General features: G+C 37.3%; 2 protein-coding genes across 6 annotated transcripts; both read right to left on the bottom strand.

Annotated features, from left to right (window-relative positions):
• Positions 1–41302: 41302 nt before the first annotated feature.
• mfn2 (mitofusin 2) lies at positions 41303–92737 on the bottom strand. Of its 4 annotated transcripts, none has more exons than XM_005172483.6 (18): positions 91324–92737; positions 79321–79499; positions 75974–76109; positions 73041–73203; positions 63838–63962; positions 63390–63498; positions 62312–62419; positions 62013–62166; positions 60243–60310; positions 60040–60161; positions 57990–58116; positions 57747–57851; positions 55512–55614; positions 52857–53077; positions 49990–50145; positions 47053–47249; positions 45375–45509; positions 41303–44426 (listed from the first exon to the last, which is right to left on the bottom strand). In XM_005172483.6, exons 2-18 carry the CDS (start codon positions 79493–79495, stop codon positions 44357–44359), a joined length of 2274 nt encoding a protein of 757 aa, XP_005172540.1. In that variant the 5' UTR covers positions 79496–79499; positions 91324–92737; the 3' UTR covers positions 41303–44356. The 4 variants fall into 4 exon arrangements, with proteins under 4 accessions (XP_005172540.1, XP_005172541.1, NP_001121726.1 ...); XM_005172484.6 differs by having other exon boundaries at positions 92323–92737; NM_001128254.2 differs by having other exon boundaries at positions 92612–92649.
• A 1404-nt stretch (positions 92738–94141) lies between these two features.
• plod1a (procollagen-lysine, 2-oxoglutarate 5-dioxygenase 1a) lies at positions 94142–140195 on the bottom strand. 2 transcript variants are annotated; one of them, XR_012383842.1, is made up of 20 exons: positions 139992–140195; positions 139194–139285; positions 136609–136742; positions 135098–135261; positions 125422–125534; positions 125149–125212; positions 117442–117539; positions 114920–115021; positions 112830–112961; positions 112285–112406; positions 111828–111932; positions 110573–110698; positions 107981–108122; positions 106393–106506; positions 106231–106296; positions 104076–104180; positions 102663–103552; positions 101295–101525; positions 99840–100720; positions 94142–95177 (listed from the first exon to the last, which is right to left on the bottom strand). XR_012383842.1 is itself a non-coding variant. In NM_001077742.2 (19 exons), the coding sequence occupies exons 1-19, from the start codon at positions 140074–140076 to the stop codon at positions 95022–95024; spliced, it is 2193 nt and encodes a 730-aa protein (NP_001071210.2). In that variant the 5' UTR covers positions 140077–140192; the 3' UTR covers positions 94566–95021. The 2 variants fall into 2 exon arrangements, 1 of the variants encoding a protein (NP_001071210.2); NM_001077742.2 differs by lacking the exon at positions 101295–101525 and having other exon boundaries at positions 94566–95177; positions 99840–99965; positions 103406–103552; positions 139992–140192.
• Positions 140196–144179: the final 3984 nt, after the last annotated feature.

Genomic DNA, 144179 nt, shown 5'->3' with positions numbered 1-144179 from the left:
TTGGCTGAGACTTGGCCCACATATGGTCCATGTTTGCCGCTTCTATGGAAGCCAGAATTGGTCCAGTCATGTACCGTAATTCACTGCGGCATGTGGGCCAAGCAAATGCTAATGGTGTGGGCCAGATCTGGGCCAGAGAAATTTTGCTATGGGGGATAACAGTGTATTTTCAGAGTTTGCGTTCCTCCTGACCCTGGAAGTGGACCAAGTAGACTCCCAGCAGCTTCAGCAGCTCTTTAAGGCTCAGAGCTATAACACACATTGGCTTTTTCATCGTCTGTCAAAGACTCATAATCCGCCTGCTCTGCATCGCTGATCGCTCACTGTGAGGAAGGAAACAGCTCTATTAGACGTGGGTGGTGACGAGAACAGAAACGGCGGTACAGTAAGACAGTGGGATTATGAGAGAGGTCAGAAGAGAATATTCATGTACAGAGAAGGAACATCAATTGGAGAATAAAAGCAGAGGTGTAGATAATGTTGGACGTACAGTCCGACGGACGGATGGATGAATGGAATGATAGACTGATGGATTGATGCATGAATGGATACCCAGATAGATTGATAGATGGATGGATGACATGGATGGACAGACAGCCGCATACCCAGATGGATGGATGGATGGATGGATGGATGGATGGATGGATGGATGGATGGATGGATGGATGGATGGACGAATACCTGGACGGATGGAAGGATGGATGGACGGACACAAGGACAGACTGGCGGATGGGTGGAATCATACCCAGATGAACAGACAGATGAATACACAGATAGATGGATGGATTGATGTATAGATGGATACACTGATAAAAGGATAGATAGAAGGATAGACAAATGGTCAGACAGAGGAATACTAAGATAGATAGATGGATGGACAGACGGACAGACGAATACAATGACGGATGGATGGATGGATAGACGGACGGACGGATGGATGGATGCATGGAATGATACCCAGATAGATGGATTGATGTATGGATGGATACCCAGATGGATGGATGTATGGATGGATACTGAGATAGATGGATAGATTGATGTATGGATGGATGGATAGACAGTCGGACTGACGAATACCCAGATAGATGGATAGATGGATGGATGGATGGATAGACGGACAGACAGACAAAGAGATAGATACCGAAATAGCTAGATGGATGGATGGATGGATGAATGGATAGATACCCAGATACCTAAATGGATGGATGGATGGATGGTAAGAAACAGACAGACAGACAGACAGACAGACAGACGGACGGACGGACGGACGGACGGAAGCATATCCAGATGGATGGATAGATGGATCCCCAGAGATGGATGGACACCTATATATATAGACAGACAGACAGTCAGACAGACAGACAGACAGACAGCAGTAAATATAATATGGTTGTTCTCCAGTCGACTGTTAATGGTTTAATATTATGTCTGTTTTTTAACACTGGTAGTTAGACTGGATCACATTTCTCACTTCATCAGTTAGGGAGGTAAAAAAAGACATATACTCATTTCTGCAATGTAAAGCGACACTACATCAAATCAAGCATTTCCATATGTTGGTTGTAGCCACAGTAATCTTCTGTGTGTGTGTGTGTGTGTGTGTGTGTGTGTGTGTGTGTGTGTGTGTGTGTATGTGTGTGTGGCTCAGGGAGGTGATATCATGGGTTATGGAGCCACCTGCTGTGAGCAGAGAAGAGAAACCCTTGCACACCAGAGAGATTTGCTGAAACACACTCATCTACCCGCACTTTATATTCAATATAAAAGCATTTATATATTCATGTGATTTATGTTCTAATTATAATATTGGTATGTTATATATTATATTATATTGTATTAAATTATATTATAATATTTTATAATACTGAATAACACTATTAATATTTGTAATATAATTAGATGTGTTTAACCTCATTGTAGATTTAGCTTTTTTTATTAAATACAATTTCATTATCGTTTTAATTAACAATTATTTTTTTATGTTAAATGTGAAAGGGATGGTTCACCCAATACTCTTCCTCTTGTGGTTTCTTGAACACAAAAGAAGATATTTTGAAGAATGCTGGTTGATTGACCTCCATTGAGTGAAATAAAATCTCTTTGGGAGTACATTAACCATTCATTCATTTTCCTTCTGCCTAATCCCTTATTTATAAGGGGTCACCACAGTGAAATGAACCGTTCCAGCATATGTTTTATACAGCGAATGGCCTTCCGAATGCAACCCAGGACTGAGAAACACCCATACAGTCACACATTTACACACTCATACACTTTGGTCAATTTAGTTTGTCCAATTCACCGATAGCGCATGCCTTTCGACTGTGTACCCAGAGAAAACCTACGCAGACACGGGGAGAACATGCAAACTCCACACAAAGCCTACACTGGTCCAGCCGAGACTTGAACCAGCAACCTGCTTGCCGTGAGGCGCCAGTGCTAACCACTTAGCCACCATGCTGTATGATTTACTTCCATAGTAGGAAATAAAAACACTGGAGGTCAATGGGTACCATCATGGGTCGCCACAGCAGGATGAACCGTCAATTATTCAAGCATATGTTTCACAAAGAGGATGCCCTTTCAGCTGCAACCCAGTACTGGAAAAAACACCAATGCACTCTCACATTCACACACACACAGACACACACACACACACACACTTATATACACTACTATAATCAATTTAGTTAGTCCAATTCACCTATAGCACATGTCTTTGGACTGTGGGGGAAACCAGAGCACCCGGAAAAAACCCACATGAGCACGTGGAGAACATGCAAACTCCACACAAAAACGCCAACTGCCCCAACCGGGACTCAAACCAGCAACCTTCTTACTTTGAGGCAACAGTCCTAACCACTTAGCTGTTTGATTGACTTCCATAGTAGGAAATGAAGGCGAAGCAGTGGCGCAGTAGGTACTGCTGTTGCCTCACAGCAAGAACGTCGCTGGGTTGCTGGTTCGAGCCTCGGCTCAATTGGCGTTTCTGTGTGTAGTTTGCATGTTCTCCCTGCTTTCGCGTGGGTTTCCTCCGGGTGCTTCGGTTTCCCCCACAGTCCAAAGACATGCGGTACAGGTGAATTGGGTAGGCTAAATTGTCCGTAGTGTATGAGTGTGTATGAATGAGTGTGTGGATAATTCCCAGAGATGGGTTGCAGCTGGAAGGGCATCCGCTGCTTAAAAACTTGCTGTAAAAGTTGGCGGTTCATTCCGCTGTGGCGACCCCAGATTAATAAAGGGACTAAGCCGACAAGAAAATGAGTGAGATGAGTAGGAAATAAAAACACTACGGGAGTCAATGGGTACCATCAACCAGTATTCTTCAAACTATCTTCTTTTGTGTTTAATGGAAGAAAGAAACTCGGATAGGTTTTGCTCAAATGAAGAGGGAATAAGTAATGACAGATCAAATTTTTGGGTGAACTATCCCTTTAAAGAATCATGTAGGTATTTAAAGCTTTCAAGGGAAAAACAATGATGCGTTTATGAAATTAAAGTCACGACTTTAGAAATAGTGTATAAATTTGTACAGTAAACTGTCTAGCAATAAAGCCAGTGCTTCCTCTCTAGAAACGAAATGAACCACTCCAGCAGGGCACAAGGCAGGGTCTTTTCTTAAAGACTTCTGTTGCCAAAAGCTCTCTGCAAACATAAATTAACCTGAGTGTGCTTACCTAAAACGTCAAGGTTAAACGAAGATTGAGCAATGAGGGCAGATTTCAGGAGTATGGGGACCATGAACCATCTCGCCACTCCGGATGCCTCCAAAACCCCCAAGTTTAAGAGGGAGGGGGTCCCAAAAAAAAGCTCCAGTACATTAACTGGCACAAGCAGCAAGAAGTCAGGAAGTATAGGAGACGCCTCCTGCCCGTCCTGAGAGCGTAACCCAAAACCAGTGACACAGCCAATACATGTCACTTTCCCTCAGTGTACATGAAGAGTTTATTTTTCGACCTAAAACCTGTCCCTCATAATTACTTTGATTTGTTTAAAACCCGAGCGAGCAGAATCACCAACAAGAGATCGCTGTTTTCGCTGGGAGGGAACAGATACATCCTAAAAGTTTTGCTTAATTGGTAAAACAATGACTATAGTTTCTGACGCCGCTAATATGTCAAGTGCTGCCAATGCAATCAAGTGTTAGGTACAAAAACGTTCAAGATGGTGGATGAAGAATTCCCGTAAAGCAGTTTGCCTTATAATCCCGACCACAGCGAGAGTGAGATTCCTTCTTGGAGCCGGAGGGCGTTTGGAGCTCCTCCAGACGTGGTTCCTGGCCTAAAAAACCCCAGTCAGTGGATGAGCGCCGTTAAATCCCAAATGCTGCCAGCATTGGGTAAATATCTGAGCAGTTCAGCGGAGGAACCGCAAATATTACTTCCATTCTAAAATGGGTAATATCCCAGCGCTGTGGTGAACCGTATTGTAGGAAACATTTTCAAACTGGTAGAGCTGAAAGGTTTAAATTGGCTATAAAATCTCTGGAACCAAGCAAAATTGTTATCTGTTAAAGTGTAATCTAGACAAACTGGGGTGTGTTTCCCAAACTCGCGACTGAACAACCATAGAACAATGCATCGTTTGGGAAAAAAGATGTAGTTTATTTATTATTATTAATTCATTATTATTATTAAGTATGATGTTGTTTATTTATTTATTTATTGGAAAAATAAACCTATTTTTTTTTTTTATTTTTTTTTTACACCTTTGACACATTCAAGCCACTGCAGAAATGTTCTAACTCTATAGGCCTATGTCAGTAGGCTACATTTCTTTATAAATAACCTACTTCAAACTAAAACGTGTGCTATATATTTAGTTTTCACAAGCTTTAGGGATGCAACGTAAACTCGCTTGTAAATAATAGGTCACCTATAGCTTTCGTCATGAGGCACGGCTGTGTTCAAAATGGCATAAATGTTTTCAAAGTGCACAACAAAGGGAGCGCAAATGTCAATTGCTAAAAGATGAAGATCGCTAAAAACTAAACTGAAAATACTTTGAAAGCAAAAAAAAAAACACCTAAGAGAGATGACATAAATGCTTTTTTAAAAATCATTCCAAGTTTAACTCGTTTGAAATGGGGAAATATTTGGGCATAGGGGGAAAACTGGGAATAGAACACAACCAGGTACTATGCTTCTAACTACAGCTCTAAAAGTGTAAGTGCAAGCGTACAAGTTTGCGATGCAGATTGTGAATTAGACCACACAGGCTTATCCTGAAAACATAGTCCCGAGGACGTTTCTGGAGACTGTGAATTATGTATCCGGAGATACTACGGGGCGGTATGATGCTGTTCCTTTTCGCGCTTATTGGCTGACCACTTAGCTCCATGTGGAAGGCTTCGCGTACCATGTCATCGCATACGTTAGCGGACTTCAGACGCAGAGAGGAGTTGACCACGATGACGACGACTGGGTTTGAGTCCGGGGAAGAGCGGTTCCAGAAATCAGGTAAGACAAAAACAATCCAAAAAAATAAAGTAAACAAGTTCATAACAGGGTGAGAATGCGGTAAAATCTGAAAGCGAGGTAAAAATTAGATGAGGGCTTTTCTTTTTCTGGACGGCTTTTGTAAATTTTCGGTTGGGTTTAAGGAAGTAAGTGGGTGGGCAGGGAAATCTATAAAAATGGTTGGGTTACGCCCTATTCACATGGGGCTTCAGCGTCAACGCTTGACAGAGGGCGTGTCTGAAGTTGGAGCTAAAACGATCGTCATAGAAGCGTCAGCCAATGAAATTCAGTCAGCAATAGGCCACTGTCTGAGCTGGTGTATTTGCATACAGCGATCTGATTGGCTGACGCTTCCGTCGGCGCTTGAAAAGTTGAGCTGGTCCCAACTTCTGCAGCGAGGAACGCTTCTGAAGCGGCGCCGACGGATCCACAATGCAGTTCGGCAACGCCTGACGTCACCTATTCAAAGTGAATGGGAAGCGTTGACGCTGACGCCCCGTGTGAATAGGGCGTTACAGAAAGGAGGAGAGTGGGGTAGCCGATTGGCCGGTCGCACAGTCAATTATTCAGTCAGTCAGACAGATGGTCAGTTGAGAGCGGCCTCTGGTGGGTTTACGAGAGAAGAGTGCGGGTGCAAGTGGCAATCGCGAGAGACATTTGAGATGCAAAAAAGCGCACACATTGGTCTCTCGTGCATTCGCGAAAACAAAAATGCGTACTGGGTTGGAAATAGGGCTGCAACTAACGATTATTTTAATAATCGATTAATCTGTCGATTATTTTTTTTCAATGAATCGGAAATAAAAAAAAAAATAAGAATAGCATTCATTTCCAATCCTTTATTTAAAAAAAGCTAAGCCCTGAGCTGTTATAATAATAATAATAAAATAAAAAAATAACTAAGAGGTTTTGTCCTATTTTCAATCAAAGTATCTACAAAAATCTTAAATCAAGATACCTACTAGACACATATAATAGCTAAAGAAATTGTCTTGTTCTCTAAAAAGAAAAAACACCTAAAAATTAAGTGATTGTTTGCTTAAAACAAGCTAAATTATTAACCAATGGGGTAAGAAAAATAATCCTAATGAGATGTAATCTCAAACAGAAGTTAAGCATTACTTAATTTTCTGATGCCATTTCTCTTGTCTAGTCTTGATTTAAGATTTTTTAGATATTTGGACTGAAAACAATTTTTTTTTACAAAGTTTAAATTACTAAGAAGGAAAAACTTTTTGCAGTGACAAAAGATTGAAAAATGAATGATCCAAAAAAGTCGAGTGAATAAAAATGTGTCTTTAGTCTTGCAATGCAAAGTAACTGTACCACCGCTGCTCTACTAATGTTATCAACCCTTTCAGTGGTGAGTTTAAAAGATTCTATCTGGAAGCAGGAGTCTAGATAGAGTTTAGCTGGTCATCTCCCAGCCTGACCAGCTAAGACCAGGCTGGGAATGGTTGGAAACCAGCCTGGAAATGGCCAAAACCCCTCTAAAGCCAGGCTGGTCAACCAGGTAAAACCAGCCAACCATCCTAGGCTGGTTAAAGCTGAATTTTTCAGCAGGGAATTTAATCGTTTTTACAAATTTCAGTGGATTTAACATAAAACATTTAAGTTGTCCCATATCATTATAAATAATCAGTTTGAACAAGCAGCAAAAGTATTTTTGGAGTGATAAATAGTGAGTCGATTTTCATGTCTGGGTGAACTATCCCTTTAATAGAACGAACAGGTAATTTCCAGCTGCTCAGAGTCAGTTTTCACAGAACTCCGCAAAGATTCATTTGAGAAATCACTTGCTGTATATATAAACATATCAAAATCTCTACATTAAAACCCATCGCTTCGCGCCGCTCAAGCCAGCAATAGCAGCGGCTGCAAATGAGTGACTGAATTACAATTCATTAGCCAGTAAACCGTGTCAGAGAGTCCTACATTAAACATTGTTACAATAACAATAACACACATGCGTGTGTACTGTAGTAGACCTCTTCGCGCTCAACCACAGGATGAAAATATGACGTCTGTACCTTTAAAGTTTTTTTTTTTTCTAAAAGCACCACTAAAGCCAACTTGGTGAGGGTGGGGGGTGGGGGGGGACCCAACCAAAACATTTTTCAGTGTTTGTTCTGTGTAAAAACCCTGCGGTATTAGGGTGCACTAATCTTTAAAAGGTTAATTTATTCATAGAGATTTTGACAGAGATGTATGGGCCAGCCAACATCTCAGGCACTTCTTCCCACAGGGAGACGTCTAACATGAGGGCTGGGGGAGGGAGAGAAAGAGAGGGAGAATAAGGGAGGCAAAGAGAAAGTGGGCAGTCAACATGCTCTAAACACACAGACATAATTACCTCATCGTCGAAGGCAGTGACTTTCAACCTCACAAACGTCAAGCTTCCATTTCATCATAAATAAAAAAATTACAGTGCGCATTTACAGTGAGTTAAATCTGAGCATATTTATCCCGAGCAAAAAGCTGTTTCCTGACAAATTTATCTTAAATAAATCTCCGCGGTATTTAGATTTCATCCAAGTGCATGCGTTGATTTAAGACTCATGAAAAAAAACGCTCCATGTCACGTCTGCGCTCAAATTTCAGTGTATGCTAAACACACCGAGCGGGTTATGGCTTGCATATCTCCATATAAAGCACTCAGTTTAAACTAAATGATGCAGAAAGGATGGAGGATTTTTTTTTATTATTGATTTTCTGAAATGATTTTCTAAAAATAAACAAAGCCGTGCGTTGCCGGTCCATGTAAAAGAAGAAAAGAAAACTCTTGTATGAGTGTGCATAAAACTTGAGAGATGATGGAGGTTGCGTGAAGTAAACTTTTGTGGCATTTTGTATACAACTGTCACAAGAAGGTTCCGCATAAATAAATCGCAGCCGTCAGCCGTTTTGCCGTGAAGCGTACTTTTTTGTCATATACAGACTCATGAAATGTGTATCTCAAGTTAACATACTTGCGCTTTTCCAATTTTGTGCTGGTAGCTTGCTGTAAACATGATCTCCACATACTTTAATGCCAGACTCTTACTGCTTCCCTACTATGGACCCTTTTCACAAGTCTGTTATGACGTGTTTACAGTCATCATGATCTTAAATCCTTAAAAATTTAGATTTTTTACAAAGGCAACACGGTAGCTGAGTGGTTAACACTGTCGCCTCATAGCAAGAAGGTTGCTGGTTCGAGTCCTAGTCTGAAACCATGGAGTTTGCATGTTGTCCCCATGTTGACGTGGGTTTCCTTCGGTTTTCGCCACAGTCCAAAAATATAGGTAAATTGAATAAACTAAATTGGTTTTGAAGAGTTCAGACTTAGCTGATGACTGGTAATAAAGCTTGTTTGGTGTGCTGTCCCGGGAGAGAGCCCTGAGCTTATAAGATCCTCGAGCTCTGGGCTCCCTCCCGTTGCAAGGCGAGAGGGGAGTTTGAGCTCAGGTAGATCTCGATGACTCTCCCTCCTGCTTATTGTAGCTAAGTGTCAGATATGGCTACTGAGAAGGTGTACTCAGAGCTTGGCTAAAATATTTTGGATTAATTGTTTAGGGTGCTTGTTTTAAAACTGTCGGAGGAAACCGGAGGACCCAAGGAAAACCCACACGATCTCAGGGAGAACGAGCAAAACTCCTACAGAAATGTCACCTGGTTTGGAAGGGAATTAAACCAGGGGCATTCTTGCTGTTAGGCAACAGCGCTAATCACTGGCCACCGTGTCGCCCGTTTGAAAGGAGGGAAAGTAGGGTTGGGTGGGTGGGGGGGGGGGGGGGTTCTTCGAGAAGAAGATATTGAGATGAGAAAAGTCTGGTTATTTATAGTGAGATAAGGATCGTCTGATTGGATAATTAGTACTGAGCTAAAGTTGGAACAGCTGTGAACAGTCATAAGCACGTGATCCTCTCGAAATTTGTTTATAAATAAACTTCACAGTGTATGAGTTTGCTTGTGTGAATGAATAAGTGTATGGGTGTTTCCCAGTACTGGGCATCTGCCGCGTAAAACATATGCTGGGACCGTTGGCGGTTCATTCCACTGCAGACCCCTGATGAATAAGGGACTAAGCTGAAGGAAAATGAAACAATGATTGAATGTAACTTTAAGGAGCATATGTGGCCCACCCCAGTGACAGACGTTGTACCTTTAATTCTGAGAGTATTAATAAAGTTTATTGCTAAATGTACTGTCATTTTGCAATTGCGCAATATTTATGAAGCATCCTGTAGGCGGGCGAGCGCAAAAACTTATTTGAAAATACTGTGGTAAATTGAATTTCCATATTTTAAAGATATGCATGGAACACTGGAATTTGATACAATGCTTCTAGTATGGTGTGGGAGATCATTTATATTAGATCTCAGTCAGGCAGTGGAGATCTAAATTGATTCTAGGGTTGCAATGGGAGACACAATGCACTCAAATGGAGCGAGTGATGTCACTGTGATGGGTAGGGTTAAGGGTGGGGATCATTAAAAAGCATTGAATGCAGCTCAGTTTACACAGCACCAGGTTTGCATCCAGACCCCCCTATGGGAGCTTTCCCATACAGGTACTGACCTGGCTCAACCCTGCGTAATTCTGAAGTCAACCGATCTTTTGGTTCTGGTTGATCCTGCTCTGGCTAAAGAAAACTGTAGATGAAGACTTTCTATGCTAGTTCCTTATGTGACTGTGAATGTAAAAACGCAGAGTTTTCTATATTCTTGTGTGGCTCCAAGGTGTCCTTAAAAAAGTAAGTCTATAAGGGTGGTGTTCTCATACTGTGAAGCTCTTTAATGTGCCCCCTAACTTTTTAATTACTAATGAAACATCATAATGGGTTCTTAGTTTTTTCCATTTGCAGAAGTCATAACTGGCTCGCCAATGGGAACTTGCTAAGCCCACCTGTTGGGCCAGCGCCAGACTGTGTATATAATGATTGAGCCATTAGCAAAGCACAGCTACTTTTAGCCATCTGTGCCCAAGTGGAACCAGATATAAGAAGAAATCGCAGCTGCGTCCGAAAGCTTAGGCAGCTGACTTGTTAGCTCACTGCCCTATCAGACGATGACTCTGGGGGCAGCGTTTGTGCAAAAAAGGCACCTCGTAAAATGGATTTCAGAGACTTCTGAGGTAGCATAATGGTTTAATCATGTACAAAAATAGGCTTTGTTGAAAACCAAGGGGACACTTGCTTACTACAAAAAAACTTGTGGCTAGAAATGACATCAAAAGTAGACAACGTTTCTCGAAAATGTACATTTACACACAGGGTCTAAAATTAACACTCTTCAAGTGCCAAATATGAGGTAAAATTAGCTTTGGTGAGTATGTTATCGTATGTTCACACTGAAAGCGGCGAGAGCGTCAAAGTAGCTGACAGTTATTCATTTTCAATGAGAGCTGGCGGCGATAAGCGACGAGAAGCAGCGCGGCGCGTCTTCGCAGGTGTGGGCATCGAGGAGAGTTGAAATCAAATCAACTTTATGGTAATGAGCTATGACGCGGTTCGGCGGCAACCAACCAGAATGAAGAAGTCGACCACTTACGAGGAGTTCAGAGAACACAGACCTGTAAACTTTGGTTCTGACAACAGTTGTTTCCAAGGGTTTGATTAATGCGATCACCGGATTTTCCATTATTTACAATGTTTTCTTAAAGGGATATACATTAAATAAGTTACTGGCGAGTTACTGATGTGCATTAATGTTTTATATATGTATGAATATATGATGTTTTAAATACACACAGTGACTGTGAGCTGATGAAGGCCAGCTCAGCTTACAGGTGTAGAGTCTGCTGTGTGTGTGTGTGTGTGTGTGTGTGTGTGTGTGTGATCAGCAGCAGCGCCCCTCCCCCATCCCCCGGCAGAGCAGTGGGGGAGGGGTGGCGCCTGCTCTCCAACACTTGTTAACTCGTTAACTCTTATAGCAGTCAATGTAGTCAAACTTAAACACCTGTTGAAGACATCTGCCTTGAAATAAAATCAAGGGCTGTGTGAAAAAGCACAAAGTATGATGCAGCTCAGTACTGTGCAGATTTAAAGTTTACAGTTTTACTCTGCTGTTTAATCTAGCTTACTCTTGAAAGCTATGAGAACAAATATGTAGTTAAAGGTATGAAGTATTATAATGTATTGTAATTTATGTTATAATTATTATATACAACATTATTATTATACAACAAAATAAAGTGAGGACCTCAATTTTGTGTGTGTGTGTGTGTATATATATATATATATATATATATATATATATATATATATATATATATATATATATATATATATATGTGTGTGTGTGTGTGTGTGTGTGTGTGTGTGTGTGTGTGTGTGTGTATATATATATATATATATATATATATATATATATATATATATATATATATATATATATGTATATGTATGTATGTATTTGAATGCACAGTTATGGTGAAACACCAACAATCCAATGACCTACACCCTTTCAAAAGCAGACGAGAAAAGAAAAGCACATTGAGGCAGGATACTTTTACCACAATTTTGCAAACCTTTTTTTGCTTTTACCTGAATTCTTGAACTTTCCTCTACCAGACTCAAACCCAGTTCGCTTCATGTCCCAAATACAACACTATACAAGGCAAGCTACCGAGCAAACTGACCACTGATGTATATGACACATCAGTAATCTCCATTTGGTGGGTAAAGACAAATAAATGATAAAATGTAAAATATTATTACAAAACAATGTAGTAACATCTTTCTGGAAGACAAGATCATTGTTGTTGGCTGTTCTGTGATCAATGAGTGAATCAGAGAGCTGGATAAATCTGAGCAGATAAGTTCTGAGCAGTGATTGGCTATCTTTGTGGTTCAAAGAACTTTTACATGCGATATACCTGCTGCTATCTTTCAGATGATGATCTTTAGTTTTTTCTTTTAATTATTTATTCATTTATTTGTCGTGACCTGAGAATGACAGGCTGAGGAAGGCACGCAACAGCCGACTGAAGGAAAGCTTCTTCCCATCAATCAGGCTGATGAACACTTAACACACCTCACACAAACTCTTCCATACGCCTCACTGCGTCCCATCAAGATGTAGCATGCACTGCACTTTAACCAATCCTTACTTAAAACAATATTTTCCAACAAAAATTTCCCACCAACAGTCAAACTACGTGTACACCTATTTATTGTCTTCTATGTATTACTGTCAACATTGCTAATTGTATACTGTTTTGTTTTTTGGGGAGTATGTTGTTGTATTTTGCACTGTCTGGAGTCAGCACCTAAGCTTTTCACTCATCATAGCACACGCACTGCTGATGAAATGACAATAAAAGTGATTTGATTTGATTTGAATCACCTGGCACATACTGTACTTATGCCAGGGGGTAACTCTGAACACTGTAGCCTGTTCTGTTTTCCAAAATGATTTGACAGCATGTAGCACCATTCAATACAGTTTTACTGAAAGCTTGTGTACTGAATGCATTGCTCCAGTGATGTTTGCATTTGTTGACAAATCTACCAGAGGCCGCTGTGTACATTTTTGAGAATCTCAAATACGTTACTTTACAACATTCACTCATATGTCCCATATACACGTCCTTCATGTGATCATCCGGGGCTTGTAGTGCATAACATATCACTTTTCAAACAGACTCAAACATGTGTCCCAAATACAACGCTATACAAGGCAAGCTACCAAGCAAGCTGACCACTTCAGGAAAAAAAGCCAGATCTTATGAGGAAACGTTACTATTTTACGTTTTGTCAGTTTAGTTGCTAATTGAGTTCAGTCATACAAAAAATGTACGATTTTTAAAAGAATGCATGAGACCAAACCTCATCTCTAAACCCAACCGCCATTGGGGTATAAGCAAATTGTTTTATTAATATCATGTCCCTTTAAATGGAATAAAGAAATGAACAAAAGTTGGTAGTGTCATGCCACCCCATGCGCTCCTTTTACCCTGTAAATGCAGTCAAAGTATCCTCAGGCACTGAATGGCTTGCTGTATTTATCAGTAATGCTACATAAATGCTAACGCTAAACTGCTAAAGCAATAATAATAGCGTGTAGTTTCTGACAAGGGCCTTTATTCAGCATGTGTGTGACTAAATGCCTAAAGTACAAACAACTCGTAAATGTTACGTAAGCATGTAGGCCACCTTGCTTTTCAATGGGCTTCATGTCAGGACTCGAGGCTTCTTGGCAAGAGTTTTAAGACAGACATTGGATGATTGGTTCTGAAAGTCCAACACATGTTGAATCTATTTGAGTTTCTCAAAGACTGCTTTGACTGATAAGATTGGGGTGGAAACCCTGAAATTATACTAGAGCCATCTTTTATTCAAGCTGAAGCATGCTTATAACGACACAAATTTTTATTTTTTTTTCAATTAATTGCTGACTAACATAAACAGTTAAAATAGTCAGATTATTAAAGTTATCATGTTATATTAGTAATCCAATCTGGTTCATTTTCACTTGTAAGTCGACTTTGGATTAACAGCGTCTGCTAAAACTCTATTTCATAAAATGATTAAAAATCATTGCATTATTATTAGGCATTAACATTATTAAATTAGCTCAGATGAATAAGAGCTTTTGTGGTTTTCATCGTGAGTTTAGTTACATTAGCTATTGATAACACTGCACAGTGGTAATATACACTTACTGGCCACTTTATTAGGTACACCTGTCCAACTGCTCGTTAACGCAAATTTCTAATCAACCAATCACATGGGAGCAACTCAATCCATTTAGGTATGTAGACATGGTCAGGACGATCTGCTGCAGTGCAAACCGAGCATCAGAATGGTGAAGAAAAGTGATTTAAGTGACTTTGAACGTGGCATGGTTATTAGTGCCAGACGGGCATGTCTAAGTATTTCAGAAACTGCTGATCTACTGGGATTTTCACACACAACCATCTCTAGGGTTTACAGAGATTGATCCGAGATGACAAAATATCCAGTGAGCGGCAGTTCTGTGGACGCAAATGCCTTGTTGATGCAAGAGGATTACAACCGAGGTCTGCAGAAGAGCATCTCTGAAAGCACAACATATCTTACCTTGAGACGGATGGGCTACAGCAGCAGAAGATCACAACAGGTGCCACTTCTGTCAGGTAAGAACAGGAAACTAAGGCAACAACTCGCACAGGCTCACCAACATTGGACTGAAGATTATTGGAAAAACGTTGCCTGGTCTGATGAGTCTCGATTTCTGCAAAGACATTCAGATGGTCGGGTCAGAATTTGGCATCAACAACATGAAAGCATGGATCCATCCTGCCTTGTATCAACGGCTCAGGCTGGTGGTGGTGGTGTAATGGTGTGGGGGATGTTTCCTTGGCACACTTTGAATCCATTAGTTCCAATTAAGCGTCTTGTCAACACCACAGCCTACCTGAGTATTGTTGCTGACCATGTCCATCCCTTTATGACCACAGTGTGGTCATCTTCTGATGACTTCCAGCAGGATAACGTGCCATAAAGCGCAAATCATCTCTGATGGGTTACTTAAACATGACAATGAAATCACTGTACTCAAATGGCCTCCACAGTCAGCAGATCTCAATCCAATATGGATGTGGTGGAACGGGAGATTCGCATCAAGGATGTGCAGCTGACAGATCTCTAAGGAATATTTCCAGGACCTTGTTGAATCTATGCCACGAAGGATTAAGTCAGTTCTGAAGGCAAAAGGGAGTCCAACCCGGTACTAGTAAGGTGTACCTAATAAAGTGGCCAATAAGTGTACAATAGCAAAATATAAATAGTCACAAATCATTTTAATTAATACTTGAACATGTATTAGGCCAAATTAAGATGTGGAAATGTTCATGTTTGAAATATTTAGTGAATTAACCAGTCTTTTAAAGCAAGTTATGAACCACTTCAAATATAATTAACTTATATAATATAATTAAATAATTATTCACTGTATTTTAAGGTGTCTACAATATCCATATTGCGCATGTTCACTATCACAATATATAAAATAATTGAATATCGGCATATGACAATGTTAAGTTAGCTACACACTGTAAAAAAAATGCTGGGTTCCACACTATCGAATTGTGTTGGGACAACATGAAGGAATTAAATTAACATTTGTTTTAACAAATTTAAGTTGATTAAACATAAAACAATTAAGTTGTACCCCCCAAAAAACTGAAGAATTGTGTTGTTTCAGCTCATATTAAGTAAGTAGTTTGCACAAACAGCAAGCATAAGGGCCTACTCACACTATGCCATCCGTACCGTGCCCTGGCCCGTTTCCCGGATCGTTTGAGAAGTGTGAGTGCGCTTAATCAGGCTCAAGCACGGTTCACTTGGCCGGCCCTGGCCCGGTTGGAAGAGGTGTGCCTGAGCGCGGTTCACTTGGGCTTTGGTACGCTTGTGTGTGAGTGCAAAACGCGCCAAAGCCCAAAACTGAAAGCGAGACGTGACTTCATATGGATTTATTAATAATTCTTACTGTTCAGTGAATACAAACTGCCGTAGTTTATTAAAGACGCAAACCCCTCACTGCACGACAGCTGCGCGCCTTCAGCAGACCTCCTCATTCCTGCAGCACGAGAGCTTTATGATTGTTTATGAGCGCCAAAAGTGGCAGATCTGTTCGGCGAAATATCTGACTGCGTGTCACCGCATCTCTAAGGACTGTTTGGCAAAATATTTGACGGCATATTTAACGACTGAAATGATATAACTAGAGAAATCTCCACTGTGCTGCTGAGTGACAGCGCTTCTCACAGAACAGCGCAGCAGCGATGACGAAAGCGTGCCGAGGCCCGTTTGTGGTGAGAGCGCAGGCCGTTGGGGGAGACAGGAGGGGGGACAAGCGTGCTTTGGCCCGGTTCGAGGCAAATGTACCTAGTGTGAGTACGGCCTAAGTGTACACTTTCAGGCCCCGTTTGTTTTTGTTTTAAAACGCATAAGTTTTGCTACGGTTACGCCATCCGTCCACACAACGCCGGAGTTCTCGAGCCCCGAAAACGGAGCGTTTTGAAAACGCTGGAGAGGCCGTTTTCATTCTAAAACACTGCTGCTCCGTCTCAGTGTGGATGAGGGAAAACGGAGACATCTAAAAAAAGGAGGCGGGCCTGCTGAGATTCGCTACCTGATTGGGGCTTTTGTGTCATTGCGTATCCTTCCCTTATTCGTCAAGCCCCTATCACATGACTATAACACATGGCTTTACGCTACCCGAAAACAGTACTGTAAACAACAACATGGGCACAGAAATGGGAGCGTTGTTTGCACTATTGTCTGTTTTAGGTGCCGTTGTGCAGTTATTCATTTGTTACGTTTAGTAACAACTCGACCTCGTCGTCTGTCCACAAAAATACTCTCTTGCTTTCTTTTCCATCGCGTTTAATGTTCAACCGGCGTTTGTTGACTAACAATAACCAAATGCCGAGCGAGACGAATGCTTTCTATTTATATAAGAACGCGCATACCCAGAGTGCGCGAATGGTCACTTGATATACGTTTTTGGTGGCGTAGTGTGGACAGAGATATGTTCAAACACGCTAGGTGAAACGCTAGTGTGGACGCGGATTGTGGACGCACTAGTGTAAACGGGGCCTCAGAAACAAAGGTACATGAGCTGTCACTTAAAAGGTACATATTGGTACCTCAAAACTATATAATAGTACTTACAAATTTTAAGAGAAACACTATTGCACTTTTTAGGTATCCTTGAGGTATTAATATGGACCTTGTAGGTACAAATTTGTAGCTTTTTAGGTATCCTTGAGGTATTAATATGGACCTTGTAGGTACAAATTTGTAGCTTTTGAAAAGGTACCACCCCAGTGACAGCTTGTGTACCTTTATTTCTGAGGCTTATTACAGCAACAATCAACTCTAAGATATTTATATTGCATACACATACATGGACAGTCCAATCACCACAAAATACACCCACACAAGCCTGGTGAACAAATAGTAGGTTATCTTCTATTAGCAACACTTGGACGTGACCCCATGCTCACCCCAGCCAGGGTTCGTCCACCGAGACGCTCCATGCTCTCCTCATGCTGAATCTTTCAGCAAGTACCTCTCTCTCACTTGCCCTGGGCGCATCTAATTGAAAGCGATCTCGAGGCCTAGCAGAGTTCCGTTTCTTTGCTAATCCTCCGCTGGGGGAAGCTCACATGGTCCCAATTACATCCTATACTGGTTTCTCCGACTGCCTCTCTCTTTCTCCTCACTAGCCTTCTATCTCAGACTGGCCTGTGCGGGAGTTTATGTTATTAACTACGCACTGCACAGTTCCTGCTTGTCACGGGGGCCTGGAGATGTTATCGCCGACGCTCGGCGTATACGGTTACCTCCAAAATATTCCATAAATTAGATTGGGGATTGGCAATTTTCTGAATATGGAAGAGGAGACAAGGCGATGGGGAAGGGGTAGAGCTTCAGTGTAAAGAATTGGACAATAGGATCGACTTGTGTTTGTTTTGGATCGTAGAGGTATGTCACTGGCGAGCTGAAAGGTAATCCTTAAAAAAAAACGAAGCTGGGAAGTGCTTAAGGGACTCTTGGAGTTTCAGTCAAGACGAGACAAACTGTTCTTATTTTTACAGAGATTCCAGTGGTCCACTCCTGGATGAGAAACAGCAGCTTTTTTGTGTGTTTTTCGCTAAACTTCTGGTCAATGATAGAAGTTCATTCCCCATAATCAAATGAGTCTGTGAAGGGACCTTTTATCTTAAAGTTAAAAGGGCAAGAAAATAAAAGCTATATGAACTCTTCCCAAATGAATAGCATCCTAATGGAAGCTCGTACGTGACTGATTAGGAATGCTCTAGATAGGCTAGTACTCGCACTCCTTACATGAAACACATGGGAGACTGATGGACTCCTAATTGATTCCAATAGAGTTAAACCCAGTGGGCCTGAAGTTGCCTAGTAATGTCTTTGTGAAAATGTCTTTTTGAGATACATTACTAAGCTACACATACGCCTCATGCTCGCGCTGCGTCAAAACCTTCTACTCTAATCAGGGGTGCTTCTCCCAAAACCATCATTTGCCAACTTAGGTCGCAAGTTCCGTTGTTACAAGCATAGTATGTTGATTTGCCATGTCCCAAATCCGTCGCTCCAACAAACATTCGCAAACTGCGTCGCAAACTTGAGCATTCGCGACTACAGCTCTGGAGCTGTCGTTAAAAACCTGGCTGTGCTCTATTCCAAGTTATCCCCTCTATTTCCTATTCATTTAGAACATTCTAACATTCAAAGTTGAAATTATTAACAATAAAAAACCATTAAGGTCATCTCTCTTAGGTGTAGTTTGCTTTCAAACTATTTTTACAGTTCAGTTTTAGCAATTTACAAATTTAACAAATTTACAATTGTGCTCCCTTCACAGTGCACTTTGAAAACATCGATGTCATTTTGAGCACAGCCTCAAGCAAAAGCTATAGGTGACCTATTATTTAAAAGCGGAATTTATGTTACGTCTCCAAAGCTTGTGAAAACAAAAAGCATACATAAATAATTTTAAATTAAAGTAGGTCATTTATTAAGTATCTGTACTGTATATGAAATGGGCCAGCTGGTCAGAACTTTCTGCTGTGGTTAACAAGTGTCAAATTGTAAAAGTAGACTTTTCTAAAAAATAAAGTAACAATACCCTATTTAATAGTAATAATAATAATAATAATAATAATAATAATAATAATAATAATAGTAATAATAATAATAATAATAATAATATGAATCATCATAATTATCATCATTATTAATATTATTATTATTATTATTATTGGCGAGGCAGTGGCGCAGTAGGTAGTGCTGTCGCTTCACAGCAAGAAGGTCGCTAGGTCGCTGGTTCGAACCCTGGCTCAGTTGGCGTTTGTTTGTGGAGTTTGCATGTTCTCCCTGCCTTCGCGTGGGTTTCCTCCGGGTGCTCCGGTTTCCCCCACAGTCCAAAGACATGCAGTACAGGTGAATTGGGTAGGCTAAATTGTCCGTAGTGTATGAGTGTGTGTGTGGATGTTTCCCAGAGATGGGTTGCGGCTGGAAGGCCATCCGCTGCGTAAAAAAACTTGCTGGATAAGTTGGCGGTTCATTCTGCTGTGGCGACCCCGGACTAATAAAGGGACTAAGCCGACAAGAAAATGAATGAATGAATATTATAGAAGACGAAGAAGAAATAAATAAAGAATAAACCGTGACTATAACTCCATCTTCACGGTCAACACCGTTCTGCATCTCAAATCCACCGATGTACGCAACGAACCACTGGACAAACTGGAACACTGTGGAAAAGTCGTCCATGTGGAGGCAAACTGTTAGCTGGTAAGTCCGAAAAGGAACGGCGTCATATCGCCCCCTTTAGTTGGTTTTAAAGATGTAATGCCATATATTCCTCTGGCTACATAATTCTCAATCTCCAGAAATGTATATAGGGCTACGTTTTCAGAATGAGAATGTTGGTCAAAATAAAACATATTCAAAATGTAAGCAGAAAAAGGTCTTTTTTTAATGGCATGCTAAGATTATCAGTCCCACTTTATAATAAGTAGCCTTTACTACTACATATGTACTTAAAAATAAGTGTAATATACTTATTGTGTTCCTATTGCTATATATTAATTCATTGGTTCATTTTTCTTTGGCTTAGTCCCTTTATTCATCAGGGGTTGCCACAGCTTAATGAACCGCCAACTTATCCAGCATTTGTTTTACACAGCGGATGCCCTTCCAGCTGCAACCCATTACAGGGAAACACCCATATACTCTTACATATACACACACACACACACACACACTAATTTAGTTTATTTAACCAATAGTGCATGTCTTTGATCTGTGGGGTAAACCAGAGTACCTGGAGAAAACCCACACCAACGTTGAGAACATGCAAATTCCACACAGAAACACCAACTGACCCAGCTGGGACTCGAACCAGCAATCTTCATGCTGTGCTAACCACTGAGCACTTAATTGAAGATGTAATCATTTCAAAAATAGAAATGCAGTGTAAAAACGTATGTACACAATAAGTGCATTGTACCAAATGATCAATTTAATTCTAAGCTGTAATTAGGGCCACTTGATATAAAGTGAGACCAGATTATTTAATGGTTAACAGTTTGCAGAATTTCAGCAAAACTCGAAGACTTCAAAAAGGTAAAGAAAGACTCTGTGTCACATTTGATTCATAATTGCAATGTCAAAGGTCATCTCAGGTGGCTTTTTAATGTAACAGAGATTTCCTGAGGAAAAAAAAACGACTTTTCCTGAAAGGTCACATTTTTCCACCTCCAGCAGTGTTAACAATTGTAATTATACTAAATTATCACACTGGAGAGGGGCGAATGAAAAGAGCCTAATTTTCTGACCTGGAAGTGCATTATTACTGAAAACCAGCAGCATTATGCACATGGCTTAAAAGAGGAAACACATATTGAGTTTGTATATTATGAAATAGGATTAAGAGTTTTGACTACAGAACGATTAAGTGACAAATATCTGCAAAATATTATGATTACAATGAATTTGTGCAGAACTATAATGTTTTATAGTTAGATGTTCAACATTTCATCTGTGGAGTTTCTTTGGCAAATGGATGAAGCAAGTTCAAGCTACAGAATTTTGTTGTGATATTTAAAATATACAATTTTTGTACCCTTACCTTGTTCCACTCATAGGCTTTTCTGTGTGCTGTATTTTACCAGCGTTGAACGTTGTGTTTAATGGATAAAAAACACACATTCTGAGCCATCACATGGCAGAACAGCAGTACACAACAGAATACAAACCCTTGAGGTTTGGGCACTTTTTGTGAAACATGAAAACAAAATAGTTAAAGCTTTCCTTCATTAGAAAAGTTCTACTAAGTTTCACTGTTGTTATTAGATGGTAAACAAACTATGAACAACTGATCTGTAGAATATTGACCTTATTCTAAAATGCGGAAGTGCGTCTGTTTTCGTGATTGTTTAGAACATCCGATTCAGTCGCCTATGGGAGAAATGACTAGAAATAATAAACGGCAGAAAACTGTTTGCAACAGTCAAACTGAGCAACAATCAAACTATTTGCTCCACAAACAAATGTTTGCATGACTATACAGACCAAGTAGAATAATACAATAAGAAAATATCAGTTTGCAACATCAAACAGCGAAACAAGCAGTTTTTAATGTCTAAAAATGAATGGAAGTGAATGAGACCGGAAGTCTCCAGCCAAAAAAATTCAAATGGCTGCGCACGCTCGTCGTCAAAGAATAAGGTGAATGGGATAGGATAGGATAAACTCTATTTGTCCACGAGAGGAAATTTGTCTTGGGCAAAAAAGGTGCTACAACATTGCTGAAAGTGTGAGTATTGGTTTATATATATATATATATATATATATATATATATATATATATATATATATATATATATATATATATATATATATATTAGTTTAGTGTTAGTTATTAGCTTATGTATGTTATTGGCACATTATTCTAAAGTTGCAACTATTCCTCATTTTGAGTTGAGTTGAGCTTGTAAGTTATCTATACGGAAATAAATAATTAAATAAATAATTAACAAACTATTAACTTTTATTTAACAAGTTATTTATAACTCATTAACTAACAGTTTATTAATGAACTATTAACTAGTTATAATGGATAGTTATTCTAAAGTGTTACCGTTTTCGAAATAAAAGTAATGAATAAAAATAATACTAATAATAATAATTCCTTACATTTATATAGCGCTTTTCTAGGCACTCAAAGCGCTTTACACAATTTGGGGGGGGGGGGGGTTCTCCTCATCCACCACCAGTGTGCAGCTTCCACCTGGATGACGCGATGGCAGCCATTTTGCACCAGACCACACACCAGCTGATTAGTGGAGAGGAGACAGAGAGATGATATGCCAATCATGATATGGGGAGGGTTAGGAGGCCATGATGGACAGAGGCCAGTGGGCAGATTTGGCCAGGATGCTGGGGTTAAACCCTTACTCTTTTTCAATGGACACCCCTGGGATTTTTAACGACCACAGAGAGTCGGGACCTCAGTTTAACGTCTCATCCGAAAGACGGCGCTCACTGAGCAGTATAGAGTCCCCGTCAAAATATCAGTTTTCAACATCAAACAGCGAAACAAGCAGTTTTTAATGTCTAAAAATGAATGGAAGTGAATGAGACCGGAAGTCTCCAGCCAAAAAAATTCAAATGGCTGCGCCCGCTCGTCGGCGAAGAATAAGGTGAATGGGATAGGATAGGATAAACTCTTTTTGTCCCCGAGAGGAAATTTGTCTTGGGCAAAAAAGGTGCTACAACATTGCTGAAAGTGTGAGTATTGGTTTATATATATATATTAGTTTAGTGTTAGTTATTAGCTTATGTATGTTATTGGCACATTATTCTAAAGTGGCAACTATTCCTCATTTACTAACAGTTAATAAATGAAGAAAATTTCAACAAGTATAACGTCCCAATAACATATATAAACTATTAACTGATACTTAAGTGTTTAGTAAGTAATTTACTAACCGCTTGTTCATGATCTATTACAAATTTTTAGGTATAGTTATAAATCATTAAAATGATTTCCCAACCTCCCCTCACCTCATCACTTTTATCAATAATGGTATTACTTTTACTTTTGTTATCATTATTATTATTACTGTTCTGACTTGTCCTCCTGTTATCTTTTCATTCTCATTATTATAAGTATTTATACCATTATCATTTTTAAGGTTGCTGTAGTTGTTGTTGTAGTTGTAGTGGTAGTAGTAGTAGTAGTAGTAGTAGTCATTGTAGTAGTATCGATTGTGGTTGTGATTATTAAAGTAGTAGTTCCTGTAGTAGTTGATGTCATTAGTGTAGTGGTAGCAGAAGTAGATGTTGTTGATGTAGATGTTGTAGTAGCAGTGATTGCGGTAGTAGTAGTAGTAAATCTTTTTGTATTAGTTGTAGCAAACGTTATCGTAGTTTCAGTAGTGGTAGTCATTATTGTAGTAGCATCAGTATTAGTAGACATTGTAGTAGTAATAGTCGTGGTCGTGGCTGTAGTAGCAGCAGTAGTATACTAATATAAGTAACTTTCTGTAGTAGTAGTTGGTGTAGTACTTGTGATTTATTATTATTGTCAGTTATTATTACTTTCTTTCTTTTTACTGTCATTATTACTATCAAACATTACTAAGCATTGTTGTTACCCTTTACCACTGACTGGTTTCTTTCTATCTGTTTTACTCATATCTTTGATGCTTGTTTCATTTTTTGACTGTTATTGTTCCTTATGTACTCTGACCTGTCCACCAAGTTACCTTTACATGCACACACACACACACACACACACACACACACACACACACACACACACACACACACACACACACACACACACACACACACACACACACACACGCACACACACACACACACGCACACACAATCACCTACCAGTACCTGACTATATTGTTGTTGTTTTTTTGTTGTTGTTTTGTTTTTGTTTTTTGTTGATGTTTCTTTATATTTGTATGATCCCAATTTATGTACCTTTTTGCATATTCTAATAAAAAATAAAAAAATAAAATAAAATAAATAAATGTATACATTTATACCTTGTTAACTAACAGCAAGTTTGAATTCATTGTTTTTGGCCAAAAGGCTTCGGATTCTAATAGCAATCTGTCATTGCTTCCTGGGAAAACACCAACCCGGGCTCATTGTAGAAACATAGCCCCGCGGACGTTTCTGTGGGCCGCGAAATATGTCCTGGGAGGTACGTATTCGAGCAGTTTTTGTTTTCGCGGATCCGCGAGAGGCCGCTGTGCACACTTGTTTTTGCGCGAAAAGCAGCCGGAGGCAGCTGTGGAGTGACCGTCCGTCCGACTGGCTGACTGAACAACTAAACGATCAACGGGCGGCCGGCCGATCGGCCGCCCCGGCCGCCCCGGCCGCCCCGGCCGCCCTCCTCTTCCTCTTCCTCCTCCTTCCCTAAACCCAAGCGACGGTCTGCAAAAGCCGTCCAGAAAAAAAAAAAAAGCAAAAGCCCTCATCTTTGATTTCAACCGTGTTTTCGGATCCCACCGCGTTCCCTCCCTTATTTTTTGGATTCTGTTTTTCATCTTACCTGATTTCTGGATTCGCTCTTCCCCGGACCCGATCCTGGTCGACCCAGCGGCCGGCTCCTCCTTCTCCAGGCCTCCGCTTCGTCGACGTAACGCTGCGAGCTAAGCGGACAAACTGGATGCATTGGGAAAGCCCTCCACTCAAAGGCGAGCCGTCAGCCGGCGAGCGCGAAGAGGAGGAGTGGAGCAGCGCCACACCGCCCCACAGCGTTCACTCGAGAAAAACTAAACGCGGCCATACGTACTTCCGGTCATGTAAATCGTGGTCTCCAGAAACGTCCGCGGGGCTACGTTTCCAGAATGAGCTAGGGTTGGAAAATACATTCCTCTGTTAAGAGTCTTGGTGTCATCTTTGACTCTTGAGCTAAAATTTGATCGGCAAATTAATGCGGTTGTCAAAAATAGTTTTTTCCATTTCAGATATATTGCCAAGCTGAAGTCTGTCCTCTCAGTTATTTGGAGAAGGTTGTTCATGCTTTCATCACTTCTCGTCTGGACTATTGCAACACATTGTATCTGGGTGTGAGTCAGGCCTCTCTCGCGCGACTGCAGCTAGTCCAGAATGCAGCTGCCAGGCTCTTAACAGGCACAAAAAAACGAGAACACATTACAGCTGTACTTGTTTCTCTACACTGGCTGCCAATCCAGTTTAGAATTCAGTACAAAGTTCGGTCCCACTTTATATTAAGTCTCCTTAACTACTATGTACTTACATCAAAAAATAAATACAATGTACTTACTGTGTTTATAATGTATTTGAGAACACTTAAAATGTCGAGGTGATAGAGCTTTCTCTGTTGCAGCTCCAAGACTTTGGAACGATCTTCCACTCTCTTTAAGAACAGCTCAAACTTTTGAGTCTTTTCAGAGGTCACTGAAAACACACTTATTTTCTTTAGCTTTTAATCATGTGATGTGAGTTTATGTATTTTGGTTTTGTGTATATTTGCATGCATTTTATGTGTTTTATGTACAGCACTTTGGTAATCATTGTGTTATAGAAATAAAGTGAGTTGGTTTGAGCTTGTAAGTTATCTATACGGCACAGTAATAAATAATTAACAAACTATTAACTTTTATTTAACAAGTTATTTATAACTCATTAACTAACAGTTTATTAATGAACTGTTAACTAGTTATAATGGATAGTTATTCTAAAGTGTTACCGTTTTCGAAATAAAAGTAATGAATAAAAATAAAAATAATACTAATAATAATAATAATAATAATAATAATAATTCCTTACATTTATATAGCGCTTTTCTAGGCACTCAAAGCGCTTTACACAATTTTGGGGGGGTGTGGGGGGGGTTCTCCTCATCCACCACCAGTGTGCAGCTTCCACCTGGATGACGTGATGGCAGCCATTTTGCACCAGACCACACACCAGCTGATTAGTGGAGAGGAGACAGAGAGATGATATGCCAATCATGATATGGGGAGGGTTAGGAGGCCATGATGGACAGAGGCCAGTGGGCAGATTTGGTCAGGATGCCGGGGTTAAACCCCTACTCTTTTTCAATGGACACCCCTGGGATTTTTAACGACCACAGAGAGTCGGAACCTCAGTTTAACGTCTCATCCGAAAGACGGCGCTCACTGAGCAGTATAGCGTCCCCGTCACTATACTGGGGCATTAGGACCCACACAGACCACAGGTTGAGCGCCCCCTGCTGGCCTCACTAACACCACTTCCGGCAGCAACCTAGCTTTCTCATTGTGGTCTCCCATCCAGGTACTTAGCTTCAGTGGGCGACCATGTGAGACTTGCAGAGAGCTAGCTGCCAGCAAACTAATCAGTTTTTTCCAAAACATCTTTATTATATTTGTTTTCCCCCCAGCTTTTCTGTAGATTTTCTAGAATTAATAACGCACCAAATATGTAATATTGTAAAAATTACAGTAATTATTTGAAAACAGACGTGCTAAAATAGTCTGACTCTGTAAAAAGGGATTAGTTGACTTTTAAAAAGTGAGTACAATTTGCATAATTAAAAAAATTAAGTCAACTTAACAGTTTCAAGTTACAATATGTTTACTCACATTATTTTGTAAAGTTACCTTGTTGCTTTAAGACAATTGGTTTACTCGGTTTAAAAAAACGAATCACTTTTGACAGTGTACAGTGCAGAACTCATCCTTTTACTTCTCTGAAAATTTCATGAGAATCTTCCTTCCTAATTACAAATACGGACAAATACAAACATCATCTGTGTCAGCATCCACAAGACATCTCCACATGCTCCATTTTCTTTTTGAAAACCGAACTCTTCCCTATAAAGCCCAACATCAGCCATGAAGCAGAGGCTTCATGAAAGGAAAACCTGATTATTCGTAACTTAATACGAACATGCTCCGGTTGCTTACAAACCCAAACACGGCTGGCCCAGCCCAGAGGTCAGAGGTTCAGCCATGGCTCGGGGCGGCCCATGTTAAATTCTGTTACCTGTTTGACTGTATCTCCATGCATGGCTAACAGGCGCGCGCGAGAGCTCTGTTTTTTAACGAGGGGCCCCAAGCCTCCCACTGCGGCCCGCTTTAATTGTGCGTCTTGAAAGCCAGCCACTTTTAAGAAAGCATGCAATTCCACATCGCGTAAACTTATGAGTGGGGAAATTACGCCTGCACTTACAGGCATCTTTAAATAAAAGTTGTAAAATACATTCATTCTGAAACAATCCTCTGCTTTTTTTTCAGGCTGTTTTAACGATGAAGCTATCGGAAAGGGAGAAAATGCATTGGCTGCAGCACAACAGCTGGCATGAGAAACAGATGCACTTGGTCACCTCTTTCTTCCTGCATCTTATAAGAATGCTTCTTGGAGTGTTATCCTTTTTTATTTTCACTTTCCATTCAAACGGACCTTCGGGTCACTCAGAAGGCGGTGAAAGTATAAATTTGTGTCACTTTCTCTTCGCTGATAAGATATACAGCCAGGTACACAACGTTCCTGTGTGACTCAGGCGATACTTCCAGGGGTTTTCCCACCGCAGCCTCGATTTGGCTGTTTAAAATGGCGGCTGCGTGAAATCAGTCTATAGCTCTGTCTTTTTTCCTTGTCTTCGGCTAGGCAGAACCTTGGTTTTTAGAACTACATAGGTTTGAATCTGGTAATAAAACATTATTTCTTGCACATGACCACACAGAAAAAAAATTTGGCATCCAAAGACTTGTAGGCCTTTGTTTTCTCTTATAAAAACACTTCAATGAGATTGTATATGGCTGGATGCTTGGCCATTTCGTCTTATCCAATATTCATTGGGAGGGTGCTATTGCAAATGGACCTGTTAGACGAACACCGCTCACTTTAATGTTAATTTTACAGAATAACTGTGCTTATCACTGGGTGACAAATAATACGCTGAAAGCATTATGTAAATAATATGTAATCAATATAACTTATTTCTAAGACAACAACAAACTCTGTACCGCATCGGTTGTCTTTCTCACGCTGTAAATGTTAGCGATCCCATTTTTTTCTGTAACCTCGCTGCGTGCACATCCTGAAAGTTTACAAACTGGTAATTCATCTATAAGTGGAAACATCTTTGTGGGCACCCTCTCTAAATCATGATCAAATGTATGCCATCATTTATTTGTTCAGGAAAAAACTTTTTACGACACTTTTATTGTTTGGCTTTAAAACACCTTTTCGCCATCGACCCATCGTCTAAACTCGACTTCTTTTTCACAAGCCTACTTACTTTATAAAACAGCATCAGGAAAAAAAAGCAAAGAAAATTCTGTTTTGTGTTAACGGTAGTTAAGAAAACGCAGCAAATTGTGAATCTGTCAAAACAGTCAGTTTAAAGCGATGTGTTCCACAGCGCTCGAGATCTCCATAAACCCCCAGCACGTCTGAATCCCAGTCTGTTCTTCATTTCGGCTTCCTGATACAAATGAAAATGTGCAATGTCCAACACCAGTGTGGCATGAGCCCCCGGTCCCCAGTTGAGCAACAGCTTCATTGCAATGCGATGTAAAGTGTGTCCTACACTTCTGGCCATGTGGTTTTGATTCCGGCGTGTTTTATTGCCGAACAATGTTTCTGCCTTGGAGCGCAGAAGCATGTATAAAGAGCATATTGTCCCACTGTGCCCACCCTCCTATATATCCATACATAAGCCACGTTATGACATCAGTGTGGCACATTTAGCTTTAATAGCAAGTTCTGTCATTGACCAATCAGCGCGCTACAAGCGCTAATATTCGACGACCGCCTATCTGTCCACATGCTTATCTTCAGTGGCACGGTTTTAATAGACATTAGTCTGTCTGCACTGGCTTGCGGCTGTAAAACCCGACCACAATGACCAGGCTCGGCTTAAACGATAGCCAAGATGTGAGATCAAAGTGGGACGTTTCAGCGAGCGAAGCCAAGCGCTGTTAGCTGGAGCTCTTAAAGAACACGGCTATCATATAAAACCCGAAAGAAACAAGAAAACTAGGGCTATTACACACACATTGGGTTAATGGAAATATAAAACCTCAGACAGCAACGATCCACCCGCTCTCATTGTAAAAGCCAACCGCTTGTGTAACGGGAAATATTTCTGTGGGAACTGATATCATTGGATAAAACCGTCTTGACACCACTGACAGATATAATCATGACCACAACTGGGGCTATAGGCTGAACGATGAAGTGGGAATAACTCTGTTATATGGAGTGATTGCTAAATAAATAAATCGATTAATTAATTAAACCCTTTCTTTATTATTGGTTTGGTTCACGTCTTTCTATAGATCAGGGGTGGCCAACCCTGTTCCTGAAGAGCCACCGATTTCAGTTGCTAGCTACCCATTTCAAACACACCTGAACCAATTAATTAGGACCTGAACACCATGTGATAATTACAGGCAGGTGTGTTTGGGTTGCAACTGAAATCAGCAGGAAAGTGGCTCTCCGGGAACAGGGTTGGCCACCCCTGCTATAGATGAGCTGCGTCCGAAAACACCTACTACTCAGTAGGTACTGCATTTGAATTTAAACGTACTACTCGGCCGCTAGAAAAGTACGTTCTATACAGTATGAATGTGAAAAGTATGAATGATATTCGGACGTACTACATCCGCCATTTTGTCATGGTCACGTGACCTACCTGCGTCAGTTGCGTCGCTTCACTTCCATTCATAAATTCTCTCGCGGGGCATTATGGGATAGCGCAGCGTGCATGAGATGCGCACTCCAGAATCTCGCCGGAAGCAGTAAGTCATCCGGGTACCTCTCGCATACTGATTTTCGAATTCTATGAATTCAGACATACTACTCGGCTCGCATACTGATTTTAGCGTACTATATAGTATGGAAGTATGCGGTTTCGGACGCAGCCATAGATTCAAGTCAGAGCAGGAAATTAGTCAAATTAAAGGATCAGTTCACCAAAAAAAAAATAAAAAATTTAATTGGGTTTTAATTACTAACCCCTTGTGTCATTACACTACCTTTAAAATCATCTTCGTTAATCTTAAGAATAAGAAATTTAAAATGAAATCCGAGAGCTCCCTCGTCCCCCTTAGAAAGCAATGGTTATGAGACGTTCAAAAGAACCAAAAGCATTGTCACTTTAGTGACATCATGAAGCTCCACTTCAACAAAAACACTTTTGTTCACCAAAAAACTTGCATCTTGACAATCACCAGTGTTAGAGAGGTTATTTTGGAAATGTAATAGATTACAGATAAGAAATTACCCTAATTAAAAAGGAAAAAGTATTACACCTTTTCAGTTAATTTACAAAAGTAAAGTAACTGATTACATCTGACTACTTTTTGATTACTTTTAAGTGTCTATTGGATATTTTCAACTGAATAATTTTCAAGCATAATCGCACATAATCGTCGTATTGATCAATAGTAAGCACAATGTGGAAGACATTGGTTAAGTCGGATTAACCTTTTTTGTGGTCCACAAAATGTTCTTGGAGCTTCATAGGATTACAGGTGAACCACTAAAGTCACGTAAGAATGTTTCGACAATAATTTTGATTACTTTTCTGGTCTTTGAAAGGTAAGAGGGCTTTCATCCAAAATATATTCATTTGTGTTTTAAAGATAAACCAACCCAGGCTCATTCTGAAAATGTACCTCTATATACATTTCTGGAGACCGTGTAATATGTCCCAGGGGGTGCGTTTTTTGTGCTGTTCTCGTCTAAACCCACCAGAGGGAGCTGTTAACTGACTAAATGATTGACCAATCGACTGACCCACCCTCCTCCTTCCCTACACCCAACCAATTTTACTGATTAACCTGCCCACCCACTTCCCCAAACCCAACCAAACATTTTCAAAAGCAATCCAGAAAAAGAAAACCCCTTGTCTGATTTTTACCATGTTTTCAAATTTTACCACATCCTCACCCTGTTATTTACTTGTCTATTTAATTTTTTGGATTCTGTATATTTTTTTTTTTCCTGCTTTCTGGACCGTTCTTCACCAGACTCGAAACCGGTCATCATGGTCAACTCCTCTTTGCGTTCCAAGTCCGCCAATGTACATGCAAGCGAACTGTACAAACTTGTTGCAGCCAGAAAGTCGTCCACACGGAGGTAAGCGGTCAGCTGTTAAGCGTGAAAAGGAAAGGCGTCATACTGCCCCATAGCGTTTATTTAAAAAATGAAATGCAGTCATACGTTCCTCTGACTACATAGTATGTGGTCTCTAGAAACCTATATTGGACTTCGTTTTCAGAATGAGACTTTGTTGGTAAAAACAAATCTGTGATGCTGGGATGTGTATGGTTGCCATGCCTCTGCTCTATAGTCACTAAGATGCTCTGATTGATTAATATCATCCATCAGTTGAAAATCAGGAAAAAAAGACGAAATGACTGATTTGACCGAATATTTCTGAAAGAATAATTATCGTAATGTGCATTTTCATGTCACTCTTCAGCAGGTTATTTAACGCTCTGGCTCTGCAGGTTGGCATCAGTAAAGCAGAAAGCTGAAGTGCTGCTTTCATGGCTTGCAGGTGATTGAGGATAAACTGTTGTTGACACAGCTGTGTGCATGCACGTCTCGCTCCAGGAAGACACGCTCGTCTTCCAAATCAAATTTCCCTGACCTCCATCCTCATTCAGACACTGGAATCCACAAAATCTACAGTTGAAATCACAATTATTAGCCATCCTGTGATTTTTTTTTTTTTAGATATTTCCCAATTAACAGAGCAAGGAATTTGTTACTTTTGATATTTTATTCTTCTGGAGAAAGTCTTATTTGTTTTATTTCGGCTGGAATAAAAGGAGTTTGGAATTTTTCAAAAACATTTTAAGGTCAAAAATAAATTAATTATCAATAAAAAAAAAATATGTCTACAGAAAAAGAAACCTGCTGTACAATGACTTGCCTAATTACCCTAACTTGTCTAATTAACCTAATGTAGCCTTTTACTGTCACTTTCACCCGCATGGCCGACGCCACACTTTGAGCTACACTTTACTGTAGAGAGGTAGGGATGAAAGGGATGTTAAGAGAACAGTGCGATGAAGGGGAAGGGGAGTAAGAGGAAGACTGGTGAACAGGTGGGTAGGTTGATCGGGCGTCCTACCATGCCCAGAGACTCAGAGTGGGGGTACTGTCTTTGTAATAGTTTGGCAGAGTGATTGGACCCCCCGATACAACCTACATTTAGGAGTGAAGAGGGTTATAGGTAGGGCCAGACGGAATCTGCGGACGTTTTTTGCCATTTCTGCTGAGAATTTTGGTAAAAGTCTACGAATTATCGTAACTAAAACCTTAATATATGAAATAAAAAATAATATCTTTTTAACTTTTCTTTATTGTTTAAAATGCAAATTCAATTAGATTCACTTTGTTTGGTAAATAAAGCAAGTTTGTCATATAATATATCGAGTAAAAGACAGAAAATATTACAAACTGCATTGTACATAAATCAGATGAACATTTTCACATTAGTCAATAATATTACTGAAACTAATAAAAAAAACAGAATAAATATAGATTTACACACATTTACTCAAGTAAATAAGCAGAATTAACGATACAAATCTACGGAATTCTGCGTGTGCAGATTCCAGGTGGGCCTAGTTATAGGATTGTGAATGGGAAGCGAGGAAAGGGAGGAAGGAAAGGTGGATTCAAAAAAAAAGGAGAACAGTGCTAGAGGGATGGTCTGCCTTAAATACGTTTAAGGGGATTGGAGACAAAGTGAGGCGTGGTTCCGCCTCTGAACCTTTATTACAAGTTAACTCCATTTAAACTGAATACTAGTATCTTGAAAAATATCTAGTAAAATATGATGTACTGTTATCATGGCAAGTTTAACGCAAATCAGTTAATAGAATTGAGTTACTAAAACTATTTGGTTCAGAAATGTGTTGAAAAATCTGCTCTGCGATAAACAGAAATTGGGAAAAAAATTTTCATGAGGACTGATAATTCTAACATCTCCATCAACATCCACACACCTCACAGATTCAGCACAGCTCTGGACTAAATTGCACTCATTTAATGCGTATCCCAGATAATGAGGCTGTTAGGTGTGAAAGTAGCTTCATAAATTCACAATTATGAGACCACCCTTAGGGTTTCACGCAACAGCCAGGACTAAAACACTTTAAATTGAGAGATTATGTCTAACACTAAAAAAAAAAAAAAAAAAAAAAACTTAAACGACTTAATAAAATGAGGTGACACAACACAATTCTTGAACTTATGTTCAGCTGTTGGCGACGCAGTGGCGCAGTGGGTAGCACGTTCGCCTCACAGCAAGAACGTCGCTGGGTCGCTGGTTCGATCCTCGGCTCAGTTGGCGTTTTTGTGTGGAGTTTGCATGTTCTCCCTGCGTTCGCGTGGGTTTCCTCCGGGTGCTTCGGTTTCCCCCACATCCAAGACATGCGGTACAGGTGAATTGGGTAGGCTAAATTGTCCCTAGTGTATGAGTGTGTGTGTGTGTATGTTTGGATGTTTCCCAGAGATGGGTTGCGGCTGGAAGTGCATCCGCTGCATAAAAACTTGCTGGATAAGTTGGTGGTTCATTCCGCTGTGGCGACCCCAGATTAATAAAGGAACTAAGCCGACAAGAAAATGAATAAATGGATGTTTAGCTGTTATGTGAGGATATTGCTTGAGACACTGCTCGTTGCAGAGCCTCTTGAGCTCCAGCAAGGGGGAGCTTGAGCTCCTGCTATCCTTCTTAAATATACGGCTGCGTCCGAAACTGCCTACTACGCAGAAGGTATTGCAGCCATCTTTGAATGTCGCCGTGTCTGACGTCACGGGGTTGGTCGAGTTCCCTTCACTGAACAGAAACAATAAAAGGAGACTGTAAGGCCTAATTTAAACCAATGCGTGAAGTTGTGGACGTGGAGCTGCTGCAAATGCAAGCATCAGATCTGTGTCGAATATAAAAGTATAAATATTTATTCTATTTTATTTCCCCCTTTTAATTACCGATCATTTAATGCACTTTGCTCCACTCGCAAAGTGACCCGATAGAGGACTCGAGAGATGAATGGCTCACTTCTTTTTCCGGCTCTAAACGCATATGATTGGCCCGTGATGAACGAATGACTCAAACCCGATACAGGACTCGTGAGATAAACGGTTTAGTTCTTTTTCCAGCTCTAAACGCATATGATTGGCCCGTGATGAACGAATGACCCAGACCCGATAGAGGACACGAGAGATGAGCGGATCAATTGTTTTTCCGGCCCTAAACGCATATGATTGGCTTCTGCCTTTCCGCAATGAATGATTTAAAAGACCTGAAATGAACGATACCACCTGCACAAATGTGCGCACGCGCAGATGAACGAATCACTCCCTGAGAGGACTCGTAGTTCGAGAGTCATATTGTAGATTCGTTTAAAATGAACGAATTGTTCATGAACGACCCATAACTATTTCTAAAGCAGGATTCCTCGTGACCATACCTCAAGAAGTACGTTACGATGCAATAACTTAATTTCTGATGCTGTGCTTGAAAATACTTTAGTATATATACACACACACACAATAATGCTTATTCCAAAATGTTTCTCTTTACTCTAAATGACTATAGTATTTTAAATGTAATACAGCTGGTTTTTATTGAATTTTCTGTTTTTGCTGTTATATACTATAATGTGTTTCTGTTTAGTACTGCAGATTATTTCCGGTAAATAACTGAACTAAACTATTATGCCTCATATTTCATTGACAGTTTTATTGATCACCAAGATATAATTGACTTGGATTTAAGTTTGCTTCGATTTGAAAATAAAAATTGTAAAAATAGTTTAGATGTAGCTACGCTACTTTTGCCATGTAGCTTTTAGCATAGCTTGCTACATTTCCCAGGGGGTAGCTTTTAGTGTAGTTAAGCTACGTTTTAAGTAGAGTAGCTAATAGCTTAGCTCACTACATTTTCCAAGTAGCTTGCCCAACACTGGTAAGCGCATTAAAAAGCATTGGGATGCAGCTAAGATTGCATCTGCACAGAGTCTGCAGCCACGCCTCAGCTTGCATCATCAAGGCTGCATCCAGATACTTCAGGAAAATTCTGTCATCATTTACTCAGCTGTTTTACTTACTTCTGTTGAACACAAAACAAGATATTTTATAAAAAGCTGAAAACCATTGAGTTCCATAATACTTACTGTATGAAGTCAACTGTTACCAGCGTTCAGCTTTCTTCAAAATACCTTCTGTTGTGTTCTGTCACGTTACGGATTAAAGCGTGAACAAAAAGGTGTGGATCCAAGTGCAGATTTATTTACAACCGTGCAGCAAACAGAAAAAAAAGGTGTCAAAAAATAACAAAGTAACAAATAAACAGCAAAACAAGAAACTACGACAAAGATCAAGAGCAGGAACAGGAACAAGACTCAGATAACAACAAACTCGCTAAACAAGACTTACGGGAAACTGACGACAAGATAGACAAACAACGCATTCACGAACAGTGGGAAAATGGTTGTATAAATAGTCCAGGAAATCAACAGGAAACAGGAACAGCTGTGATGGCCAATCAGTGTAAGTGAACCGAGTGTAATGCGCGTGGTATGTATGGACTTGTAGTTCTTGGGCACTGTAGTTCACTCTCAGAGTCCGTTGAACTACAGCGCCCTCAGGTGGTCACTGACAGTCACGACAGTGTTCAACAGAAGAAAGAAACCAATCAATGTGTAAAAAACCAACTAAAACAAATTTGGGTGAACGATCCCTTTAATACGTTATCGTTGTGCATGTGTTGCCCATCATTTGCATTCAAAATAAAGTGTATTACAGTCATTTTATCATTAGTTGAAATTAAGAGAGCTTTTGATCAATTAAACAAGACTTAAATACTATCTTTACATGTCATTTCAGAATTATATGATGATAAATATGATTAATGCACCTACTGCTGAATGCAGTCGTAAGCATTTACTGTATGGTAACTTGTCAATATCCTTTCTGCTGAAACTTTAGTTATATTTACGCTCTAAAAAGTGCTGGGTTTGCCCAAGCTTGGGTCAAATATGGACAAACATTACCACTGTGTTAATTGATTTGAAATTGAATGCATACTTTTAAACCAAACTAATACAACCACCCACCATTGTTTAGAGTGTAAATATACACTCACTGGCCACTTTATTAGGTACACCTGTCCCACTGCTCGTTAAAGCAAATTGGTAATCAGCCAATCACATGGCTGCAACTCAATGCATTTAGGCATGTAGGCATGTTCAAGACGATCTGCTGCAGTTCAAAGCGAGCATCAGAATGGGAAAGAAAGGGGATTTAAATGACTTTGAATGTGGTTGTTGGTGCCAGACTGGCTGGTCTGAGTATTTCAGAAACTGCTGATCTACTGGGATTTTCACACACAACCATCTCTAGGGTTTACAGAGAATGGTCCGAAAAAGAGAAAATACCCAATGAGTGGCAGTTCTGTGGACGCAAATGCCTTGTTGATGAAGTTGCAGTTGCAGTTTCGTACATTGAAAGTACATGATTAACTTTGTGATATAAGTACTTTAACATATATAAAGAAATAGACTTCAAAGCCTGAAACAAGACTATTAAAATGAAGTAATATAATAAAATAGTGGTTTATATATATATATATATATATATATATATATATATATATATATATATATATATATATATATATATTTTTTTTTTTTTTTTTTTTTTTTTTTTAGGTAAAACTATGGTTATTTTTAATTAGGGTTGTCTACTGGTGGTAAAATACATGATAACATGTAATCTATTTTTTATTAATTCTAACAATAGCTGAGAATGCTGTATGGTTTAGCAAAATGTTCAGCTCACAAAGACTGCATTGTATTTATATAAATATGAGCTGATGTACAGCACTGTGATCTTGATCTTGGAGCTGTTCGGTTTGTTGCTCCGACCTACATATCTACATAACTGGTGTTTATAATGCACATTTATAATGCCCAAATCAGTGTTTTTTTTAATAATAACAGCCTTTATGATACCTACCGTTTAAAGATGCAAATTAAAATAATAACAATAATAATAGATAATAATAATAATAATTTTTATAATAAGTTTTGACTTCTTTACGTAGTTAAAAATAAGAATAAGCTATTTATATTTTATTTGTATTTGTTAGTTTGTTTTTATAATTTAATTGAATAATAATTAAAAAAATAACAACAGCAACAATGACAACTTATGAAATCAGGTTCATTCAAAACCAATTATGATGTGTGGATGATTAGCTCATGTAGCCCACAGTCAGGGATTGTTTAGTTACTTCAAAAAAGTCATTGATTATTAATTACATAATTAAAGCTGTATTTAAATGACTTTCCAAATACTTTGTCTGAATAGTACCCTAATTACTCAGTACGTGATTTAATTTCTTGACTCAGTACTGCTTAAATCCTTAAATACTGCTTAAATTTATCCTCTTGTGTTTATGTTCAGTTATTCCATGCTAAAAGCGATGAAAATAACCTATTATTTGCCATAAAAGTGAAATTACTTACTCAAAAAATACGCTGAAGTCAGAATTTTTAGCTCTCCTTTGAATTTGTTTTTCCTTAAATATTTACTAAATGATGTTTAACAGAGCAAGGAAATTTTCACATTATGTCTGATAATATTTTTTCTTCTGGAGAAAGTCTGATTTGTTTTATTTCAGCTAGAATAAAAGCAGTTTTTAATTTTTAAAAACCATTTTAAGGACAAAATTATTAGCCCCTTTAAGCTATTTTTTTCCGATAGTCTACAGAACAAACCATTGATATACAATAACTTGCCTAATTACCCTAACCTGCCTAGTTACCCTAATAAACTTAGTTAAGCCCTTAAATGTAATTTTAAGCTGTATAGAAGTGTCTTGATAAATATCCAGTAAAATATTATTTACTGTCATCATGGCAAAGATAAAATAAATCAGTTATTAGAAATGAGTTATTAAAACTATTATGTTTAGAAATGTGCTGAAAAAATCTCCTCTCTGTTAAACAGAAATTGGGGAAAAAATAAATAAGCGGGTGAATAAGTCAGGGAGGCTAATCATTCTGACTTCAACTAAGAGCTTGAGCAAAATGCTAATTTTAGAAGATTTCAGATCGCACTTAGAGGTTTTTACATCTGAACTCTTCATTAATATTCCTTCTTTGAATTGATTTAACTGTTGAAAACTACAGTCAAAGAATTTAAGAAATTGTAAATAAATTACCTAAAAATAATAATTCCTTACTGAAGTAATTATTTTACTTTTTCAGAAGAAAAGTATAAGCCTAATTTAATTGTTACATTGAAACTCATTACACCTAACACAGCCTACAGTTTCTAAAATGAACTTCCACATCAGAATAGCTGCTACTTTATTTCTCAGAAACTCGAAATTTCAAGTTTACATCTCACACTTCTGAGAAAAAAAAAATCTGAATTGCGAGTTTGTATCACGCCATTCTGAGATACAAATTCTCAATATCTTTTTTTTATTCGCGGGGAAACTGGTTTGGCAAATATGAAGAAAAAAAGTGGTATAAGACCATATCAAGTATGAATAATAAACATAGTTATGAAATTTGCCTGCATCTCATTCGCATTTGATGAAAAAACTTTTTTTTATAATTGTGAAGTAAAATACGATTCAACAAGGCGGAAAGACGTTCTGACAGTTGATTATGTGGGCCTATTGTATAATTTTGGCGGGGTTTCATATTCGTGTTTACGACGACATAAGGTTATTTTTTATGTAAACATTTAATCCTAATGTGAGTGACAGGGCTGCAATCGTATTTACAGGGAAATAATTATTAGCCTACCTTCAAATAATCCAATTTCTTAAAACGTAGGCCTACTCTTAGTCAAAGTCCGCATAAGTAAATAATTTTAATCTGCATATTAGTATGTGCTGGTTTTATGAGAAAAACCCGATTTCTTCTTAAATGTCAAGAGCTGTCTCATGTGGGTTGAAACTCCGTTCTGTGAAATGTAATGCTTTGTCTCCCTCTTTTGGTAAAACTAGTCAGGGATCAGTAACAAGAAAATCTACCAATCTAATTAATTTATTCGGCAAAGGACATAATTTTTTTTCATAACAATTTTTTTTCAATTGCATTATTATTACTATTATTATTATTACATAATTTCAGTACAATAATAAGGTATTTTAATTATTAATGTTTTATTTTTTTTTTATTCTAATTTTGGAGTGCATTGGTAAAACATTTGTAATCAGTCGGTAAAATAAATGAAAAATACATTATTTATTTCTGAAAACTTATTTTGTGTGTGTGCGTGTTTGATTATTTATTTATTGCAGAAAAAACCCAGCATACATAGCTAGCAACAACTATTTACAAGCCAGGGTTTGCATTAAGGGAAAATACATAATAAAAAATAAAATAAATACAATAAAATAATAGATAAATAACAATACACATGAAAAGAGAAACTCAGGGGTGAGAAGTGACCTTTGTATATCTCTAATATAATATTATTAATCTAAGTATTTAGTTTTATTTCTGAAACCTCTGAAATAGAATAATTTAATTTAGAAAAATAGTAATAATAATGTGAGCGTAATTAAAAAGTCTTAAAACTAAATAAAACGAGAGCAGAAAGACAATGTTAGACGGAGGGGGACTGGAATAAAATGCCCTGTTGTGCTTTGGTGACATTCTGAATAGCCAAAAATATGATTGAGCTGCTAATTTAGCTGTTACGGTCTCTTTCCCCCTCATGACGCTAATGATAATTAACATGCAAATGAGCTCAGGGACGTGAGGCGGGGCGGCGGTGCTCTGTTCATTAAGGCCTTAATTACTGTTTGAAAACTGAAACATCAGTTATAAATGAGTTTTTTTTTCCATGTAATGGCTCGGATAATAAGTAGAGCTTGAACACTCTTATACTGTTGTTTGGGGTGTCTAACAACTCGGCTTTGCTCACCACCACACACTCCTTTTTCTACATAAATGCAGGGTCGCAATTGCAAATTTTGTGAGGGGTTTGCGGGTTCAAGTTTTGCGCATCACTTCTCAAATGCTTTACTGTAAGAGATGTAAGGTTTGTCTTTTATGAACAATTGACTGAAACTGCTCACAAAGTTAAATAAAAAAAGACTGTTAAATGTTTAGTGTAAAAATAAACAGACAAACTGCCTGAAATGTTCTATTTTATCCAAGCTTTTTTGTAACTAAAATTAAAATAGTTTTGAGCAAAAATAAATAAATATTAATAATAATAATAATAATAATTCTGACTTCAACTGTACACTGTAAAAAAAAAAAAAAAAAAAAAAAAAAAAAAACCTTGGCCTAATTTAATTTTACGTTTATTTCCAGCAGCTGGGGTGTCGGAAAAAAACGTAAAATAACAGAAATTACAGAAATCTACCTTACAATAACGGATATTAAATTACAGAAATTTACCAAAAATTTAAACTTAAGCAAATTTCTGTAAATTAATAGCTGTAATTTTACAGTTTAATTCTGTAATTTAACAGCTATTATTTTACTTTTTTTTCTTCCGGCACCCCAGCTGTCGGAAATAAACCGTAAAGTTACGTATTTGTTTTACAGTGTAATAAATAAAAAAATATATATATTTATATGGTTAAAAATGGATCTTGATAGGATTATCAAGGATTATCTTTATTTAATAAAATACAATATTATACTCGTATAACACGAAAACAAAATAAACATTTTAAAGAAAAATATTTATTTTGATTATTTGAAACTTTTAGTAAGGACAGATTCAAAATAGTTTTGACACGGTGTGTCTGTGTGGAGTTTGCATGTTCTTCCCGTGTTGGCGTGGTTCTGCATTTAAAAGCCAGCAGTGCATTGGACAGGGTTCAAAAAATAAAAATTCTGTCATTTACTCGTCCTCCACTTGTTCCAAAGTAAATTTCTTTCTTCTGTCGAACCGAAAGGAAGTTATACTGAAGAATGCTGAAGGGAAAAGCCGTCGACTTGCATAGTATTCTTCCTACAATGTGGCATATTTTCTCCCACATTCTTCAGAATATCTTGCAGCGCTCAACAAATGAAAGAAGTTCATGCAAGTTTAAACCACTTGAGTAAATGGAGATGAAATTTAAATTTCTGGGGAGAACTGTCCCTTTAATTAAAGTGTTATTTTAAATGTTATGTTATAAATCCGTTAATAAAATGACTTCATTTCATCCACAAGGAAATACTTTATTTAATATTTTGGCGTGGGTCTTTAAAAACAAGAACAGACACTCCTGTGTTTATTTAAGCATCATCTTATTAATAAAAACATGTTTCCCATAGGCTCGACAGTCGACAGAGACAAATCAATCTAGTCCATTTTAACAGTGTCACTTTATTATTTCGTCTAACAGTAATAATGAATGACAATAAATGACATCAGTCTGCATGCTCATCTATACATTACTGTTGACAGACACAGGTCAGTGTGTGCCGTTCTCTTTCTAAAGAACCTGCAGGAAACGAACGCAAAGAAAGCAGCAAATTATAAAGTGCACATCACAGGAGCTCTTCAGATCACCTTCTGGAACGCTTGGCACACGTCATAATCCAAACTAAACAGCTTACCATACAATATACCACACACATGTGAGAGACTAACGGGTTAGTAATGGATCGCACATCACTGTAATGAATTAGTGAAGTCTGATTCGATGGAATAAAATGTATTATTAACTCGTAATGATATGCGCATCACTCATCCAATCCAATTCATAAATCCCATATTCATATTCATTAATTGCAACTAAGCAAATGATTAGTGTTAAAATGTGGCAGCAGAACATCACTGATTTAATTAAGTCAGGTTATACAGTTGTATAAACTGTTGTTATTCTAGAATCAGCGTGTAAGAGCATGTATATAAAAGAATAGTTCACCCAAAACGTACAAATTTGCTATTATTCACTCACTCTTCACTTAGCTGAACACAAAAGAAGATATTTCAAAAAATGTTTGAAACCTGTAACCATTGGCTTCCATAGTATTTGTTTTTTATACTAAAGTCAATGCTTACCGCTTTTCATCTTTCTCCAAAGTATATTTTCCTCTTTGTTCAACTGAAGAAAAGGTTTACAACCACTTGAGGGAGGGTTAAATAGATAGTACTTGTGAACTATCCCTTTAATGTTGCCAAAAGTGTCAGCCAAGTCTTTGGAATCAGGGTGAAAAAAAATTGTTCGCACTAATTTGTGCAACTCAGATTTAAAGGCATAGTTCACCCAAAAATAAAATATAAATCATTCAGTCACTCATTTCAAACCTCTATAAGTTTCTTTTTTGTTGTTGTTGCTGAACACAAAGGAAGATATTTCAAAAAATGTTGTAAACCTGTAACCACAGTATTTGTTTTTCATACTACAGAAGTCAATGGTTACCGGTTTCCCTCTTTATTCAAAACATCTTTTGTGTTCAACAGAAGAAACTCATGAAGCTTTACAACCACTTTGGGGTAGTTATATAATCAGTAAATGTTCATTTTAGGGTGAACTACCGCTTCAATGATGCCAAAAGTGTCAGGCAGATCAAATCTTTGGGAAAAGGGTGAAAATAAAATAGTTTGCTAATTTGAGGGTAACTGACAGCCTTAAAGAGACAGTCCACCCAAAAAGTCAGTAATTCAGTCACCCTTTACTCATTTCAAACCTCTAGGAGTTTCTTTCTTCTGTTGAACACAAAGGAAGATATTTTGAAGAATGTTGGAAACCTGTAACCACTGAAATCCACAGTATTTGTTTTTCATACTATAGAAATCAATGGTTACCGTTTTCCCACTTTCTTCAAAATATCTTCTTTTGTGTTTACCAGAAAAATAGAAACTCATGAAGGTTTACAATCACTTCAGGGTGGTTAAATAGTGAGTAACTGTTCATTTTAGGGTGAACTATCGCTTTAATGTTCCCAATAGTGTCAGGCAGATCAAGTCTTCAAAAACAGGCTGAAAAAATTGTTTGCACTTCAGTATAAAGAAATAGTTCACCCAAAAAAATAGTTCTTTCTTCTCTTGAAAACAAAAGAGATTTTGAAAAATGCTGGAAACCTGTAACCACTGACTTCCATAGTATTTGTTTTTCATACTTTGAGTCAATGGTTTTCAGCTTTATTCAAAATATCTTCTTTTTCAACAGTAAAAAAAAGAAACTCATGAAGGTTTACAACCACTTCAGGTTGCTTAAAGAGTGAGTAAATGTTCATTTGTGGGTGAACTAACCATTCAATGTTGCCAAAAGTGTCAGCCAGATCAAATCTTTGGGAACAGGAGAAAAATAAAATAGAGTTGGTTAACATGTGGATAAATGACAGCCTTAAAAGGATAGTTCGACAAAAAAATTCAGTAATTCAGTCACCCTTTACTCATTTCAAACATTTATGAGTTTCTTTCTTCAATTGAACACTAAAGAAGAGATTTTGAAGAATGTTGTAAACCTGTAACCATTGACTTCTACAGTGTTTGTTGTTTCTACTACGTTTATCAATGGTTTTCGGCTTAATTTCAAATATCTTTAGCATTTAACAGTAAAAAAAAAGAAACTCTGAGGTTTACAACCACTTGAGGGTAAATAAATAGTGTGTAAATGCTCATTTTGGGTGAACTATCCCTTTAAATTGTCGCTAAATTCCTCCTTCCCGAATCCTGATGTTGAATCTGACACCCACAATAGCAATGTTCTCATCTCAGACTTGAGTGGAATGGAGACACGGCATTGTTTACATTATTAAACATACTATAGTAGAGCTGTGATACAGATTGCAGAGGAAAACCTCATTTTCATAGCTGTACGACACACACAAACACACACCATCAGATTAATTCCAAGGCACGTGAGAGCCTAAAACAGTGTTCCCCAACCCTGTTCCTGGAGGCACACCAACATACTTTGAAAGTGTCCCTTATCTGACCCATTAACATCAGGTTTTGGAGTCTCTTCTAATGTTCTGATGAGTGGATGCGGGTGTGTTTAAACCGGAAGAGGTGGCAAATGTGTACTGTTGGTGTGCCTTTAGGAACATGGTTGGGAAACACTGGTCTAAAACATCGTCTCACTTTTTGATTGACTGTGGCGTATTAAGAAAACTGATATGGACTATAAACACAACCTAACAAAGAGAGCCACTACGTCACATGACCTCTTATGTCAAGAATAAATAATTACTCTTGTATTAAATATAAAAGAAACAGTGTCTTGTGTACAAAAAAAAACAAACAAACGAAAGAAAGCTTCTTTTTAAAGTGGCACGTGTCACTGTACTCTCAATGGCGGAAAGAACAACGAATAGAAAAATATGTGATTGGTACGCTGAAATAAAAGTTTGAAGGGTTAGATGATCTGCAAGAGAGATCGACGGAGCTTGTTGAGGGCTTGTGGAGTTTATCGCCCCTGTTGAAGATACTGCTGAATGAACATGTTGAGCTCACTGTCCAGCCAGCCCGCCTTATTCCTGTAGGAGAGAAGTCAAATTACATCCAATTCCAAATACACACACACACACACACACACACTCACTTTATTAGGTACATCTGTACATCTGTGCTCGTTAACGCAAATTTCTAATCAGCCAATCACATGACAGCAACTCAATGCATTTAGGCATGTTCACATCGAGCATCAGAATGAGAAAGAAGGTGATTTAAGTGACTTTTTTCGTGGCATGGTTGTTGGTGCCGGATGGGCTGGTCTGAGTATTTCAGAAACTGCTGATCTACTGGGATTTTCACGCACAACCATCTCTAGGGTTTACAGAGAATGGTGTGTAAAAGATAAAATATCAAGTGAGCGACAGTTCTGTGGGCGCAAATGCCTTGTTGATCACAGAGGTCAGAGGAGAATGGCCAGACTGGTTCCAGCTAATAGAAAGGTAACAGTAATTCAAATAACCACTCGTTACAATCACAACACATCAAACCTTGAGGCGGATAGGCTACAGCAGCAGAAGACCACACAGGGTACCACTGCTGTCAGCTAAGAACAGGAACATGACAATGAGTTCTCTGTACTCAAATGGCCTCCACAGTCACCAGATCTCAATCTAATAGAGCACCTTTGTGTGGTGGAACAGGAGATTCACATCATAGATGTGCAGCCGACAAATCTGCAGCAACTGTGTGATGCTTTGAAGTCAATCTCTGAGCAATATTTCCTGTAGTATGTCGTGCAAAAGGAGGTCCAACCAGGTACTAGTAAGGTGAACCTAATAAAGTGTCCGGTGAGTGTGTGTGTTTATAAGAAATATAATATAATCTTTAACTAAAACAATCTATTTGAGAAATTATGCCTTTATTCAGCAATTAACTTAAAAATATTTATTAAAATAACAACAACAATATAAACATTTACTGACCTACTGTAAAACCTACTGTATTTTTCCTCTGTACTGTTTGAGACTCACCTGAGCAGTTTGGCTTTACTCTGCAGGGTGTCCAGCTGTTCAATCTTGCTGTTCAAATCCCCAATTTCATCCTCCAGCTGCTGTCTGGTGACGTCCACCTGCTGGCACAGCTGAGAGAAGGTGCTGGCCAGCTCCCTGTCACAAACAAACAATCAATCAGTCTGTTTAGCAACACTTCCAGAATATCTCCTTTGGGGATGATATCTGTTTTCTCCAGCAGAGGGCGGCAGTGTACAAGGGCTCAGATCACTGAAATCTGCATTTTTTTAATGGGAATGGGTATACACTATCATTTTAAAAGTTTAGGGACTGCATTATTATTATTATTTTTATGAATTTTAGATGCAAATGTTAATGAAACCTATCAAATGTGAATGCAAAGAATTATATAGTTTTACAAATAAGTTATATAATAAGTTATATAATAACATACTACATTATTAATAATAACAACACTGATTATTCTTTTGAAACCTGAAACAAATTGCAGTGTTTTAATAAAATAAAATACTTATTTATTATTAATAATAATAATTATTAATATTATATATTAATATTATTACTAAGAACAACAACAACAACAACAACTGAACTGTTCTTTTGAAACTTAAATAAAGTTTGCAGTATTTCAATCAAATAAAATACTTAATTAATAATAATACTAATACTACTAATAATAATAATAATAACAACAACAACTGAACTGTTCTTTTGAAACTTAAAAAAGTTTGCAATATTTCAATCAAATAAAATACTTAATTAATAATAATAATACTTATAACAACAACAACAATTAAACTGTTCTTTTGAAACTTAAAAACGAATGAACACAACACAACAATAATAATAACAACAAAACTGAACTTTTCTTTTAAAACTTAAAGTTGCAGTGTTTCAATAACATAAAATACTCCATTAATAATAATAATAATAACAAATAATGATAATTATAGCAAAAACAGAATTGTTTTTTTTTTTACTTAAAAAAATGCTACATAATAATTATAATAATAACTAAACTGTTCTTTTGAAACTTGAAATATTTTCAATAAAATAAAATAAAGTAAATTAAATACTTTAATATTAATAATAACAAGAGAACTGCTCTTTTGACACTTAAAGTTAGCAGCGTTTTAATAAAAAAACTTCCTTAATAACAATAATAATAATAACTAAACTGTTCTTTTGATATTTAAAGTTAGCAGGGTTTAAAAAAAAATCTTAATAATAATAATAACTGAACTGTTCTTTTGACACTTAAAGTTAACAGTGTTTAAAAAAAATCCTTATTAACATTTAAATAAGAAGAATAATGATAATAATTGTTTTTAATAAACTATTAAAAATGAATGCACATGAGTTTAAAGACAGGAAAAATGGCTGTTGAAAATGCAAGTCTGCAGTCACGAAAAATATTCAAATTGTTTGCATTAAAATAGAAAAAAATAAATATTTTAAATTACAGCATTATTTTTAAAATGTGCTCCAAAATAAAGAAATCAATCCAAAAACATCTGAAAATCTTACAGACGCCAAACTTTTACTGTTATAATCTTTTTTAATAGCTGCTAACTAAAAGAAAATATCTTATTAGATTACTTCTGACAAAACTTCACATGATTTCATATTCATAACACTGTTTTGCTACAACTGATACAACGGGTAGATTGAGACTCACTGCTGAACTTGATGGCTGCAGTTGGAGCCGGTGTAGCTGACGATGAGCTGCAGTTTCTCGCTGGCGTAATCCACAAACTGCCTCTTAAATGTTCTCTCTTTGGCTCTGGTGGTCCAGGTGAGTCTCTCATACACGTACAGCAGCCCGTAGAGACCCACAGACAGAGCAATGAGCCTCCAGCCCACTGCTTTCCAGATCTGAAACACAATCACACGCATTTTTTATTAGTCTTCATGTTATGCAAGATTTAACGCCACATCAGCAGAAATGGCTACAGTCATGGTCAAAGTTTTCAAATTTTGTTAAAATTTGAAATTTTAAAATTTTTTGTTAAAAAAAATGCATAAATAAAACTAAATGAAAAATAAATGTAATAAATCATATTACAATAGTAATAATTCAAAGGTCGTTCATGTCATCTGCCTGGATGGCATGGTGGCTCAGTGGTTAGCACTGTTGCCTCACAGCAAAAAGGTTACTGGTTCGAGCCCCAGCTGGCATTTCTAGGTGGGGTTTGCATGCTCTCCCGTGCTGGCGTAGGTTTCCTTCGGGTGCTCTGGTTTCCCCCACAGTCCAAAAACATGCGGTACAGGTGAAATGAATAAACTAAATTGGCCTTATTGTATGTGTGTTAATGTGAGAGTGTGTGGGTGTTTCCCAGTAAACATATGCTGGATAAGTTGGCGGTTCATTCCGCTGTGGCGACCCCTGATAAATAAAGGGACTAAACTGAAGGAAAATCAATGAATGACTGTCATCTCCCTGTTTAATTACTTCTATGTCAAATTCATTAAGGGCTCATTTACACCGATTTTCTAAAAACAGGAGACACAACGCTTGTGCGGCGCCTCAAAAGATACGAATGATTGCATGTTTGCCAAGCGTGTGGTTACATTGTAAAACAATAGAAAAGTAGCACATTGGAAACAGAGTTTAGATTCTCTGCCCGAGCCCGAGGCAAGGCACACAATAATAATAATAATAATAATGCATTTTATTTAAAGGCGCCTTTCATGACACTCAAGGTCACCGTACAGGACAGCTAAAACAATCAATTCAAATAAAAACACAACAAACAATAGAATACAATACAAGCTTTAAAAATAAAATCGGGTCAAAGAGAATAGGCTGTTCTAAACATATGTTTTTTGAGTCTGGACGTAAATTGTGAAAGAGTGTCTAAATTACCGAGATCAGGAGGAAGTGAGTTACAAAGCTGAGGAGCAGAGTGGCTGAAGATCTGCTCCCCATGGTGACAAGGCGGACAGAGGGAACAGTGAGGTGAATGGAAGAAGAAGACCTGAGTGTTCGAGCAGGTGTGGCGATATGAACAAGATTAGTAAGGTATGGAGGAGCAAGATTGTGGATGGCTTTAAAGGTGAGAAGAAGTATTTTATAGTTAATTCTAAAAGGAACTTTAGAAGTTCTAAAAGGTATTTTATAGTTAATTCAACTGACGCGCTCTCAGCTGGTCCATTGTGCACTCCATTTTAGATCCTCAAAATAGCAACGCGCCTTAACACACCTCTTATCCAGACCGAAACACCACACAAAGTGGAGCAAAATAGCAACACGTCATAAAAACACGTCTTGCGCCTTATTGTGCCGGGTGTATGATAGGGTCCAATGTGTTTTTGGTCATTATCAATGCATTGTCACTTTAATTAAGCGTGAGCAGAGGCGAAAATAAACCCAGCGCAGAAATGATGGCAGCACTGCAGCTTCAGCTCTGCTCACGCTCCGCACTGGTGCGCTGTTTCTGCATGCGTTTTGAAAGCTCAGATCTGTTAACGTGGTCGCCGAAAAAAACACGCTCACTCTCTGCTCGTGCATGCGGTGTGAAGGAGGTAATAGCAAAAAAACAGGGATTTTCACAGTGAACAGACACATGAAACAGGCTTGCCATGGGAGAAATGATGACGGTCAGCATTCACTGTCGTGTTTTGTTACAATCCATTCTGAATAAACAAACGATGCAGTTTACACGCTTATCCTTGTTGCATTACTCATTAAGATAAATCTAAACTAATTTCTGTAGTTAAACAACTCAGAATTGTAGTTGAGAACATCTGTTAAAACAGCCCACAAATTAAAAAATATTCAGGTTTAAATCAGGCTCATGATTACAGTTATGTGTCAGACCGGGTCAGGCTCGGACACAAGGGGCCCTATCATACACCCGGCGCAGTGTGACGCGGCGCAATAGTCTTTTGGTAGTTTCAGCTTGGCACAAGAGTCGTTTTGAGGCGTTGCGCTACGCTGTTTAAATAGCAAATGCATTAGCGCTCATTTGTGCGTCCATAGGCGTTCTGCTCTAAAAAGGAAGGCGTTCTGAGGTGCACGGCTTGCGCGTTGCTATTTTGAGAAACTAAAATAGATTTTTCATTAGACCAAAACTAACAGAGTTGCGCCTCGCTTACACACTGCTTAATACGCACAAGAGAGCAATAGGCAAATATCTTTACATATAAAAAAAATGTAATATTAAGGATATATATAGGATATAATAAGAATAGATATAGGATATAAATATAAAGGATTAAAATATTACAAAACATATTATTTTCTAGCCTACATAAATATGAAAAATCACTGCTTTTATGTCTTCTTCCACACCTATAAGTAATTAAGAAAATAAACTCAACCCTTTTAGCCCATGCGCCTTGGCGCAAAGCGCATTTTCCCATCAGTAAATTAGCAAAAATGCGTTCTGACACGCCCTGAAAGCGTTTGCGCCCTGCGTTTTGCGCTCTGCGATGGATCGTCAAAATAGAGCCCAAAGTGCTCAGGCTTGAGTAGGGTCGGGTTAATTTTTTTGGGCACGAGCTAAGCTCTAACTGAAAAAGGAAAAACGTGTTCTATGTGAACCGCCCCTTAGCAAATAAAAAATAGAAACAGATGCATTTGGTGAATCAGAGATATCCAGTGTGTTCTTACCACTCCTCCAACAACTATGATGCCCATTGATGTCCGAGAGGTGAGTGATGCCAGTCCTGTCACCATAGAAACCATAAGCTCTTCCTGGGTCATAGATCCTTGAGGGAATGGAGGCATACTTGTGCTGACCGGAGTAATGGCCAGGGATCTGGGAACCTACACACACACCACACACACTTTTGTTTGCAAAAACACACTAAAGCAAAACAATTACTTTCTTAATGCTTTAAGCTTTCTATAATATATCTATATTATATTATAATAGGGGGAAAAAAACAAACTCCACAAAATTTGCAAAAAAAAAAAAAAACAATAAAATAGATTTCCTTAATATTCAAGTTGAAAATGAGATAAAATCGCATCATAAAAAATTTGATCTAATCCCATAAAAAATAACTACATGCATTTTAGTGTTGCACCATATTGGTAAAAAACTTACATTGTGATATTTAGATTTTCTTCAGTTTATATTTCACAAGATAACTTAATCATTTTAGATTGACTGGGATGATTTTTTAGGGTAGTGCATCTGCATAAACTTTAATAAACAAATTACAAGCAGTGATAAAGTAAATACACAAATGAAGGAGTCAAAAATAAAAAAACAATGTGCTGTATGTTCTTCATTGTGTAAATAATTAAACGCCCAAACACTTCAAATCCTAATTAAAATGCCTTAAAACACAAGCAATTGATAAATGTTCACTTTATTATGGTTAAACTGAAGTTCTCCTGGTTTCGAACTGTTGTACCTGGTCAACTATAATCCTGGCTTCACACTGCATGTCCTGCGATGTGACTATTGCATATTCACACATTGCGAAATGCGATGCTAAAATGATATATTGTGCAGCCCTAATGCATATACATTCACATACATGTATATATACACACATTTTTTGTGTGTGTGTGTGTCTGTATGTGTTTTTGTGACATATCAGGACACAAATCTGTATAATGACAGGTATTACACAGGTATTTCAAAAAGGAGGTCAAATATGAGGACATTGGTGACGTCCTCATTTCTCAAAAAGCTTTTAATCCCACAGAATGAGATTTTCAGAGAGTAAAGCTGTACACAGTCTCCAGTGATGGTTGGGTTCAGGGGTAGGGTGGGGTGAGGGCAATACAATATGCGGTTTGAACAGTATAAAATTAATGCAACCTCATGTAATGTACCCACTTTTCACAATTTGGGTGTGTGTGTGTATGTGTGTGTATACATACAGTGTATTTTAGCTTACCTGTAATATTTCATAGGGCCCAAATATGCATGTCATACGTGTCAGTTTAATGTTTCCTTCAATTAGGGATGATTTTGATAGTGAAAAATTATTATAACTATTAAAACTAAAACTAGAAAACTAAATTGAAAAAGAGAATAAAATCAAATATGCTAATGCTGCTTTATATAAACAAATCTGAACATTATCAGAACACAAAGTTTATCCACAATAAATGCAGAGTTTCTGCAAGTTTCATCGAGTCAAATGTAAGACATTTTAAGACTCTTTTAAGAGCATTAAGAATGAAATTTTCTCTCAAATTTATTCTCAAATGCGGAAGTGCGCCTGTTTTCGCGATTGTCTTAGAACTTCCGTTTCAGTCGCCTATGGGAGAAATGACAAGGAATAATAAACGGCAAAAAACGGTCAAACTACTTGCTCTACAAACAAATGTTTGCATGACTATACAGACCAAGTAGAATAATACAACAAGGAAATATCAGTTTGCAACATCAAACAACGAAACGAGCCGTTTTTAATGTCTAAAAATGAATGGAAGTGAATGAGACCGGAAGTCTTGTGCCAAAAAGATTCAAATGGCAGCGCCCGCTCGTCTGCGGAGAATAAGGTCAATACAGGGTTAAACATTAAGGATTTTTTTTCCAACGGCCTGGTATTAGCACGAGGAATCATAACTGTTTCCATGATTAGGGAATTTAATGGGGACTGTTGTAGAAAAGTATCTTTGCAATAACTTTTTTTTTTTTAATATATAAAATAGGGTGTTATTAAGATGTATTGGTGGTGAGTCTATGGATGTCGGCCCGATTGAGTAGCTTTATTTTGACAAAGCTAAACTAAGACCTGTTTAAAATGTTTTACATTGTGGCGGGGGAAGTATCGAACACGTCCTATTTTTTCTGAGAAAAATATTTCTAAAGGAGCTGTTGACATGGAATTGAACCAGATTTTGGTAAAAACCTGAACAACCAAAACATAAAAATAAAACAAAACCAAACCAAAAAATCTTTTAAAAAAAAATAGTCTTGTTTATCAAATCTAAGCTTTATTTAGTTTTTTCTATTAGATTTAAGTCAGGTGATTGGCTGGGCCATTCTACAGCTAGGTTTACTTTCTCTCAAAGCATTTGAGTCTCCTTGGCTGTGTTTTGGATCATTGTCTTGCTGTAATGTCCACCCTGGTTTCATCATCATCATCATCATCATCATCATCATCCTGCTAATGTAGAAGTTGGACTAAAGCAGCTAATATTCATTTACAATGACGAAGGGCTGAGGATTGCTGAAGAACCGAGAGATTTCAGCTGCTATCTGGACTTTCACTGCCTTTCTACACCTTCCTTCCTTTATGTGTTCAATACTTTTTCCTGTGTCATTTTATTTGATTACACAAGACTTCATTTGTAAAATATATATGTATGTTTTTAGTTATCAAAATTCAACAGCACCTTTAAAAACAAGTTTCAAATTTCTAAAATTGTGACATGTGGAATACTTATTTTCCCCCCTGTAAGAGCTTCACCACAATATTTCAGTCAATTTAACACTTTTAAAAGGCCTAAAATTTCATTTTTGAAATGCAAGACATTTTAAGACCCAGCGGACACCCTGTGAATGCTACCTGGTCGTTGTAGCCCATTAGAGCGCGACGTGTGTTTTTGGGGCCCAGGAAGCGGTTGACCAGCATCGTCCAGCCGAGGGAGAAGTGAAAGCCGATGTCCTCCTGGAAGTCGCTGCAGAGTTTGTCACAGTTGAGGTCGTAGCTGAGGGCGAAACACTGTCTGGGCACCATCTTATCCACCTGCTCCCGAATCGTGATAGGCAGCAGTGGCTTCAGACCGTCTGGAACAACAAAAGCATCTTAATAACCTGCTGTTATGGGGTGAGCTGGGAATAAGGTTGGGTATCATTAAAAATGTATCGATTCTGATTTCAATTCCGCTTAACGATTTTCAGTTTCGTACTATGTAAACAATAGTAATTAAAAAGTCTATTCTTAAGCTGCATTTTCACATTATGATAACAAGTGGACTAAACATCATATTAAAAAGTTCCAGATCAATTAAACACGCTTTATGAGTAGGCTACTTTATGCATTAACTAATGAAATTATAAATAACGGATTTTCTTTATTTCTGATCTATTAGGCCTATACACTTTATTCCTTTTTAAAGTTTTTAGCAAGCGGCAACCTCCCGCTCTCCCTCAGGGAAGCCAATAAGGAAATAACTGAAACTGCAATTCATCGAAAATCCGCTAGTCCTGACTCCATAATAGAGCAAATTTCAACTGAGCCCTCTGTTAGAATAGCCAGCTTTACAGCAGAAAAAAAGGTGTTTACAACCTGGTATAAAGATTTTGGTTCATATAGCTAATATTACCCTTCATGACAACTGTGAGGGGGGTGAATTTTTTGTAACTCATCCGTTTACTTTATATTAGGCTACATTAAGTTTGCACAATTAAGGGCGTGGCCACTTGAGTGACAGCGAGGTCTCGCTGGTCGCCGTCACTTCACCTCAGCTGACTCCGGCAGATTAGCCACTGAGACTATACATCATATTTTTGTGTTGTTTTATGTGGCTTCACACAGTCAGTTGCCTTTTGGACTTATTTCCTACAATTATCAAATGATATGGGATGCTATGTGCACTTAATTGTGCTCACAAACCATTCACGTGGCCTCCGTTTCCCAGTTATATACTTATACCAGCTCTATAAATCTATTTGTTTTAATATCATTTATCATTCGTTTTTTTCTTAAGAGCTGTAATGCACTGCAGAATCTGACAGATTGATTAGCTGCAGACTCTAGAACAGTCATCTGAAGCGTTGTCATACAGTGTTATGCTGGATTTCATCAATAGTCCTGCATTTACTAACACAGACTATATCTGAAGTGTTTGGAAGTATTTTGCGTTTTCCTCCTGTAGAAAAACGTCATAAGAACAATGTTTAGTGGCTCAATGTGTTACAACAGTGTTTTTAAAAGTCTAAACACTTTATTGATATAGTATACAGCCAAGCACAAGTGGTCAGAACACAAACGAGTCGCATATAGTAAAGTATTAAGTGTTTTCCCAAAGTAAAGTCTGTCTAAGCCTGGTCCAAGCAAAATGCCAGCAGGTGTCTGTAGCTCCGCTCACTCTCCGCCTCTTTGCCCTTGTTTGGTATCCGGCCATGAGTGCGATGACGCGCAAACAAAATGTCAACGGTTTACCGCGCCTACTTGTGGCTTCTTTTGCATTGTTCAGAAACCTATGGGTGACGTCACGGATACTACGTCCATATGCATATTAAATTATGTGTCTTTGACTAAAAACATACTAAGGATCAGGAAAGAAAAAAAAATCATCTATTTATATAAATTTAATATAATTATAATATTAAAAGCACATTAAAGACTACAAACATGAAATTAAACAATTCTCAAGCTGTGTCTTTTTTTAAAAACACCAGCTGACGGGCGCTGAATGAGAGCTGCTGTTTGTAGAGAATGAAGCAGACCTCATTTGCAATCGAATATGTATTCATTTTTGCAAAATTAAAAGATTAAACATGTCGGGTGACTAAAATACACAACACTTGTTGGTTGCACCATGGATATGCAATGAATTTAGCAGGGTGCATTCTTTTAATCTGATGCTGTGATCCAAATAGGCATGGGATGATAACCGTTTTGAAGGTTTAGCGCGGTTTGGAAAAGTCAAGGTTTTAAAACCACCAACGTTTGCTGTTATACCGCTCCTACAGTGTATACAAGTTTGTTTTTTTAGGGGAGGTTTTACGTGTTTTTATTGACTTTTATGTTTAGTTTGTTAGATGTAACAATATCTCCAGCAGAAAATGACTCTCCATATCAAAAGCTACTTTTCCTAAATATTTTAAATGTTTCTTATAATAAAATATATAAAGTTCAATGAGGAAAAACGCTGTTGCTTTTTACCCAGACATTTAAAAACAACATATTTTTAAAAAGAAATGACAATATTGTGATACAATACTAGATATGTTTGGTGATGTTGGTTGTGAAACCTTGCTTGCAACATATTAAGTTAATTTCAGTTATTACACTTAGCTTTACCATTGTTCTTTTCCAAAGGTAGCCGCACATTTGAGCACTTTCGCAGTGAAAAAAAAAAAATTGCACACGCGAATCGATAAGAGGAATCAAAAACAAAATTTTACGACAAGTATTTGATTATTAAGGATGCAATTTCAGAATCAAAATTTTTTTTTTAATCCAACCCTAGTAAAGAATGAAAGAAATACTGACCGATCATGTCAGTCTGTGTGGTTTGCAGAGCTACGGTTATTGCACTGGAGCATCTCTCCGACATGTTCCTGCCAAGACCTTCCTCTATGTGCCTGTGCAGCTCCTGAAATCAATCATTCCCACAACACAAATTTAATCATGACAAATCAGAGGGCAATTAAATAATGTACCGAATTTTATTTTAGAAAGACATATATTAGAAATTTTAGAATGCGTATTATAACTCACAGCAAGCAAAATTATATGAGACCACAAAAAAATTGGTTATGTTGTTGAGTAAAAGACTTTTTGTTCTATTCTGTAAAGTACCGATGACATTTCTTCCTAATTTAAAATGCTGTCATTAGCATATTAACCACTTAAACTCTGCTGCTATTTGGGGATTTCCGCCTGGATTTTGCCTACCCAAATTTAAAAGCTTCCCAAATCCACATGCAGAGGTGTAAATGCAAAAATTTTTATAATTTTAAAGAAAACCCTTTGAATTTTCATAAAACACTATTGAAAGTGTTTAAATATCTGTATATGTCGTCTGTGTTATAATAAACACCTAAAAAAAGAGGCGCTTTTTGTATTTTTTTTTTTATAAGCTCAAATTTGAAAGTGTACCTTTTAGGTTCTGTGTGGTCTAGCGTGCTGTAATTAATTTTGGTGGTTTCTGCACATATCTGTTATCATAGGAAAAAAGAAAAATGTCTCTACCATAATCTATGCAAAAGTTATTGTATTCCAACTGATGAGAGGTGCTGTACAAGTCACAGAGACCGATCCTTGTTTACATATTTCACTATCCTTTTGTTTGATCAAACATAATTCACTGTGTTTGGACCACATCAGACATATAAAAGGATTACTTATGCACATCACCACAAAAACAGAGGAGAATTGGCCCTGAAGAGCACAGCATAAGGTAAGAGATGACAGCTGTCTGTGCTATCTGGGGCTGCTTATTGATCATGAATGTATTGTTTACATTTCTGCGCCATGGAAACACCACAATTCATCCAACAATTGTTTGGCATATGAATATAATTTAGTAAAAAGAATGCTAGAACTGTATGAGCACCGGCAACAGCTTTCACTTGAGCTATAACTTGTACATGTGTCATATGAAAAAATATGAAAATGAACCAATGTGAAATACCTAGCTCGGGTATCCAAAATACTGTGTATTTAAGTGTAAATAACTTTTATACAGTAGAATAAAAACCAAAGTGATGCATATGTGCATAAAATATAGATTCTACACTTTCAAACGACAGGGGGTCTGGTGCAACGCTAGCCCTTTAAATCTGAAAGCGAAAGTCGATGACGTCACGGACCCGGTACCGGGTCTGCAGAGTTTAAGTGGTTAAGGATAAAATAACAAAATAATGCCACATTTGTCTTGTAATGTGTTAGTTGTGATTTTCAGAACTCTAACTTTTACAGACTTACAGAATAAAACATGTATAACACTGAATTAACATATATTGTAAGTTTAACAAATATAACATTTTCTAGTGGTCTATAGCGGAATATACAAATATAAAATAGACTGGGATGTGGGTTAGTTGCACAATGTGGAGCCTGTGAGACGCAAATAAAAATCCAATCTCCTCAGCATGACTATATTTGGGTGGAGATTCTTTTTAATGACAATAAAAAATTAACACAACGCAGAGAAACGACTGCTACTAAAAAGAAATGATCCCAAAAGAATTAGAGCAGGGGTCACCAAACTTGTTCCTGGAGGGTCGGTGTCCTGCAGATTTTAGCTCCAGCCCTAATCAAACACACCTGAACAAGCTAATCAAGGTTTTACAAGGTATACTTGAAACACCCAGGCAGGTGTGTAGAAGCAAGTTGGAGCTAAACCCTGCAGGGACACAAATGGCCCTCCAGGATCGAGATTGGTGACCCCTGAATTAGAGTAACCACGGACTTTAGCATCAACAGGGAAAGAATAAAAGGAAATTAGTAAACTGAGGCATGCAGCAACATAGTGAGGATGTTCTCTCCTCACTAGGAGAGAATTTAAGAATCTCTCCTAAGAGAGATTGTTTAAGATTTTTTTAGGATGTTCGGACACCCTGTATATAAAACTGAAAGTGACAAGCAACAAAGACTTGCTCTTCAGCCACAAATAAGATCAAATCTTTGGGCTGCTGGGGAAATTCCGTAATACACATGCTGACGCAGTACATTAAACAGCGATACATAAAGGAGTGTTCTCATCAACAGAAGAAAACTCACGTTCTTGTAGACTTTGAGCACGACTGGTGAAGGATGGAAGTCCATGTGAAAGTCATCCACCAGTACCGCCAGCCTGCGGATCTCCTCTGCCATAGCATTGGAAACCTACACAACCAGAAGCCAACTTTACATTTTACAAAATGTGAACATTTAGCATACATTTCATTCCATAGATATCAACCATCCCGAATGTAAACAGATTTTATCTTCTAACGTTTCCTAAAAACAAAAAGATTGAATCACCTGTTTCTCCACCTCCTCTGTGATCTTCTTGATTTTGCTCTTGCAGTCGAGAGTGAGCAGATCCAGCTGTTTATCAATGAACTCCAGCCTGTCCTCCCTCTCCTCCTTCATCTCCAAGCAATGAATCCTAAAACGAACAAGCAAAATTAATCATCATACTGCATATTCATTTCAGTCAGAGCAGTGTTTAAAATTATTGTATGACAACTTCTTTACCAAAATGACTACGACTAGAGAATAAATAAAAAAAACATTATTTTGAAGAAAAAATAAGATGATGAATTCAGCCATTCTCGCTACCAATAACATTAAAATAATCAAGACATATTTCCATATTGTTCTGCCACTACATGATCAAAACAAAAAACGGGTTTTGATCATATTAACTACCGTTGAACTTTTTTTTTTATTTTTATAAAATTTAGAAATAATTTATAAAGCATTATGACACAGAAGACACTGAATTGAGTTGGCCAAAATATAGCCCTGTTGGACATTCAATTATTACTCTCAAAGTTGTTGTATTTATGTATTTGTATTAGGCATGGGCCGGTAAAAGATTCTGACAGTATGATAACCTTTGATAAAAATTTCATGGTATTACAGTTTTGTGCTCACTGCTCTAAAATATACTCTTTTTAAAGGGCCATGACACCCCCCACTTTCAGTTAAAGTCTACTTCAGAATTTTTTCAAAAGATGCATGATTAATGGGCGTGGAGCTCCGCGAGCATCGGGCAGGAGTGGGCGTGGCCAGCAGGGGAGAATGTGAGCGAACGAAGCTAGCTCACAAAATGAGACAAACCGTGAGGAGACGCATGAGTTTATAGTTTACAAAGTTAAAATGCAAAGAAATGATCAGTGATTTAATGCCCTGCTACATTTGTTATTCGTAATTTCATATAAACATAACCACAATTTATATCATTATAAAGATAGGTGTGTTCATGTAAACGCTATAAATGAGGACTTCTCCCTCAATCCCCGTATCCAGCAGACTCAGTGCAGCAGTTCTCCTGACCTGTCTATTTTAACCATTAGCCCTGCTGGTAATCTGGAGGATTTAGGCAAACACAGCTGCACAGTGATGTGTCTGAATGTGAACGAACTCCTGATAAAAGACAGCGTCCGCCATTCTCTAATTCTCGTGCTGCTCTCCCGACAAAACTGCTAGCAGCACACACACAGCTTTGCTTTATGATTGGCCCTGACAAGATCGCAGGGGAAAACATGCAACAAACCCCGTGGATCATGAAAACAAACGCATACGAGCCTTCATGAACGGCTAAATACTGTGTGCCCGTGCCGTGTCTCACAGCTCGGGCTTGACTCTGGCAGGTCTCATGAATAATTAAGCAGCCGGCTCTTCTCATAGGATAAGAAAACTCCGCTATGAATATTAATGAGAAAACGACACGTCATCATTGCACTTGCAGTTCTGCGCTACGTCGCCGATTTTGATCCCGCCCCAAAAATCATTTTAAATCCGGAAGCTGAAATTAGCTGACAAAAGATCAAAATTATCCAGTTTTCCCCACAATTAAAGCTGACATGTGCTAACATTGTCTTAACTGATGCTCAACACACAGACATCTGTTAATATATAAAATAAAGTTCTCCAGGGTGTCCTGAACCTTTAAATGTCTGGGTAAAAAAGAATAACTTTTTTCCCATTTGAGCACAATATATTCTATTTTTTGAAAGACTTACAATATTTAGGAGCAGTAAACACATCAGGCTAATTAACTCAAATGAATCATTAGCTTCTGCTGTTTTCATTTGTTTCAAAAACAGATTTCTTTACAAATAAAACGGCATCTTTGGATATTTTTTGCTGGAGATACTGTTGTCCTAAAAACAAAACAAAAAATGTAAATAAAAAATCTTACTCATACCTTAGGAACGGTATAACAGAAAATTTTGGCGGTATTAAAACCTTGACTTTTCCAAACCGCAATATAGCTTAAAAACGGTTATATTCCTAATAGCTAATTTCAGTGTAAGAGTTTAACGTGATGGATTTTTATTGCTGGCGTCTTTAAACCACTCACCTCTGCTCTTGAGCTGCGATGTGCACAGAATCCATTATCAGACGCAGAGCTTCAGAAATCTGTTTAGCTCTCGTCGTGTGCTGCTCAAACTTCGTCTTCACTGCTGACTGCGAGATACACTCCTGGAATAACAGTAAAGTACAGTAGATGACAGTCAGACAGACTTTTAAACCAAACATACTTTCGAACACAACAACACTCACCTCAAAACGCCTTTCAAAGTTCTGAAACTCAAACATTCTGGCTTGAAAACCTTCAGCTAATGCACCACCTGAAAACCAAAAAACGGATTAAAAAGGAGCTTGATGTTTCATTCTCATGGCCAAGCTTTAGCCTCAATTATTAATAAATACTATTACCTTAATACATTCATTATTTTGGCAGTACATTGCTGTCATTCACAACCTTAATGTATTTTTGCCTTTATTCAATTTAAACTGTTACTTTTATATTAATTAATTTATTTATTTTTAATTAAAATTTATAATTAGTGCTGTGCAAAACTTAATTGTGATTCAATCGCATTCATAATAAAAGTTTGCATTGACATAATTTATGCGTTTACTGCTTATATTTATTATGTATATCTAAAGACATAGATGCATACACAAAAAATAAAAGTTTTTTTTTCTGCAGGTAATCTTCTGCATTTTTTTTTTACAGAATTTTCCAGTTTTTCATTATACCGTGAAATATCTGTTGTTTTACACATATGTTCTGTAATAAAAAAATGTACAAAAATCTTTACTCACATTAAATTTACAGTTATTGCTTATAATTTGGTATTACGTCATTTTTCTGCTTTTTAATGTAAATTTCTTGTATTTTTAGAGAGTAACCCGTAATTTTAGGTTAATATTTACAGATTATTCCTGTAAAAATCAGGAAACAAAAAGTCAGTCAAATTGTTTTTAGTAAAGATAGTGAACATTTGAAGATTAACATGAGGTAATGAAGTGAAATGATAGCCTATTGATTGTAGGCAGCATATAATGCATGCACTGTAAACTGGGAAATGTTTATTTTACTACTCTAACAATGTTGCTATGCGAATTGTGACGATCACCAGTGATCTAGTGGCTGCGAATTGCTGAAAAACTACACACGTTACTTTAACGAACTACAACTCCCAGCATGCACCTCGCACACACGTGTTCCTAATTCTAAGCGATTACACACAAAGTGAGAAGGTCGTGTCTGAGTCTTAAACTGTTTAGTGAGCATTACGACGCAGTTTCCCTTACCTTGCCATGTTTGACCCCTTTACTTTGTTATTTTGTTTGCTGCCTTTACGCTTGGGATTATCTGCATGCACCTGTTTGTTCCTGTTTCAACCTTTAATTGCAAGATTATTCTGTTAATAAACTGCTATTTAATCCTCAACTTTGTTGTGCAGGTGTCCTCACCTTTTTTCCAGTTTTAAAAAAGGATATTTGGGAAATTTTGGGATATTTAGAGATTTCATGCATAATTACATAAATTAATCTGTATAATTGCATTAATACCATGCATACAGTAATTTCCAGACACGGTTGCTTCAAGCAAGGAAACAGGAGCGCGAACGTGCTTTAAACAGTCGCGCGCATCACATCAGCTGTTTGCGCGACTGATCATCCTCTCATTCGGTATCCACCTGCTTTCTATTGCTCGTGCGAAAGCAATTATTTCTGTTATCCCATTTGCACGCATATTGGGTCATCCTTATTGTCGAATTCTGCTTTTAAGAAAACCACAATTAAAAAAATATTTTCAACCTGCCAAAGTGGCTAGTGGGAGTGACTTTCTAACCCGCCAAAGCTGAAATCTACCCGCAATTGGCAAGTGTTAAGCCCTGGTGACATTCATTCTGCAACAATATTAAAAAATAATAATAATAATTTTAAACAATTAAATAGACAATTAAATGAACAAAATAAAACAATTAAAAATACATAACATCTTAGCATTTAAACATCATTTGAGACTAAATCTACCTGCTTCAGGCATTCCCTGGGCCTTCTGTACACGCGCCTGAAGAACTTCTTTAGCAGAGACAAAGAAGATTCGATCCCCGGCATGAGAGCGATCCACCACCCGCAGCTCATCCACTAAAAAACTAGTGCAGCGGTCCATGTGCTGCCGCCTCACCTGACAAAACATCATAAGAGAGCAAAAACTCCATATCATCTAAAAGGTTCAACTAGTTTGCTTTAAAGTTATGCTTCCACTATTCGTTTTTGCAGATTCAAATGCATCTTTAAGGTGTTGTGTGTGGTGTCATGTGATTCCTCACCTCTTCCATGTACTCTGGCTCATTGGCCGATGCGTCCCAGCGGTTGTTCAGGATGAAGATATTAGGGCTGGAGAGGCGTTCGTTTACTTTGTGAAAAAAAGATTTTTCCTTTAAAAGAGGAGAATCATGTTTTAATACGTTGACTGACACCAGTAAAGTCACATGATGATAACGCGTTTTAAAATTTGTAACAACCTCAACAGTCCCATGAAGTGCATTGAAATGTGCATTGTTTATTCTAAGTTTGAAGTAATCTCAACTGAAAAATGAACAGCTCCTCCCCTTTTAAAAAAACAGCCAATAGTGTTTTGTTTAATCCCAGCTTTGCCTCGGTTGAGCTCAAGTGCATCAAATGTAAAGCATCTTGAAGGGGGCGGGGCATGTCAGATACGAGAGAGCAGTTGATTGGTCAAGACTTGATGAGAAACTAAAGTTTGAGGTTTGGATGTTTATATCAGTTTATATTGTCTAAACTTTATTTTTGTTACTGTTTTGGAGTGCACTAGCTATTTTTTATCCTAAAAATGAATATCTAAAAAACTTAATTTCACAGGACCTTTAAAAGGGGAAATGAACACTCAAGTTTACCTTATTTTGTTCATTGGATTCCACTTTAATAAAAATATATAAACAAACTCGATTAATGTAATTATTTAGAAGTAAACAGCATGTTTTACTATAGCTTTTAGACCTAGGGTGCCACCATCTTGGAATTTCACTGAGTCTGATGTCACAAGGTTGGTTCCATTCCCTCGGCTGAACAGATACAATAGAAGTAATAGACTAAAAACTAAAGCCTAATTTAACCTAATGAGTGAATTTGTGGATATGGAGCTGGTGCAAATACAAGCATCAGATTTGTCTCACAATTACAATTTGCACCGTGTAAGCCTGCCTTTACAAGGACAAACACTTAACAAGACAAATTATTATAAATGCAGATTAAATGAGTGTATATACTATTGCAGTTCATCGGTGTCCACAATGATGTAATATACAAAACGCTGTAAAACGCTATAAAAAAGCTTCTGCTCCCACATTTCATAAGTGTTTATCACAGAATAAAGAGCTAACTCACTGTTTGCATTAAAGTGGACTCTGAATTGGCCACCAGCACAAAAACGTCAGCATCGAGGCAGAATTTGTCGATCCAGCTGTCCAGCTCTGTTGTGACATCAATACCAGGGCTGGATGAAGAAAAGATATGCAAGTTTTAGGCTGAAAGAGAATACTAATAAAATTTTGATGCAGTAAATTGATCTTATAATGCAGTAGACTTACAATGCAGTTGTACGTTAACCTTTACATTAAAATTAAAACGTGAATATAAATACACACAGATTTTCCAAATATTAAAATAAATAAAATATGCAAACAAATGCAATTACAAAAGAATTACACTGTTTGATTCGATGTTAAATGACAAGCAATCCTTCCTAATAATAAAGTATTTCAGCTTGCCTCCAACGTTACAGCCAGGCAACGCAAGTGTGTGTGTGTGTGTGTGTGTGTGTGTGTGTGTTTACCTGTCCACAAGTACCAGGTCATCACGCAGCAGCGCACACTTTGCTTTGGGCCACATGACACACACCAGGCTGCCAGCATCCAAATCCTCATCCTGATGTAAAGCATGTGCCAACTGGTTCACCGTCTGCCAAAACACACACACACGTATTAGCATTACCACAGTTTTAATCAGATTAAGTACCTGGAATTAAAGCAGTCCTCTCGTGGAAAACGTGATTTTAATTGATCTTTTCAAATAAACAAATGTAATGTGTAGAAGTCACATGCAAAGAAGTTCGCCAAAAACAGAGATCAGACTCTCCTTGAGCTATTAGGAGTGTCTAAATACGTATTTTGTGACAGTTTTTTGTTACACAGGAAGAGTAATACATTCCCTACTATAGGTCCCTGTAACCTACAACGGTTACACTGTTAAAATATAATTTTATAGTCAAAACAAACAACACCAAATCAGAAAATGTATGAAAAACAGGCACTGTATGAAAAACACAAATAAAAAGTACTGATTTTTAAGTTTACTTTGAATTGTATTTAATTGCAGACAATACAACAAACATTATTTAATGTGTTCCTCATGATTTTTATAATTTTTTTTCCTCAAAATGAACACGTATTACAATTTTGGTTCTTGCAACACAATAAAAAAAGATGGAACAGTAAAGCTTTTAACACTTTGTAATGTTGCCATTCCTTTTTGCAACACTTAAACGACGTTTAGCGACTGAAGACGCCAAGCGAAGAAGTGCTTCAGGTGTAATTCTGTCCTATACTTCCCGCAAACAAGTCTTAAGGTGGGCAACAGTACGGGGTATTTGTTGTCGCATTTTGGGCTTAAAAATGTGTCACACATTCTCTACTAGAGAAAGGTCAGGACTGCAGGCAGGCCAGTCAAGTACCTGCAGTCAAGTCAAGTACAAGTGGTTTTGAAAGGTCTCGTTGAAAAATGCATGTATCACGTTTTATTCAAGAACATTTAAGCTGGTTTCAGTCCTCAGTTTTTTCATTTTACTTAAAATGTATATTTTTAAACTTTGTTAATTAAACTTCATTTTGTTAACCTATTATTTTTATGCAACTGTCGAGTTGCTTTGCGAAGTTGCTATATTCATTTGCTATGAGAAGAACAGAAAATAATTTGTGGCATGCTGATTTATCTGAAATTGTGAATATAGGTCTTTATACTACCATCAGTACTATATAGTACCTGCAGTCAAGGCAAGTACAAATGGTTTTGCAAGTTCTTGTTGAAATATGCATGGCATATAAAAGATAGCAATATATTGTGCTCCAAAATCTCTATGTACTTTTCAGCATTAATGGTGCAAAACCGAAAACCCTCAGCTCACCTTTGCTCCTAAAGGACTAGAAATTTCTTGGATGCTGCTTTTGTACCAAATCATAATTACAATCACCTGTTGAAATCACCCGTTTCAAAATCACATTACTTTTAACCAGCTGACCTGATTACTAGTCCTAAATTGCTCCTTTTTCCAATTTTTTTGGAAGCGTTGCAGGTCTGATCGACAGTCAGAAATGTTTAGTGTTCATATTGTCTGCAATGAAACACAAGTCAAAGTAAATTTAGAAATCACTACTTTCTTTTTTATTTGCGCTTTTCATACTCTCCCAACTTTTTTTGAGGGTTTAAAATCAATCATGAAAAATGACATATAATTTGAAAGCTTACAATTCTAGTTTCCATATCTAGTGCCATATTATCATAATTTGTTTTGTTTACAAGGTTCTAGTTTAATGTATCATCATTATTGACACCTTACAGATGTTGATCTACCTTTACCACTGCACACACTTTGTACCATTTTATTTATCAAGTTTAAGAGTCTCTTTAACGCTTATGTTTATTTTATTATAAAGAGATCAGATGTTTTGTTTCAATATTTTTGTTTTTGACTATTACATTTATTTGCCTGAGTAATATTGTTAAACTAAAACAAATTGGTTGATTAAATGAAAAATCCTAATATTCCTAAATAGATTATTTAAAAAAATATTCAATAATTATTGATACCTAATGACATGAAACATGAAACTGTGATCATATTTTTACAATATCGCCCAGCCCTATGTTTTGTATTATTTTGATCTTCTTTTTTGCCCCCTATACAGTACATTTTTCATTTTGGGTATGAATAGCTGACCAGTTTTGTAACAATCAGTGGAAGTGACATCACTTCCTGTAAGTGTTTGTACTTGCACACCTTATTGGAAAACTAATTCCACTTTATGAACCAATGGAGAAGAAAAATGCAGGGTTCAAAGTAAAAATAAAATCTATTATTTAGCCTGCAAAAAAACTAAAATGAAGCTCACCATAGACTCAACTTAAGACGACACCAGACTAATACCATATTAAACCGGACTTAAAGCATATAATTAAATTAAAAATAGGATTTTATTGCATTCCGTTGCTAAAAAATTGTGGGCTACAAATTGGTAGAGGTGTAATGTTCTCCATGTAAAGAGCTGCGCAATCATCTGGTGCAAGAGTAAACCAGAGAGTAAAAGATACAAAGCAATAAAGACTTGGCAGAGGGAACCGTATAACCTTTGGCCCACTCTTGGGGATGGTGTGCATTTGTTTATGTCATCATCGTGTGTACATGCAGTCAGGCAGGACGGAAATGGCCTCCATCACACAGAGGCAATGGGGAAAGCATTAAAAGGACCGTCCCCCACATCCTGGAGAGCACACAAATACTCAAAGCATCTTGAATTCTGCTAGGTTATATGATTTCAGTAGGTTATATTTAACTGTTGACTATTGTAAAATGAAAGTGTTTATCAATATCAAGTTCAGATCTAAAGCTCAGACAAGCCGTTTTGTTTAATCGTAGTGGTATAATGGATCACAAATCTTAGGGTTCGCATCACATTGTGGTTTTTTTAAGTCAGGGATCAAACCATTTTTTGGATCAGCCAAAATAGGAAGGAGACAAATGAAATTTGCTTTCCATTTATAAAAAAAAAAATAAAAAAAAACAGTACTGCAGGAAATGTCTGGTTTTAACAAACAGAACTTAGAAGCTGTAATTTCTTTAAAAAAATAAAATTAAGAAATACTCAGCTGAATACCAATACATTGTAAAAAAAAAAATAAATAAGTACTGTGAAAAGTTCATTATTACTACTATTTTTGCTGATAATGGTAAATGTAGAAATCTAACATAATAATTGGTAGAACCCATATTTATTTTTAGTCTCATTTTCTATAAATGATTCAGTTATTCACTTATAAATCTTCATGTTTCATTGCTAGAAGGATTAATTTTGAAGAATTATTCAGTGGCATATTTTTGATGGCTGGTTGTCGCCACCTATTGGTTAAATAATGTAATTGCTGCCTACAACTTTAATTTTGGGACGTCAAGTTGAACGCATACGATGGTGATTTTAATCTTTACCATAAACATCAGTGGTTTAACTAAACTATAAACTGTTATCCTAGTATTTGTGTGTTATTTTACTTCATAACTTCATCAAAAAGACTGAAAACTAATTCTCTTTCTTCATTCTTGCCTTTTAAAGGATTAATAAACATATGCAAATCACCCTCATTTATCATTTATGTTGCGTGGGTGTTGAGAGCATGATCTTTTAATGATTAATCGTGCAGCTTACACTGAATGCATTAATGCAGGCTAAACAAGTAGTGACAGAAACACCTTTAATAACTTAAGAATCCATCACATCCCAAATAACCTACCACAACTTCTTCAGTCATCATTATATTTTACTGGAAAGTGTGCATATATATATACATATACATATCAATATATATATACATATACATATCAATATATATATATATACATATACATATCAATATATATATATATACATATACATATCAATATATATATATATATATACATATCAATATATATATATATACATATATATATATATATATATATATATATATATATACACACACACACACACACATGCGCGTGTGCGTGCGTGTGTGTGTGTGTGTGTGCGTATATATATATATATATATATATATATATATATATATATATATACACACATATCAATATATATATATACATAATATATATATATATATATATACACACACAGACACACACACACACACACACATGCGCGTGTGCGTGTGTGTATATATATATATATATATATATATATATATATATATATATATATATATATATATATATATATATATATATATATTATTATTATTATTATTACTATTAGCCTAATCCGCAGGTCATGTCTGTTCCGAACCGTGGGTTGTGATTTGTAGGAATCACGGATCAGCTGTCATCAGTTACACCACAATTTTTGCAACTTTTAGTAACTTGTAGGGGTGGGACAGTTCACAAAATTGTCAGCTGGGTTTGTATCATGGTTCTGTAGACACAATTTCTGGTTTGATTTGGTTTACATAAAAAAGCCCAATTGTAAAACATAGAAATATTATACCTAATAATAATAATCTACAGTTTACAGTACTTAAAAAAAGTTATTCTTACATTACGTTCATATGCATTCAGCTTATAAATGGGACACAATTACATAAATTTACGGTTTTACAAAACAGAAGCCTGTTTAAGTGTGCATTTTTTTCCTGTAAATCCTAATATTCAAATAAAATGGATGAAAACATGTACTTTAAGCTCCTGACATTTTTCAATCTATAATGGTGCAAATGTACGAGCCGATGTTTGTTTCTTGACTTTTACTCCATGAGGCTGCATCAATAAATGTCACGCTCATTTCAAACTCGCAGTTAGAAGCATTTTGATTCAAGCATTAATACAAATAAACCTCATCTCATATTTTTTCGCGCATACCTGCAGATAAACTAACAAGTAAACTGACATGCTCATTCCCAGCATTCCTTTACAGTAGATGACATGCTTTTAAGTGTAGCGTGAACATGTTCTTTCAGCCCTGTAAGCAATCAGTGCAGAGAAAAGGTCATGAGACGAGTCTAAATGACAAAAACGTGCAACCGTGTGACAGCTGGCAGAAAAAAAGACCCTGACTCATGTGAGTAATTATAGATCGGATCTTCCGTACAGTCAGCCAAAAGCCAGAGATCTTCATTTAGCACAGGCATTAGATAACACACCTTCCTGCCTTATTGCATGTCACAGAAGTCAATGTAAAATGCTCAATGTTCACCAATTTAATATAGCACTGTATGATCTGTTAGATTTGACTGTATTGGGGTCAAGAGTGACTGGGGGGCTTGCGAATGCATTAGATTGTTGCAATAGAAAATACATAAGCTTGACCACAGTTCTTGTGGGGAATAGAATGTATTGAAGTAGTTTATGTCCGTTTGTCATCCTTCAAGTATCTTAATCCCAAAATTCTGTTAGTTGGACAGTAATTAATACCAGCCACAAACATTTAGAGTATTCTCGGCAGAAAAAAAAGAAACTCATCGAGGTTTAAAAGCACCTAAGGGCAAATAAACAATAAGCAAGTTTTATTTTGAACAATCTATTTGAGGGTGTATCTTAGTATATGGCTATACTGTGAGGCTAAAACACTGTTGTTTCCTCGTTCTCATGTCAATTACGCAAGGGTAAAACCTCTGTCACAAACAGCCCAATTAGGACACAATACAGACTGTTGCAGTGCTCACAGGATTATAATTAGCATCCTCTCAACATTTGCATGTACTTTAGGTCACAATCCACGTCAGTTGGAACTGATGAGCAGCTGAGGCCCCGTTTACACTAGTGCGTTTTAGTTTGAAAACGACGTTTTAGATCAAAAACGATCCGACTAGCGTTTCACCCAGCGTCTCTAAACATATCTCCGTCCACACAATGCCACCAAAAACGTTTATCACGTGACCATTCTAGCGAATATATACGGCTGCTGTAGTAAAAAAGGCAGACTTTAACTGCACAATGACGCCTAAAACAGACAATAGTGCAAACAAAGCTCCCATTTCAGTGTCCATGTTGTTGTTTACAGTGAAGGCTGGTCTGTTGTCTTCCGGTAGCGTTAAAGCCATGTGTTATAGTCATGTGATAGGGGCTTGACGAATAAGGGAAGGATACGCAATGACACAAAAGCCCCAATCAGCTAGCGAATCTCGGCAGCCCCGCCTCTGTTTTCAGATGTCTCCGTTTTCCCTCATCCACACTGAGACAGAGCAGCAGCGTTTTAGAATGAAAACGGCCTCTCAAGCGTTTCCAAAACACTCCGTTTTTGGCGCTCGAAAACTCTGGAAAACTAAAAACTAAAACACATTAGTGTAAACGGGGCCTAAGTCATCAGAAGATAGACATCCAAAACATAGACTGATGTATTGCACTTGGGAACATTAATATGCATGCATGGCTTTTCGATTGGCCACAACATTCCCTAGTGAGAGTACAACAATGATCATTTTCCTCACAAATTTTTAAGTTTTAAACTTGGCATGCATGTGGGTCTCATGATTTTGAAAGCAGGAGATTCAGATGTTTTTTCTATACGTTAGTAAGCAACGACTCTACCAGCGTTTGGTAGAAATCCACAGATTTCTAGACCATCTTTGAGTCATTATTATGTTTTATTATTATTAGATATTAGCCCATCATTATTTATTTAGTTGTGTAAATGTGTGTAAATTTATATTCATTCAGTTTAATTAGTTTCAGTAATATTATAAACTAATACAATACAGTTAGCAAAGTATTGTCTTTTAATAGATATACTATATAAGAGACTTGCTTTGTTTACCTATTTAGTGGATCTAATTGGTTTTCAATCATGGTAATACTAAAATCATTCCACAAATCTTTTACAAAATTCTGCACAGAAATAGTAAAAAATGTATGCAGATTCTGTCTGGCCCTAGCCATAATATACGTATATTAATATTTTTTACTAAGTCATCATTTCTTTTGTGAAATTTGCTGCATTTGTAATGAGGAATGTAGAGTTTAAGCATTGTGTCTTGTCACTCAGCTCTTGCTATCATTATTCTGAAGAGAAAGAACAGCAATACACTTCAACTACAATTCAACATCATCAGTTTATGCAGAGATTGATTTTAATTCCTGGCTGAATTTACATTTATATTACAACTTCAAAATACAATAAGTCTCTTTTGTCAAGTTTAATTATAATTAAACCTATATTTCATCCACAACTACGCTCGGGAGCAAAATTACTCTTTACTCTGGTGATATACTGTGCTCAGAAATCTAGCTTTTGAATATATATATATATATATATATATATATATATATATATATATATATATATATATATATATATATATATATATATATATAAGGGGTGTCAAAAGGCATTGAAATTTATGCTCAATTTCGATTATTGAATCAAAAAATAGAATCGTCGATGCTGCCACGCCCCCATGTCACGTCAGCTTGGCTTGCCAAGCGGGAAAAAACAGGCTTGTTGAAGTGCTTGTTGAACTGCAGATACAGGAGACCCGTCGACAGAACTTAAACCCTCTCCTCTTTCAATGAAGTCGCCGGTGTGTAAGCATTTTGGATTTCCAGTGAGTTATGTTGACAACGTTCGTGTTGTAGACAAAAAAAAAAACACAGTTTTGCAAGCTCTGCTATGTGCGTATTAGGGTTCGTCCGATAGACAACACCGGCATCGCGATCCTCCGCCCGCCCCCATTGCAAATCCGCTCGCGAAAAGTACACACTCAGGCCCTGTTTACACTGTCTTTGTTTTTAAATGGCATTTTAGAAGGACAGTGATTTGACATCCACAGTGGCGTGTAGCATTTCTGAGCAGCCCTCCTTCCTCACTACCTCTGACACACACACACACACAGAAGCACACACACAGCCATGGGCTCGAGACAGCAGGTCCAGGCAGTCAGAGGATCAGTAGACTGCTTCAATCTTTCACTCACTTGTACTTAGTCATTTTAGCTCACACAGATACTGTTGGCTGGTTCCTGTTGGTTGTGCGTCTTTTTTACCGACGCCATTATAACGACACAGATCACTGCCTATTCATATATATGCCTATATATATATATGTATAAGATTAGTCAGTACTAAAACTAAATCTGGAGCTTATCTAACAAAATAACTTACGATAACAGTCCAAAAACTAGTTCATCCAAATTTATGCGATAGAAAAATATTAAATACAATTTTTTAAAAGAGAAAAAATCATGAGAAGCAAAAAATTGTTTTGATTTTGTAGGTTGTATATAAATTTTATGCAATATTTAGCCTGAATTTAATTGAATCATCTTTCAATTTCTAAATATTTTTGGTGACTAAAATATTATTTTAATAAATATATCTGTTCAAATGCCCCAAATCAATTTCCTATATTTACTGAGAAATGGATAAAAATATTCATTTTCAAAATGGGGTGTACTCAATTATGCTGAGCACTATATATAGCTCACTCACACCATGTAGGCAAAATAAACCTCCACCACTTAAGTAAAAATGATTTAACTAGACATCTACTCTGTTTGTTGAAACTTTTTGACAAATGAAGTATGATTATTTTGCACCTGTTTATTTCAGTGTACATCATGATGTGCGTGTGTATATGTGCGAGTGAGAGAGTTAAAGTGGGAGCAGGTATAGCTGTGCTTCAGAGCAGAGCTCATTAATATTCATGACTGTTCCAAATATGGTCAATAAGGACCCTCAGATACTAGAAGTATTTTATGGGGCATTAAATTATCATATAAAACCGTTTCTGTTTTCTTACCTAAGCCCCAAACCTATTATGTAGATATAAGAGAACAATTTACTTGTTAAAACAAAGCAGTATTTACGGCACCTTTAAATTTTGAGAATCAGAGATTAGTCAGGGATTAATCACGATTAATCAGAGAAAGCACAGTATGTACATTTAATCAGAATATGGTTTCAGCTTAGTCAACTTTTTTCCTGCCAATACATGGCTAAAATCTTGGTTTCTGTTCCTAAAAAAATTTAAGAGCACAAGTGTAGCTCTACAGGGAGAGGATGATAGGATCACACACCCTCATTAACACCTACAGTGCAAAGCTCATTTGTGGTTGCTATGGAGAGACGCACTGTGTTACGCAAGAGATCCAGTTTCCATTCCCGATCCCAGAGCATTGGTCTAATCTGACTCAACATGTCAAACACACCCAAAGACTCAAACAAGAGGGATCTGCTTTCATAATCACTTTGGAATGACATTCGAACATATAATAGTAAACTTGTACCTTAACACTCTTCCTTTCGTCCGACCCTTCAGTGAGCAGGAAAGACTCATTGCCATCAGTGCCTTCCACTCGCAGGAAGCAGTTGGTGGTGTGTCCGATTCCAGACGGCAACACTTTATCCCAAAGCATGGCATTAATGACGGAGCTCTTTCCGTTACTGGTCCTATAAATGCAAACGATGCAACTTATGAACTCAAATTATGCTTTAGTTTAGTTTCCTTTTGGGTGTGCTTTCCACTCAGGCCTTCAGACAATTCACGAGATGTTATTTGTAATCAGCATGGTCGATTTGAAGCACTGCACTGGTCCTTTTTGGTAAACCCACACATGCAATAATTAAAAAAACACCCGATCAGTCACCCGGACAGCACCACTCATATCATTCCATACCCGACCCTAGCAGTTTGACACACACCGCGACCCGAACCACACTCATCAAATGTTAATGGTTTCAGCTGACTTTGTTGCAAATTTTAAATCAAACACAGAAGTCTCTCTTGCTTGCGGTGCTTGATGCGAGGAACGGGATGGCAAGAATAGAACTAGCATACGCTGATAAAATATATATATTTTTCAGATACAGCAAAATACACAAGCAATGTCACTTGCTACTATAGTTAACAATATTGGAGCACTCTTGGTTGTCTCTCTCGAAGCTCAACAATATGCTAGAAGGTAAGCTGCCATCAAAGCTTAAGTGTAATGCAGGAAAGAGACCCATGATGAGCTTAAATCTTTATTCAAGTTGTGATTAGAGCATAGAGTTGTGTGCTCACTGTCCATCAGTTGCCACACGATTGCCTACAATGCTGCACACTGATTGACTACTGGACCAACATTCCGCTCGCGCCTGTTTATTACCAACCCAGAACCGGAAATGACATGTGAATAATTATTCCACCCGTTACATCAAATATTAGCTGTTCACCCGCCCGCATGCAGGACTTAGTTTTGTGTCTGTGTGGATTCGTGCGAGTGATTTGAATGGAACAAATGTCCACAAGGTAGTATGAATACTGAATGCATCCATCCATGCTTATTGTTGAGTGTAATTGAAATGGTTGCTCGCTCAGCTGTGCAATGGGAGGAGTAGAACACGGGAAAAGAAGCACACCAGAATCTTTAGTAGGCCCCTATTAAATTGTCCGAATTTTTCATCAATGGTTTTTAACTATATTTTTAATTAATTGAAATTTGTAGGAACCCTTTGAAATAAGCTTAGAAGAAAATCAAATGTAAACCATTTCTTTAAATAATTCATAATAACAATTATTATTTTAACCCACCGCCCCTACTGCACCCAACCCGGTCTGAGCTGGGATTGAACTGATGATTCCTTGCATGGGAGTCAGTTGCTTTAACAAGGAGGCTAAAGACCATGGCCTCTAGCATCTGTCACTAGAGCACATTTTTGAGGTCATAGGAATGAGGTTTACCTGCGTAGCACTTTGCTAGCTGGCCTCCATTACACTCACCCCCCTAAACCTTAATCCCATCCCAGACGAGCCCCCACATATAACCCACAGTTTTAACTGTACCCAACCCAGTCTGAGCTGGAATCGAACCAGCAATTCTTTGCTTTAGAGCCGGTTGCTCTAACGACCATGGCCACTAGCATCTGTTACTAGAGCACCTTTTTGAGGTCAGAGGAGTGAGGTTTACCTGCATAGCACTTTGCTAGCGGGCCTCCGTTACACCCAACCCCCTAAACTTCACTTCTATCCCGGACAAGCCCCCACATATAACCCACCATTTTTACTGTACCCAACCTGGTCTGGGCTGGGATCGAACCATTGATTCTTTGCATGGAAGCCGGTTGCTCTAACAAGGAGGATAAAGACCATGGTCTTTAGCATCTGTCACTAGAGCACCTTTTGAGGTCAGAGGAGTGAGGTGTACCTGCATAGCACTTTGCTAGCTGGCCTCAGTTACACTCACCCCCCTAAACCTCATTCCCATCCCGGACGAGCCCCCATGTATAACCCACCGATCTTACTGCACCCAACCCGGTCTGAGCTGGGATCGAACTAACGATTCTTTGCATGGGAGGCGGTTGCTCTAACAAGGAGGCTAAACACCATAGCCTCTAGCTGGCCTCCTTTACACTATTATAAATGATTAAAAATTGTGTACAATTTGCTGAACAATAGAAATACCGTTGAAGTCAGAACAATTAGCCCCCCTGTTTATTTTTTTCCCCAATTAACCGAGAGAAGATTTTTTCTAAACAGAATAGTTTTAATAACTCATCACTAATAACTGATTTATTTTATCTTTACCATGATGACAGTAAATAATATTTAGCTAGATATTTTTCAAGACACTTCTATACAGCTTAAAGTGACATTTAAAGGCTTAACTAGGTTAATTAAATTAACTAGGCAGGTTAAGGTAATTAGGCAAGTTATTGTATAATGATGGTTTGTTCTGTAGACAATCGAGAAAAAAAATATAGCATAAAGGGGCTAATAATTTTGACCTTAAAATGTTTTTTTAATTAAAAACTGCTTTTATTCTAGCAAAAATAAAGCTAATAAGACTTTCTCCAGAAGAAAAAATATTATCAGACGGTGAAAGTGTTTTTCAATTTATTTCAATTTAACCACTTATTTGACTTTTCTTTATGGTTCTGTGCATATATGATTTTAACATGTTTCTCTGACATCTTCTACAGTTTATTATTCACAGGCACTAGTAAACATCACAATTAGGTGTACAGCACTACATTTTATTTATTCCAGTACTTTTAGCTGAGCATAAAAGAAATGAAAAATCTGTCTGTGCAGATAATTTGCTGATGTCAAATGTACCACAGGTGCACAGTGTCCATAGCCTAGAGTCTGCATAAAAACTGAGATAGACTTTATGATTTAGTGCTGATTTTGACATATGTTTGCGTTTATTCTGTGAGGGGCAAAATCTATGCACCGTACCTGCCAAAGAAGACCACTTTCATGTGTCTTCGGGACAGGACTTCACCAATCCCTGCCACTTTGGACAGGTATCCCCGCACCTCCGCCACCTGCTCCTCTGTGGTAACAGGATCCAGCTCTTCATTGCTGTAGGTTTCTGTTAAAGGGAAAACGGGCATTGAATTTCTTCTCACACATACAGCTAATAATGTTTCAATTCATTGTTTAAAGTCTATTCTAGAAGCGCGGAATAACTTAGGAGAAGCCCGACAAAACAAAGGAGCAAATTGTTGCTCCTTTGAACCTGAATCATGAACAAACTGCCATGTTTATCATCGCCTTTTGGACTATTATGAACTCAGAATGATGAAATGACTCTCTAACAGAGGTTACATGTGCTGGTGAAGATTAAAGATACGGATGAGAAGTTTGCTCTGACTGTGGGCTATATGTTGCGTGTTGTTTTTGAACCCAAAAAAGGACTAAATGTGTGCTGTGTGTAGTTTTTCTATAATTTATAACATATATGTTGCATTTATTTATTTATTCTTATATAATTGCAGACGTTACAGTAGGCTATTTCATTATTGATCTGCAGTCATAATCAAATCATGTTTATATTTTTATTTATTTATTTATTTATTTGACATGGACATCACAATTACACTGGACAACCAAATGCATTTGTTTAAGTGTTTTAGCAAACTTGCAAATTTTCAACACCTGTCCACAGGAGGCTTAAAATTGACAAAATAGAAATATAATAAAACATACAAAACATTACAATTCTTTACATAAAATTACTGCAGGCAAAAGCAAAGGCGACATGATCCAACCAACTAACAGTAGACTATTTGTGCAAACACTGCTGTTTTGTTTTTAACCACTTATTAAGAGCACTACTTAAAATATTTAAATTACTTTCTGATTTTAAGCTAATCGGTAAATCATTCCACAGTTTGGCTCCCTTTACAGAGAAGACAGATTGACCAAACGAGGTCTTACACTTTGGCACTAGACAGTCACCGTTAGCAGTTGCCCGTGTAACTCTGTGGGAGGTTTGATGCCGATTGATTAGCTTAGAAAACAGGATTGGAACATGATTATTTAAACATTTAAAAACCAATTTAAGATAACTAAATTGAATTAAACTATCAAAATTAAACAGGTTATGTTTACATAAAACATCACAATGATGCCATCGCATAGGCTTTAAGTCCATAATTTTAACTGCTTGTTTATAGATTGAGTCAATAGGCTTCAATGTAGTTAAAGAGGCTTGTGACCAAGATGTAATGCAATACATCAAGTGAGAAAATATCATATCAATTATAGAAAGTTAGTAATAAATATTTATACAGTATTTATGTGTATAAAGCTTCTCATATGATATATGAACGACCTGTACAGCTTTACTTTGACATTTCCTCGAATGGTCACGAAACACCAAAACACATTTTTTTGAGCTGTTGACAGTCGTATATGTGTCCCACACTGCTAAAAACACTATTAGGACACCTATATTTCACTAAAAAGTGTAAATTGGTTGTTTTTGCGTTATTTCAAGCAAATTCGTACTTCCTGTTTGAAACTAATTTTTGAAGCTGCGTCTCGGTCATGACATAATAGCGTTGTATTCCAGCGTGCAGACTGGACGTCTGTGCCAGAGTGAGTCTTATTACGTCTTACAGTGTGATACATTAATGCATGAGTAAGGCTTGGTTCAAACCAATCAGCGCGCTCTATTGTGCAACTTCAATAATATTCATTAGTGTCACCGTGTTTACACCACAGAGACGCCACGTTGTGTTGGCAAAAAAAGCGTTAAGTGTTGCTTTTATAGTTTGCTGCAGTTAAGTTTCGTTTTCATTTTCTCTCTGTGAGAGCTCATCTGGAGTCACGTGTGGATTAACAGTGTACGCGACGCTCGACAACAATAACTTACGTGTCTAAGGAGGATTATTGTTTACCTGAGTGCTGTTCTCATCTGCAAACGCTGAGATCCGGATTCGCTTGTAGTATTCTCTTTATAAAACCGTGGCTCTAGTTGCTGGGAATTGTCCTGTCTCTACAGATTTGGTAAGTGGGCGACCAGTGCTCTTTGTTTATTCAGTTTGCTCGTATCGAATTAAGTTAACTATTGCACCGAGTGTAAACATGTTAGCACCACAAACAAACGTTAACCTCGTGTAGGATTTTCACCGCATTTTGTGACCGGAATAACACACGCGGCTTTCTGACGTGCGGTATCAAACACTGCATGAAAAATACACACTTAGAGCAGTTCCTCGGATCAAATATCTCGTTTGTCGCAAGGGGCATGAATGAATTCCCTGAATGAAAGAGCCAAACTGCAGTTAAAGTCCAACATTTAATAATTTGGCAAATAATTCGACTACAGATGTCCATGTAGGTTAAACACCATCCCTTTCTCCTGTGTGTATTTTGACTGAAACTCGCGCGTGCCTAAATAGACACTCCCACAGCCTCCCAATTTAGTTCCTCCGACACTCCCCCTAAACAGAGCTGGACACGCCCACTTTTCTGACTTTTTCCAAAGTAGAGGTGTGAAAACACCCTGCTGAAACGAGGGGGTTTCATGACCCTTTAATAATCAAGACTGACAAGAGTGTGACCATAATTGACACCACCGGCTGAGACGATTCCTCCGACTGACATGAGCACCCACATGAACAAATGTAATAGTTACAGGTAAAGACAAAAGGTTCAAACAAAGGTTCTAAATTATATATTGATATAATCTTCTTAATTTTAATTTAATTAATTTTTCTTAAAATTAATTAGTTTTATGACTGGAGTCAGATAAAACAAAAGATAAAGATATTAATAGCCAAAAACCACCTCATATTTAAAGTCAGATACAAGTCAAATTTAAACTAAAGCAACATTGTGCACTGGAAAGTCCGAGCACGAGTGAACATTCATCAACCAGCAGACACCGGCGTTGGACTAACCTTACACCTACAACTAAATATTTCAGTGAATTTAAGACTTTTTAGGACTAAAATGTTGTTGTTTTTTTAATCTAAGACTTTTTAAGTCCCTGCGGATACCCTGACATAGCTTTAACATAACACCAAAATCCATCAAGTAAAAATTTGTCCTGGCTACTAAACCAACTGGCAGGGTGAAAATCTAAAGTGCTCACAGACAAAAAACCTTTCAGACATGAAGAGCTGACTAAGCCATGCTTTTCCTTGAGCCTACAGCCGTCTAGCTGTTTGTTACGTAACCTGTCTTTGCTATCTAAGCTATGCAGTTCAGGATCAACCAGGATGAGTCTGACAGTTAAACAGCAGGCAACAGTGAGCTCTGAGACCAGGTTGACAAGAGTAATGAAAGCAGACCTTCTAGAAACGCTGAGCTTTCTTTGATGTAGGCGCCCAGCTGTTCAAAGATGCCGTTGATCTTCTTCTTGGCAGTGACGAAGTGTTTGAGCGGAGATGCGTTCACCTCAGCCATGAGTCGCTTGTCCTTCTTGCCGATCACACTGGTATTGGGTCGCGGGAAAACCAGAGACATCTCACTAGAAAAGACAGATGGAGATAAATCAGTTTGTGTAAGGGCTGCACACTAGAGTTTTCAGGCTCAAGAAGGTGGGCTGGTTTTAATTGTATTTTGTAGGGGTGTAACGATACACTCAGCTCACGATACGATGTGTATCACGATATAATGTTCACGATTCGATATGCATCACAATATTTGGAATAAAAATTTAAAATTTAACTGAAATGCAAATTTTACCAAGTAAACTATTTTTTATGTATTTCTTTTGTTTCCACTTGTTAAACTGAACCTTCTTTAAGAAAATAAATTAAACAGGCCTGTCTCAGGAAAATAAAACAATTAAAAAACTTCTTAAAAATATTATTGAAATGACAGAGACAAAATTAAGGAACAATTTAAGTAAAGGTGCAAAAAAAATAAGCTTTCTATTCAATTGAATTTAACAGTAAGAGCTTAAGGCTTTGCTTGGTCACTTGCGTTTTTTGTGTGTGCAAAAAAAATCCACATTTCCGCGTAATCAGCAGTTCTATAAGATAATCCTGAACTTATGTGTGCCTGTCTGAGAGGTTTTTATGGATGGCTGTCTTCATGTTGGGCATGATGAGTGACAGGGTGGCCGTCTTTTCATTACACAGGACAGTCGTGACTCTTTTCAGCAGTTTAGGCAGGTTTACTATTTCTTCGGCGTCGCTGATGTCGGCGCTATCAAGTGTATCTTGTTGACGTGCATTTTTGTGTACCTCTGTACTCAAAAGGGTTAATGCTCGTCGTAATCATAACTCTAAAATGTGATATGATTGTTTAAATAATGTGTACGTTTTCGGTTTCATTTCCACTGCTAAGTGCTGTTTATACTTCCCACGCGGCTCCTGAAAGATCACTCTGTTCCACAAACTGAATGTTGTTTACTACTTTATTACCTGTTCGTCACAACCTGCAGGTTCTGTTCACTGAAGCAGACGCGCGTGTATGGCAAGCCGTTTTAGCATTTAAACCTTTGTTCTGACTATCCATAAATATATTTAATTCATATTTAATTAAATTCATTTAGAGATATCTCTAATTACAATTGTGACTAGTCAAAACTCATTTAGAGATATCTGCAAATATTTTTCAATGGAAGTCAATGGAGGAATATGACTAGTCATAATATATTTGCAGATATCTCCAATCTGATTTCGTACTAATACAATTGTAATTGCAGATATCTCTAATTGTCATTCTGACTAGTCGAATTATAATTATGACTAGTCAAATATAATTAGAGATATCTCTAAATATATTTATGGATAATAAGAACAAAGGTTTAAATGCTAAACGGCTTGCCATATGCGCCATATGATATGTCTATCATCCGCCCTCTGTAGTAACAGCTCACCGTCAGCTCACGTCATGTGTGATTTTGCGGCCACCAATACATTATTATATGAAGACAATGATATTTTAGGGTGAATTGTACCTTATAAATACAGTATGTGACTCTTTCAACACCATTAGGAGGTATCCATGTCGCTGTGCAAAGTATGTAAATCACTGTGAAGACTTTATAACTTAGGATGTGTGACCCAGTATGCGTGTCAAAAAGCAGACAAGTCTAAAGCAATGACTGTACAACTGTACTACCTTTTGTAGCTAAAGTGTTTTTCTTACAGTGAAGATGCTTAAAGCACAGTTTGTTTCATATTTTTATTCTATTGTATTTATTTCTCTTTCCTTTGCAGGGTGGAAAATAACTGTATAAATGCAGTTGAAGTCAGAGTTATTAGCCCTCCTGAAAATTAGCAACCCTTACCCCCCAATTTCTGTTTAATGGAAAGAAGATTTAAAAAAAAAAACATTTCTAAACATAATAGTTTTAATAACTCATTTCTAATAACTGATTTATTTTATCTTTGCTATGATGAAAGCACAACATTAGACTAGATATTTTTAAATACAAGCATTCAAATTTAAAGTGTGATTCAAAGGCTTAATTAGGATAATTAGGCAGTTCATTGTATAACAGTAGTTTCTTCTGCAGACAATCAAAAATATATATTGCCTAAAGGGGCTAAAAATATTGACCATAAAAGAGCTTTCAAAATATTTAAATTTGCTTTTATTCTAGCCAAAACAAAACAAATAAGCTTTTCTCCAGAAGAAAAAAATATTAGAGGAAATACTGCTAAAATTCCTTGCTCTGTTAAACATAATTTGGGAAATATTTCTTTAAAACAAAAATTCTCAGGAGTGCTAATAATTTTGACTACAACTAATAATCGTTTGGAATAATCGTGATTACAATAATGACCAAAATAATCGTTATTATGATTTTTCCCAAAATCGAGCAGCCCTAGGACACATTGTCCGTTCTCACAGATTCCCGAGTTTGTTCTTCTGAGGTGACCTGGCAAGAACATTGTGCACGAGAACGCAATCCTTTCTCTGCATTCTTGAACTTGAGAAACAATTCCGGTGTATTGTAAAATGGAGGAAATACAGTAGAAGATGAAATGGGTATTACAAGCAGAAGGAAATAAAACTCAAGTAAAAGGTAAGTAATTTGTGACAGAATATTAATTTCTCAATGAACCAAACCAAACAAGTATTTAGGGATATTGACTTATCAATGTGTTGTCCCACTAAGTTCACATTTGCATCAAATCAACAACAAACATTAAAAATTCACTAGAACTTTCCATATTGGGGGACTGAAGTATTTCATATTTCCAACGCCTGCCTAATTAATCTTTTAAGGAGGTGTTACAAAGTTACAAGACGCCCACAAAACATGTTTTGCAACACAAATAAAACAAGCGCATAAAAACACACCCTTAAAAGCCTTCAGCTATGCTGTTGTCCAACCGCACTGCTCAGAGCTATTGTGGAGTCCCATGTGGTGATGTGAAATGCTGTGTCACCCAAAAGAGCCGAGTGTCAACAACACACAAATGTCCCAAATGTGCTTACAGCCGTTTCTGGATGAGTTTGCTTGTTAGACAAAAACTGCCCTCACAGTTCTAACTATGAAGACACCAGACTGACACCTTTAAGAATCCACTACTGATACAGTCCACAGATTTGTATTCTTCAATATTTACAGTTTTGTTTCTACAAATAATGTCTGAATGTCTTGTTTGCAAAGTACTACTGATACACAGTAAATCATTTCAAATAAATGATTTGAAAATGAATCCATTTTAAAGACGGTAACAACTTAGTATTGAGACCAATTCTCACTTTTAACTAGTTGCTGGTAGTGATGCTAGCATATTATAGACTGTTTATTAGTATTATAAACCATATATTGATTACTTACACTCAAAAAAATGCTCCTTGTTTAAACTACTTATTTATAGCGAGTTGAAACAACACAATTCTACAATTTCTTTTGGAGGACAACTTAATTGTTTTATGTTCAATCTACTTTCAATTAATTGATTAGTGTTGGGATAGCATGACAGAATTTTGTGGAGCCCGACATTTATTACATGCTATACTGTATAGCCATATTCTAAATTCCTTAATCTTTAATCATTACAGCTACCTTGATACCTACCAGGCTACTAGTAATTACTACTCACTAGGGCTGCACAATATATCGTTTCAGCACTGATATCAAGTGGTGCTCGCTGCAGAGCCATTTGAGGAGAGCTGAGCTCCAGCAAGGGGGAGCTTAAGCTTGAGCTCCACCTTTTTTGCACTTCTTCTACGAGTGATGTCACTGGGGGTAGGGTTAGGGGTGGGGTTGGTGTACGCATTAAAACAGCTTACAGGAGGAGGAGCGACAGCTCATGCTCCCCCTTGCTGGAGCTCAGCTCTCCTCAAATGGCTCTGCAGCGAGCACCCTCTCACTGATATCGCTATGTGATCATTGGCAATAGTCACATCGCAGAATCTGCAATGTCAAGTTCAGAATCTCTTAGGAAATCTGAGTGGAATTATAGCTGACCAAGAACTATATGCTGAGTGATTGTGAAGCTTAAACTTAATAGAGTGAAAGAGTGCTTGCTTGATTTGTTTTTAAGACCTTTAAATCATTTGTGTGCAAGAAACTATAACAATGAAAATATATTGCATTTATCTTATATACAATGAAGACTATGCAGATTTATTTGCTTGCATTTGATTATTGAACTTATACTCGAATACAGTTCGAATACAAAAAAAATGCAACTAAATTTATGCAGATTATCTGGCCTACGAAATCATCCCAATCAATATTAAAATTATGAGTTTTATCGGCCGATTTATCGGCCGTTAACGATATGGCCGCCGATATATATCGTGCATCCCTAAACATTACTTTGTTTGAATAGCATTAACTGATGCAGTATTACTTTTTTAATTAGAACTTATTGCAATTAAAAGATAAACAATCACGTTTATAACACAGTGGAGTTCAATGCTGAATACACTAGCCAAGCAGAATCTGCCTTTGACTTGATTCCCTCACTAGAGTCTCTGCATTGTCCTCTATCTGTCGTATGTACAATTTAAACTAAATCTCATTTATTTACACCAGTTACATTAAAACATTTAGTTTCAGATAGCTTTTTTTGTAGCTTAACAATAAAACAAACAGATATAAGGTCACATAAAATTTTAAATGACGATCTCTAAACCATTCTCAGATTGCATGGTGGGCCATTTTTATTTATTTATTCATTGTTCTTTATTTTTTAGCATAAAATTGTTGCTTTTGTTTAAATGCTAAAAACTTTTTTCACTTATTTTTAAAAGAGAAATGAACTATTGCTTGTTTTTATAATTGTTTTGTCCTGTATTACTTTGGTTACTGAGCCACAATAAATAACCCTTTAAAATATAAGGAGTTTTCTTGTGATTTTCTACACTAGTAGTGGTATAAAATGAATGAATGCAAAATAATCGAGATATTAACCGTGATTATTCCTCAGACTATAATCGTACAACTAGAGCTGCACGATTAATCGAAAAAAGATCGAAATCTCGATTCGACCCCCTAAACGATCTTAAACCAGCATTTCTACGACTTTCCCAAACATATCTTCAAGTTCAGAAGAGAAACAAAGGCTGCTGCATGAGTCTTTTCATTGTTTCACAAACATTAATCAGCGACATGAACACCTCCAAATGATGTTGAAAGAGTCACATACTGTATTTATAAGGTATAATTCACCGAAAAATGTTTTTTTTGTCTTCATGTGACGTGAGCTACTGTACTTGAGCTGTTACCACAGAGGGCAGGCGCGTGCCCTACTTAATAATAGTTGCGTGCAAGTCTACTTTAGGGAACAGAACCTGCATAGACTGGAGTAACAGGTAATAAAGTTGTAAATAATATTCAGTTTATGGCACAGAGTGATCGTTTGAGAGCCGCACGCGAAGTGAAAATGAAACCGAAAGCGTGCACGTTATTCAAATAATCATATCGCATTTTAGAATTAATTGCGACCAGCATTTGATATGTTTTTTCTTTCATAGCAAACACAAAGCTATGCATGAAAATAAATGTTTACAGTGTCAGTATAACTACTCTAGCCTACATAATGTTGATTTCACTAGTGAATAAAATGGTCTTATAATGTTGTCAATGACAAATTGCAAGCAAAGGTCTATTTCTCAAACACAATTCAACATCAGAATTATTATAAGTAGAATAGAATTATTTATAGAAACCAGTAGACCTATACACAATATTATTGTTGTTTTACCATATGTTTCAGAAAAAACAATAATAATTGCCGACTCATATTAAGCTTTATTTTACATCTACAGAATCGTGAAAGAATCTGGATCTTTATTTTAAGCAAAAAAAAAATGCGATTCTCATTTTAGCCAGAATCGTGCAGCTCTATGTAAAATCAATATTTATAATCGTTGCATCCCTAATGTAAAAATGAAAGTGTTCAACCCAAAAAAAAAAAAAAGCACATCAGTCAATGATGAACATTTAAAAAATCTAAATCTGCTGACCACTAATACATAATTATCTCATTATTCATCGATGCTCCAACATTCAGGACCACCCGAAATGTTTTAAAATGACTTTTTGAGATTTAAGCAAACTTCGTAACTCCTCACTTGCATATTTCAGTATGTACACAGACTAGACTACTTCCTCAAAACAAGCTAAATCTGGCCATCAGTGCATGAGCATAACCTCAGGCGAGCCATACACCATTAACATTCAGTGCTGGTAATGTCAGGGTTCTGGACAACTAAGCGGTGTCATATTAAAGAGTCTGGACCTGCAGTTGGCAGATACGTGCTACATGCAGCATTCGTCCATGTGCTGCGGAAAGTCACCTTCACTGCACAAACTAAAAGGACAAATGGAACGTCAATAAAGTGTCCGGCTGTCTGCACTGTAAATGAGGTAACCAGACATCAAAGGCCGACTTAACCTGATATCTAACTATCAGTGAAACCTTTACCATGTGCCAATCTGGACACTGTCTGCTGTGTGTTAAGAAAGAAATGACATGGTTGATTGTAGGGCTGCATGATATGGGAAAATCTAAGACTGCAATTTTTTGTTTCTGCAATATAATTAGCGATATGAATACGATTTCACTAGATGTGTTGAATAACTTTGAAGATTTTTGGAAGGAATTTATGATTTTAGATTAACTGGGATGATTTTGTAAGGGAGTGCTTATGCATAAAATATAAGAAACAACCTACAAGCATTGAAAAATTCAATAAAAATAGAGATACAAATTAAATCAACAGCATTTGATTGTTTCCAAGGAGTTGAATTGGGTTCGGGTATAGAGTAGTTCAATAATTAAATGTAAAACAATACTGCATAGTCTTCATTTTATGAACAATTCAATTTGGTACAAATTTTTTTTTAGGTCTGAATGCTTTTAAATTCCCTTTATTTAAATCCCTTTATCCTGAAAACTTTCTATTCAGGGACCGTAGAAAGTGTTTTGACTCAAGGTATCTCAGTGTGGTATGGAAACAGCTCAAACCAAGACCGCAAAGCACTTCAAAGAGTTGTGCGTTTAGCTGAGCGCATCTCAGGGTCTGCTTTCCCCTCCTTGCAGGACATCTATATTAAACGCTGTATGTAGGGTTGTAACGGTATGAATTTTTCACGGTATGATAATCGTCTAAAACAATACCACGGTTTGACGGTTTCGCGGTATACGGTATGTTACAAATGTTACAAAATAATAGAACAGTGAAGCAAATTTGACTTTTTCCAAATAATATATTTTTAGTTACTATAAACAACACCACTTACAATGAACAAATAAAAATAAGAAAATAATAAATAATGTGTCAAAGTCCAAATAAAGTCCAAATAAACATGGTGCAAATCCTCAGTAAAACATAGATATAAATATTTACTATACTATAAATAGTTACATAACGAAACTAGATTCAATATGGAACATCCTTAGGTTTTATGTGCCAGCATGGATATGGATGTCTATCGATATGGATTTGGATATGGTTGTCTGCAATGCAGACAAACAGCTGCATCTTCATTTGCGTCTTTTGAAAACAGCAAGAGCAGCAGTTCGTCTTTGCTGTGTCACTGTTTTGTCATGTTTCTGTGCTGCTGTGCATGCAAAAGTACTTAGTATGAGAATTATTTCATTTTTTTTTTTGCGTTTTATTTAGCCGCGCATAAATGTATGCCTTTCTCTCATTCCGTGTTGTTCAAAAAGCTTGGTCCACAAACAAAAGCGAAACCTATGCTTATTGGTTGTGATATAGCGAGTTTGAACCAATCTGGGCATGGAGGAGGGACAATGCATCAATGTATCATGTCTGATTTGTCCGGAGACACAGTGACGAGCGTTTCTTTGTCAAATCAGCGTTGTCAAATGTTGATGACGTAAGCGCACTGATTCCGGCGCCTCTGAAAGTCCGCGAATGTTATGTGATACAGCACTGTAAAGCTGAGACTCTCTTCTTTATGCCAATCTTTGAATTGTATGAATCGGATCAGCGGATCAAAAGTTATTAAACATTTAAGAGCAATACTTATTTTTAGCCGCGGGCGCCTGTCTCGGTCTTCAAGGGTTAAAACCGTTGATATGCAATTGTTCATGGTATGATAATCGTGCACGTTCAAATCGTGGTAAACCGTCATACCGGTATATTGTTACAACCCTAGCTGTATGAATAGAGCTGTTAAAATCTGTAAGGACTTAAACCATCCTGACAATTATCTATTCACTTTGCTTCCATCTAGGAAACGATTTCGTAGCTTGATGGCAAAAACTGAGAGACTTAGGAGGAGTTTCTTTCCCAAGTCCATCAGGCTACTAAATTCTAACCCGGTGTTACACATTACGTGATTTTTTCGTATTTATCATTGTAGTAGTCATATTCATAAGTACATCATATTGCTGCTATTCTATTACCTTGTATAATTTTTTGCACATCTTTTTTTTTTGCACGCTTTTTCTTTTTTGTCTTTTTCCTTAATATTTAATTTTTTGTTTATCTATACTTGCACTATCTCTGGAGCGGACCTGACCTACATTTTACTGCTGGTCATACTTTGTATAACTATGTATGTGACAAATAAAACTTGACTTGCTTGCTTGCTTCTTCTAATGTATTATTTTATTACATTCTATATTTTATTATATAATTATAATCCTGATTCAATATTGCACATACTCTCAATGTAACTATTGCGAATGATCACATTGTGATATCAATGCTGGAACGATAGATTGTGCAGCGCTAGTTATTTTGTATTGTTTCTAAATCTACATAAAAATAAGACTAAGCCAGTTATCGATACTAACCAAAAGCAAGATTGCATCATTTTAAATATTTCAGTTTTGATATTTTTGACAACACTAATATATATGTAGGTAGGGAAAATTCACCCATAATTGAAAATTGTGCCTTCATTTTTTCAACCTTCGAAAGTCACAAACCTGAGTTTCTTTTTTCTGTTGAACAGAAAAGAAGTTCTTTTAAAAAATGTCGTAATGCAAGTCAATAGTCACTGATTTCCAGTTTCTTTCAAAATATATTCAGTGCATTTAAAACAATGAAACTCATTAAGGAACTCAAGCGGGTTTGGATTTGTATCTCTTTAAGTCACTATTTACCATTTTGTTTACCTATTAGTTACATAATAGTAAAATAAATAATGTATGTCCCTTAAGTAATGAGACCACAAGACTGCACTGCATGTATGATAATTACACTAGGAAGGTTATAGATCTGAAATTTCATGGCAACTACCCATATATTACATGTGGAAAGTGAAAGTGCAAATTTTCAGGAACTATAATATAATTTTAGGAATTATAAATCATTTGTATTTATTTGTTAACCTACACAAGTAGTGACAGATAAATCATAGGAAAATCACCAAGGCTTACAAAAAACAATACTTTATTGCTGTCATTTAACAAAATGCATCAAATTATAGTAATATTACAGAGTAAAAACGTCAAATACTGTAAACAGTGGTTAGGGTAAGGAAAAGTTCAGTTGTCGCACATGGATTTCAAAATAAAAGTCTGATATAAGCTCACATAATAAGTCTCACATAATAAGTTATAAAATAAAATTTTGTTGTTTTTTTGACGACACACTCCGCGACCCACTGAAAATGTTCCCGCGACCCACTTTTGGGTCACGACCCACCAGTTGAGAAACATTGCTATAGTGTACACACACTAACCTTCTCACACAATGTCTAATCATTTAAACAAATCCAAATGATTAAAGGGATAGTTCACCACAATAAAAACATTCACATTTTTACACTTATGGTTTTAAACCTGTATTAGGTAATAAAAAAAATAAATTATATTTTGAAGCTTGACTGTCGTAGTACGCTTTAAAAAACAAATATTTTTGCTGCTTGTTCTAACTCATTTTAGATTATCTGACATAACACTATTCTTGAGGGATTTTGGGGACAACTTAATTGTGTTATGTCCAATCAACTTAAAACTGCAAAAAATCAAGTTAAATTAACCGATTTTTGTTGGGAGGACATTAGGATTGTGTGTAACCAAGCATTTTTACAATATAAGAAAAACGAATACTATACATGTCAATGGTTACAGGTTTTCAGCTTTTTTTTTAACTTAAAATATCTTCTGTTTTCAAAAGAAGAAACTTAAACGTGTTTGGAACTAGTGGAGATTGACCAAGTTAACATTAAATGATGACTATTGTCATTTAGTGAGATAAAGTTGGTTTTATATTCTCAAATTTATACTTTCTCCTTAATATTATAATTTCAAAAAAATATTATTTGCAAAATTCTAAATAGTGAATCATATTAGCAGCCAATAAATGTCAAAATATAACTGTTCACTGTCAAATAAATAGTGCTAATGTTGTTTTCAAGTTATACTTGCATGTAATTTCAGACTGAATATTCAAAGTACCATGGCAAACAACATAGGGAGCATAATTGACTATGCGAAATCACTAATTTAATATGCGAAATATTAAAAAAAAAAAAACTTTACCTCAATCACTTAAAAATTTATATTTTGCTGCTTGTTTTAACTAATTTAAATTATCTGACATAACACTATTCTTGAGGATTTTTTGGGACAACTTAATTGTGTAATGTCCAATCAACTTAAAATTGTAAAAACCTTCAAGTTAAATTAACCAATTTGTGTTGGGAGGACATGATGATTGTGTGTAACTCAGCATTTTTACAATGTAGGAAAAATGACTACTATAGAAGTCAATGGTTACAGGTTTTCAGCTTTTTTATTTAAAATATCTTCTGTTATCAAAAGAAGAAACTCAAACCTGTTTGGAACTAGTGAAGATTGACAAGGCAAGAAAGGTCCCGACTTCTGCCAGAAAAGGCAAACATGTTGATTTTTCTCCAGTTTAAAAACTGACAGTCATTTTCCTTCAATCTATTGTACATTCTTTTACAGGATTTTTATCTATTTATTTGTTTTACAATTATTGGTTTCATTTTATTTTACAATAAAAACGTAATAATAATATATAGGGTTTTAATTATGTTCAATTTGATTTTGTACAAAAAAAAAACACAACAAAATATACCGATAAGAGAACCGTTAAAGTATCGAACCTATAAGTGGTATCGATTAAAGTAGTACTATCGTTAAAACCTTAACAATACCCATCCCTAGTCACGTATAAAATTTAATAGAAATTGTATTTTTCCCACTTGTTGAGCGTTGTCCTTATAAAAGACTTCAATATGGGAGAAAATGCTTAACGTGATGTTTTTCACTTTATCTTTGAATTAGGACTTTATTTTTTTTTATTTTTTTTTTTTTTTTTACAGTAGTTGGGGTTAATTACAAGTATACAGGTAAAGTTGGTTTTAAATTCACACATTTGTTCATTTAGCAGTCTCTATATTGTTTAATATGTTACTTTGAATTTTCGATCCGAATTAGCATGCAAGTATGACTTGTAAACAACATTAACACTAATTTACTGTAAACAATTTTGTACTTTAATAGTCATTTGCTGCTCATATGATTTCCCTATTTAGAATTGGCAAACAATACTTTCCTGAAATTATATTATTAAGGAGAAAGTCTGAATATCCTAATATAAAACCAAATTTACCTCTAAATTACAGGTAACGTTTGACAGAAATTTGGGTTTCTCTGGTTGATGTTTAGGTACATTGAGCCACGTTAAGCTTTTTTCACATTAAGTGTTTCAGAATGTCCTACTAGGTTAACATTAAATGATGACAGTTTTCATTTTGGGTGAACTATTCCTTTTAATTTTCTAACATCTTGCTGCTAATTAACAGAGATATCATTAGCTATTAAAACGTTCCAAGAAAAAAAACATGTATTTTAGCAGGCAACAACCGATCAATTAAGATTAAACACGTACTTTAATGATAATAAAATAGCAAGTCTTACCTGGCAGTGTGTGTAACAGCTTATATAAATAGAGAAGATCGAATAAGCTGGATCAGCTTCCCAGCATTTGATCTAGAGGTGTCCGGTCACTTAAGATGTAAACTCAATGTAGAGAGTTTACAATGTTTTATGAACATTTTATAATCCATAACCCACACTAACATCACAGTCACGACTTCCACGAGGCGACACCAACCCACTTCTTCTCCAGACAGAAACTAACGCGTTAAACAACTTAAACGACGTTAAATGTGAATATAATGTCTTTATTCTAGCTTTAATGATTTTAAACACTCTAGTATCCGAGTCATAGCTCCGACAGGACTTTTTCTCGAGCTCAATGTCACAGACACAAGCGGCAACCCTCGACTGCCCCAAACCCACTGCAATCCTCCACTACACTAGACCGGGCGGCGTGACCACGTGATTGATCCACCAAGCTGGAATGCGTACAACGTAACAGATAAATTATGTATATTTAAACAATGCGTACCGTGTAATCGCATTAGTATATCATATTTAAGATTTCATTTTTTATATATATCTATACCAGTAATTTTTATCTCTCTGAATGAGACAAATTGCATCATTCTTAATAATCCCGCCCCAAAGACAATTCAGCCAGTCATATTCGAGCAATTCCGAATACGCAGTTAGATTGACGTGAGACTAGCGATTCTGATTGGTTTAGAAAAAAGAAGGCGGACCCACTTGACAATTTAGCTGTCAAGAGCAAATGTTTATTATTTATTCCTCAATATTCATGCATTTAAAAAGTAATGATATATAATCTATATATCTTTACAACCTCGAAACGCTGCAATCAGATGAAACATTCACATAATCATACCTTTCACTTATGTAACGTTGAGTGTCTTTTCTAACATTAACGTTACCAGCACGAAATTAAAGGACATTTTTAAACTACAAACCTGACGTGCACAGCAACATCTTCACATATAAGTCAATACAGTTGATTTTATAAGCAAATATGTTTACCAGTAGGAACGTAGGATGTATTATATCTTATGACAATCCTCAAGCATGTTGATCCAGCGATGTCATCGCAACATATATTAATGAAATCCTCCTCTGGAAGAGCTTTCCAGATCACAGCTTTTGTTAAAGCATTTACAGGATAAGCGAAACCGAAACAAGACCCGCAACAACGCCTAACCCTAACGAACTGCTCATAAGCGTTTGACCATCAAAAGTGGGTGTGAAAGCAGTGCTTCCATTATCTTCACGTAAGAAGCATAATTTGTGAATAAATGTGATGAGTATTTACCTTTACGTTCAGTATAAATATCCGTACTTAGCAAGGTATTCCATATCTAACGTTACATAAGAGCGGAGTGATTATTTGGTCGCCATTATCTTAGCATTAGCTTCCAACGGCGGGTAGATGTATTACGTCATGTACATGCGACGTTTGTTGTTGTTGTTTTTTGCTCCACGCGAGGGCGCTCAGTATTCATTCGTTCATTTTCTTTTCGTTTTTTTTTTTCGCTTAGTCCCTTTTTTATCAAGGGTCACCACAGTGGAATGAACCGCCAACTTATCCAGCACGTTTTTACGCAGTGGATGCCCCTCCAGTCGCAACCCATTTCTGGGAAACATCCACACACACTCATTCACACACACACTCATACACTACGGACAATTTAGCCTAGTAGCCGGGGAAAACCCATGCGAACGCAGGAAGAACATGCAAACTCGACAAAGAAACGCCACTGCGTCGCTCCGGGCGCTCAGTAGTTCATAACAAAACATCTTGAAGGATGAGTTTCCAGATGCTTTTCTGGGATTTTTACAGCCCTCAGATTTTTGTCGACATTCTTTACATGCATGTTGCAGTAAGGAAAAACAAACATGGAACTGCGTTCAAAAGTCAAAAAAAGGTAACGGTTTTCCCAAATTTAATTATGTATGTCCTTATACTTATCATTGTTTATATGAACACATATACAACATTATAGCTAATATATTCTAACATATATTTAAAATTCGAATGATTGAAAATGATTAAAAGCGGCCATTTTTGCAATATTTCATAATATATGTGGCATTTATGACATATTTTAAATATGTGAAATCCAAAGATGAACGTGTATGTTTAATCACTTCCTTTCGGCTTAGTCCCTTTGTTCATCAGGGGTCACCACAGTGGAATAAACCGCTAACTTGTCCAGCATGTGTTTTACACAGCGAATGCCCTTCCAGCTGCAACCCAGTACTAGGAAACACTCATTCACACACACCCTCATTCCCACACACACACACACACACACACACACACACACTACGGCCAATTTAGTTTATTATTTCCTTAATTTCTCTTTGGCTTAGTCCCTTTATTTATCAAGTTTCACCACAGTGGAATGAACCGGCAACTTATCTAGCACGTTTTACACAGCGAATGTTCTTTCTAGCTGCAACACAGTTCTGGGAAACACCCATACACACTCATTTACACACACACATACACTACGGCCAGTTTAGTTTATTAATTAATTCATTTATTTCCCTTTGGCTTAGTCCCTTTATTTATCAGGGGTGGCCACAACGGAATGAACCGCCAACTTATCCAGCATACACCGCGGATGTTCTTCCAGCTGCATCCCAGTTCTGGGAAATACACACACACACACACACACTACGGCCAGTTTAGTTTATTAATTAATTGATTAATTTCCCTTCGGCTTAGTCCCTTATTTATCAGGGGTTGCCACAGCGGAATGAACCGCCAACTTATCTAGCATATGTTTTACACAGCGGATGCCCTTCCGTACTGGAAAACACACACACACACACAGTACGAACAGTTTAGTTTATTAATTAATTTCCCTTCAGGTTAGTCCCTTTATTTATCAGGGGTCGCCACAGCGGAATGAACTTATCCAGCATTTGTTTTACACAGCGGATGCCCTCCCAGCTGCAACCGGGCACTGGGAAACACCCATACACTCTCGCATTCACATTTATACACTACGGCCAGTTTAGCTTATTCAATTCACCTATATTTAGCGCATGTCTTTAGGCTGTGGAGGAAAATCGGAGCACCCGGAGGAAACCCACGAGAACATGGGGAGAACATGCACACAGAAATGCCAACTGACCCATCCAGAACTAAAATCAGTGACCTTCTTGCAGTGCTAACCACTAAGCCACCGTGTCGCCCCTGAACATGTATGTCACACATGTAATTTGCCTTTATTGCCAAATATCACATTTCTATCAGGTCCAACAATCTTTTTTTCTTTTCAGTTTTATTGTGTTTTCCTCCATAAATTGTGACATGATGATGAATCCATTAAGATGAATCTCAAAACAAGCAACATCAAGCAGTTAGAAAACAAACCACACACTGTTTTCAAACGTCAGCACCGATTGCTTGAGTGGCATCAAAAAAAAAAAAACCTCAAACTTGTGAATGTCAAAGCAAAGACAGTTACAACGTAGAAGTCATCTGTATGGGGAAAAAAAATCCCTTCGATACATGACAATAAATAAATGAGTAAAACGGCATTGCATAGCGATCTGTCAAAATGCTTTCAACATTCATCAGTCAGAAAAAATTATCAAAAAAAACAAACATGGGAAATATATACACACTGGCGTATTCAGAAACGTAAGGCACTTTGCTCAATTCAGTCTTCTCAATTCAAAGCAAATTCAAGTTTCCGTTAAACACAAGTTCAAGGGTCTACAAATGAGACGGCGATGTATCGGACCCCCTCGGTGGTGGGCAGACCCTCGTGGTAATGGGTGAGGCGTCCCGGGTGCATGAAAGCCCAGCCCTTCCTGGGAGACCTAATGGAGCAGTCGTACCTCAAGAACCGACAGCCTCCACCCTGAACACAACACAAAGCCATTGACAGTTAATAGACTACTATTATTCTCTTCAAAGTCATGACAACTCAAAGTTATGTCATTCCAAACCCGTATCATATTTTAAAAAATAAGGAAAAACAAAAACTTTCATTCAGTAGTCAAATCTCATTCCCTTTTTCTTTACTGTGTAAATGTTTTCATTACTTGTTCGATTAACCTTTGTGCAGCAATTAATTTTTTTTACTAGTAAGTCCAAAGTGAAAATGTCCAAAAAAATATAAATATTTTACTACTTTCACTAATGTCCATTTTTTTCAACAGCATCAGTTCTAATCATAACAAAACTTAAACTTAAATGATTTCAGCAAATGGCTGCAATATAACAAAGAGTGAAAAATGTAAAGGGGTCTGAATGTTATTCCGTACCGACTATATATATATATATATATATATATATATATATATATATATATATATATATATATATATATATATATATATATATATATATATATATATATATATGTATACACACACACACAGTTGAAGTCAGAATAGCCCCCCTGATTTATTAGCCACCCTTTTTATTTTTTTTCCCCATTTTCTGTTTAATAGAGAGCAGATTTTTTCAGCACATTTCTAAACATAATAGTTTTATTAACTCATCTCTAATAACTGATTTATTTTATCTTTGCCATGATGACAGTAAATAATATTTGACTAGACATTTTTCAAGACACTTCTATACAGATTAAAGTGTCATTTAAAGGCTTAACTAGGTTAATTAGGTTAACTAGGCAGGTTAGGGTAATTAGGCAAGTTATTGTATAATGACGGTTTGTTCTGTAGACTGTCAAAAAATATAGCTTAAAGGGGCTAATAATTTTGACCTTAAAATGTTGTTTAAAAAAATTAATAACTGCTTTTATTCTAGCCAAAATAAAACAAATAAAACTTTTTCCCGAAGAAAAAATATTATTAGACATACTGTGAAAATTTCTTTGCTCTGTTAAACATCATTTGGGAAATATTTAAAAAAGAAAAAAAAATCCAAGGGGGGCAAATAATTCAGACTTCAACTGTATATATAGTTGAAGTCAGAATTATTAGCCCTTGTTTATTTTTTTTACCCATTTTATGTTTAACGGAAAGAAGATTTTTTTAACACATTTCTTAACATAATAGTTTTAATAACTCATTTCTAATAACTTTTTTTATCTTTGCCATGATGACAGAAAATAATATTCCACAATATATTTTTGAAGACACTTCTATACAGATTAAAGTGACATTTAAAGGCTTAACTAGGTTAATTAGGTTAACTAGGCAGGTTAAGGTTATTAGGCAAGTTATTGTATAACGAAGGTTTGTTCTGTAGACTATGGAAAAAATAACTTTAAGGGGCTAATAATTTTGACCTTAAAATGGTGTTTAAAAAATTAAAAACTGTTTTTATTCTAGCCGAAATAAAACAAATTATACTTTCTCCAGAAGAAAAAATATTATCAGACATACTGTGAAAATTTCCTTACTCTGTTAAACATCATTTGGGAAATATTTTAAAAAAGTATGTATAAAGGTAGTTTAAAATTTAATTTAATAATTCATTCCAGTTATTTTAATGATGAATTTTCAGCTTCATTTGTCGGCTTAGTCCATTTATTAATCCGGGGTCGCCACAGCGGAATGAACTGCCAACTTTTCCAGCAAGTTTTTACTCAGCGGAAGGCCTTCCAGCCGCAACTCATCTCTGGGAAACATACACACACACATTCACACACACACTCATACGCTACGGACAATTTAGCCTACCCAATTCACCTGTACCGCATGTCTTTGGACTGTGGGGGAAACCGGAGCACCTAGAGGAAACCCACGCGAAGGCAGGGAGAACATGCAAACTCCACACAGAAACGCCAACTGAGCCGAGGTTCGAACCAGCGGCCTGCTTGCGACAGCACTACCTACTGCGCCACTGCCTCGCCCTCTATTATTAATTATTATTATTATTATTAATTTTTCTTTTTTGTCCCTTTATTAATCTGGGGTCGCCACAGCGGAATGAACCGCCAACTTATCCAGCATACGTTTTACAAAGCAGATGCCCTTCCAGCTGCAACCCATCACTGGGAAACATCCATAAACACTCATTTATGCATACACTATGGACAATTTAACTTATTCAATTCACCTGTACCGCATGTCTTTGGACTGTGGGGGAAACCGGAGCACCCGGAGAGAACCCATGCGAACACGAGGAGAACATGCAAACTCCACACAGAAATGCCAACTGACCCAGCCGAGGCACGAACCAGCGACCTTCCTGCCTCACAGATCGTGCTACCCACTGTGCCACTGTGACGCCCTAATTATTATTATTATTGTTAATGTAATAGTAATAAAAGCAATAATGACTGGAGTAATGATTTTATTCGAAACTACATACAATAAGAAACCAGTTATTTAAAATAGTAATAAATCTTTTTTTATGTACATTTAATTAATGCCACCTTGATGAACAGAATGATTTTCCTTAAAAAAAGCATGAAAAAAAATGACCCCAAACTTTTGACCAGTAGTCTGTATATATATCCCTGATAAATACAGGATTTTCTTTCACAAGCATCAGTTCTTATCATAATTACCAAACATTTATGAATTTTTCAGAACTTTTAAGGTATAGTTCACCCAAAAATGAACTGAAATTAAGTTCAGTAATCAAGTCTAATTCAAGTCAACATTGTTCACTGAGAGTATTGACCTTATTTTAAAATGCGGATGTGCGCCTTTTTTCTCGATTGTCTTAGAACTTCCGATTCAGTCGCCTATGGAAGAAATGACTAGGAATAATAAATGGCAAAAAACGGTCAAACTACTTGCTCTACAAACAAATGTTTGCATGACTATACAGACCAAGTAGAATAATATAATAAGAAAATATCAGTTTGCAACATCAAGCAGCGCATCGAGCAGTTTTTAACGTCTAAAAATGAATGGAAGTGAATGAGAGCGGAAGTCTCGAGTCAAAAATATTCAAAGAAAAAAGCCAGTAAATACATGATAATAAAATTTGAGGCGTACAAATTCTTACCCTACTCCACTATTCACTTTGCAAACATGAAACAGGCGAGAAACAAAATGAGGGAAAAGACATACAAGTTATATCCCTGAAAAAGCAAATAAAAAGCCTAGAAATCCACTCAAGTCTTTGTTTTCATCTCAAGCGTTAAGGAGAGGTGCAGGTCAAGACAAGCTGCAGTGTTTCAACATGAACACACTAACCACTAGCCTGCTGCATTCTTTAAATGTGAGATTTGAAGTAAAGATTTCAATAAACTTCACCTAAAAACTGCATTTTCAATCAACTTCAAAAAATCTACAACTTTATAACTTTCCAACTAATATAAAAAGAATATGACAAATTTAGTTTACAATTGATCATTAATTTTGTTTATATATGGGTTAAAGATGTTGTTTTTAGTGTCTGGATATGAGTAAATGTACATAGTTGAGTTTTTATACACATAATAACCATATTACAGTCAAGCTAACTGTCAAACTGCTAGATTCACATATAAAATGAAACAATCCTAATTAGATTTTTACCTATTAAAATATAATGACGATAATAAATGCCATCAGGGGCGCTGCTGGCCCTCTGACAAGCTGAAAGTTGAAGAGCGGGGCATATTATTGATGATCGCTGATGAAAATGAATACCGGGAGAGGGGGATCTGAGAAAAGTGAAGAACGGGGGTTGTGGGGGGGATGAGGTGTGGTGGGTTGGTTCATAATGTCAGTGGCGCCCCTAAATGTATGGGCCCTTAGAATCGTCCTAACCACCCCCCTCCCCACCCCCCAGTGGCGCCCCTGAATGCCATTACATTTGACATTTAAAAGTATTTTTCCTTTCTCACATATGAGAAAAACAGAAGTTTGACTAAAGAATTAAGATTTAAAATGACAATTATTTTATATCTTGAACCTGCTTATTGAGGATTCTTGCTTTTGAATATGTACGATTTTTAGAATATTGTTATTGTTCATTGTAATAGTGACAAACACTACACTGAATTAAATTTTAGTGGATGTAAATCTAATTGGATGGATGTAATCACACAAATAGCATTGTTTTGCTAATAAGAACAATTAATTATTCTAATAATGTACAAAAAAATAGGAAATACATTAAAATATAAATTTGACACTTTTATTGATCACCCTTATTATTGAAATAATCATTTGTATTTTTTTTCTGAGAGGAGCTTTAAGAGGTTTAAAGGGATAGTTCACCCAAAAACTTAATATTTACTCTCCCTTCGCTTGTTCCAAACTTATTTGACTTTCCTTCTTCTGTTAAACTCAAAAGAAGATATTCTGAAGAAAGCTGGAAACCGGTAACCATTGACTTCCATAGTATTTACAAATTCTATGGAAGTCAATGGTTACAGGTTTCCAGCTTTATTTAAAGTATCCTCTTAAGCATTTAACAGAAGAATGAAAGTCAAATAGGTTTAAAAGCACATGGGGCAGAGTAAACAGTAAGCGAATGTTCACTTTTGAGTGAACTATCCCTTTAAATATTAATTTCGATGACTCCTATATAAAAATGCATTTTGAATAAATTAGGCAGCTGTTTAATTGATGTAATTGTAGCACTGGCAGACATTGTTTCCACTCACCTGAAAGTCAATTCCGACATGATTGAGAGCGATATTGATGGTGAAGGTGGAGGCGTCGTGATGTGGTCTTAATGAAGGCTGCTCATCAGGTTTATAACGAACAACAAACGCCAGATCGAACTGAGCCTGCAGGAGGAAAACACAGAGAAAAGTCCAAAAACAGAAATAATACATAAAATACACATGCAGTGCATCCGGAAATTATTTATAGCAATTTAATTTTTCCACATTTGTTTATGTTACAGCCTTATTCCAGAATGGATTAAATTCATTTATTTCCTCAAAATTCTACACACAATAGCCCATAATGACAATGTGAAAAAAGAGTTTTTGAAATTATTGCAAATTTATTAAAAATAAAAAACCTGAAGAATCACATGTACATCAGTATTCACAGCCTTTGCTCAATACTTTGTTGATGCACCTTTGGCAGCAATTACAGTCTTTTTGAATATGATGCCACAAGCTTGGCACACCTGTCTTTGGGAATTTTTGCCCATTCCTCTTTGCAGTACCCCTCAAGTTTTATCAGGTTGGACAGGAAGTGACGGTGAACAGCCATTTTCAGATCTCTCCAGAGATGTTCAATAGGATTTAGGTCTGGGCTTTGGCTGGGCCACTCAAGTACATTCACTGAGTTGTTTTGAAGCCACTCCATTGATATTTTGGCAGTGTGCTTTGGGTCATTGTCCTGCTGGAAGATGAACCGTCGCCCCAGTCTGAGGTCAAGAGCACTCTGAAGCAGGTTTTCATTCAGGATGTCTCTGTACATATGTCATGATGCCTCTATCCTGACTAGTCTTCCAGTTCCTGCTGCTGTAAAACATCCCCACAGCATGATGCTGCCACCACCATGCTTCACTGTAGGGATGGTATTAAGCCTGATTTATACTTCTGCGTCAGGTGACCGGCGTAACCCACGGCGCAGGCAACGCGTGTGGCTGTGCATTTATACTTCTGCGCGCTGTCTCTGCCGGTCTGCATTAACACTTCCGAAACGCTAGTTGGCAGTGAGGTGTAAATGTTCCTCTGTGTCAAGTTTCTTCGCTACTTTTTTGCATTTCCTGAACACTTCCGGGATGTACAAGTGGCTCAAACTCGCTCATTTTGAGGCAGGAACCGGCGGACGTGCAACAACTTTAACTATGAGGTAAACACAAAACAAAACTTTCCATCCGGAGCTCCTTCACGGGACTCCACACTTGTAAACAATCGCTCGCGCGGCGTCGCGCCATTCGCGCGCCTCTCGGTCCCGCCCAGACTCGTCAGCGCTACCAAGCCGACCAATCACAGAGCTTATGCTACGCGTCGTTGCGACGTGTAGTTACATTTTTTGAGAGGTGCACGTCAGTGACGGCGATGGCCACGGCGAAGGGCTATGCGTCAGCGCCGTAGCATACGCCGGTGTTTGACGCAGAAGTATAAATCAGGCTTTAGCCTGGTGATGAGCGGTGCCTGGTTTTCTCCAAACGTAACGCCTGGCATTCACTCCAAAGAGTTCAATTTTAGTCTCATTAGACCAGAGAATTTAGTTTCTTATGGTCTGAGAGTCCTTCAGATGCCTTTTGGCAAATTTCAGGCGGGGAGTGCCTTCCGTCTGGCCACTTTACCATACAGGCCTGATTTATGGATTGCTACACAGATGGTTGTCCTTCTGTAAGGTTCTCCTCTCTACACAGAAGAAAGCTGGAGCTCAGACAGAGGGCTCTGTTTTGACGGTCCATGCGCAAAGCGCAAAACGCAGGGCGCAAATGCTTTCAGGGCGTGTCAGGACGCGTTTTTGCTAATTTAAGGATGGGAAAATCTGCCTTGCGCTTCGGCGCATGGTCTAAAAGGGTTGAGTTTATTTTCTTAATGAGTTATAGGTGTGTTTTAAGAATAAACCAATTAGAGTCTCATCTCCCTTTTCCTTTTAAGAGTCAGCTGCGTCGCACCAAGAGCGCAAACAGCTAACAGTTTTTTAACAGAAAACTGTTAAACAGAGCATCTACTGCGTGAGAATGAGAGATAATGGATCACTTTCACTTTCGCTCTTGGATAGGGAAACCTTTACGCACAGCATCAATTAGTCTATAAATAAATACTTTTGTTTGTTAAGCGCAAATATTCGTTTCAAAGCTATTTCTAAATTCAGCTCTAATTTCCAGCAAACGAATAAATGAATAATAATAACAAAATGTGCCCAAAAATCTGAGTTATATCCTAAAACACATGCTGTGCCCCATATGGTCTAAAACCTGACAGGTGGGCAAATCTAAGCTTATTTTTATTAAAACAAATATAAATATGGATATATTAAATAATACTGCTAATAATAATAACATTATACAAATCAAATTGTTATGAATGAACTGAAAAAGCCTCCCGAGATGAAGAAGACATAAAAGCAGTGATTTTTCATATTTATGTAGGCTAGAAAATAATATGTTTTATAATATTTTAATCCTTTATATTTATATCCTATATCTATTCTTATTATATTCTATATATATCCTTAATATTTGAATTTTTTTCATATGTAAAGATATTTGCCTATTGCTCTCTTGTGCTTATTAAGCAGTGCGTAAGCGAGGAGCAACTCTGCGCCAGAGTTTAGACCGGGTTAGTTTTGGTTTAATGAAAAATCTATTATAGTTTCTCATGCCAGCACTGCGCCTCAGAACGCCTTCCTTTTTAGACCAAATGCTATTTAAAATGCTATTGCTAATTGCTATTTAAACAGCGTAGCACAACGCCTCAAAACGACTCTTGCGCCAAGCTGAAACTACCAAAAGACTATTGCGTCATGCCTTGCGCCACACTGCGCCGGGTGTATGATAGGGCCCAGAGTGATCATCGGGTCACCTCCCTGACTAACGCCCTTCTCCCCCGATCACTCAGCTAACATGGCCGGCCAGCTCTAGGAACAGTCCTGGTGGTTCCAAACATCTTCCACAAATGGATGATGGAGGCCGCTGTGCTCATTGGAACTTTCAGAGCAGCAGAATTTCCTTTGTCTTCATGCTTGGTTTGTGCTTTGAGAAAACCTTATTTGTTTTATTTAAAGTTTTTTTTTTTAAAGCATGTTAAGGTCAATATTATTAGCCCCCTTAAGCAATACTTGCCTAATTACCCTGACTTGCCTAATTAAACTAGTTAAGCCTTTAAATGTCATTTTAAGCTAAATACTAGCATCTTTTAAAATATCTAGTAAAATATTGTTTACTGTCATCATAGCAAAGATAAAATAAATCAGTTATTAGAGATGAGTTATTAAATCTATTATGTTTAGAAATGTGTTGACAAAATTTTTCTCTCCGTTAAGTAAAAATAGAGGAAAAATATACAAGGGGGCTAATAATTGTGACTTAAACTAAATATTTAAACAGATTTTTGCTTGTATTGTAACCATTGTTTATCACTTTACTTCTTACTTTTGTTTTCTACTATAAAAATACTCATGTAAGTACCCATGAAGGAGGTGTTGTTTGTTCGTTATTCTGTTAATGTTTACAATACTACATTAAAAAAAACAAAAAACAAAAGAGACAATTACAATAAATGCAAAAAAATGATTAAACGCTTACCCTTGTGTAATACCCTGGAAACATCTTCTCCGTGACTGGAGCTATGTAATCCAAAAGAAACTTCTGCCATTCTTTCTCGTAGCCCACCTGATTCATGTGGATATCGATTGTGGGCACATTTTCATATCCACCTTGAATCCTATTGTCCTAAAAGCACACACGAAATTCAGTTTACTTGAAGTCTGCATGAACCAGAAGCTTTTTTTTCATACTGTGATGCAGTTTCTAGAGAAACAGATTAATAAAATAAAAAGTAGTGGGCGTGGCTTGTTTTTCTACTGCAAGCTGATTGGATGTAGTGCAGTAGGCTTTTCATTAAGAAAGATCAGGAACAGGGTTTGGGGAGACTTATTACAACCAAACAGACTCCTCCTTCTCAACATTTCTGTTTGTTGTCAAAACTGACAGCTGGAAGGGCGAGGTTAAATATGTAAGCCACGCCCAATACCTCACACAGATGTAATTAAACAATTTAACTGAAGACAAACAGGAAGTGCATTTTCAGATTTCAATTTTAGATTACAACGGCAATTTAATTTTCTTAATGACCTGCAAAGATGAATTGTTCGCCACAAAACTGGCAATGTGAGCAAACAAAATTATATGCTTATTATTGATTTCATGGGGACTTTAAAAAAGCCAAAACAGCATAAACATAAAAACAACGTACCACATTTGCTCCTCCTGACCACTGGCCAAAGTTTTCCATCTCCTCAACAAGATGGTCGCAGGCCACTTCGGAGAAAATGGGGAACCAGTACACGTCAGGACACGGCTGCACAGAAAGCGACAAATAAATCCAGTGCTCCCCACACATAGAGTTTACTTGAGGGGGGCTGCCCAGGTATATTAATGGCCAGCCGAGTATATTTATTGACTCGATTTTACTATTATCATCATCCTTATAATGAAGTTCACGGCCACCAGGCCGCTGGGAAGACGGAGGCGGAGAACCGACGAAGCTTAAAAGGTAATTATTAGTAAAAGGGAAGGCAGCTCGTCATGGACATCCCTGTCTAAATCAAAACAAACACAACATAACTGTCCAGGCCTGGACCTCTATCCATCCGTGGGTTTCGAGGCCGGTGTGCGCCACAGGTGTTTACACTTACATAGCGGCCTCACTCCATTCCCACGGCTCTCAGCCCCGCCCCCTCACCACATACCCCCATCACAGGTCAGCGCAACCCGTTAGACCAATATGAGACTGGCCGAGAAAAAAGGAGATGGAAAAAAGCAGAAGGTAAGACAGAGTAGACTGAGAGAGGGAAGGTTCTCCGGACACGTTGTCTCCTGGTCCTCCACCAGCTGAGAGATTGGTGATGTGCTGGTTCCCAGTGAAGGAATCTATCCACCTGCCTTTCTTTTCGTGTCCAGCAGCGGCTCTTCCGGGTGGTGGCATTACCGGTCTCCTGCTTCGCTCCCGCTTCAGTGGTCGGCAGCAGGCTTCAGCATCTTTGCAGATCGCTGCATCTCCCCTGTCTTTTTTGGATGGCTCCTCTCAGCTCTTTCCACCCACGGTGGTGAGCCCCACGTCCCCTGCTCCTCCCCATGCATGGAGTCGGCAGTAGGCAGACTCACCCCTGGCCTCCCCGGTGCTCTCGGCAGACGGACAAGTTTCTCCCACACTCAGGGTTCACTCCTTGTCCTGGGTTTTAGCACCACTGTAATGAACTTTACGGCCACCGGGAAGAAGAAGGCAGAGAACCGACAAAGCTTAAAAGGTATTTATTAATAAAAATGATGGCAGGTCCTCACGGACACTGTCATCTAAACTAAAAACAAACACAACATAACTGTGTCCAGGCCTGGACCTCTCTCAGCTTCCTCTGCCATCGTTCCTATTCTTATAGTCCAGAGCTCCTTCTGTGGGATTCGAGGCCAGTGTGCGCCACAGGTGTATTTACTTACAGTGTGTGATGAAGTGTGTGACTGTCTGATGAAGAGCCATGTGGCTTGAAACGTTACACGCTTTGTGTCAGCTTTTTTAATTTAATACATTTGTATTTTTGGAGCTTTGGTGTTGCCGCCTTTAATGAATATTTAATTTACAAATTAAGTTAAAAAATATATATTTATTAAATATAAAATATTTGATTATGAAATATTTTATTTTCTGTCAAAGCCGTTTTTTTTGCAGAAATGTTAAAAGTGACATTGATTTCTACTTAAAGTGTAGTTCATTTATTTTGCTCCTTTTGTTCAATCTTTTTGAATTAAAATGCTTTTTTTTTAAATGCTTTTATTATCCAAAATAATTCTATTTGTGGATATTTATTTTCTTTTTATGTGCCTGCTCGTTTTCCCCTATCTTTCTCATGTATTTGTTAAATAGGCAACTCAAATTTAGTTTATAATTCCCTTATTGTTTAATAATGAACTATAGTTTGTAAAGACTTTATTCTGTTTTATTTGTCCTGTGAATCTTTTGTTGGTATTGCAATAAATGCATAAATAAATAAGTGATTACGCCATGTGATCAGTCATGACTGCAGCAACTTTGAGCCCCGAAGTGTCCAACCTGGTGGCTTCGTTTTCAACTCCGCCCCCGCCTGCGCTCGGCTAATCAGGTAGATCACCGGCTGCAGCTGTGCTTCATGTCAAATGCACCAAACCATTCTCACTGGCAGAGCGGAGATCAAGCAAAACGCTATTGGCTGTTTTTTAAAGGGGATGAGCTACACTATATCCCTCCCTCTTTTCGTGTTTCGGTTGAGATTGTGTCAAACATCGAATTCAAAATACACACTTCAAAGCAATTTTACGTGACTTTTATAGGGTCAATTCATAGATTGTGTAATTTTATTGCTTGGGTGAATACTCACTGTTTCTATAAACTCGTCTTTTAAAACTCTGGAATAATTTGGATGAATGTATCGTTCCTCCCATTCCTGTTTCACAGAAAAAAAAGTATAAGACAAAAAATACACCGTAAACTAACAATAAATGATGCATTTCCAGTATAATATTTGTAAATGTAATCTTACCACAGGATTTTCAAAGATCTGCCAGAGATCATTGTGCAAGTGGTTTGTTTGGTAATTGTCGGTCGATAAAACTCGACCGAAAGTATCCATATTTGTCACAAACATAAAGACACCCTGGGAATGAGAAAACATATCTCAATATATTTATCCAAAAATGTCAAATTGCATTATACACTCACTGGCCACTTTATTAGGTATGCCTTACAAGTACTAGGTTGGACACACTTTTGTCTTCAGAAATTCTTAATCCTTCTTGGTATAGATTCAACAAAGTACTGGAAGTATTCCTCAGAGTTTTTGCTCCATATTGACATGATAGCATCACACAGTTGCTTTAAATTTGTCGGCTGCACATCCATGATGGGAATCTCCAGTTCCACCACATCCTCCATTAAATTGAGCTCTGGTGACTGTGGAGGCCATTTGAGTACAGTGATCTCATTGTCATGTTAAAGAAACCAGTCTGAGATGATTCGCACTTTACAACATGGCACGTTATTCTGCTGGAAGTAGCTATCAGAAGATCGGTTGTTCTGAGTGGCTACTTAAATTACTGTTGTCTTTCTATCAGCTGGAACCAGTCTGGCCATTCTCCTCTGACATCAACAAGGCATTTGCGCCCACAGAACTGCCGCTCACTGGATATTTTCTCTTTTTTAGACCATTCTCTGTAAACCCTAGAGATGGTTGTGCGTGAAAATCCCCGTAGATAAGCAGTTTCTGAAATACTCAGACCAGCCCGTCTGGCACCAACAACCATGCCACGTTCAAAGTCACTTAAATCCCCTTTCTTCCCCATTCTGATGCTCCGTTTGAACAGATCATCTTGACCATGTCTACATGCCTAAATGTATTGAGTTGCTGCCATGTGGTTGGCTGATTAGAAATTTGCGTTAACAAGCAGTTAGACAGGTGTACCTAATAAAATGGCCATGAGTTTATATAATTTTCAATTTTAAACTTCAGCTCACATAACATTAAATCAAGTGTTAAAAAAGTGACAATAAAACAACATTTACTTCCATCTGATCTTATTCAAATATGTCAAAGAACAAATGATCGTTAAAATTATTCTCTAATTTAAACTATTAAAAACTTCTTGACAAATAGAAATATTTGGAGTTCAGAACAACTTTAAATGAAAGAAAATATCAGTTCTTCATTTATAGTAATGCACATTAGTAAAAACCTTTGAATAATGATAATAAAGAATATGAATAATAATAAATTTATGATGAATAATAATCAATTTATGGCATGTTTAAAGGGATAGTTCACCAAAAACTAAAAATTTACTCTCCCTACACTTTCACAAACCTATTTGAGTTTCTTTATTCAGTTCAACACAAAGGAAGAAATTCTGTAGAAAGCTGAACACCTGTAACCATTGACTTCCATTACTTTTTTCTACTATGGAAGTCAATGGTTACAGGTTTTCAGCTTTCTTCAAAATATCTTTTTTTGTTCAAAACAAGACAGAAATTAGAAAAGATTTTGAAAAAGTAAATAGTGAGCGAATTTGTGTTTTGAGTGAACTATCCCTTCAAGTGAGTTCCTGTGCCATATTTATAAGATTCTTAAGTCTGACCTTGTTTCGTATTTTTTCACAGAAGGCCATATCTGGGTCCAGCGTTGTGGACTTGAACAGGTCTGGATCTTTGAGGTCAGTCCTCAGCGTGTCTGCTTTTATCAGGAATATGTGAGAGACGTATGGCACATTCCACAAACCACTGCGGAAAAACACAGAATGAGCACAAAATCTGAAGACTTCTTCATACTTATAGAGAAGTACAATATAGTCATTTAAAAACTCAGACCAGGTATATACAGGAATCAGCGAGTGACGCTTTTAAAAGGTGGTCCACTACGATATGATATTTTAAACTTTAGTTGATGTGTAATGTAGCTGTGTGAACATAAACAACATCTCTGAATGAAAGACGCTTAAAGTTCAATGCAAAGGGAGACATTGGCTTTCACAGCATTAGCTTAGCAAAGCCTACAGGGAACGGAGTGGGTTAATGATGTCATCAACCAGGGATATTCAATTAGTTTGTCACGAGAGCCAGTTAATGAAAAGCATCCTAAACGAGGATCCAGAGAGATATGACTTGCAATATAAGTGATGACACAACAGCATATAAGAGCCTATATGTTGTGTTTGTGCACATAAAGACACCCATGTTGACATTTTCTACATTAAAACGTTAATATGTTGTATTTTGAAACTACATAACATCACTGCATTGTACAATGTTGCTTTTTTTTTTACAAACAAATTCATTTCGAGGCACAAAACCAGTGTTTTGCTCAAGTAGGTTTCTTCTACATTTAAACACATTCAAAGAAAACAAAAATAGTTTATAATATAATTTAACATTTTATTGCAGTTATTTTAATGATGATTTTCAGCTTCATTTTGCCAGTCTTTACGGTCACATGATCCTTTAGAAATCACTCTATTATTAAATATTACTATTATTATTCATTCATTCATTCATTTTCTTTTTCGGCTTAGTCCCTTTATTATCTGGAGTTGCCACAGCGGAATGAACCGCCAACTTATCCAGCATATGTTTTACACAGCGGATGCCCATCCAGCTGCAACCCATCACTGGGAAACACCCATACACACACATACACTACAGCCAATTTAGCTTACCCAATTCACCTGTACCGCATGTCTTTGGACTCTGGGGGAAACTGGAGCACCCAGAGGAAACCCACGTGAACACAGGGAGAAGATGCAAACTCCACACAGAACACGGAAATGCCAACTGACCCAGCCGAGGCTCGAACCAGTGGCCTTCTTGCTGTGAGGCGATAGTGCTAACTACTATGCCACTGTGATGCCCAAAATGTTATTATTATTAATGTAAGAGTAATAAAACCAATAATGACTGGAGTAATAATTTCATTTGAAACTACATACAATGAGAAACCATTCATTCATTTTCTTGTCGGCTTAGTCCCTTTATTAATCTGGGGTCGCCACAGCGGAATGAACCACCAACTTATCCAGCAAGTTTTTACGCAGCGGATGCCCTTCCAGCTGCAACCCATCTCTGGGAAACATTCACACACATTCACTCACACACTACGGACAATTTAGCCTACCCAATTCACCTGTACCGCATGTCTTTGGACTGTGGGGGAAATCGGAGCACCTGGAGGAAACCCATGCGAAGGCAGGGAGAACATGCAAACACCACACAGAAACACCAACTGAGCCGAGGTTCGAACCAGAGACCCAGCGACCTTCTTGCTGTAAGGCGACGGCACTACCTACTACGCCACTGCCTCGCCCAATGAGAAACCAGTTATTTAAAATTTTTATCCACTTATATATTTTTTCTCATTTAATGAATGCCGCCTTGATGAACAGAATAATTTTCTTAAAAAAAAAAAAGCATGAAAAAAAATGACCAATATAATTCTCAATATAAAATTTAACCGTTCAGTATGACCTCCACGGTTCAATACGCGCTTGTGAATTGCGGTTTTCTCGGTTTTGTGTTTAAATAATTTATGTGCGGTTTACATCTCCCCGAATTGACTGTATGTGCCTGTAAGTCCATGAGCTGAGATGAGGAAACTCCCCGCGAGGAAATATCCAATCACTATGCTCTAAAGTTAGGGGGCGGATATAAAGGAGGATATATCAAAAAATAACGTGATTTTCTACAAATTAAGCATGAGCACACATTGCTTTGCACCCCATAAACACAACCAAGCCTTATAAATACACTCTGGATCATCTCTTTAAGACTTTCCATATGTTTTAAGACCACTTTTATAGCCACGTTAGGCTTCAACATCTCTATAATGAAGCACAAGAGAATCTATTTACTTGACTACCCACATGATATCTTCACAAGACAGAGAACTACTAAATAAACTCCTATTTAATGAATTAATGAAACTTTAGATCCTATTTAACACAACTCAACACATTCATCTGTAAACACACTGAAGACTCTGGTCTACATTTTTTTATGACCAACTGATTTTTTTTTTTTTAAGAATTTAGAATTTTAGGCACTTTCTTCATGATCCACGCAAATATTCAAGAGACATTAGTAGATAGTGATGTAAAATAGATTCGAAAATTAAAAATGATGTTGTAAAAAAACAACATCTGTGATAAAAACACTTCACAGGACCTTTAAGACTAACTTACACGCGGTGTCCCTGAACAATGTCCACGTAATCCTCTGAGCGGGCGTAGAAACCATCTGCACTGAGAGCACCCCAGAAGTTCGTCCACAGTCGCCCCGGTTTGGTCAGCATTGGTGCAATAAAAGGCCTGGGATGGTCATGGAATAATTACAAGCAAGGAAAAAGAAAACAATCAGTTCGAAGCAGAAATCTAGAAGTTTGAAGAACTTAAATGTTAAGCATTTGAATAAATAATTCAGTTATAGATATAGATTATTTATTGTTACATTCAAATTTTTGTTTTATTTTAGTTTAGCTTTTATTTTGTCTTTATAAACACGTGCTTAACTGTATTTTACATAGTTGTATATGATTTGAAATTTCATTAAATTCAATTCAATTCATTTGTTTTTTTTTTCGGCTTAGCCTTTTATTAATCTGGGATCGCCACAGCGGAATGAACCGCCAACTTATCCAGCACATGTTTTATGCAGCGGATGCCCTTCCTATTGCAACCCATCACTGGGAAACATTCATACACACTCATTCACACACACACACACACACACACACACACACACACACACACACACACACACACACACACACACACTACAGACAGTTTAGCTCACCTATGTTACCTGTACCACATTGTTTTTTATACTTTTTGGAGCACCCGGTGGATTAAATTAAATTATTTGTCATGTAATTGTTTCCTAAAAAATGTCATTATTTTGATTGTCATTTTAATGCTGTCTAAAAGCGCAAACATATATTTATACATATATACTTTTCTTTACTTTGTTTTAAATAAATAACTAATAAATAACACAATTAAATTTATTAAAAAATTATCATATTAAATTAAATAAAAATAAATAAATAAAAATATTTGATTTGTCACAATTAATGAATTCTAACAATATTTATTTATATTTTTACTTGGTTGTAAATAAAATAAAATAAATAATAAATAGCACAACTAAATCGATGGACAAACTGTCACACTATCAAAATCGAATCGAATAGAAAAATAATTCTATTTGTCATGTTTACTGTTTCCTAAAAACATTCCTACATATTTTTACTTTGTTATAAACAAAATTAAATTAAATTAAATTAACAATTAACCAATTAATTATCTCCTAAAAACATTTCTATATATTTATATACATTTTTAAGTTGTTTAATTTTATTTTACTTCGTCAACTTCAACTAAACAAGATTAAACAATTCACAATCTGCCCTAATTAAACAGGTACAGGCGCTTCACTCACTTGTTGTGCTCAATTAGGATTCTAAGTGTGTCTTCGTTCTTTAAAACCACATCCACGTCTATGCTGAAGAAGTATTCACAGTCGATGTCTTCTCGGCACATATCACTGCAACAAAAATACACAAAAGAAATCAATGGACCATTCAGAGCACAGAGAAACCACTGTTGAGTGTTAAGGTGAACCATATGGACATTATATGTGTTTTAAAAATTACGAAAAAATAGAGTTTTTGTTAACCTTCATAATGCAACCAACAAAATCTTTTTAAAAATCCATAGTTTCAGTAAAAAAATATTCTCTTTACAGTTATCTTTACATTATCTGATACTCTCTTTACAATTATCTTTATGGAGAAAAGAATAAACCTGGATTTAGTTTGGGTCCTTTTGGGGGAGGGTTATGTTTAGAGCAACACTAAATGCTTGTAATTAACAACAGTAATAAAAAGCACACTTACAATCCAAGGTTACGTGAGGACACAGGATCAATGTCCTCCTCTGGTCCAATCAGCTTCACACCCTGGTATTCAGACTCGTGAGAATCCAGAAATGCATGTATGTGTTGTTCATGATGTGTTTCCTGCACATATTCAATACGTTCATCAGATGTACATCAGCCTTGGTTATTGTGCATTAAATATAAAAGCCAATCTATTAGCAGTCACAAAGAGATACGATTCCAGTAGTATTTTTAAGAGCTTGTTTACAATATGGTGCCATTAGTTCATGTATTTAATATAATTAACTAAAAATGGACGAGAAAAATGCATCGTAGTTCATATATATGTATATGTACGTATGTAAATATATCTTTGGACTGTGGGGGAAACCAGAGCACCAGGGAGAAATCCACGCCAGCACGGGGAGAACATGCAAACTCCACACAGAAATGCCAACTGGCCCAGTCGGGACTCGAACCTGCAACCTTCTTGCTGTAAGGCAACAGTGCTAACCACTGAGCCACCGTGCCACTCCTATGGCAAATCTGAACATCATATTTTACCTGATTATAAATGAAGAGCTTGAGTCTGTTTTTGGGGTATTTCAGATTAAATAACCGCTCAAAGAAGACGGTGACGAAGGGTGTGGGCTGTTGGATGAAGATCCCAATGACCACCACAGGATATTCACTCTCCTGCAGACAAAAAAAAGGAAAAGAAAACAGGCACAATAAAAAATTATTAATATAGCAAACCAATATTCAGTCCAAGCTCTCTAATTCTGAATATATAGTGTATATATACAGTTGAAGTCAGAATTATTAGCCCCCATGTTTATTTTTTTCCCTCATATATTTTTCATGACACTTCTATACAGCCTAAAGTGTCATTTAAAGGCTTAACTGGGTTAATTAGCTTAACTAGGCAGGTTAGGGTAATTAGGCAAGTTATTGTGTAATAAGGGGTTTGTTTTGTAGACTATCGAAAAAAATATAGCTAAAAGGGGCTAATAATATTGACCTTAAAATGTTGTTTCAAAAATTAAAAACTGCTTCTATTCTAGCCAAAATAAAACAAATAAGACTTTCTTCAGAAGAAAAAATATTATCAGACATACTGTGAAAATGTCCTTGCTCTGTTAATCATCCTTTGGGAAATATTTAAAAAAGAAACAAAAATTCAAAGGGCTGCTAATAATTCTGACAATATATATATATACATACAGTTAGGTCCATAAATATACACCAACACAATGATTTTGAAATGGCCAAGTCAATCACCTGACCTGAATCTAATTGAGCATGCATTTCATTTGCTGAAGACAAAACTGAAGGGAAAATGCCCCGAGAAAAAACAGGAGCTGAAGACAGTTAGACCCTTAAGAAGTGGGAGGCACATATGCAAACTGCTGTAATTCCTACAGCGTTCACCTGGTTTGGATGTAAATACCCTCAAATTAAAGCTGACACTCTGCAGTTAAAGCACATCTTGTTTGTTTAATTTCAAATCCATTGTGTTGGTGTGTAGAGCCAGAAATATTAGAATTGTGTTGACGTCCAAATATTTATGGGCCTAGCTGTGTATATTTTATATACAGTTGAAGTCAGAATCATTTGCCCCCTTCGAATTTGTTTTCCTTTTTTAAATATTTCCCAAATGATGTTTAAAACATAGCAAGGACATTTTCACAGTGTGTCTGATAATATTTTTTCTTTTGGAGAAAGTCTTATTTGCTTTACTTCGACTAGAACAAAAGCCGTTTTTAATTTTTAAAACACCATTTTAAGGACAACATTTTTTTCGATAGTCTACAGAACAAACCTTTGTTATACAATAACTTGCCTAATTACCCTAACCTGCCTAGTTAACCTAATTAATCTAGTTAAGCCTTTAAATGTCACTTTAAGCTGTATAGAAGTGTCTTGAAAAATATCTAGTCAAATATTATTTACTGTCATCATGACAATGATAAAATAAATCAGTTATTAGAGATGAGTTATTAAAACTATTATGTTTAGAAATGTGCTGAAAAATCTCCTCTCCGTTAAACAGAGATTGGGTAAAAAAATAAACAGGGAGGTTAATAATTCAGGGGGGCTAATAATTTTGACTTCAACTGTATATACTGTTTCAGTACTTCATTTTAAATGCATAAACAGTGATTTAAGTTACCAACTACTGTCTATATTAATATTATTTGTAATATTATATACTATATGATTATATAGTATATAAAGACCAAAACATAATAACATAACATGCAGAAGAAAAAATGACATATTGTATTCACAAATTTTCCATCAACTTAAAAATAAGCTGCTACGTTTGATTAAATTGCTACCTTTTTAATTAAACCATGACCATTTTCCACTATTTTGTTCTCATTTTTGCCAAAATGTGGCCAAGGTGAACTCATTAGATTAAGTTATACCAACAATGACTATAATATAAATATATTTAATAAGTTGTAATAATACATTTGTAATTAATGACCACATGTACTCTGTATACATGCATCATTGACATAAATCATGACTCCCTAAAAGTGGATTTGAATGCAATTATTTAATACAGCCATACAAACACAACCATATCTCAAGGATAAGCGTAAAATCGAAACCATGAAAACAATGAATGAGTGTAAAGGGCTGACCTGCAGTCCGGAAAGCAGCCGCCGATCCTGATTACACATTGTGCAGCCAGTCTCAAATGTCCACAGATTCGGGATGTAGTTCCCTAGGTAGTTTATCTGAAGCTGAAGAAAAAAAAGAGCACAAAATAAATCAGGTTGAACTGAAGACAGTTGTTAAAGAAGATCTTGCCTGAATATTACGGTCATTTACATAACAAAATAACATCATCTCCTCTCTTAAGGCTCGTACACACCGGGACGCTTTTCGCTTGCGTTAATCGTCAGCGTTTTTCAAGGATTCAAACCCAAGCAATTTTCACTGGCGTCGAGCAGAAGAGTATGCAAAACCACTCCTTGACGTTACATGGTGCTGCACTACTTTAAGCTTCTGACATCCGCTTGTAACAAAGAAGAAGACAAAGTTGACTATTCATAGGCTGCGTCCGAAACCGAAACCGTCCGAATCCGAGATGCGCACTCCAGAATCTCGCCGGAAGTAGTAAGTCATCCGGGTACTTCTCGCATACTGATTTTCGAATTTTAAGAATTCGGACATACTACTCTGCTCGCATACTGATTTTAGCATACTATATAGTATGGAAGTATGCGGTTTCGGACGCAGCCATAGAATTCGAAAATCAGTATGTGAGAAGTACCCGGATGACTTCTGGCAAGATTCTGAAGTGCGCATCCCATGCACGCTGCGCTATCCCATGATGCCCCACGAGAGAATTCATGAATGGGAGTGACGCGACGCAATTGACGCAGGTAAGTCATGTGACCACGACAAAATGTCGAATGTAGTACATCCGAATTCCATTCATACTTTTAACATACTTTTCACGCGACGCTTCAAAACAAAAAAACGAGCATGGGGCGTTTTTAAAAAATGATGCTTTTACGCCTGCCATTTTGCATGTTGGTGTGCACGATCACATTGATGTCCTCTATTTAGTCACAAGGCGTTAAACATCTATGGAAAACGCAAGCAAAAAACGTCTCGGTGTGCATGGGCCTTAAGTCTACTAAAGGAGGTCAAGCCTTCTCATTTATGGCTTCTAAACTCTGGAATATAGCCTTCCAGTATTTAGTGGGGAAAAATATTTATTAATATTCATGTATTTATATTGTATCGTCTCTTATTGGAAATATATAAACTGTTTATTAGCACTTATTAAGTATGATCTTATTTTACATCCCTAAACCTACCCAATATCCAACCCAGGCTCATTGTGGAAACGTAGTCCCACGGACGTTTCTGGAGACCGCGGAATACATGATTGACTGCGCGACCGGCCAATCGACCGACTCGCCCTCCTCCTTCCCTGAACCCAACCGATTTTACCGATCGACCCGCCCGCCTGCTCGCTTCCCTAAACCCGAGCAACAGTTCACAAAAGCCGTCCAAAAAAAAAAAAAGCCCTGATTTTTATTATTCCACCGCGTTTTCGGATTTCGCCGCGTTCTCACCCTGTCACGAAACTCGTTCACTTAATTTTTGGGATTCTGTTTTTGTCTAACCTGATTGCTGGAGCTGCTCTTTCCCGGACTCGAAACCGGTCGACGTGGTCAACCCCTCTCCACATCTCGAGCCTGCCGACGTACGCGCTGAGCTGAGTGGACAAACGGGTTGCAGCGGGGAAGCCCTCCACAAGGAGGTAAGGCAAGCGTGAAAGGGAACAGCGTCACACCACCCCACAGCGTTCGCTTGAAAAAAATAAACGCGGCCGTACGTACCCCCCGGGACGTATTCCGCTGTCTCCAGAAACGTCCGCGGGACTACATTTTCAGAATGAGCTTGAGTTGCCAATATCTAAACCCTACTACCACCTTATACTCCAAAAAAAATTATATGTTGGCTTTAACTAACTTTTTTTATGTCAACAGGTTCCACGTAACCGAGTTTATTTATTTGAGTGAACTTAAGTTTGAGTGAAATATTTATTTGAGTGAACTTAAGTTAGTTACATAAAGGTAATGTAATGTTGTTTAGTTCAATCAACACAACATTTATAATTTAGCTTTAATTCATTTACACTGTTAAAAAAGTCTGTTATATTTACGGAAAAATACCAGCAGTGGTTGCCAGGAATTTTCTGTAAAAATACGGAAGTTTTATAGGACTGTTTAAATTTAAAGAAAATAACCATATTTCATCAACTGATACAATGCTCAGTTTACAAAAACCTAGTTTAGCTCACAAAAACGTAAAGTCATTCAATGCACTCATGTGTTCATGTGTGTACAATTAGCAAACAGATCTTCACGGCATTAGTAACTACACAGTTACCTTTAAACAAAAGAAGATGCAGCACAATATCAGCTATCTTTAGTTCATATTGGACTTGCACACAGATGCTACTATCTTCCACAATGGTATTAATAAGCAGCTTATTAGTAATATATTGAACTAAAAAGTAAACGGTTTGTTAATAGTGTGAATTATACATTAAAATAAAGTGCGATCAACATTGATCTTGACCTGAAATAGTCATAAATTGCTGATGTGGTAAAAAACAACCAAGCAGTCCTTAGCCTCATACTTTTGTGGGTCCGTTTCCATGAATAATAACAGGCAGGGTGTCATAAAGCACATTCCTGGCTCGCACACGTCCATCTTCAAACTTCAGCACGACCTCGTCTGTTTGAACAATTAAACACACACACACACACACATTTAAGTTTAATGCAGTCATTGAGATTGTAAGTTAAATCATTAACTCTGCCTAAATCTGTTTAGTTATAAGGTTAGCTGAATGGCCATGGCTCATTTCTAAAGAGTTTCCTCCTCCATATGTCTCTTGGGAGTCTGTAATGGATACTTCTGATCGAGAAAGAAAAATGAAGCTTTAGAAAGAGCCTTTTGAAGCTCAAACAGTGACCCTTTCAGATTTTGGGAAACCAGGAAACGAATTCCTGATTTTAGCTGAGAATGAATGGGAGACTCAGGGTCAATGAGATCGTATTACGTTTACTTAAGTTATTATATGCAGCACACCACACAGCCTGTTAGATAGAAGCCAAGTGTCTAATTTAGTTATCGATATAAAGTGTAAAGCAGCATACTTTTTCTGATCTGTACATATTAACATATATTAAACAGGACTATGCAATATGACAATATATACTTTGAAGAATGAATTAGAAGAATGGCAGTTTGTAAGTATGAGTCAATTGACAAATGACTGATACCTGTGTCTTTGCAGCGATTGAGATGCTATAACAATCCTGCAGGGAAACGCCACAAAAAGAGAGACTGTTGCTTGCCTGACCATCTCTGTGTAATAAACTTGCATTTGGATCCGCACTCGTTTGTCAGCGTCCCCTTAACATTACAGTTTCCTTTTCATTTAAGATTTGAGACTGAATCATTCCATTTGACGTAAACTTCGACATGTTTTACATCCTTTAAATAGTATTAAATAAAATGTAGCAATTGTAATTTTAAAGTTGTGAGAATTTGAATCAGTTGTATCTTGTATGTTATTTTTTCCAGACCTTTTTTGATCCAAAATACAACTGTTAAATTACAACATTGAGCATGTATTGGCATTTTATCAAAGGTGTTTAATCGTAATGGTTTAGGGAAAATTGTTTTAATTAACATTTTTTCTCTAGAACTTTTAGTGCAGTTACTTTATTGATGGTGTTTGATCATAATAACCTCTGAAAAGTCTGTAAAATAACAGTGTTTCTTTATAAAACTCTTAGGGCTCTATTTTGACGGTCCATGCGCAGAGCGCAAAACGTAGGGCGCAAACGCTTTCAGGGCATGTCAGAACGCATTTTTGCTAATTTAAGGATGGGAAAATCTGCTTTGCGCCGTGGCGCATGGTCTAAAAGGGTTGAGTTTATTTTCTTAATGAGTTATGGGTGTGTTTTGAGAATAAACCAATTAGAGTCTCATCTCCCATTCCCTTTAAGAGCCAGCTGCGTCGCACCAAGAGCGCATTCGCTATTTACAGGACGCAAAGTAAGTCTAAGTGGAAAAACTGAGCATTTCACAAGCTAACAGTTAGCAGTTTTTTTTTTTTTTTTTAACAGAAAACTGTTAAACGGAGCATCTACTGCGTGAGAATGAATAAATGAACAATAAAAACGAAGTGTGCTTAAAAACCTGAGTTATATCCTAAAACACATGCTGTGCCCCATATGGTCTAAAACCTGACAGGTGGGCAAATCTAAGCTTGTTTTAATAAAACAAATATAAATATGGACATAATAAATAATACTGCTAATAATAATAACATTATACAAAAGCAAATTGTTATGAATGAACTGAAAAAGCCTCCCAAGATGAAGAAGACATAAAAGCAGTAATTTTTCATATTTATGTAGGCTAGAAAATAATGTTTTGTAATATTTTAATCCTTTATATTTATATCCTATATCTATTCTTATTATATGCCATATATATCCTTAATATTTCATTTTTTCATATGTAAAGATATTTGCCTATTGCTCTCTTGTGTGTATTAAGCAGTGCGTAAGCGAGGCGCAACTCTGCGCCGGAGTTTAGACCGGGTTTGTTTTGGTCTAATGAAAAATCTATTATAGTTTCTCAAAATAGCGACGAGCCAGCAGTACGCCTCAGAACGCCTTTCTTTTTAGACCAGAATGCCTATGGGCGAACATATGAGCGCTAATGCATTTGCTATTTAAACAGCGTAGCGCAACGCCTCAAAACGACTCTTGCGCCAAGCTGAAACTAGCAAAAGACTATTGCGCCACGCCTTGCGCCACACTGTGCCGGGTGTATGATAGGGCCCTTAGTGTGTAACTTTATTGAACATATTTGATTGTAATAATCAAGGAAAAGTCTTTAAAATAACAGTGTTTTTCTGTAAACATTTTAATCAAAATATCTGTAGATTTATGATTTTTGCAGTTTATTTTAACAAAGACATTTTACCTTTTTGAGGATTTCTTCTGTAAATTATTTGAAAAGTGAATCATTCATTAAGAGTCGTTTCAAGAGTCGTAGAAAAAAAAAAACAGGACACAACTGCAATAGTTATGAACTTTGCGTTGCTGTTTACTTTGACCTTATTGTCCGTTTGTTCTGTTTTCCACCATCATTAGTTAATTATACAAAAAGGGACATCTTAACTTTTACTCATAAACAACATATTCACTGAAACATGGCCATCTCACAAAAAAAGTGACAAAATTTTTCTCTCAATACACAGAAAATACATTGAATACTGCAAACTTTACATACATAGAAAGCCATTCTGTATCACCAACTATTCAAGCATATGTTTCATGCAGAGAATGCCCTTCCAGCTGCAACCCAATATTGGGAAACACCCATACACACTCACATTCACACACATTCGCTATGGACAATTTAGTTCAATTCACCTATAGAACATATCTTTGGACTGTGTGGGAAACCCACGCCAACACGGGGAGAACAAGCAAACTAACCACTGAGCCACCGTGTCGCCTCATTAAATGAGTGAGTAAATACTTTTTTTGGTGAACTATCCCTTGAAGTTACAGACCATTTGAGCTCTCTCATGCCACCATACTGTTGTAGTCAAATAATGCATTCATTAGAATAAATGCCTCAATCATTTAAGTCCTAAAGCAAACCTCATTTTAAAAACGTGTTTATAGATTCTAAGGTCAGTAGGAAACCATATTGAAGCCAAAATAGTAGTTTACAACACATGTTTAGTTTATGTATATTAATCTCTTACAAATGCAACCAAACCTAAATATTTACATTGCTACAATAGCTTTTCCCCAGACTAAATGCACAGTGTTTTTTCTCCAAACCGAACTCAACAGTAGCTTCAGTGTGGCACACCTGGCCTGGGAAGTCCTGCTGAGACGGCGTACGTGTTCACAGGCACATCTTACAGTTAACTTTAACATCCCAGCCACAAATGCCATTACAGGCAACCCGGGAGACTCGCTCTCCTCCCACAGCCCTGGCAGAGGGTCAAAAAACTACAGCAAAGCCTCTAATACAACAGCTTCTGACACATGAAACCAATCAGCACCCGAGACCCTCAGCAAAATGCTTCATTAGCCGTTCCTTATTAAGCTTAGAGACAGAGGAAACTTCCCAGCAGGGATCAGTGAACCAAAACTGTCCTGACGCTGCACAAAACATTTAAAGAGCTGATGTTAGAGAGAATTTCACAGAAGCCTCTTTTACCCTGAACATAAATGAACGTAAAGGATTGCCAATCTTCAACGCTTTGGTGCACAGATTTAAGCTTGGTCTCGTTTTAAATAAGACACTTGTCAGATTGTAGCTAAAGTGAACTTTTTTTTTAATAAAATAAAAGTTATGTCTTTAGGTTTATGATAATAATGTATGTTTTATTATATTGCATAAATCATGTCTTTTACAAAACCTGTTTTTGCCAGAAAATGTAGTACTTAATATCTGAACAAATTATTTTACAAATAGCGCTCTATTCAACTGAATGGGGAGACTCATGAAATGGTAATAATAAACGTTTACAAAGCGATATATTCGATACGTTCACAATCGCAGTATATATGTCCATGCCTAATATCCAGAAAGTGATTATTGTTATTATTTTTATTTTTTTATAAATTGTTAAATGTTTGGTATTTGTTATGCAGCAAGCCCAGAGATTGTTGTGTACACTATGATTTTATATAAAATTAACTTTATTGTGTGATAGGAATAAAACGTGATCATAAACGAATGATTTCTCCACTCAAATGAGTGGCGGCTTGGACCTGGAAACAGTATTACATACGTCACAAACACGTCACCACTTAACAAGCTGATTGGTGAACAGTATGGGCTCTATTTTACTGATCTAATCGCAAAGTCTAAAGTGCATGGCGCAGAAGCATTAAGGGAGTGTCTGAATCCACATTTGCTTCTTAAGGTCGGAAAAATATGGGTTGTGCTTATTCTCTTAATGAGTTATGGGTGTGTTTTGAGCATAACGTGTATTAAACCAAGCAGAGTCTCATCTCCCATTCTCTTTAAGAGTCACGACATGGCGCATCTGCTATTTACATGGCGGACTTTGTGGAACAACTAAATGCTTCACTAGCGAGAAAACAGTTAAACAGACTATCTGTAGTGCGAGGATAAAGAATGAGCCTTGTCCATTCGGCCTCTTTACTTTACTTTTACTCTTTAATCTTTTACTATAGTGGAGTGAGGAAACAGTGTTGTACTAAAGACATCTATTAGGCTACATACTTAATTTCGTTTGTTAAGCACAAAGATTTGTTTCAACAATTATTTCTAAATTCAGTTTTAATTTCCAGCAAATTAATACATGAGCAATAAAAACTTACTGTGGTAAAAAAAACTGAGTGATATCCAAACACTCATTAAATGACAAAAACTTTGCGCCACTGACTTTAGACCAGCTTTTAGTTAGGCCCCGTTTACACTAATGCGTTTTAGTTTGAAAACGCATAAGTTTTGCTACGGTTACGCCATCCGTCCACACTACGCCGGAGTTCTCGAGCGCCGAAAACGGAGCGTTTCGAAAACGCTGGAGAGGCCGTTTTCATTCTAAAACGCTGCAGCTCCGTCTCAGTGTGGATGGGGAAAGACGGAGACATCTAAAAACGGAGGCGGGGCTGCAGACATTCGCCTCTCTGATTGGGGCTTTTCCTCAATATTAAGTAGCCTAACACACAGTTCAGTCCTGAATCTTCTCCGTGTAAGTTCAGACTTCGCAAGTTTGATCAAGGCTGCATCTCTTCTTCTCAGTTTGATATGGAAAACATACCGAGGACACGCGTCAATCTTCACAGGGAACAGTGTACTTTATAACTTCATTCACATCACCTTGGCTACGTTGTTTCACTTTCTCAACAATAAAATGTAAACTTGATATAAGGAACTGCCTATTTTTATTTTAATATTAACAACTAAACAGACAGCAGAAATGTTGAGGCGTCGTGCTGCATGAGCGTCATCTTCACTGTGTGCATATTTATAACAAAACGGAGCCGATAACAACTGCCTCCTTTCAATTTCAGTGAAAATACGAAACACACCCTCTCTTTTGCTGAATATCAGTTTTAATAATCGATAATGGCCATTATAAAAGTATAACATACAATAAGTTTATACATTATAGGAAATAAAGGCAAGCGATCAGTCAATATACAGAATGTAGGCTACGTGCTTACATTAATCATTAACTTATCTTTGCGCTCAGCCAAAACACGTTACCTGAGAACAAGTAATAGATTCCAGTGACCAAAGTCAGGGAATATGTCGTTAGATAAAGACAACAAGATGAATGAAATATCACGTTTAATAAATATAGTGAGATTAGATCCAGCGGGAGATGCTTGATGAGAAGTCCGACTAGCAGAGCTCTCATCTGGGTAGATGGGCTCCAGCGATTGCCAAAGTGTGTGTGTGTGGTCACGTGATGTGCGTTTTCAGCGTTTTGGTGTGGACGGAGAGCAGTTCAGAAACGCTGGGTAAAACGCGAGTGTGGACGCGGATCGTTTTCATTCTAAAACGCCGTTTTAAAACTAATACGCACTAGTGTAAACGGGGCCTTAGTCAACAGAACGTTCTATTTCTGCTTTCTCAAAACAGCAAGGTGCCAACGACGCAACGTAATACACCTTTTCAGACCAGCACACCCATGAGTCCACCAAGTGGTGCAAATTAATTCGCTATTTAAACAGCCTGGTGCAAAACTTAAATATTACCGTTGCGCTGGTCTGAAAACAGCAACAAATCACAGCATACATGCCTTGCGCCTTATTGTGCTGGGTGTATGATAGTGCTGTATTTCTTCATTCTGTGAATGTTTTTTCACAATATTTGTACGTAGACACATTTTTAAAGTGGTATGAGCAATTTGGAGGTTTTTGATTTGTAATTACCCTCTAATAATCATCTAAATATTTTTTTACATGTGGATTGCTGTAGCGAAGTCATTCTTTACACCTATGATGAATATACCCATTGCAAATTAAAAAAATAGCTCAATGATATCTATACAAAAATCCATTGCCAGGTTTAAAAACTTTAGAAATTTTAAGCTTTCAAATGATATATAGTTTGTCATGATTGATTTACGGTTAGACTATGATATTATGGTTTAAAATGTAAGAGAAAACGTTCCCATAGGTTAAAGGATGACAGTACTTTTCTTTGCTCTTCCTCCGTAAAAAATAAATAAATATAAATAAATAAATAAAATAAATAAATAAAAACAATGTATAATACACTACCTTACAAAAGTCTTGTCGCCTATCCAAATTTTAAGACCAGCAAAATAATAATTTGACTTCCAGTTGATTACTAGAATCAGAAGTGGCTTATATGAAAGACAAAGGCCTTTAGATTATGCTTATTCTACCAAAATAAAATATGATCATGCTTTGATTTTTAATAATTTAATTAGGACAGTAAGGTCTGACTTTGCTTAGATAAAAGTCTTGCCACTTAACAGAAATAATGTCCAGTATAGACTATACTACTCACATCAATGAGCTTGGACGACTGCATCCATACATCCCTGCAACGACTCAAAAACCTTATTAATAAAGTCATCTGGAATGGCAAAGAAAGCGTTCTTGCAGGACTCCCAGAGTTCATCAAGATTCTTTGGATTCATCTTCAATGCCCAATCAATGCTCAATAATGTTCACATCTGGTGACTGAGCTGGGCAATCCTGGAGCACCTTGATCTTCTTTGCTTTCAGAAACTTTAATATGGTATGAGAAGGAGCGCTATCCAGCTAAAGAATTTGCCCTCTTCTTTGGTTTGTAATATAAGGGGCCGCACAAATGTCTTGATACCTTAGGCTGTTGATGTTGTCATCCACTCTGCATATCTCTCGCATGCCCCCATACAGAATGTAACCCCAAACCATGATTTTTCCTTCACCAAACTTGACTGATTTCTATGAGATTATTGGGTCCATGCGGGTTCCAGTAGGTCTTCTGCAGTATTTGTGATGATTGGGATGCAGCTCAACAGATAATTCATCTACCTTCTGCCACTTTTCCAAATAATCAACTAGAGATCAAGTTATTACGTGTTGCTCTTACAAATGTGATCGATGACAGAACTTTTGTCAGGTAATGTATGTATTTAGACCTTTCCAACAATATATAGTTTGTCATAATTAGATTAGGATTTAATTGCAATATAGTGACACAAACTTAAGCTTGGCTTAAGTCAGTGGCTAATAAAGGGTTAACGTCTCAGTTGTGTTTTTATTTAAGCTTTTCTGTGATCAAGCCTAAAGCTTACACTTACCAAGAGCTCCATGAAGGTTCTGGAACAATCTGCACTTGCTGTCCAGAGTTATATTTATAGACTTCTGAAGAGGAAATGACAGGGTAGAAAACGTCAAAAAGCAGCATAAACACTTTTCAAATGTGTCATTACTGAAAGCTGTGAACTTGAATGTGCATTCTGTAAACAAGGCGCAATATCTTAAAGCGGAGCAATAAAGTTCTAGGAAACCACACTATGGTTGGCACCACTTAAAATATACACTATACCAAAAGAAGAGAGAGAAAAACGTACTCTTTTCTCTTTGTTGATGTAAATCTTTGTGTAAAACAGCTGGTCGCTGTCGCCGTCAGCTCCTGACCAGTCAGAAAGCATCTTTTTAAGGTTTGCTGCATAGCCGATAAAGCCTGCAAAAAAGGGAAAGCCTACGTTACAATCATAAAAAAAGAAAGCCTATAAACAGATACAAAACATGTAATTATATGGTTTAGATGGTGTAATTAAATGACTTACAGTTATCTTTTAATTTTTACTTGTGAAAACAGAGAAGGAGTGACTCTTCAGAGAGTATGTCTGACGTATTTGCAGCTGTTTGTGTTTCTGACATCAGACCAAAAATATGGAACATTCTGAACATTTCTCAGAGATCGTAGCATATGAAACTAAAAGTTTCAGACTTCCTGATTAGCATTTCTCAGTAAACTCTTACAAAAAATATATTCAGCCACCGAATTTTTCATATTTTAGTTATTCATTCGGTCATTTTCCTTCAGCTTAGCTTCTATTACAGAGGACGCCACAGCAGAATAAACCGCACACTATTGTATTCCAGCTAGACATGACATGATAACCGTTTTCAAGGTTTACTGCATTTTGGAAAAGTCAAGGTTTTAAAACCACCAAGATTTAACTTAAAGTAACTTATGTGTAAGATTTATATTTACATTTATTTACAAATCTTTGAAACAAATGAAAGCAGAATGATTGATTTAATGATATAATTAATTATATTATATTAGATTTAGGTTGTGACAACAGGTGGCTAAAATTCAATGTCTAGCCAGCATCTAATGACAACATTATTTTGATGCCCAGTAGCGACGGTGATTTTAAGTTGTGTTGGAAAGTGACCAAAATCCAACGTTGAGCCAACATCTTAAACCAAAGTCATATTGACGTCAAATATTGGCATTAATTCATTGGGTACGGCAACCAAAATTTAGGTCTGATAGACATCATAGTGGTAACAACCACACAACGTCAAGCTGTAACATCATTAGATATTAATATTTGGTTAATTTTAGGTTGGACATTGGGTTTTGATGTCAACTTGATTTTCAATTCCAAACAAAATGCAATGTCCATTTTGGGGTACAACGTCAATCTGATGTCATGTTGACGTCCTGTGCCTGCTGGAAAGTTCAAAAATATATGAAATGTTTCTCAAAATAAAATATATTGTATTCAAAGGGAAAAAAGTTTTTGTTTTTTACCCAGACGTTTAAAAGGAATATTTATTAGAGCAGTAATCACAATACCATGAAACTGTGATATTTTTATCCAAGGTTATCATACCGTCAGAATCTTAAACTGGCCCATGTCTAATTCCAGCATTTGTTTTGCGCAGCGGATGCCCTTCCAGCTGCAAACCAGAACTGGGAAACCCCCATACACACTCGTACACTACGAACAATTTAGTTTAATTCACTTATAGCGTATGTCTTTGGACTGTGGGGGAAACCGGAGCTCCAAAAATATATCATATAGTATTTTTGTTCATATTGATGGATCCCTGTGAGCACGGATTGAAAAAGAAAAACACCTTTCCTTTTTTTAGTATATCATTGTAAATAAACCCTTTTAATAGTAAATCTGCCCTTGTAAAACATACAGTATGGTGCATGGTTCATGTCAAGTTGAGATTATATAAGATTAAATATAAAATAAGTCGAATGCACATGAACACCTTTAAAGTTGTAAATTAACTGGAAGCACATTTTTCTAAGTTTTTTCTGTCTAAGTTTGGGTTCAGTTTGAAAACTTGCCAGAGATAACGAATGTGGTCTCTGTACTGACGCTGCATTTGTTTTCATGATTTTTTATTATTATTTAAATTGTTGCATATTTATAATTTTATTTTTATATAATACATTTTATTGAAATAAATCCTGGGTGGCACGGAGGCTGAATGGTTATCACTATAGCCTCACAGCAAGAAGGTCGCTGGTTCAAATGCTGGCTGGGTCAGTTGGCATTTCTGTGTGGAGTTTGCATGTTTCTTCCTGGTGCTCCGGTTTCCCCCACAGTCTAAAGACATGTGCTATAGGTGAATTGGGACAAACTAAATTGTCCGTAGTGTATGAGTGTGTGTGAATGATTGTGTGAGGTTACTGGGTGGCATCCGCTGCGTAAAAACATATGCTGGAATAGTTAACTGATTATTCCGCTGTGGCAACCTCTGAAATAAAAACTAAGCAGAATGGAAATGAATAATTGAAAGGAATGGAATTTGCCTCAATCGCGTCTTCTGCAAATATTTCAGTCCAAACATTTCAACTCAAGCTGAAAATTCACAAAACATCCCGTGAGTATCTAGAGCAAGTGACACGGTGCTCTGCATTTTGTGTAAACCTGGCATAATACTAACACTCTTTTATTATGTCTATCTTTGTAAATATTTTTAGATAAATAAATACTTTGATTTTCTAACAATAACAGTCCCTTGGAACTGTTCTCTGAAAACAACTACTGCATACAACATTCATTAATGCCTAGTTCAGACTGCGTGATTTTAGCCCCGATTTTGGCCCACCGACAGGTTTTGAGAAATCGCCGACAAATGCATGAAATCACAGGCAAATCGCTGCTCGTGCACGTGAGTGGCAATCACACAGTATGAACTATCAAAGACGCGATCTGAGAGAATCGCCGATGAGTCGCCGATGCCTGCGAGATATTTGGCGTGCTAAATATCTGGAGCTGTCGGCGATTCAAATCATCTTGTGTGAAATGAGTTTTAACTGAAAATAACATCAGCGATCGCCTACAGCCAATGAGAGAGCAGCTTTCACTTGTGTGTGCGTGTGTTTATACCTGCTGCAGGCCAGCGGGAGGCTGGGGGAGAAGTTAAAAGTGCTCTTTTTCGGTTTATTTAGACCCACGAAATGGAGGAAAAACTAGTGGAGGTTTGACAGGACTCAGGAGCAACTGTGTCTGTTTGACGTTTTATACAGAAAGAAATTAGTTTATTATCAACGTTGAGGAAATGGCTAATTCCCTTTTAACCCAGGTGAGCAAACATGTACATGTTCTACCCCATTAAAGGCTTCTTTCTCATTATTGTCACCATCCTGCAGTTTGTCTCCATTCCCCTAGAGGTCCCCGTGTTTCCCCTCTGTATTTGTTCTTCCTCATGTGTTCTTGTTTACTTAATTTAGATCACCTGTGACTTGTTCCAGCCAGTGTATTTAAGTTGTCACTTTGTCTGTGTTCCTCACTCGGTGTTTGAGTCATCTCTTGTGAACTTGCCTTGCGTTTCCCTTGATCTCCTGAGCTACGTCTAGTAAGAGTGTTTTATTTTCCTTGTTGCTGACTGCATTAATTATCTGTTTGTTTTCTCCCCTCGTGGAGTTTTCTTTACATGTTTATTATACTGTTAGAGTATTTTGTATACCTCATTCTGAGAAGAACCTAAGTTGTCTGTTTTGCTACCTCATTTTTGAGAAGAACCTAAGTTGATATTTTTTTTAATAAATCCTTGTTTTCTGGATTCCCTCTTGGAGTGTTTTCGTTTGGGTCCAACACAACTTCCTCTGTGGCTTAGTGGTATACACATCGGTTTCCACACCAGAGACCCGGGTTCAAGGCCCGGTCGTGACAGAAACACCGAGTCAGACATGGACCCAGAGGCACTCAGTACCAAAGATCTGTTGGCAGTGATTGGCAGTCATGAAGCTTCGTTCCAGCGTCATGAAGAGGTTCTCCGTCGTCAAGAGGAGGTGATGACAAAACACTCAGAGCTCCTTGCTGATGTCACGTCGTCCATTCGGCAACTCTTTCAAAGCCTTCCTGGGGTTTCTTCTCCTGTTTCTCCTGCTGCACCACCCCTAAGTACCAACAGTGCTCCAGTAGCTGCTGCAGAGCCCAGACTTCCACCCCCCAAGCCATTCTCAGGAGATCCTAGTTCCTGTCAGGGATTTCTCACCCAGTGCTCTCTCACTTTTGAGCTTCAGCCCTCAAGTTTTCCCACTGACCGCTCAAAGATCGCTTATATTATCACCCTTCTGACTGACAAGGCATTGTCTTGGGCCTCTGCGGCATGGGAGTCCCAGCCTAGTTATTGCCAGTCATACACAGCCTTTGAGAAGGAATTCAAGAAGGTGTTCAATCACCCAGTTAGTGGACAGGAGGCTTCCAAACGTCTCCTTACTCTCCGTCAAGGTCCTCGCAGCGCTGCAGACTTCGCCATTGAATTTCGAACTATTGCAGCAGGTAGTGGATGGAATGACGAGGCCTTAAGAGTCTGCTTTCTGGGTGGATTAGCTGAATCCATTCAAGATGAGATGGCCACCCGGGAACCAGCCAAAGACCTAGAATCCCTTATTGATATGGCCATTCGCCTTGATATTCGCTTGAGAGAACGGAGAATGACTCGAGGCAGAGCATCCCAGTCCCAAACTCCTGTTCACAAACCTGCATCTCCAGTTCATGCTCCACCAGTCAGACTTCCCCCAGTCAATGAACAAGCTCCCGAGCCTCCAGAAGATATGCAGCTAGGTCGTTCCAGACTCTCTCCCAGTGAAAGGGACAGACGGATGAGGGAGCGACGATGCCTTTACTGTGGTATGTCTGGTCATTTTCGATCCACTTGTCCAGAACTGTCGGGAAACGAGGGTCCCCACCGAGTTACAGGAGGACTGTGATGGGGAAAATAAGAGTTCCTCCTGCCAACACCGTTCTAGCTCTCAAAGCTTTTTTGTCCTGGGAGAGTCATCAGTTCCCGGTCCAGGCAATGATCGATTCAGGGGCCGCAGGTAATTTCATAGATCTCTCCTTGGCCAAGAAACTTAAGATTCCTACCCACCTTCTCCCTCATCCCCAGTCAGTAACTGCTTTGGATGGTAGACCCCTTGAACCCGGCAAAGTAACTGAGGCCACTCAGTCCCTGAAGCTTACCATTGCTAAACACCAGCAGGAGGAGACTTTCTACCTTATTGACTCTCCCGAGTATCCGGTCATTCTAGGTCATCCCTGGTTGCACAGACATAATCCCCATATCAACTGGTCTACTGGTTCCATTCTAGATTGGAGTCCTTCATGTCACTTCACCTGTTTTACCCAGAGCCTCTCTGCCCCTCATCCCGAGCCTCAAGATTCTGTAGATCTGTCTCAAGTTCCCGCTGTCTATCATAAGTTTAGGGCAGTATTCAGTAAGTCTCGAGCCACCTCTTTACCACCTCACCGCCCATACGACTGTGCAATTGACCTTCTCCCCGGTTCCTCCCCTCCTAGAGGCAGAGTCTTCTCCCTATCTCCCCCTGAACAGGCTGCTATGAATGCTTACATCCAAGAGTCCCTGGCAACTGGCATCATCCGAGCCTCCACTTCCCCTGCTGGTGCTGGCTTTTTCTTTGTGGGGAAGAAGGATGGGGGGCTTAGGCCTTGTATCGATTACCGAGGTCTTAACAAGATAACCATTCGGAATCGATATCCCCTGCCTCTTATGGCTACTGCCTTTGAGCTGCTGCAGGGAGCTTCCATTTTTACCAAGCTCGACCTTCGCAATGCCTACCATCTGGTGCGGATACGGCAAGGAGATGAATGGAAGACTGCTTTTAACACCCCCACAGGCCACTATGAATACCTAGTGATGCCTTTCGGTCTTACCAATGCCCCTGCCGTGTTCCAGGCACTTATCAACGACGTCCTCCGAGACATGTTAAATATATTTGTATTCGTTTATCTGGACGATATACTTATATTTTCCAAGTCCATGGAGGAGCACGAGGGCCATGTCAGCAGGGTTCTCCAAAGACTCCTTGAAAATCATCTCTTTGTCAAGCCAGAAAAATGTGAGTTTCATGTTTCCCTGACTAAGTTTCTTGGGTACATTGTCACCCCTGGTCACCTGGAGATGGACCCTAGTAAGATTAAAGCTGTTCTCAACTGGCCTATTCCAACCACAGTAAAAGAGGTGCAACGGTTTGTGGGCTTTGCAAACTTTTACAGAAAGTTTATCAGGAATTTCAGCTCAGTTGTGGCTCCCTTGACAGCACTGACAAAGGGAGGAGGAGTCAAGATTGAATGGGGCCCTAAAGCAGCGGCTGCCTTCCAGGATCTCAAGGATCGATTCACCTCAGCTCCCATACTCTCTATCCCTAATCCAGACATACCTTTTATGGTAGAGGTGGATGCCTCAGATGTGGGTGTAGGAGCCATTTTATCACAGAGGAATGAGGATGGAAAACTACACCCCTGTGCTTTCATGTCACGTCGCCTGTCTAATGCTGAGCGCAACTACCACGTGGGGGACCGAGAGCTGCTTGCTGTTAAGTTGGCCTTGGAAGAATGGCGCCATTGGCTTGAGGGCGCTCGACATCCTTTCCAGGTACTTACAGACCATAAGAACCTAGAATATCTCCAGCAGGCCAAGCAACTGAACCCTCGGCAGGCTCGATGGTCTCTGTTTTTCAACAGATTTCAGTTCATCCTGACTTATAGACCCGGTTCCAAGAACCTTAAGCCTGATGCCTTGTCCCGAGCCTACTCTCCAGAGACACATGAAAAACCTGTTTCTTCTATTATTCCTAGTTCAAGGATTGTTGCCCCCCTCAGATGGGATCTGGAACAAGTGGTCCGTAAGGCTCAAACCAAAGAACCTGATCCAGGGAATGGACCGTTGGGGGCTCTATATGTCCCTCGAGCAGTGCGAGCTCAGGTCTTGCAGTGGGGTCATGAGTCTGTATTGACCTGCCACCCAGGTAGTTCCCGTACTTTAGAATTCCTCCGACGTCGCTTTTGGTGGCCTTCCATAAAGGAAGATGTTAAAGGTTATGTGGAGGCCTGCCAAGTATGTTGTCAGGGAAAATCATCACACCAGCGACCTCAGGGACTGCTCCATCCCTTACCTGTTCCCCACAGGCCTTGGTCACACCTTTCCCTGGATTTCATTACAGGACTTCCACTCTCCCAGGGCAACACGGTCATATTGGTTGTGGTGGACCGATTTTCCAAGGCTGCCCGGTTCATTCCTCTGCCCAAGTTGCCATCGGCTAAAGAGACTGCTGAGCTCATAATAAGCCATGTTTTCAGAGTCTTTGGCATTCCCCAAGACATTGTTTCTGACCGAGGTCCACAATTTCTGTCCAGATTCTGGGGGGCTTTTTGCAGACTCTTCGGAACCACTGCCAGCCTATCATCCGGGTTCCATCCTGAGTCTAATGGTCAGACAGAACGAGTTAACCAAGATTTGGAAACCACTCTACGGTGCATGGCAGCCAATAACCCCACCACTTGGTCATCTTACATAATGTGGGCTGAATATGCCCACAACACCCTCAAGTCCTCAGCCACCGGACTTTCCCCTTTTGAATGCCAATTTGGTTATACCCCTCCATTGTTTCCTGAGAAAGAGGTCCAAGTGGGAGTTCCCTCAGCCCAGCACTTTGTTCGACGCTGTCGACGAACCTGGAGGAGAGCTAGAAGCGCTCTCCTTCGAACCTCCCTGAGATACCAACATCAGGCTAATCGCCGTCGTCGAAGGCCTCCTACTTTCCGGGTTGGCCAGAGAGTCTGGTTGGCCACTAAGAACCTTCCACTCCGGGTTGAGTCGAGAAAATTGTCCCAGAGGTTCATCGGGCCATTTAGAATAGCCAGGAAAGTTAACCCTGTTTCTTATCGTTTGTATCTTCCTCGTTCACTTAGAATTAATCCCACATTTCATGTCTCTTTATTAAAACCTGTCTTGTCTTCTCCCTTTGCCCCCCCTCGCAGACCCCCTCCACCTCCCAGGATCATTGACGGCCAGCCAGCCTACACGGTCCACCGGATACTGGACTCCAGGAGGGTCCAGAACTCACTTCAGTATCTGGTTGACTGGGAGGGCTACGGGCCAAAAGAGCGCTCCTGGATTCCTGCCAAAGACATCCTGGACCCTAGTTTAATCCGGGAGTTTCATACCCAGAGGCCAGGGTGTTCTGGTAGGAACGTCAGGAGCCGTTCCTAAAGGAGGGGGTCCTGTCACCATCCTGCAGTTTGTCTCCATTCCCCTAGAGGTCCCCGTGTTTCCCCTCTGTATTTGTTCTTCCTCATGTGTTCTTGTTTACTTAATTTAGATCACCTGTGACTTGTTCCAGCCAGTGTATTTAAGTTGTCACTTTGTCTGTGTTCCTCACTCGGTGTTTGAGTCATCTCTTGTGAACTTGCCTTGCGTTTCCCTTGATCTCCTGAGCTACGTCTAGTAAGAGTGTTTTATTTTCCTTGTTGCTGACTGCATTAATTATCTGTTTGTTTTCTCCCCTCGTGGAGTTTTCTTTACATGTTTATTATACTGTTAGAGTATTTTGTATACCTCATTCTGAGAAGAACCTAAGTTGTCTGTTTTGCTACCTCATTTTTGAGAAGAACCTAAGTTGATATTTTTTTTAATAAATCCTTGTTTTCTGGATTCCCTCTTGGAGTGTTTTCGTTTGGGTCCAACACAACTTCCTCTGTGGCTTAGTGGTATACACATCGGTTTCCACACCAGAGACCCGGGTTCAAGGCCCGGTCGTGACAATTATGTAGTTAATAACAAAAGATATACGACGTGTTTTTGGCTGTGAGACGTAGTTTGGATGAACTTGTCGGCGATTTTTCCTATAGTAAAGTCATGCAATGTGAAAGTCCCTGTGGCCGATCCATCTTGCAGTGTAAACAAAGCAGCGACGAAACGCCAGCCCAGATAGTCATGCAGTGTGAAAACATCTGTGACACGACTACTTTGAAAATCATGCAGTCTGAACTCGGCATAACGCTCATTTAAGTATAAATAAAACATCTATCCACATGCGTCTGGTCTGATGCACGACAATCACCTTTTCCTGGTCACACTTATGGTTACACTTTAGCAAAAATTCACCACATTTACTTCTGGCGTATTACCTGCCTATTGATTAGATTGATGGCACTTATAAAGTATGATCTTATTTTGCATCCCCAGTCTTACCCAATACCAAACCCAACTACTACATACTAACTATTAATAAGCAGCTTAAATAAACTAAATAAACAAGTCCCTTTATTTATCAGGGAATGAACAGCCTACTTATCCAGCACATGTTTTACTCAGCGGATGCCCTTCCAGCTGCAACTAAGTACTGGGAAACACCCATACACTCTCATTCTCACACACACACACACACATATATACTATGGTCAAGTTAGCTTAATCAATTCACCTATAGCGCATGTCTTAGGACTTTAAGGAAAACTGGAGCAAACGGAGGAAACTCCGGAAAAATAAAGTGTGACCAAAAGTATTGCATTTACCAGTATTTTTGTAGAAAACTCCTCCATCTGATGGGATTTAAATTAATCCGGCATTATAATTACGACTACGTAAATGTAATGTAAATGTACTAAAAAAAATTTAATGCATCAATACATCCCACCGTGAGGTTTATGTATAGACCGTTTTGATGGATGTAAAACAATAACAGTGGTCCTAATGTATTGCCTGTATTTTATTTTTAATTTCCCTAGCTTACAAGAATCCAATAAGGTCCACATATTGATAAATGATGCTATGGGAGCTTTATTAACATTAAGATATGGTTAAATTGCCTCTTGCTACGGTTATGAAATAGTTTGGCAACAAGCAGGAAATGTGGGCCATTGATATCGCCACGTTAAAATGCATAACATTTAATGTGAATGCAAAACGTTCAACGGTCAACAAAAAATGCTGAAAAAGAAAGAGAGAAATACTCGCCTCCTGCTCCAAGAAACCTCTTCCCTTCCCTGACATGAGGATGTTTGTCCTCTAGGTGACGGTCCGGCCAGATCAGAGTCTCGGCGGAGAACACTACTTTGTGTTTGGCCTGCTGAAACTTCTTCAGCAGCTCTTTGGGACCAGACGAAAAAATCACGTCATAGCTGTGGAAAGACATAAACAAACGTTAATAATCAACTCTTATGATTGAAAGAGCACACACAATAGCCCCTTTCACACAGTGATACCGGTAAGAATATGGAAAATTTCCGGAACGACTTTACCGGTAAATTCAAAAAAGTGCTGTTCACACAGGCGAGGACGTTACGGAATTTTTCCGGAAAAGAGCATTCACACATCCATTCCAAAATACCGTTAAATTCTGACATCATTAACCAGAAATGACCTCTAAACGGCTGCCCTTGTGTTTGTAAACATTTGACTACAGCACAAACTCTTTGGATGGATCAGTACTGTGAACAACTTCGATGAAAACATATCGAGAAACACTTTCGCATGTCGAGATGTACATGATATGTGTGTGTGCCCATGGGCTGTTTCATGGGCACACGCAAAGCTTGAAGGTAAACAAACAACGGCTTATCATAAGCATCTTATCGATAATTAATTACACGGTTGGCATTAAGATGAACATATAAACGTGATCTGACTAATTTCTAGCAGCTAAATGTGTCTGGAAAAATATTCTAAGGCTTTTATTCTCAAAAACCGCGCGGATGTGAATGCGTCTGAATGTTCTGATTGGCTAAAGCAGACATCTTACGTCAGCACATTCTAGACGTGCACGCGCTCTTTCCGGCAATCTTCCTTCTGCATTCACACAGCGCAGCATTCCGGCAAATTACCAGTAATGTTACAACTTCTCTTTCCGGAAAATAGCCCGAACTAATTTACCGGTATTTTCAAAAAGGACCTGTTCACACATACAACCTTTCCGGAAAATTGCCGGTAATTTTCCGGAAAGGTCTGTGTGTGTGAAAGGGGCTAATATCAGTATTATTAGCCCCTTTTGAATTTTTTTTTTTTTTTTTTTTTTACCAAATGATGTTTAACAGAGCAAGGAAATTTTCACAGTATGTCTGATAATATTTTTTCTTCTGGAGAAAGTATTTTTTGTTTTATTTTGGCTAGATTAAAAGCAGTTTTTTTTTTTAATATATTTTAAGGTCAAAATTATAAGCTATATTTTTTTGACTGTCTACAGAAAAAAACATTGTTATACAACAACTTGCCTAATTACCCAAAACTGCCTAATTAACCTAGTTAAGCCTTTAAATGTCACTTTAAGCTATAGAGAAGTGTTTTGAAAATATCTAGTAAAATATTATTTACTGTCATCATGACAAAGATAAAATAAATTAAAACTATAATGTTTAGAAATGTGTTGAAAAAATCTTCTCTCTGTTAAACAGAAATTGGGGAAAAAATAAGCAGGGGGCTAATAATTCTGACTTCAACTGTATGTATTTAGTTATGATGGACATAACTACCTATCCACAAAAAGAATGACTTTTTTCTCTTCCTGGATGTCCTCCAGTGCAGATTTCAGCAGGCGCACTTTCTGTCCTCCACCTGGAGCTGTCATGTAATCTCCACCTCTCCATGTTTCACCTCGTCCGAGAACCTAATAAAACACCACAGGAATGTCAAGCATCAGTTTGCAGTTTATAGACCGGAAACTGCAATTTAAAAGGTGCATCTCACATTTTTTTTTTTGTGTAATTAATTTAATTCATCTTTATTTCTATAGCGCTTTTACAATGTAGATTGTGTCAAAGCAGCTTAACATAAAAGTTCTAGTCAATTAAAACTGTGTTAGTCCAGTTTTCAGAGTTTAGTTCAGTTCAGTTTAAATTTAACTGCTGAAAGTCCAAACACTGAAGAGCAAATCCATCAATAAGTAGCTCCACGAGTCCCAAAGTAAGCAAGCCAGTGGTGACAGTGCCGAGAAACAAAACTTTACCAGTTGACGAACTGACCTCGAAAGAAACCAGGATCAGTTGGGCATGACCATTTCTCCTCAGGCCAAACTTCTTAATAAAAAACTACAATACTATTTCAAAGATACTTGATCATCTTGGTGATATTTGATGTAATGAATTTTATTAAACAAAATAACTGTGATTGGATGATAATGGATTATTACTGTAAATGACTAAATGACTACTTTTAAACTAAAAGTAGGAGTAGTTAATCATCTCCGAATTAATAGTATAATTATAATCATTACTAAATAAATAGCTCAAAGATAAAAATGAGATTTCGAGCATCAAAAAAATGTATAATTATTAATATACGTTGGAATGTGTCCTGATTAATGTGCCTCTTAAGAACGAAAATGTAATTCAGAGTAACAATATGCCATAAAAACAAATTGTCAGGCATATTAACAACAAAAATCACTTGGTAACATATTAGACTCTTTTTTCCTTAAAAGAAATAAGGAGTAATTTATTGTGGTTTTAAATTGTTATACTTTGTTAGTTTCTTTATTCCTTCAAACAACTAGATTCAGCCCACTTGTCAACCTAAAAAAGTTGAATTTCATAATAAATCTTAGGATTTTTCCATAGTCACTGAGTAATTTGCCTTGGGTAAAGAGACATTAACCCTATCAAAGGAAATGTTATAGGCTATTAAACCTAATGTAATTCCCTTTAGATCAGTGGTTCTCAAAGTGGAGGTTGTGTCCCCCCAAGGGGTCGCGGGACAATAAAGTGGGGTCGTCTAGTGATTTGCAAAAATCTATTTATTTTTATTAAACCATAAGAATTACCTATAAGAATTACCAAAATTTATTCATAACCTACTGAAAAGAAAAAAGAGTAATTTATAGTTACTCTATACTACTGTATATAGTTACTATAATAGCTTATAGTTACTACTTTTATTGGATTGTGACCCCTGGGGTAATTACATAATATTAAAGACACAGCAATAGCGTCAGACGCAGGAGATTGATTTTATAACACCAGGTTAAACTTTCTGGCACATTTACAACACTCACATACATAAAAAAAATGTACGAAAAATAGTGTGCACCATTGCATGCAAGGATTCTGTATTTATAACCACCTCAGAGGATATTGGGGGTCGCGAGTCACAGGCATTGTTATTTTGGGGGTCGCGGGCTGAAAAGTTTGGGAACCCCTGCTTAAATTAAAACTTACTAGCTTTTGTACATTTTCAATGTAAAAGGTTTACCAAAAATGTCAGAGACACATATTTTAAATGGATAGTTCACCTAAAAATGAAAACCGACTCACTCTAGGTGATTGCAAACATTTATGCGCTTCTTTATTCTGTTAAAAACAAAAATAGACATTTTGTAGAATGTTGGAAACAAGTCACTGACTTCCATAATAGCAAGAAAAAACACTATGGAGCTCAAATGGTTTCAGTTTCGGCATGGTGGCTTAGTGGTTAGCACTGTCGCCTCACAACAAGAAGGTCTCTGGTTTAAGTCCTGACTGGACCATTTGGCATTTCTTTGAGGAGTTTGCATGTTCTCTTTGTGTTGGTTTCCTCGGGGTGCTCCAATTTCCCCCACAGTCCAAAAACAAAAGCTATAGGTGAATTGAATAAACTAAATTGTCCGTAATGTATGAGTGTGTGTGGATGAGGGTGTATGGATGTTTTCCAGTACTGGTTTGCAGCTGGAAGAGCATCCGCTGCGTAAAACATAAGCTGGAAATGGGCATAGGTCAATTGGATGAACTTAATAGACCATAGTGTGTGAATGTGAGTGTGACTTGCTGTTTCCCAGTGCTGGAGAGCATTCGCTGCATAAAACATAGGCTGAAGGTGGTTCATTCTGCTGTGATGACCCCTTATAAATAAGGAACTAAGCCGAGGAAAAATTAATGAATGAATTGTTTCAGTATTCTTAAAAATATCTTCTTTTCAGATTAGTAGAGGAGATAAATCCAAAAAAAAACAAGTAGAGGATGAATACTAAATAATGAATTTACTAATTGCATTTTTTTTGTGTGAATTATTATCCCTTTACAATTCCACTAATACATAATGGTTAATTCATTATTAACTTGCTAAAAAGAGAGCAAAAGTCCCGCACCTTGATGGTGTAATTGAAGTGTTTAGCAGATCTCAAAAACCGTCTGAACCCATCAGTCTCCTGCGTGGCTACAGTGAGCACCAGAAGATCTCCTGAAAACACACAAAACAGTGTTAATATTATAGAAAGACAAACGTCAAACTTCTCCACAGCTGCTCAGCTCCTCTGCCTACGTGCTGGAAGAGCTCATCCCAATGGGTTGCGATCCCACATCCCACTCCTATCATCTGAGGATCCGACAGGAACTCCGTGCACATCTGGAATATTCGCTTACTCTCACAGCACGTAAACCTGATGGTTATATAATGAAATAACGAAACAAATAAATCTGCGTCGATTGTGAATCATTTATGCGAAGATGTTTTCTGTCATATAGTCTTTTTTCCTCTTTTTTAGCAGTGCCATCAACCCGCATTCCTGACAACCTGAACAATATCTGGCAAGAACTAACGCGTAGGTACGATGTAACAATTGTCTCGTTGTCCTCACATGGTGCATGTTCACTTCGAATTTCACAGGTTTTGTCGCTTTTTTAAAAGTTTAAGACTTTTTTGTTGTGTTAAGCGTAATTTTGTTGTCGTTTGTCAACATTAACCGTGAAGAGACCCGCACTGATTTCTCCACGTCAGCGGCGTGAGTTTGTGTCCATTTAACGACTTGCTAACTTTACCTAGCGCCCCGTGTTTGCAACGATTAAGCAGTGAATTACATTAAAACTGCAGCAGCGACTTTACAATATCGCGAACAGAAAGTGGTGCGGTTTACCTAAAACTGTGATAACCAAAATCAAAGCCTTACCCTCGGGGATCGAGCCCTGCTGATTACAGTGCAGCGGGGGAAAAGACGCAAACAAACACGCGAGAAAAGCCAGAACTCCTCTCATATTCGGACCCGTTATTCTTCAGAGCTGTTTACAGTAACGGCGACTGATGAAATAAGGCCTTTCCTCGAGAGAAAGTTAGTTATACATTCCAGTTCAAGCACAGCCTGCCCACTTCTGCTTTTCCCCACCCCTGCATGCCTGACCACACGTAGCCCACAGAAAGAGACAGTTTTACAAGATTCAGTCTATAAATTCATCACAGAACTTATGGGTTTGTTTGTTTTGTTTTCTTACGTTTATTTGTCCGAGAGAAATAAACATTTACACCATCATTTTCATTTATTTTTTTCATGTTGTGTCCCTAAAAATGTAACAGCTAAAATCTGCTGGGTTGGGAAAAGTAACGAGCAATTCCAGCGTTATGGATGTGACATTTGCAGTAGAAACTCAACATATAAAATTACATAGTAAGTATATGTTAACATTATGTTGAAACATCTGTTTATATTTTGCAGAACAACTGACCACAGAGTTAAGGGACCAGAAAATATCAATCTGTAAACATGTTTTATACTTTAAATGAGGAAAATAAACAGGCGTTATGGATGTGACAAAAAAGTCTGCAGGTTAACAGTCTACATCATGCTTTGTAGAAATTCTGTAAAATAAACTGTGCAACCCAAAAGAAGCAATGATAATCAAAAGAAGAAGAGTTGGCTCACTATAAAACAAAAATGATTGATTTTATTTCATTTCATGTTGTCACATTTATGAGGAAAAAGCTTTGTTATGGATGTGACATCTCTCTGTTATGGATGTGAAATTGCCACTTGAGTGTTTTGGTAGATCAAATAGAATACAGATGAATTTTTGAATATTTTTTTTAAAGTACTGTAAAATACTTGCTTACACACACACACACACACACAAAAACATAAACTGTTTCCGTATTTTGGTGAAAACTTAATTTTTTTTCATGGCAAGTTTGACATTTGGACATTCTAGCAGAAATGTACATTATCTATTTCCATGAAGTAAAAACATTAATACAGTGAATAATAAGTATTTAATTCCAAATATTTCTAAAATACACTGATGGTTGACTTCTGCGAGTTGTTCTGTAAAGGAATATGTCATTAATTTTTTTCTCTGATTTTTATCTTTAATAAAAACACTTTACAAATGTACAAACCCTGTCATTGTCCTTGCCCTCAGCCCAAGTGAATCTATAGCTTTAATAGTTTTGTTGTGCTAAAAAACTGTTATTTAGGGAGGAAAAAAAACTTCAGAACTAGATGTTTAAGTTGTTATCATTCACATCAATTAATTAAAAACATGAAATTATAAATACATTCTCCAAATTAATACAACAAATTAGGCATGGGACGGTAGCTGTTTTCAAGATATACTGCAGTTTGAAAAAGTCAAGGTTTTAAAACCTCCAAAATCTTCTGCTATACCGTTCCTACAGTATATGTAAGGTTTTTTTATGTTTTTTATGTTTTGTTTTAAGCTTTTTAGAACAGTAAAAGATATCAAAGATGCCATTTTAAATTGTAATGCAATCTGTGTTTTGGAAACTAATGAAGACAACAGAAGTCAATGATTCATTAGAATTACTTAGCCTGAGATGATTACTGCTCCAAAATATTAGAAAAGTTTCTTAAAATTAAATATTTTGTGTTCAAAGTGGAAAAAAAGGTTTTGTGTTTGACCCAGACATTTAAAAAGAATATAATTTAGAGTAATCCCAATACCGTGAAACCATGATATTGTTTATCCAAGGTTATCATCCCGTCAGAATCTTATACCAACCTATGCCTACTACAAATATATAATACAAATAAATTTACAATTGTCCTCTTGTTTCTGTTATACATCTTTAACTCTGAGAAAGTGGCATCATTTGATGAAGGAGAAGCTAACAGTGATCAAGGATGCGTTCTTTCATTGAATGGTATGATTTTTTAAGGACGACAAGCGTCTGTCAGGCCCTGTCACATTTTTTTATAATTGAAAATGTACGTTTCTGGTAGAATGTCCCATATATTACAATCTTAGTCACCTAAAAGGTAACTAAATGTGTTACTTGGTTAATTTAAAAAAGGAAAGTAATGTGAAAGTTGTGTTATGTTTGCGTAATTTTGTTAAAAGATTAAGGTAGGCTTAACATTTTTATATTTTTACCTATTCTGATCCTAACCCAACAGTGAGGTCAAATATGGACAAATCCAACAGCTGTTTTTTTTATTTATTTTTTATTTAACTTGTTAAAAGATCCATGCAGTTTTAACCCACCTCTTGGGTTTGATAATAGTTGGCTCAGTGTTGGGTTAATGCATTTTTAAGGATTAAACAACTGAACCTGAAACACCTTATTATGTTATGGGAAAGTTATTTTTGAATGTAATGCATTAAAATGTTGAGTTACTCCCTCGATAAGTAACTAGTTGCAATACTTAGTTGTTTTTTACAGTAAGTAATGCATTACGTTACTTTTGGGTTACTTTTGCATTACTTTTTCAGACCTGGCTGAGCTTGATGTCTTTCAGAACTTGTTTTTTTTTTTCTCTTTCTTTTATTAATAGAGGAGCTCTGCAATTAACAAAATACTTTGTAACTGACACACTTTACCTTCAAAAAACACATCAAAATTTATTTTCTGATAATGTTATCTGAGAACTTCCTTACCCCAGAGCTATGCATGCTGTAAATATAGATTATTTTGTTTATTAGATCAATTGTTATTAAAGTTTAAAGCATTTTGTTTGCTACTTTTGTACTATTTGTCTTAAGTAAAATCATTGTCCATTATTTAGACAATCCCCTTTTCCTTTTCTTCGATGTGTTCAAAATAATGAACACAATCTCTCATTGACTGCATGATTAATTGTGAGAACTTTAATTTTAATGCAGCAATTACTTTTTAAAATCTAATTAATTAAAGTAAAAAGTAACTCATGTTACATTTTTAAAAAGGAACTCAATTATTATTGCTTATTTTTTAAGTAATGCGTTTAACTTTACTCGTTATGAGCAACTCATACAGTCCCCTACAGACCTTGAAATTAATATAAAAAATGAAAGCATTTTGTCACTTAAGTGTATAGATATAATAAAAAAATATATAATACAAAATGCTTATACTTTTGACTATTGTAAACCATTTTTATTGTTAAATTTTAACATTAACAACATTGGTACAAAAAGATATATATATATATATATATATATATATATATATATATATATATATATATATATATATATATATATATATATATATATATATATATATATATATATATATATATATATATATATATCATATTTCCCAAATGATGTTTAACAGAGCAAGGAAATTTTCACAGTATGTCTGATAATATTTTTTCTTCTGGAGTAAGTCTTATTTGTTTTATTTCGGCTAGAATAAAAGCGGTTTGTAATTTTTTATGAACTATTTTAAGGTCAAAATTTTATCCCCTTAAAGCCATTTTTTTCGATAGTCTACAGAACAAACCATCGTTAAACAATAACTTGCCAAAATACCCTAACCATAGTTAACCTAATTACAGTATGTCTGATAAAATTTTTTCTTCTGGAGAAAGTCTTATTTGTTTTATTTCGGCTAGAATAAAAGCAGTTTAATTTTTTTTTAAAAACCATTTTAGGGACAAAATTATTAGCCCCTTTAAGCTATATATTTTTTCAACTGTCTATAGAACAAACCAATGTTTTACAATAACTTGCCAAATTATCCTAACCTGCCTAGTTAACCTAATTAACCTAGTTAAGCCTTTAAATGTCACTTTAAGCTAAACACTAGTATCTTCAAAAATATCTAGTAAAATATTATGTACTGGGGCGACGCGGTGGCGCATTAGGTAGTGCTGTCGCCTCACAGCAACAAGGTCGCTGGTTTGAGCCCTGGCTTGACTTTTCTTTGTGGAGTTTGCATGTTCTCCCCACGTTTGCGTGTGTTTCCTCCGGGTGCTCCGGTTTCACCCACATGTCCAAAGACATGTGGTTCAGGTGAATTGGGTAGACTAAATTGTTCGTAGTGTATGTGTGTGAATGAGTATGTGTGGAGAGATGGGTTGCAGGTGGAAGGGCATCCGCTGCATAAAACATATGCTGGATAAGTTGGCGGTTCATTTGTGCTT

The sequence above is a fragment of the Danio rerio genome, chromosome 8, assembly GCF_049306965.1.
Source record: "Danio rerio strain Tuebingen ecotype United States chromosome 8, GRCz12tu, whole genome shotgun sequence".
NCBI classification, from domain to species: domain Eukaryota; kingdom Metazoa; phylum Chordata; class Actinopteri; order Cypriniformes; family Danionidae; genus Danio; species Danio rerio.
This window is presented reverse-complemented; position numbering and strand designations above follow the sequence as displayed.

Excerpts from the sequence above, each read along its gene's own strand:
- mfn2 (XM_005172483.6), bottom strand. The coding sequence starts at position 79,495 with ATGTCTCTGGTTTTCCCGCGACCCAATACCAGTGTGATCGGCAAGAAG. Across the intron at positions 63,963-73,040 it reads ACGAAAGGAAGAGTGTTAAG|ACGGTGAACCAGTTGGCACA; the intron begins GTACAAGTTTAC and ends GTGTTTTGGCAG. Across the intron at positions 55,615-57,746 it reads TGCTCAAAGTCTACAAGAAC|GAGCTGCACAGGCACATAGA; the intron begins GTGAGTTTTCTT and ends GATTGATTTCAG.
- plod1a (NM_001077742.2), bottom strand. The coding sequence starts at position 140,076 with ATGAGAGGAGTTCTGGCTTTTCTCGCGTGTTTGTTTGCGTCTTTTCCC. Across the intron at positions 103,553-104,075 it reads GGTCAGGAGGAGCAAATGTG|GACAATAGGATTCAAGGTGG; the intron begins GTACGTTGTTTT and ends GTGTGCTTTTAG. Across the intron at positions 95,178-99,839 it reads ATGTCGGAATTGACTTTCAG|GGTGGAGGCTGTCGGTTCTT; the intron begins GTGAGTGGAAAC and ends TGTTGTGTTCAG.